General features: G+C 49.2%; 3 protein-coding genes across 21 annotated transcripts in view; 2 read left to right on the top strand and 1 right to left on the bottom strand.

The window, feature by feature from the left end:
- ERV3-1 (endogenous retrovirus group 3 member 1, envelope) overlaps nucleotides 1–8159 on the top strand; it is an 11661-nt gene extending 3502 nt beyond the window's left edge. Inside the window, exons 2-3 of the mRNA XM_056492071.1 lie at nucleotides 3084–4754; nucleotides 8155–8159. Of these exons, the coding sequence (XP_056348046.1) occupies nucleotides 3479–4754; nucleotides 8155–8159 (1281 nt within the window). The 5' untranslated portion in view covers nucleotides 3084–3478. The remainder of the gene's footprint in view (nucleotides 1–3083; nucleotides 4755–8154) is intronic.
- Nucleotides 8160–48292: 40133 nt separating this feature from the next.
- Nucleotides 48293–71867, bottom strand: CLIC6 (chloride intracellular channel 6). The gene is made up of 6 exons (XM_056492062.1): nucleotides 69506–71867; nucleotides 53214–53323; nucleotides 52873–52998; nucleotides 51376–51482; nucleotides 50190–50371; nucleotides 48293–48608 (listed from the first exon to the last, which is right to left on the bottom strand). The coding sequence occupies exons 1-6, from the start codon at nucleotides 71810–71812 to the stop codon at nucleotides 48447–48449; spliced, it is 2994 nt and encodes a 997-aa protein (XP_056348037.1). The 5' UTR covers nucleotides 71813–71867; the 3' UTR covers nucleotides 48293–48446.
- Nucleotides 71868–85113: 13246 nt separating this feature from the next.
- RCAN1 (regulator of calcineurin 1) lies at nucleotides 85114–121811 on the top strand. 19 transcript variants are annotated; one of them, XR_008839836.1, is made up of 6 exons: nucleotides 85114–85482; nucleotides 113950–114123; nucleotides 116014–116173; nucleotides 118636–119215; nucleotides 119246–119555; nucleotides 119743–121811. XR_008839836.1 is itself a non-coding variant. In XM_056484737.1 (4 exons), exons 1-4 carry the CDS (start codon nucleotides 85201–85203, stop codon nucleotides 118794–118796), a joined length of 777 nt encoding a protein of 258 aa, XP_056340712.1. In that variant the 5' UTR covers nucleotides 85114–85200; the 3' UTR covers nucleotides 118797–121811. The 19 variants fall into 19 exon arrangements, 2 of the variants coding, with proteins under 2 accessions (XP_056340712.1, XP_056340787.1); XR_008839844.1 differs by having other exon boundaries at nucleotides 118636–119307; nucleotides 119399–119555; XR_008839842.1 differs by having other exon boundaries at nucleotides 118636–119307; nucleotides 119339–119555.
- Nucleotides 121812–141601: the final 19790 nt, after the last annotated feature.

Here is a 141601-nt window from a genome sequence, read left to right as displayed (position 1 = left end):
ACCCTGGCTGGGAGGAAATCTTCTAGGAAGGGACCTACAGGTAGAATTGGGAATTGCAGTAATCCCCAAAGAAGGCAGAATGGTAGCCCAAATGATGGTCTTATCCTCCTCGGGATCTGGAGGAAATAAGACCGGAGGTATGGGCGGAGGAAGGAAAATACGGACACCTAGAAATACCTCCAATCCGAATAGAGATGCAAGAAGAAGGCCCCCCAGTAAGAGTACGACAATATCCAATGTCAGTAGAAAGCAAGACAGGATTAGCCCCTAATAAACCAACTCTTGACCGCAGGAATATTAGAACCATGCATGTCCCCCCACAATACGCCAATCTTGGCAATAAGGAAGACAGAGAACAAATACCGATTAGTCCAAGATCTCCGAGAGGTCAACAAAAGAACCCGAGCCAGGCACCCGGTGGTAACCGATCCGTATACATTGCTAAGCAAGGTGCCTAGGGAGCATGCATGGTTCTCGGTAATTGACTTAAAAGATGCCTTTTGGGCCTGTCCACTAGCCGAGGAGAGCCGGGACTGGTTCGCATTTGAGTGGGAAGACCCAGAGAATAAGAGGAAACAACAACTAAGATGGACCCGGCTCCCTCAAGGTTTTACAGAATCACCAAACCTATTTGGGCAAGAGTTAGAAAAATTACTACAAACATTTCAACCGGAGACCAATACACAAATCTTGCAGTATGTTGACGATTTATTAGTGTCAGGGGAAGATCAAGAGCAAGTCAAAAAAACCAGTATCGAACTTCTAAATTTCTTAGGCAGGAAAGGTCTAAAAGTTTCAAAACATAAATTACAATTTGTTGAACCAAAAGTTACATATTTAGGACATATATTAGAAAAAGGATGCAAAAAGTTAAGCCCAGAAAGGGTGTCTGGCATATTGGCTCTGCCAGCCCCTAAAACAAAAAGAGATGTTCGGAAACTGTTAGGACTATTTGGCTACTGTAAACTCTGGATAGATGAATATACAAAAAATGTAAAGTTCCTGTATGAAAAATTAATTCAGCCTGAACCAATTAAATGGACAAATGAAGATGACCAACACCTAGACAATTTGAAATCTAAATTGAAATCTGCGCCAGTTTTAGGCTTACCCAACCTAAGAAAGGAGTTCGATCTATTTGTCAATGCACATGAAGGAATGGCCTATGGTGTCATCACTCAAAAATGGGGAGAACATCGAAAACCCATTGCGTTCCTTTCCAAGTTGCTTGATCCAGTTGCCCGGGGGTGGCCTACCTGCCTCCAGTCGGTAGCCGCTGCAGCAACTTTGTTAGAAGAGACCCAAAAATTAACTTTCCATGGAAAAATCAAAATACATACACCGCACGACCTCAGAACCATCCTCAGTCAAAAAGCTCAGCAATGGTTATCGGATTCTCGAATGTTAAAGTATGAGGCTACATTAATAGTGAATAATGACCTAGAGTGGAAAAAGACAGCCAACATCAATCCAGCCCAATTTCTAATGGGGGAAGCCCCAGGGGAATTGGAGCATGAATGTTTAGAAACCATTAGCCTACAGACCAAAGTAAGAGATGATCTTGAGGACTGGCCTCTGTCATACGGTCGAATACTGTACACCGATGGCTCCTCGAGGGTAGTTGAGGGGATGCGAATGTCAGGGTATGCGGTGGTGGAACAAAAAGGAGAACATCAGCTAGAAGTAATTGAACAGGGAAAATTACCTAAGCATTGGTCTGCACAATGCTGTGAGGTTTATGCTTTGAAACGGGGATTAGATCTATTAGAAAAAGAAGAAGGGACAATTTATACCGATTCAAAATATGCATATGGAATAGCCCACACCTTTGGTAAAATTTGGGAAGAAAGAGGTTTTCTTAACTCGAAAGGAAAAGAACTAATACATAAAGATCTAATTAAAATGGTATTAAAGTCCCTGATGAAACCAAAAGGAATAGCTATTGTGCATATTAAAGGGCACCAAAAAGGTGATACAGTAGAACAAAGAGGAAACCAGGCGGCAGACCAGGCAGCAAAACTAGCGGCAAGAACAGCAGGAGAACCTACCAAAATCTTAAAAATAGGGAACATTACGCCCATCCCAGAAAAAGGACTCGAGCAAGCTCATAGTAAACAAGAATGGGAGGAGATGAAAAAGATAGGATTACATCAAGGGGATAAGGGCGAATGGTTAACACCTGATGGAAGAAAATACCTGAACAGAGCTTTAGCGCACAAAATGCTAAAAGAGATCCATGAGCTAACTCATTGGGGAGCACCCGCGATCGCTAATCACTTTCTGAGGGAATATTTCTGCATAGGGATACATGCAATGGCTAAGGCAGTAACAGATGGATGCCTCATATGCCAAAAGACAAACCAAAAACAAATGAAAAAGCCCGTATTAGGAGGAAGGGAATTGGCCCTCCGGCCCTTTCAAAACATACAAATTGATTTCACAGAAATGCCCTCAGTCCAAGGGTATAAATATCTTTTAGTAATAATAGACCATCTAACACGTTGGGTAGAGGCCTTCCCCACTAAGCGTGAAACAGCAGATGTGGTGACTAAAGTCTTACTCGAGCAAATAATCCCTCGATATGGAATTATAAACACGATCGATTCAGATCGAGGCTCCCACTTCACTGCTAAAATCTTGCAAGATATAATAAAGGCCTTAGGCATCAAGTGGAGATTACATACCCCCTGGCACCCCCAGAGCTCAGGGAGAGTTGAAAGGGCGAATAAATCCCTTAAGAATATACTGACAAAATTAATTCAAGAAACAGGATTAAATTGGCTAAAATGTCTCCCATTGGCATTGTTAAGAATTAGAACAAAACCTAGATCAGACATTGGAGCATCACCCTACGGAATGTTGTTTGGGCTCCCCTTCCTCTTATCCCCCTTTAGTTCCGGAGGATATTTGGAAGGAGAGGCAGCTGCTCAAAAATATCTAGAGACAATTGGCAATACTTTAGAAGAGTTGAGAAAGAAAGGGTATCTCCCTCAAGCCTCTCCCTTAGATGCTAACATTCATGACATAAAACCTGGGGATTGGGTACTAGTAAAGACCTGGGCCAACACCTCTCTGTCTCCCAGATTTGAAGGACCGTATCAAGTTCTCCTAACCTCCCACGCGGCCATCAAAACCCAGGAAAAAGGGTGGACGCACATATCTCGAATAAAAGGACCCCTACCCCCACCGTGCACCCCTTCTGGCTCTGCAACTACTCCCCACCAGTGGACTTCTAGACGTGACCCTAAGACCCTGAAAGTAACATTGAGGAAAGAACCAAAAAAAGACTGAAGACTGGAAAGCCTGAGAAGCTGATCAAAGTTGCAAGTTCAGTTGCTGACATTGTTACTAGTTGCCGTTGTAGTACTTTATAGTATAAGTAAGTTAAAAGTTACAGTTATATCACTAAGTTATAAAGTTACAGTTGTATAGCTCTATAGAACGAGTAAGTTGTTGTGTTAAAGTAATTTGTAAAAAAATGGTGCCAAAAAGCAATACTCCTCCCATAGTACCATTCATACGAAACCCAAAATTAATTCGTCCCCTCATGGAACATTTTCCCAGTAAGGCGCCAACTAAATTATTAAATAAAAGAGAAGGGAAAGTAAAAAGAGAGAAAAGTGCAAACCCTCCAAGAACAGGACCGGTTACCAAGAGGCAAGCCCGGGTGGTATCAGGAAAAGGGATCCACACCGGACTCTTGGTCAAGTTACTGGTAGTCCTAATTGCCGCGAGCCTGGCGGAAGGAGGATGCCCACGGTGCTATAGTCCGGTCTATGAAGGAGAAGACTTGCGAGCTCTCTTTCAGGTCCATACTCAAATACACCCTTCTTGTTTTAATAAGGCACAATTGGCTGTATGTGAAGAAAGTGGACAAAAATATTGGCTGGCCAAAAACATTGCCCCTTTTGGGCAGCGCCTGACAGGAGAATGTCCTATCAGGGAGTGGTTCTGCGTTGAAAATCTAAATAATATCCCAGGGGCTGAAGATCTAATTAAAGAAAAGTTCATACCTCCAAGAGATATTGAATTAAACGAGGCTCATAGTGAAAATCTGTTTATAGAATTAATGGAAAAGATAAGTCATGAATTAAATATAACAAATTGCTTCGTCTGTGGCAGTACCCAAATGGCAGACGTATGGCCCTGGGAAGGCATGAGCCTAACCCCCTTAGAAATCTTAAGATGGTTACAAATGAACCCAGACCTTCCACAGGAAGGTGGGCGTAGGGCCGAAAAATGGAAATTAAAAACAAAAGCTATTGGAGAGGTATGCATACAAAGGAAAGGAAGAAAATACAAAACCTTTGTAGGGGCCATGCCATGCAAACAAACTATGTTTATGAAAGGGGGAAAAAAGGGATGGATACCCAAAGAAGCAGAAACATACTGGGCAAGTGAAAAGAAGGAAAGTAGTTGTTTGTATCATGATGAATACGGTCTATACGAGTGTCCCAATAAAGGGTGGAATCCCTTTCGAGGAATACCAACCATATCCAAATACTGGGAAAACCCCTTAGAAACCCAGGTAGGTTACTGGAAAGCCCCGTCATATCTATTCTGGATATGCGGCGACCAAGCCTACACCCTCCTCCCAGATGACTGGACAGGAATATGTACAGTAGGAATCATCAAACCGGCCTTTTTCCTCCTAGAAAAGGAGTCGGGACATCATTTAGGGGTTCCCTTATATGACCACATGAAAAAGAAGCGGAGGCATGTCATCGATCTTGGAAGCACTCAGAAGTGGAAAGGTAACCTTTGGACACCAGAAAGGATCATAAAAACCTATGGGCCAGCCACCTGGGCCCAAGATGGATCCTGGGGTTACCGCACCCCCATATACATGTTAAATAGAATAATTCGGCTCCAGGCAGTACTAGAAGTGATATCTAACAAAACGGCTTTGGCACTGGATTATATCAGTGAACAATTGGCTCAGACCAGAACGGCAGTCTACCAAATTCGGCTAGCGGTAGACTACCTCCTAGCAAATGAAGGTGGCATTTGTGGTAAATTTAACACTTCGGAATGCTGTCTTGAGATCGATGACAAAAGCCAGGTAATCCGAAATATTTCGAAAGAAATCAGAAAAATTGCTTATGTAGGAGAACAAAAATGGAACCCACTTGTAAACACCGACTGGTGGGATAATTTTTGGTCATTCAAAGGAGCCTGGTGGAAGAAAATAGTGTTTATAATCTTAACGTCCCTCGCCGGTTTCCTGGTCCTCCCGTGCCTACTCCCCTGCCTAATCAAGCTAATTACATCAACTGTCCAGTCTACCCTCCAGATAGACCCTGCCGGAAGCCCCAAACAAGTAACTATGTTAAAGTTAGAGACCCCAGACGAAGAGCCTAGCAAAACAACCATAGTAAGCCCTAGAGAGGTACAAACTGCAAGAAGCCTATACCAACAATTTCAAAAGCTTCGAAGGCTCTACCCAGAAGAGTCTGAGGCAGCATCTTGATGCGGGACTATGTCCCGATCAAAAATTAAGAGGGGGGATATTGTTGAAAATAGTTAGCTAAAGTTCATAAAGAAGGAAGCTGTTGGTTATTATAGCCGCTAAGTTAATGTTCTGAAAATTGTTGACTTACCTTGTTGTATTGAAACCCATGTTCTGTAACCCTCAGTTCCCTTATGGTTTTGTACTCCCTGGTTCCTACTTCCGCCCCTCTCCCCTTGTCATTTCCGCCCGCCTGCTGCTGCTGAGAAGGCCCTGCCCCCTATGCAAAACAGTGACACTTCCAGAAGGACATCGTGAGAGTAGGAGTCCCGGCCAAGAATAAACATCGAATAATTAAGAAAACTAAGTCATGGACTGCAGAACAGCTGACCTCCAAGTACGAGAAACATCCTAAGCGACTGGAGGAAAGCCTCCCTGCAGTAACCACCACTTGAGAGGTGACGGACAGCATAGACACCCCTAGACCGAGTGAGCCAAAGCGAGGATCTGTGCGTGCACGCGAGGCTGGGACTCTCCACCCCAAAAACCCGACCTCGGATCCTGACCCCCTTACAGCGGCAGGTGGCGGCCTTCCCTCCGAGCTCCCCTTTAATAAAAGAGCTGTTTCTAAATAAAGGCTTCGGCCCTGATCAATTTCTAACAGTAGAGGAGAGCAAGGAGGAGGATTTGGGTGAGGAGAGGAAATGGTGGCAGTTCCTGCATGACCTAGAGCCTTTCCTGAGGAGAAAGTGAGAGATCTCATACAGTTTTGCTACTTGTGTCCATCTAGTTTCCTAGGAATTTACCAAATAAAGATAGAAGTGTTCAAATTACTGAAGAATTTGTTTATTTTTTAAAATAAAACTTGTAAAGCACAATAAGAGAGTCTCTGGATTTCCTGCCCTGTCTCTCCGAGGTGCTGATGTATTTTCCCCCTCAGTGCCGCTGGGTGCCCTGTGAGCAGTGGCTGCTCAGCCCCAGCGCCAGCGGGAGAGTTCCCGGCGGGGCCGGCAGGGCAGGGCTGTCCCTGCTCTCTGCAGCAAACGAAAGGCGCCCGCTGAGCCCGGCTGAGAGAGAGCTGTGCTGGGAACCGCTGTGCAGCAGGGCTGGCCAGGGGGACAGCGGAGCCAGCTCAGCCCCGCTCTGTGCTGCCCATGGCCAGGGAGCCAGGCTGGCTGAGAAAGGCAGCGCCAGTTTGGTGAGGCTGAGGAGGGACCACTGCTCCTTCCCAGGCTTGCTGTGGCTGCAAAGGTGCTGCAAAAGGCTCTTCTCACCATTCTCACTTCCATTCTGCACACAAAACATTCTCCAGAAGGAACTTGCAGCTGACCCTGTGGCTAAAGCCTTACCCCCTCTACTCCCCTGTCCTTGCCCAGGGCCTGCTCAGCAGAAAGCAGCTGTGGAGTCGCTTCTGGATTCTGTACAACTCCTACAGAGCCAGAATGGCTGGGGTTGGCAGGGACCTTGCAGCTCATGTAGTTCCAGCTGATTATCTCCTGTTCTATATCTCCCTCTCTCTGACAGTGTTTCCTCTTTGCCTCTCCCTTCCTGACACTTCTTGTCAATCAAATCTGTGTTGTAGAATAAAATCCCACTGTAGCTGTCCTGTGGTCTCACTTGTCCTTTATTATGGCACAGCCATCTCTCTCTCATAGCATCATGACACAGGGGCAGGGACACTTTCCACTGTCCCAGAAGGCTCCAAGCCCCATCCCGGTTACTCGTTGTTTTAGGATAACTTTCAGAGAATTCCAGGATCCCTGAGATTGGAAAAGACATCCCAGCCCATGGATTCCCAGCTCTGCCCAATGCCCACCTTGTCACCCTGCACAGACCCTGAGTGCCACATCCGGGCACTCCTTGGACACCTCCAGGGATGGGGACATCCTACACCCCGTGGCAGCTCTTCCCAAGGCCTGACTGCACTTTCCAGGAAGCAACTGCCCCTGGAGTCCCAGCCGAGCCTTCCCCTGGCCCAGCCTGAGGCCGTTTGCTCTTGTCCTGCCCCTTGTTGCTGGGAAGGAAAGAGGAGAGGGAACAGAGGGGAGGAAGGGACGGACAGGGAAGGGAGGAGAAAGGAGGGAGGGGAAGGAAGACGGCAGGGACGGGAGAGCGGGGATTGAATGAGGCAGGAACGGGGTGGGAAGTAGGGAAAGAGGACGGGGAGAGGGGGAACGAGGCAGGCACGCAGGGAGGGAGGATGGGAGAGAGGGAGGGAAGGGAGGGAAAGGATCCCGGGCGGCCCCGCTCTCTGCCGGGGGGGCGGCCGAGCGCCGCCGCAGCGCTGAGGGGCGGGAATGGTGAGGGGCGGGAAGGAGCCGTGAGGGGAGATGGTGGGGCTGTGAGGGAGATGGTGGGGCTGTGAGGAGATGGTGGGGCTGTGAGGGGAGATGGGTGGGGCTGTGAGGGGAGATGTCTGATGGACGGAGATGTGCACATTCACCACGGTGCATGTGGGCTGGGAAGTTCTGGATAAAGGCAGCATGGAGTGAGAGAAAAGAGAAGCCTCTCCCAGTTAAGCGCTGCCCGAAGTGCACTGGTGGGACAGCGCTCCCTTGGGAGGGTGAAGATCCTTGCCCTGGCCTCTCCTTCCTGCCTCATCCCTCACCCCGGGCCCCGTCTGCAAGCTCAGCAGTTTTCCTTGGCTGGGCTGCGAGTTAGGGTTTCCGTTGTCCATCTTCTCAGTTGTTTTTGTCGTTCCCTAGCGTAGGGGATCCGGGGAATTGCTTCCTCCTCAGAGAGTGGCTCTCCTGGACAAAGCACTCCAAGGCTCTGTGCCCCTTGGATACCCACAGCCAGGGCGGTGCTCCTCATCTTCCAGTGGTGACAGCTCCAGTCACTTGTGCTGTCCTCTGGAGAGAGCTCGATGTCCTCTTCCACAGCGGACAGCTCAATGGGCAAAGAGCTCAATGTCTTCTGTTCTTTGGGACAGCTCCTGGTTTCTGCTATTTTCCCCTTGGGAGAGCTCGCTGTCACTGTCCTGTTTGTCTGGCGCTGTGCCCCTGAGGCTGCGCTCCACGGCTGCAGCCCCTGCTCGGATGGGCGGCACAGGCAGCAGCTGCCAGCTCGGGGACACACGGGCTGTGCCCTCCTGGGCCACCCTGAGCGGGGGCAGGAGCACCCTGGGCAGGGGGGTGTATGGCTGCCGAGGACAGGGGCTGCAGGGCTGCGGCCCCTTCTCCCCTGCACTGCCCAGCTCTGTGCCCCGGCTCTCAGTGTCCCTGGGGCTCAGCAGGCTCAGCAGTGCTGGCAGCCGTGACACAGGTGGCAGCGGTGGCAGCCTGTCCCCACAGAGGGACAGGGCCTGGCTCCGGCTGCCCTGCGGCGCTGCCTGGGGCTGCCTGAGCTGCACCTCTGGCACCGTGAGGAATGGAAGATTTCTGGGTCCCACCTTGGCTGCACTGTGGCAGTTTGGTGGGCCCCAGTGAGGAGTAGGATGAGGATGAGCTGTGGGATGGAGACGGCTCCGTTGGCAGGGCAAAGGTCCTGGTCCTGTCCATCCGCTGGCCTCCCCTGCCTTCCTCTTCCATTGCTCTTGGCCTCCTCCGCAGGCTCCAGTGGGCCTTGGTGAGCCAAGAGTTGACGTTCCCCTTCTCTTTGTTCACAACCTTAATAATGCTTGTATTCAGGGAGCTGATTTTATATGACACGTAATGGAGGCAGCCACTCCCTGGATGCTCCTTGTCTCCCTTGGACAGTTCATTGGAACTGTCCTGTGCCTCTCGGCACAGCTTGCGTCCTCATCTGCTTTCCAGTGGGAGAGCCCTTTGTGCCCATCTGCTTCGCATGGGGACATCATCAGCCCCAGGGTTTGCATACAAGGATGAAAATGTGGCATGATGAGCAGAAATGGGATGAACAGACTTCATTTTGGACCAGGAACAGGTTATCAATCCTGCTTTGTAGCCCTATGGCATTTCCCCTCACAGCCCCACCATGTCCCCTCACAGCCCCACCATCTCCCCTCACAGCCCGCCATCTCCCCTCACAGCCCCGCCATCTCCCCTCACAGCCCCACCATCTCCCCTCACAGTCCCTCCATCTCCCCTCACAGCCCCACCATCTCCCCTCACAGTCCCTCCATCTCCCCTCACAGCCCCACCATCTCCCCTCACAATCCCACCATCTCCCTCACAGCCCCACCACGGCATCTCCCCTCACAGTCCCACCACAGCATTTCCCTCAAAGTCCCACCATCTCCCCTCACAGTCCCACCATATCCCCTCACAGCCCCACCATCTCTCCTCACAGCCCCGCCATCTCCCCTCACAGTCCCACCATCTCCCCTCACAGCCCCACCATCTCCCTCACAGCCGCACCATCTCCCCTCACAGCCCCACCATCTCTCCTCACAGCCCCACCATCTCCCCTCACAGCCCCACCATCTCCCCTCACGGCTCCTTCCCGCCCCTCACCATTCCCGCCCCTCAGCGCTGCGGCGGCGCTCGGCCGCCCCCCGGCAGAGAGCGGGGCCGCCCGGGATCCTTTCCCTCCCTTCCCTCCCTCTCTCCCATCCTCCCTCCCTGCGTGCCTGCCTCGTTCCCCCTCTCCCCGTCCTCTTTCCCTACTTCCCACCCCGTTCCTGCCTCATTCAATCCCCGCTCTCCCGTCCCTGCCGTCTTCCTTCCCCTCCCTCCTTTCTCCTCCCTTCCCTGTCCCTCCCTCCCTCCCCCTCTGTTCCCTCTCCTCTTTCCTTCCCAGCAACAAGGGGCAGGACAAGAGCAAACGGCCTCAGGCTGGGCCAGGGGAAGGCTCGGCTGGGACTCCAGGGGCGGTTGCTTCCCCGACAGGGTGGTCATTTTATATTTCTTGGGATTTCTAATGTCTCGTAATTACAATATATCGTATATTCATGTTTATATATCATGGACTGTTGTGTAAATAGACAATATGTAATAAATACAAATTATTTGGTAATTTTATTTATTCATTAGCTCTCGTCTTCATTTATGGATTCTAAACAACTCTTCCTCTTCTATACTCCTTACTACTCTACTTCTTCTAAGTATTTCAAATTCTTATTCTTATTACTACTCTTCTTCTTTTTCTTCAATATCAGCTTTTCAAAATATTCTTCTTCCAGTCCATGTTGTTCTTCTTCCTTGTTTCTATCATGTTCACTGTCTTCTCCTTCATCTTAAAATTCTAATTCCTATTCCTATCCTTATTCCTATTCTTATTCTTATTCTTCATCTACTTCTGGTTATTTTATAAATTCTTACTCTCATTACTATTCTTCTACTACTATGTATATTTAAATTATTTTTCTTCTTCATCTTCTTCGTCTTCATCTTTTACGTCTTCATCATCTTTCTCTTAGTCGTCGTCTTCATCTCCTTTGGCTTTGTTGTCTTCTTCATTTTCACCTTCTTCGTTTTCTTCTTCTTCCTCTTCTTCACTGTCTTTGTGGCCTCAGTGCTGGTTTCTCTCTGGCTGTTGGTGCCCAGCTCCCATGGGTGCTGGCAGCCCGGGTGTGCCAGCCCTGCAGGAGGGAGGCTCTGGAGCAATCCCTGCTGCGGCGCCCTGTGTGTGTCATTGCTCGGGCCGTGGCCCCAGGCAGGGCCAGCGGAACAGCCCCCGCAGCGCCCGCAGCGCCCGCCTGAAGCGGGAGGGACGTTTCCTGGGGGCAGCCGGCTGCCCGCGGAGGGCCTGGGCTCCCGGCTGGGCAGGCCAGGGCCTGGGGGGGCTGTGCGGGGCAGCCACGGAGCTCCCTTCCCTTTCTGGGGGAGCTGCTGCTGCCCTTCCTGCAGCACTGCAGTGCTCCAGGGCATCCTGCTGCTGCTGCTGCTGCTGCTGCTGCTGCTGCTGCTGCTGCCTCAGTGCCTGCAGCTCTGGCACAGCCTGGCTCAGGGGCTCCCTGGTGCTGTTCTGGCTCATGGGGAGCTGAGCCTGGCTGCTGGCCGGAGTATTGAACAGGACACTGAGCGGCCCCCGTGTCCCCAGTGGTTTCAGTTCAGGTGACGAGCCTGAATCTGTTTCAATACCACCAAGCAGTGCCCTCCTCGTCACCTCCTCCTGCTCACGCTCTACCCACAGGGAGAGCTGTTCGTTGCCATCTGCTTCCTGTGGGAACATGTCTTGGATGTCACAGCCTTCCCCAAAGCACAGCTCTCTTTCACATTTATCATCTTCTGGGGAAAGCTTCTCATCCTCGTAGTAATCCCCTTGGGGCAGCTCTTTCTCACAGTCATTCTCCCCTTGGGATGGCTCTTCTTCATGGCTGTCTTCACCTGGGGTCAGCTCCATGTCACTCTTGCTGTCCCCTGCGAAGAGCTCGATGGCCTCTGCAAATGTGGACATCTGCTGGTCACTTTTGCTGTCCTCTGGAGCAACCTGGATGGCCTCTTCCACTGGGGTTAGCTCCTCATCACACGGGCTGTCCTTTGGAACAACCACGATGGCCTCTTCTACTTTGAACAGCTCCTTGTCACTTCTTCTGTCCACCGAAATTACCTCAATGTCCTTTTGCAGTGGGGACAGCTCCTTCTCACTCACACTGTCCCCTGAAACCACCACGATGTTTTCTTCCCCGGGGACACCTCCTTGTCATTCCTGCTGTCCTCTGGAATGACCTCAATGTCCTCTTCCACTGAGGACATCTCCGCATCAATTGGGTTATCCCCTGAAATGACACAGATGGTCTCTTCCACTGGGGACAGCTGCTGGTCACCTGTGCTGCCCCCTGAAGTGACCTCTTTGACCTCTTCTACTTTGGACAGCTCTGGCTCAGTGTGGCTGTCCCTTGGAAAGAACTCCATGGCTTCTTCTATTTGGGACACAGGCTCCTCACTTGTGCTGTCCTCTAGAAAGAGCTCTCTGTCACCTTGCTTTGGGGACAGCTCCTGGTCATTTGTGGTGTCCTCTGGAACGACCTCAGTGTCCTCTTCCACTGGGGACAGCTGCTGGTCATCTGTGCTGTCCTCTGGACCGACATCTTTGGCCTCTTCCTCTTCAGACAGCTCTGGATCAGTGTTGCTGTCCCCTGGAGAGCGTTCGCTGTCATCTTCCCCTGGGGACAGCTCCTCCTCACTCTGACTGTCCCCTTGAAAGTGCTCAATCTCTTCTATGACTTGGAAGAGACTCTTGTAACTGCTGTTTTCCTCTCGGGAACGTTTGCTGTCGTTGTGTTTCTCAGGCCCTGTGCCCCTGAGGCTGCGCTCCACGGCTGCAGCCCCTGCTCGGATGGGCGGCACAGGCAGCAGCTGCCAGCTCGGGGACACACGGGCTGTGCCCTCCTGGGCCACCCTGAGCGGGGGCAGGAGCACCCTGGGCAGGGGGGTGTATGGCTGCCGAGGACAGGGGCTGCAGGGCTGCGGCCCCTTCTCCCCTGCACTGCCCAGCTCTGTGCCCCGGCTCTCAGTGTCCCTGGGGCTCAGCAGGCACAGCAGTGCTGGCGGCCGTGACACAGGTGGCAGCGGTGGCAGCCTGTCCCCACAGAGGGACAGGGCCTGGCTCCAGCTGCCCTGCGGCGCTGCCTGGGGCTGCCTGAGCTGCACCTCTGGGACTGGGAGGGACTGGAGATTTCTGGGTCCCACCTTTGGCTGCACTGGTGGCAGCTTGGTGGGCCCCAGCGAGGAGCAGGATGAGGATGAGCTGTGGGGGTGGAGACGGCTCCCTTGGCAGGGCAAAGATCCTGGCCTTCTCCATCCACTGGCATCTCCTTCCTGCCTCATCCCTCACCCTTGGCCTCCTCCGCCGGCTCAGCAGTGGGCCTTGGGTGGCCTGGGCCTTGCGCTTCTTCTCCACCTTCTCTATTTTTTCCATCTCCTCCGCAATGTCTATCAGCCTCAAGCGAAATTGGATCAAGGCATCTGCTTCCTCCTCAGAGAGTGGCTCTGGCTGCAGCTGTTTGAGGTGCAGCTCTGAGAGCGTGAGGGATTGAACAGTTCTGGGTCCCACCTTTGGCTGCCCGAGGTGCACTGGTGGCAGCTTGGTGGGCCCCAGCGAGGAGCATGATGAAGATGATCTCTGGGATGGAGACGGCTCCCTTGGCAGGGCAAAGATCCGGGCCCCCTCCATCCCCTGGCCTCCCCTGCCTTCCTGCCTCATCCAGTGCACTTGGGCTCCTCCGCAGGCTCAGCAGTGGGCCTTGGGTGGCCTGGGAGTTGGGCGTCTTCTCCATGTTCTCAAGAACTTCCACCGTCCTCAAGAACAGAGAGATCCCGGGAGCTGCTTCCTCCTCACAGAGCGGCGCTCCTGGGACTGAGCACTGCCGGGGCCCTGCGCCCCTTATATACCCCCAGTGAAGGGTGGGGCTCCCTGATGTCACAAAGGTCTCTGGCCACCACCATGTCCCACGTCACAAAGGGCCATGACACCAAGCGCCCGTGTCACCACCCCCGGCACCCCAGGAGCAGTGGAGCAGCCAGGAACTGGCTGGGAGCAGCCCCGCACTCGTGGCCTTGTGGCCCCTGCTGTGCCCAGAGCCCTGAGAGGCTTTGGCCACGCTGGCACACGGCAGCCCCAGCCCCAGGGCTGCAGAGCCCTGGGTTTGCAGGCTGCGCTGCCCAGGGCACGAGCAATCGGCCCCAGGGACGTGCCGGGGCCTTGTGGGCAGCGGCTCCGCGTGCGGCGGGAGGCCGGGGAGCAGGGCTGTCCCTCAGGGCTCTGCCCGGGCCCGGGGCTCGTCCCCGCCTTCAGCAGTGCCAGCCAGGGGCAGCGAGCGCAGCCTCGGCGCCTTTGGCCGGCCACGGGAAGCTGAGCGGGGCAGGGGCACCAGGCGAGGCCGGGGCCGTGCACGGGCACCCGGCCGAGCTGCACAAGGGGCACGGCGAGAGCCTCCTGCGCTTCCCCGAGCCCAGGGGCGGCTGCTGCACCCGCCTCGGGCCCATGGCCGAGCATGGCAGCCGCTCTCGCAGGTGTCCCCTGGGCTCTGCGGCGCCGCGGGGACAGAGCCCGGGGCCGGGGCTCGGTCCCTGCTGCCAGCAGGGCGCTGCCGAGGGCTGCCCGCCCGCCGGGGCCGGGCCCGGGCGCTGAGGGAGCGGCGCCGCCATCGCTGCCGCCCTCAGGGGCTGTGAGGGGAGCGCGGCTCCCGCCAGCCCCGCTCCGCCCGCACGGGCGGCACAAACACGGAGCACAGAGACAGAGGCCGCTCAAATGGTGTCCGTGCCCTTCCAAATGCACTCGCACAGCGGCCCCAAGGGCTGCGCTCGGCTGCGGCAGCATCGCCACACGGCTGCCCCGGGACAAATCCCCTGTGCAGATACCGGGGCCGGGCCTGAGCCATGGGACACGAAACACACGGGGTTTGGTCTCTTTGGCAGAACGAAACGAGTGTTTTTAGCTCTTTGGGATAAGGCAACTACTTTCGATGGCACTCGGCTGTTGTACCTGGCATTCAAAATGATAATAAATAATGAAAAGAAATAATTATGAATTCATCAATGTGGGTGAAAAGGCATCAAGAGGTAGTTAGGAGCAACATCTCTACTGATAGATTTAATAAAAAGAAAAACTAGACTTTAAAAAATATTTCATCTGCAGTTTTGCCCCTGCCGGCGGAGGGCCTGGGCTCCCGGCTGGGCAGGCTGTGCGGGGCAGGCTCGGAGCTCCCTGCGCTGCACGGCTCCAGTGCCGGCCGCTCAGCCCAGCCCTCACGAGGGACTGGCAGCTTGTCTGCCGCTAAAACTTCCCAGTTTTGGTCTTTGTCGTCAGGGGGCAGCTCCTGAACACTCAGCTCATCCCATTCATCATCCTCTGGGGCCAAGAGCTTAGTCCCAATGCTGTGCTTGGTCTCGTCTTCCCATTCCTGCACCAGCTCCCTGTCGCTGTCATCTTCCCAGCTGGAGTGTCCCGAGGCTCTGCTGCCATTCCCTCCTGACACTATTTGGCCAATGGGTTCTTCCCAGTCAGAAAGTTCTGTACAGCTGATGACACCTCCTTGGGACAGCCCTTGCTCGATGTGTTCTTCCCAGTCTGAGGGGCCTTGGGAGCTGCTGACTTCTCCCTTGCTCCAAGTATTCTTCCCAGTGGGAGAGTTCGTGGTAACTGGTGACTTCCTCACCTTCTCATTGGGAAGGCTCTGGCTCAGTGTCATCTTCCACCTCATTGTCCTTCCCAGCCAAGGTCCCTCCTCGCTCTCTTGCCCTGCCCACACTGACACTGCCCCTGTCCCCTCCTGCTGCTGCTCCCTGGGCTCCCAGCTGGGCTGGCGAGGGGCTGGGGGGCTGTGTGGGGCAGGCACTGAGCTCTCTTCCCTTTTGGCTGTGGCTACTGATTCCACTTCTACAGCCATCCACTGTTGCAGGGCATAGATTTCCTTCATCTGCCTCAGTGCCTGATCTCCTGCAGTGCCTGGCTCAGGATCTCCAGGTGATGTTCTGCTCCGTGGGACTCTGTGGGGCAGGAGAGGCTGGGCAGGGCAGGCGCTGCCTCTGCTGCCAGCGCTGTGCCCTCGGGGCTGGCAGAGCTGGGCCCACAGGGGACAAGGCTGGGGCTGCTCGTGGCTCACAGGGTGCAAGGGGCTGTTCTGCATCTTGGAGCTGATGTCATTTCTGCAGTGGGACAGCTCCTGCCTGCTCACATGTTCCTCCCATCGGGACAGCTTTCACTCACTCAGATCTGCCCATCGGGGCAGCTCTTGGGCTCCAGTGCCTCGTCCTTGGGACAGCTCCTTGTCCCTGCTGTCTGTCACTTGGGACAATTCCAGCTCTCTGCTCTCTTCCCATGGGGAGATGTGGGGGGTGCACATCTTCATCCCACGGTGAGACTTCTTGGTACCTCTCGCCTTCCCTCTGGGACAGCTCTTGCACATTGTCCCATTGGGGAATCCTCTGGGACACTCACATCCCTCTGCAGGGACAGCTCATGGGATCTCTCATGTTCTTCCCATCCCAGCTCCTGCTGCCCTTTCACCTTTGCTTCCCATGGGGACACCTCTTGTGTTGTGACACATTGTTCCCATTTGTGCACCTCTTGTGCACCTCATTGTGCACCTCTCACCATCCTCTTCCCCAGGCCTCTCCTGTGGGCTGGAGCCCTGCAGGGCAGCTCCACCAAGACCTTTTCCCATTGCAGGAGTCTCCTTTGGTGTGGAAAAAAAAGAAAGAAAGGAGAATTGCTGCCTTCCCCTCTCTCAGGGCTGCACAACTCCTCAAACTCCCCTCCTGCTGCTCCCACAGAGAGGAACGCTGGCCTGGGGACTCTCTGCTGTTGGACATTGGGCAGGGGAGGGGGGAGACACTTGGATGTTCCCTGTGGGCAGAAGAAATGGGTGAACATCCCGTCCCAAACACTCAGGTGCGATTTGTCATCCTTCCGAGATTGTTATTTGGTTTTGGAAAGCAGAGAGGAGGAGGAGAGAGCCTGAGAAAGGAACAATCCTTCTGTAGCCCTGACAGGAGGTGCAGCCGGCTGGGGTCAGGCTCTGCTCAAAGGGAACAGGGACAGGACACGGGGAAACGGCCTCGAGCTGTGCTGGCTCCGCTGTCCCCCTGGCCAGCCCTGCTGCACAGCGGTTCCCAGCACAGCTCTCTCTCAGCCGGGCTCAGCGGGCGCCTTTCGTTTGCTGCAGAGAGCAGGGACAGCCCTGCCCTGCCGGCCCCGCCGGGAACTCTCCCGCTGGCGCTGGGGCTGAGCAGCCACTGCTCACAGGGCACCCAGCGGCACTGAGGGGGAAAATACATCAGCACCTCGGAGAGACAGGGCAGGAAATCCAGAGACTCTCTTATTGTGCTTTACAAGTTTTATTTTAAAAGTAAACAAATTCTTCAGTAACAAAATGCTCAGTCCTTGCTTGGTAATTTCTTGGGAATAATATCTTGTAATTACAACTTATTGTATATTCATGTTTTTATATCATAGACTATAATGCAAATTTACAATGTGTAATAAATACAAAGTCTTTGGTAATTTTACTTATTCATTAGATCTCTTTTCATTTATGGATTCTTAACTGCTGTTCTTCTATACTCCTTGTTACTACTCATTAATTTCCTATATGTATTTTAAAATTCAATTTCTTATTCTTATTAATCTTTTCCCTCTGTGCATGTTTAAATTCAAATTCTTATTCCTATTACTCTTAAGATATATTCCTATATATATTCTTACTTCTTAAGATATATTCCTATATCTTAAAATTATTCATCTTATCCCTATCCTCATTGTCTTCTTCTTCTACTCCTATGTATTTAAAAAATTATTTTACTTATTCATATTCTTCTATTTTAAATTTTTAAAGTATTCTTCCTCTTCTCCATCTTCATCATTTTCTTCGTCTAATTTCTCTTTGCCTTCTTCGTCTATGCCATTGTCTTCTTTGTCTTCTTTAATTTCTTCATCATTTTGTCGTCTTCGTCTTTGCCATATTCGTCTTCTTTGTCATCTTTGTTTTGTCTTCTTTATCTTCATTGTCGTCATTGTCTTCTTCTTCCTCTTCTTCACTGTCTTTGTGGTCTCAGTGCTGGTTTCTCTCTGGCTGTTGGTGCCCAGCTCCCATGGGTGCTGGCAGCCCGGGTGTGCCAGCCCTGCAGGAGGGAGGCTCTGGAGCAATCCCTGCTGCGGCGCCCTGTGTGTGTCATTGCTCGGGCCGTGGCCCCAGGCAGGGCCAGCGGAACAGCCCCCGCAGCGCCCGCAGCGCCCGCCTGAAGCGGGAGGGACGTTTCCTGGGGGCAGCCGGCTGCCCGCGGAGGGCCTGGGCTCCCGGCTGGGCAGGCCAGGGCCTGGGGGGGCTGTGCGGGGCAGCCACGGAGCTCCCTTCCCTTTCTGGGGGAGCTGCTGCTGCCCTTCCTGCAGCACTGCAGTGCTCCAGGGCATCCTGCTGCTGCTGCTGCTGCTGCTGCTGCTGCTGCTGCTGCTGCTGCTGCCTCAGTGCCTGCAGCTCTGGCACAGCCTGGCTCAGGGGCTCCCTGGTGCTCCCTGTCCCCAGGGATGTCCCGTCCTCACTGAGGACAGCAGGAGCTGCTGCCTTTGTGTCCCGCGGAGCCAGAGCCTGGGGAGGCTCCTGCTCCTCCTCGGTAGCTCTGCTCGGGGTCACAGCTGCCAGCTCGGTGCCCCTGGGGCTCCAAGGGGCACGAGAGGCGCTGGGCAGGGCAGGGGCTGCCTCTGCTGCCACCTCTGAGCCCAACAGCTCCTTCAACTCGGCCTCCAGCTCCTCCAGGAGCCTTTTCAGTTTGGACAGCTTCTGGAGCTCAGCTTTGGTCCCCTTCTCAGCATCATAATCACTGAGGGAATTGGCTTCCAGCCATTCCAGCACCTTCTGATGCCCTGACATTTCCTCCAGTTCTGCCAGTTCAGGTGACCAGCTTGAATCTGTGTCATTACCACCGAGCAGGGCCCTCCTTGTCAGCTCTTCCTGCTCACATTCTTCCCACAGGGAGAGCTGTTCGTTGTCATCTGCTTCCCATGGGGACATGTCTTGGACATTACAGTCTTCCCCAAAGCACAGCTCTGCTTCATATTCGACATCTTCTGGGGAAATCTTTTCATTCTCGTTGTAATCCCCTTGGGGCAGCTCTTTGTCACAGTCACTCTCCCCTTGGGATGGCTCTTCTTCATGGCTTTTTTTCACCCGGGGACAGCTCCTTGTCACTCTTGCTAACCCCTGAGAAGAGCTCAATGGCCTCTGCAAATGTGGACATCTGCTGGTCACTTGTGCTGTCCTCTGGACCAATCTCAGTGGCCTCGTCCACTGGGGACAGCTCCTCATCACTTGGGCTGTCCTTTGGAACGGCCACCATGGTCTGTTCTACTTGGCACAGCTCCTTGTCACTTGTGCTGTCCACTGAAATTACTTCAATGGCCCCTTCCACTGAGGACAGCTCCTCTTCCCTTGAGCTGTCCCCTGAAACCACCACGATGCCTTCTTCCCCTAAGGTCAGCTCCTTGTCACTCCTGCTGTCCTCTGGAATGATCTCAATGTCCTCTTCCACTGGGGACAGCTCCTCATCAGTCACGTTGTCCCCTGAAATGGCATTGATGGCCTCTTCCACTGGGGACAGCCCCTCGTCACTTGTGCTGCCCCCTGAGGTGACTTTGATGTGCTCTTCAACATCGGGCAGCTTCTCCTCACTTGTGCTGTCCACTGGAAAGAGCTCGCTGTAATCTTCCACAGGGGTCAGCTGCTGGTCACTTGTGGTGTCCTCTGGACTCACTTCATCGGCATCTTCCACAGGGGACACCTCCTCTTCACGTGTGCTGTACTCTGAAGTGACCTCTCTGGTCTCTTCCTCTTCAGACAGCTCTGGCTCAGTATCGCTGTTCCCTGGAGAGAGCTCCCTGTCATCTTCCCCTGGGGACAGATCCTGGTCATTGGTGCTGTCCTCTGGAAGAACCTCAATGTCCTCTTCCACAGGGAACAGCTCCTCTTCACTTGTGCTGTCCCCTGAAGTGAGCTCTCTGGCCTCTACCTCTACGGACAGCTCTGACTCAGTGTTGCTGTCCCCTGGAGAGAGCTCGCTGTCATCTTCCACAAGGGACAGCTCCTGCTCACTCTCGCTGTCCTCTTGAAAGAGCTCAAAGCCTTCTGTCACTTGGGACAGCTCCTGGTCACTGCCATGTTCCTCTCGGGAACATTGGCTGTCATTGTGTTTCTCAGGCCCTGTGCCCCTGAGGCTGCGCTCCACGGCTGCAGCCCCTGCTCGGATGGGCGGCACAGGCAGCAGCTGCCAGCTCGGGGACACACGGGCTGTGCCCTCCTGGGCCACCCTGAGCGGGGGCAGGAGCACCCTGGGCAGGGGGGTGTATGGCTGCCGAGGACAGGGGCTGCAGGGCTGCGGCCCCTTCTCCCCTGCACTGCCCAGCTCTGTGCCCTGGCTCTCAGTGTCCCTGGGTCTCAGCAGGCTCAGCAGTGCTGGCAGCCGTGACACAGGTGGCAGCGGTGGCAGCCTGTCCCCACAGAGGGACAGGGCCTGGCTCTGACTGCCCTGCGGCGCTGCCTGGGGCTGCCTGAGCTGCACCTCTGGGACTGGGAGAGACTGAAGATTTCTGGGTCCCACCTTTGGCTGCCCGAGGTGCACTGGTGGCAGCTTGGTGGGCACCACAGAGGAGCAGGATGAGGATGAGGTGTGGGATGGAGACGGCTCCCTTGGCAGAGCAAAGATCCTGGTCCTGTCCATCCGCTGGCTTCCCCTGCCTTCCTCTTCCATTGCTCCTGGCCTCCTCCGCAGGCTCAGCAGTGGCCCTTGGGTGGCCTGGGCCTTGCGCTTCTTCTCCATCTTCTCCATCTTCTCCGCGATCTCAATCATCCTCAAGCGCATGCGGATCAAGGCATCGGCTTCCTCCTCCCAGAAGGGCACTGTTACCGGCTGCCTGAGCTGCACCTCTGGGACCATGAGGGGGTGAAGACTTGTGGGTCCCACCTTTGACTGCCCGAGGGGCACTGGTGGCAGCTTGGTGGGCCCCAGCGAGGAGCAGGATGAGGATGAGCTGTGGGATGGAGACGGCTCCCGTGGCAGAGCAAAGATCCTGGCCCCCTCCATCCCCTGGCCTCTCCTTCCTGCCTCATCCCTCACACTTGGCCTCCTCCGCAGGCTCAGCAGTGGGCCTTGGGCGGACTGGGAGTTGGGTGCCTTCTCCATCTTCTCCGTAATTGCAACCGTCCTCAAGAACAGACAGATCCCGGGAGCTGCTTCCTCCTCACAGAGCGGCGCTCCTGGGACTGAGCACTCCGGGGCCCTGCGCCCCTTATATACCCCCAGTGAAGGGTGGGGCTCCCTGATGTCACAAAGGTCTCTGGCCACCACCATGTCCCACGTCACAAAGGGCCATGACACCAAGCGCCCGTGTCACCACCCCCGGCACCCCAGGAGCAGTGGAGCAGCCAGGAACTGGCTGGGAGCAGCCCCGCACTCGTGGCCTTGTGGCCCCTGCTGTGCCCAGAGCCCTGAGAGGCTTTGGCCACGCTGGCACACGGCAGCCCCAGCCCCGGGCTGCAGAGCCCTGGGTTTGCAGGCTGCGCTGCCCAGGGCACGAGCAATCGGCCCCAGGGACGTGCCGGGGCCTTGTGGGCAGCGGCTCCGCGTGCGGCGGGAGGCCGGGGAGCAGGGCTGTCCCTCAGGGCTCTGCCCGGGCCCGGGGCTCGTCCCCGCCTTCAGCAGTGCCAGCCAGGGGCAGCGAGCGCAGCCTCGGCGCCTTTGGCGGCCACGGGAAGCTGAGCGGGGCAGGGGCACCAGGCGAGGCCGGGGCCGTGCACGGGCACCCGGCCGAGCTGCACAAGGGGCACGGCGAGAGCCTCCTGCGCTTCCCCGAGCCCAGGGGCGGCTGCTGCACCCGCCTCGGGCCCATGGCCGAGCATGGCAGCCGCTCTCGCAGGTGTCCCCTGGGCTCTGCGGCGCCGCGGGGACAGAGCCCGGGCCCGGGGCTCGGTCCCTGCTGCCAGCAGGGCGCTGCCGAGGGCTCCCCGCCCGCCGGGGCCGGGCCCGGGCGCTGAGGGAGCGGCGCCGCCATCGCTGCCGCCCTCAGGGGCTGTGAGGGGAGCGCGGCTCCCGCCAGCCCCGCTCCGCCCGCACGGGCGGCACAAACACGGAGCACAGAGACAGAGGCCGCTCAAATGGTGTCCGTGCCCTTCCAAATGCACTCGCACAGCGGCCCCAAGGGCTGCGCTCGGCTGCGGCAGCATCGCCACATGGTTCCATCGAAGAGCGACATCGAAACTAGTTCCCTGTCCCAAGTTGACTACAAAATTCGTTTATTTCTCCCAAAGTGGCTGCACCTTGTTTGTGTCATGTCCCATTGCACACAACCAGCCCCGATATCGCTCCTCTGGGTGCTGCTCCCTCAGGAGGAAGGAGGTCCCTGGATCCCTGTGCAGCGGAGAGCAACAGTGCTGAAGGAGGACAAGGCGATCCCCAAGTCCCGCCACTCAGCCCCTTGCCCAGCTGGCCGGGACCCCAGGCTGGCAGGGAGCGCCAGGAGGAGACAGTGCCAGGGTCAGTGCTGGCAGTAGAGGAGAGCAAGGAGGAGGACTTGGGTGAGGAGAGGAAATGGTGGCAGTTCCTGCATGACCTAGAGCCTTTCCTGAGGAGAAAGTGAGAGATCTCATACAGTTTTGCTACTTGTGTCCATCTAGTTTCCTAGGAATTTACCAAATAAAGATAGAAGTGTTCAAATTACTGAAGAATTTGTTTATTTTTTAAAATAAAACTTGTAAAGCACAATAAGAGAGTCTCTGGATTTCCTGCCCTGTCTCTCCGAGGTGCTGATGTATTTTCCCCCTCAGTGCCGCTGGGTGCCCTGTGAGCAGTGGCTGCTCAGCCCCAGCGCCAGCGGGAGAGTTCCCGGCGGGGCCGGCAGGGCAGGGCTGTCCCTGCTCTCTGCAGCAAACGAAAGGCGCCCGCTGAGCCCGGCTGAGAGAGAGCTGTGCTGGGAACCGCTGTGCAGCAGGGCTGGCCAGGGGGACAGCGGAGCCAGCTCAGCCCCGCTCTGTGCTGCCCATGGCCAGGGAGCCAGGCTGGCTGAGAAAGGCAGCGCCAGTTTGGTGAGGCTGAGGAGGGACCACTGCTCCTTCCCAGGCTTGCTGTGGCTGCAAAGGTGCTGCAAAAGGCTCTTCTCACCATTCTCACTTCCATTCTGCACACAAAACATTCTCCAGAAGGAACCTGCAGCTGACCCTGTGGCTAAAGCCTTACCCCCTCTACTCCCCTGTCCTTGCCCAGGGCCTGCTCAGCAGAAAGCAGCTGTGGAGTCGCTTCTGGATTCTGTACAACTCCTACAGAGCCAGAATGGCTGGGGTTGGCAGGGACCTTGCAGCTCATGTAGTTCCAGCTGATTATCTCCTGTTCTATATCTCCCTCTCTCTGACAGTGTTTCCTCTTTGCCTCTCCCTTCCTGACACTTCTTGTCAATCAAATCTGTGTTGTAGAATAAAATCCCACTGTAGCTGCCCTGTGGTCTCACTTGTCCTTTATTATGGCACAGCCATCTCTCTCTCATAGCATCATGACACAGGGGCAGGGACATTTTCCACTGTCCCAGAAGGCTCCAAGCCCCATCCCGGTTACTCGTTGTTTTAGGATAACTTTCAGAGAATTCCAGGATCCCTGAGATTGGAAAAGACATCCCAGCCCATGGATTCCCAGCTCTGCCCAATGCCCACCTTGTCACTCTGCACAGACCCCTGAGTGCCACATCCGGGCACTCCTTGGACACCTCCAGGGATGGGGACATCCTACACCCCGTGGCAGCTCTTCCCAAGGCCTGACTGCACTTTCCAGGAAGCAACTGCCCCTGGAGTCCCAGCCGAGCCTTCCCCTGGCCCAGCCTGAGGCCGTTTGCTCTTGTCCTGCCCCTTGTTGCTGGGAAGGAAAGAGGAGAGGGAACAGAGGGGAGGAAGGGACGGACAGGGAAGGGAGGAGAAAGGAGGGAGGGGAAGGAAGACGGCAGGGACGGGAGAGCGGGGATTGAATGAGGCAGGAACGGGGTGGGAAGTAGGGAAAGAGGATGGGAGAGAGGGAGGGAAGGGAGGGAAAGGATCCCGGGCGGCCCCGCTCTCTGCCGGGGGGCGGCCGAGCGCCGCCGCAGCGCTGAGGGGCGGGAGATGGTGAGGCCGTGAGGGGAGATGGTGGGGCCGTGAGGGGAGATGGTGGGGCTGTGAGGGGAGATGGTGCGGCTGTGAGGGGAGATGGTGGGGCCGTGAGGGGAGATGGTGGGGCCGTGAGGAGAGATGGTGGGACTGTGAGGAGAGATGGTGGGGCTGTGAGGGGAAATGCTGTGGTGGGACTGTGAGGGGAGATGGTGGGACTGTGAGGGGAGATGGTGGGACTGTGAGGGGAGATGCCGTGGTGGGGCTGTGAGGGGAGATGCCGTGGTGGGGCTGTGAGGGGAGATGGTGGGACTGTGAGGGGAGATGGTGGGGCTGTGAGGGGAGATGGTGGGACTTTGAGGGGAAATGCCGTGGTGGGACTGTGAGGGGAGATGCCATGGTGGGGCTGTGAGGAGAAACGCCATGGTGGAGCTGTGAGGGGACATGTCATGATGGATGGAGATGTGCACATCACCACGGTGCATGTGGGCTGGGAAGTTCTGGATAAAGGCATCATGGAGTGAGAGAAAAGAGAAGCCTCTCCCAGTTAAGCGCTGCCCGAAGTGCACTGGTGGGACAGCGCTCCCTTGGGAGGGCGAAGATCCTTGCCCTGGCCTCTCCTTCCTGCCTCATCCCTCACCCCGGGCCCCGTCTGCAAGCTCAGCAGTTTTCCTTGGCTGGGCTGCGAGTTAGGGTTTCCGTTGTCCATCTTCTCAGTTGTTTTTGTCGTTCCCTAGCGTAGGGGATGCGGGGAATTGCTTCCTCCTCAGAGAGTGGCTCTCCTGGGACAAAGCACTCCAAGGCTCTGTGCCCCTAGGATACCCACAGCCAGGGCGGTGCTCCTCATCTTCCAGTGGTGACAGCTCCCAGTCACTTGTGCTGTCCTCTGGAGAGAGCTCGATGTCCTCTTCCACAGCGGACAGCTCAATGGGCAAAGAGCTCAATGTCTTCTGTTCTTTGGGACAGCTCCTGGTTTCTGCTATTTTCCCCTTGGAGTGCTCGCTGTCACTGTCCTGTTTGTCTGGCGCTCTGCCCCTGAGACTGCGCTCCACGGCTGCAGCCCCTGCTCGGATGGGCGGCACAGGCAGCAGCTGCCAGCTCGGGGACACACGGGCTGTGCCCTCCTGGGCCACCCTGAGCGGGGGCAGGAGCACCCTGGGCAGGGGGGTGTATGGCTGCCGAGGACAGGGGCTGCAGGGCTGCGGCCCCTTCTCCCCTGCACTGCCCAGCTCTGTGCCCCGGCTCTCAGTGTCCCTGGGGCTCAGCAGGCACAGCAGTGCTGGCAGCCGTGACACAGGTGGCAGCGGTGGCAGCCTGTCCCCACAGAGGGACAGGGCCTGGCTCCGGCTGCCCTGCGGCGCTGCCTGGGCCTGCCTGAGCTGCACCTCTGGCACCGTGAGGAATGGAAGATTTCTGGGTCCCACCTTTGACTGCCCGAGGTGCACTGGTGGCAGCTTGGTGGGCACCAGAGAGGAGCAAGATGAGGATGAGGTGTGGGATGGAGACGGCTCCCTTGGCAGAGCAAAGATCCTGGTCCTGTCCATCCACTGACCCCTCCTGCCTTCCTCTTCCATTGCTCTTGGCCTCCTCCGCAGGCTCAGCAGTGGGCCTTGGGTGGCCTGGGCCTTGCGCTTCTTCTCCATCTTCTCCATCTTCTCCATCTTCTCCGCAATTTCAATCATCCTCAAGCGCATGCGGATCAAGGCATCGGCTTCCTCCTCCCAGAAGGGCACTGTTACCGGCTGCCTGAGCTGCACCTCTGGGACCATGAGGGGGTGAAGACTTGTGGGTCCCACCTTTGACTGCCCGAGGGGCACTGGTGGCAGCTTGGTGGGCCCCAGCGAGGAGCAGGATGAGGATGAGCTGTGGGATGGAGACGGCTCCCGTGGCAGAGCAAAGATCCTGGCCCCCTCCATCCCCTGGCCTCTCCTTCCTGCCTCATCCCTCACACTTGGCCTCCTCCGCAGGCTCAGCAGTGGGCCTTGGGTGGCCTGGGAGTTGGGTGCCTTCTCCATCTTCTCCATAATTGCAACCGTCCTCAAGAACAGACAGATCCCTTCCTCCTCACAGAGCGGCGCTCCTGGGACTGAGCACTCCGGGGCCCTGCGCCCCTTATATACCCCCAGTGAAGGGTGGGGCTCCCTGATGTCACAAAGGTCTCTGGCCACCACCATGTCCCACGTCACAAAGGGCCATGACACCAAGCGCCCGTGTCACCACCCCCGGCACCCCAGGAGCAGTGGAGCAGCCAGGAACTGGCTGGGAGCAGCCCCGCACTCGTGGCCTTGTGGCCCCTGCTGTGCCCAGAGCCCTGAGAGGCTTTGGCCACGCTGGCACACGGCAGCCCCAGCCCCGGGCTGCAGAGCCCTGGGTTTGCAGGCTGCGCTGCCCAGGGCACGAGCAATCGGCCCCAGGGACGTGCCGGGGCCTTGTGGGCAGCGGCTCCGCGTGCGGCGGGAGGCCGGGGAGCAGGGCTGTCCCTCAGGGCTCTGCCCGGGCCCGGGGCTCGTCCCCGCCTTCAGCAGTGCCAGCCAGGGGCAGCGAGCGCAGCCTCGGCGCCTTTGGCGGCCACGGGAAGCTGAGCGGGGCAGGGGCACCAGGCGAGGCCGGGGCCGTGCACGGGCACCCGGCCGAGCTGCACAAGGGGCACGGCGAGAGCCTCCTGCGCTTCCCCGAGCCCAGGGGCGGCTGCTGCACCCGCCTCGGGCCCATGGCCGAGCATGGCAGCCGCTCTCGCAGGTGTCCCCTGGGCTCTGCGGCGCCGCGGGGACAGAGCCCGGGCCCGGGGCTCGGTCCCTGCTGCCAGCAGGGCGCTGCCGAGGGCTCCCCGCCCGCCGGGGCCGGGCCCGGGCGCTGAGGGAACGGCGCCGCCATCGCTGCCGCCCTCAGGGGCTGTGAGGGGAGCGCGGCTCCCGCCAGCCCCGCTCCGCCCGCACGGGCGGCACAAACACGGAGCACAGAGACAGAGGCCGCTCAAATGGTGTCCGTGCCCTTCCAAATGCACTCGCACAGCGGCCCCAAGGGCTGCGCTCGGCTGCGGCAGCATCGCCACACGGCTGCCCCGGGACAAATCCCCTGTGCAGATACCGGGGCCGGGCCTGAGCCATGGGACACGAAACACACGGGGTTTGGTCTCTTTGGCAGAACGAAACGAGTGTTTTAGCTCTTTGGGATAAGGCAACTACTTTCGATGGCACTCGGCTGTTGTACCTGGCATTCAAAATGATAATAAATAATGAAAAGAAATAATTATGAATCCATCAATGTGGGTGAAAAGGCATCAAGAGGTAGTTAGGAGCAACATCTCTACTGATAGATTTAATAAAAAGAAAAACTAGACTTTAAAAAATATTTCATCTGCAGTTTTGCCCCTGCCGGCGGAGGGCCTGGGCTCCTGGCTGGGCAGGCTGTGCGGGGCAGGCTCGGAGCTCCCTGCGCTGCACGGCTCCAGTGCCGGCCGCTCAGCCCAGCCCTCACGAGGGACTGGCAGCTTGTCTGCCGCTAAAACTTCCCAGTTTTGGTCTTTGTCGTCAGGGGGCAGCTCCTGAACACTCAGCTCATCCCATTCATCATCCTCTGGGGCCAAGAGCTTAGTCCCAATGCTGTGCTTGGTCTCGTCTTCCCATTCCTGCACCAGCTCCCTGTCGCTGTCATCTTCCCAGCTGGAGTGTCCCGAGGCTCTGCTGCCATTCCCTCCTGACACTATTTGGCCAATGGGTTCTTCCCAGTCAGAAAGTTCTGTACAGCTGATGACACCTCCTTGGGACAGCCCTTGCTCGATGTGTTCTTCCCAGTCTGAGGGGCCTTGGGAGCTGCTGACTTCTCCCTTGCTCCAAGTATTCTTCCCAGTGGGAGAGTTCGTGGTAACTGGTGACTTCCTCACCTTCTCATTGGGAAGGCTCTGGCTCAGTGTCATCTTCCACCTCATTGTCCTTCCCAGCCAAGGTCCCTCCTCGCTCTCTTGCCCTGCCCACACTGACACTGCCCCTGTCCCCTCCTGCTGCTGCTCCCTGGGCTCCCAGCTGGGCTGGCGAGGGGCTGGGGGGCTGTGTGGGGCAGGCACTGAGCTCTCTTCCCTTTTGGCTGTGGCTACTGATTCCACTTCTACAGCCATCCACTGTTGCAGGGCATAGATTTCCTTCATCTGCCTCAGTGCCTGATCTCCTGCAGTGCCTGGCTCAGGATCTCCAGGTGATGTTCTGCTCCGTGGGACTCTGTGGGGCAGGAGAGGCTGGGCAGGGCAGGCGCTGCCTCTGCTGCCAGCGCTGTGCCCTCGGGGCTGGCAGAGCTGGGCCCACAGGGGACAAGGCTGGGGCTGCTCGTGGCTCACAGGGTGCAAGGGGCTGTTCTGCATCTTGGAGCTGATGTCATTTCTGCAGTGGGACAGCTCCTGCCTGCTCACATGTTCCTCCCATCGGGACAGCTTTCACTCACTCAGATCTGCCCATCGGGGCAGCTCTTGGGCTCCAGTGCCTCGTCCTTGGGACAGCTCCTTGTCCCTGCTGTCTGTCACTTGGGACAATTCCAGCTCTCTGCTCTCTTCCCATGGGGAGATGTGGGGGTGCACATCTTCATCCCACGGTGAGACTTCTTGGTACCTCTCGCCTTCCCTCTGGGACAGCTCTTGCACATTGTCCCATTGGGGAATCCTCTGGGACACTCACATCCCTCTGCAGGGACAGCTCATGGGATCTCTCATGTTCTTCCCATCCCAGCTCCTGCTGCCCTTTCACCTTTGCTTCCCATGGGGACACCTCTTGTGTTGTGACACATTGTTCCCATTTGTGCACCTCATTGTGCACCTCTCACCATCCTCTTCCCCAGGCCTCTCCTGTGGGCTGGAGCCCTGCAGGGCAGCTCCACCAAGACCTTTTCCCATTGCAGGAGTCTCCTTTGGTGTGGAAAAAAAAGAAAGAAAGGAGAATTGCTGCCTTCCCCTCTCTCAGGGCTGCACAACTCCTCAAACTCCCCTCCTGCTGCTCCCACAGAGAGGAACGCTGGCCTGGGGACTCTCTGCTGTTGGACATTGGGCAGGGGAGGGGGGAGACACTTGGATGTCCCTGTGGGCAGAAGAAATGGGTGAACATCCCGTCCCAAACACTCAGGTGCGATTTGTCATCCTTCCGAGATTGTTATTTGGTTTTGGAAAGCAGAGAGGAGGAGGAGAGAGCCTGAGAAAGGAACAATCCTTCTGTAGCCCTGACAGGAGGTGCAGCCGGCTGGGGTCAGGCTCTGCTCAAAGGGAACAGGGACAGGACACGGGGAAACGGCCTCGAGCTGTGCTGGCTCCGCTGTCCCCCTGGCCAGCCCTGCTGCACAGCGGTTCCCAGCACAGCTCTCTCTCAGCCGGGCTCAGCGGGCGCCTTTCGTTTGCTGCAGAGAGCAGGGACAGCCCTGCCCTGCCGGCCCCGCCGGGAACTCTCCCGCTGGCGCTGGGGCTGAGCAGCCACTGCTCACAGGGCACCCAGCGGCACTGAGGGGGAAAATACATCAGCACCTCGGAGAGACAGGGCAGGAAATCCAGAGACTCTCTTATTGTGCTTTACAAGTTTTATTTTAAAAGTAAACAAATTCTTCAGTAACAAAATGCTCAGTCCTTGCTTGGTAATTTCTTGGGAATAATATCTTGTAATTACAACTTATTGTATATTCATGTTTTTATATCATAGACTATAATGCAAATTTACAATGTGTAATAAATACAAAGTCTTTGGTAATTTTACTTATTCATTAGATCTCTTTTCATTTATGGATTCTTAACTGCTGTTCTTCTATACTCCTTGTTACTACTCATTAATTTCCTATATGTATTTTAAAATTCAATTTCTTATTCTTATTAATCTTTTCCCTCTGTGCATGTTTAAATTCAAATTCTTATTCCTATTACTCTTAAGATATATTCCTATATATATTCTTACTTCTTAAGATATATTCCTATATCTTAAAATTATTCATCTTATCCCTATCCTCATTGTCTTCTTCTTCTACTCCTATGTATTTAAAAAATTATTTTACTTATTCATATTCTTCTATTTTAAATTTTTAAAGTATTCTTCCTCTTCTCCATCTTCATCATTTTCTTCGTCTAATTTCTCTTTGCCTTCTTCGTCTATGCCATTGTCTTCTTTGTCTTCTTTAATTTCTTCATCATTTTGTCGTCTTCGTCTTTGCCATATTCGTCTTCTTTGTCATCTTTGTTTTGTCTTCTTTATCTTCATTGTCGTCATTGTCTTCTTCTTCCTCTTCTTCACTGTCTTTGTGGTCTCAGTGCTGGTTTCTCTCTGGCTGTTGGTGCCCAGCTCCCATGGGTGCTGGCAGCCCGGGTGTGCCAGCCCTGCAGGAGGGAGGCTCTGGAGCAATCCCTGCTGCGGTGCCCTGTGTGTGTCATTGCTCGGGCCGTGGCCCCAGGCAGGGCCAGCGGAACAGCCCCCGCAGCGCCCGCAGCGCCCGCCTGAAGCGGGAGGGACGTTTCCTGGGGGCAGCCGGCTGCCCGCGGAGGGCCTGGGCTCCCGGCTGGGCAGGCCAGGGCCTGGGGGGGCTGTGCGGGGCAGCCACGGAGCTCCCTTCCCTTTCTGGGGGAGCTGCTGCTGCCCTTCCTGCAGCACTGCAGTGCTCCAGGGCATCCTGCTGCTGCTGCTGCTGCTGCTGCTGCTGCTGCTGCTGCTGCTGCTGCTGCTGCTGCTGCCTCAGTGCCTGCAGCTCTGGCACAGCCTGGCTCAGGGGCTCCCTGGTGCTCCCTGTCCCCAGGGATGTCCCGTCCTCACTGAGGACAGCAGGAGCTGCTGCCTTTGTGTCCCGCGGAGCCAGAGCCTGGGGAGGCTCCTGCTCCTCCTCGGTAGCTCTGCTCGGGGTCACAGCTGCCAGCTCGGTGCCCCTGGGGCTCCAAGGGGCACGAGAGGCGCTGGGCAGGGCAGGGGCTGCCTCTGCTGCCACCTCTGAGCCCAACAGCTCCTTCAACTCGGCCTCCAGCTCCTCCAGGAGCCTTTTCAGTTTGGACAGCTTCTGGAGCTCAGCTTTGGTCCCCTTCTCAGCATCATAATCACTGAGGGAATTGGCTTCCAGCCATTCCAGCACCTTCTGATGCCCTGACATTTCCTCCAGTTCTGCCAGTTCAGGTGACCAGCTTGAATCTGTGTCATTACCACCGAGCAGGGCCCTCCTTGTCAGCTCTTCCTGCTCACATTCTTCCCACAGGGAGAGCTGTTCGTTGTCATCTGCTTCCCATGGGGACATGTCTTGGACATTACAGTCTTCCCCAAAGCACAGCTCTGCTTCATATTCGACATCTTCTGGGGAAATCTTTTCATTCTCGTTGTAATCCCCTTGGGGCAGCTCTTTGTCACAGTCACTCTCCCCTTGGGATGGCTCTTCATGGCTTTTTTCACCCGGGGACAGCTCCTTGTCACTCTTGCTAACCCCTGAGAAGAGCTCAATGGCCTCTGCAAATGTGGACATCTGCTGGTCACTTGTGCTGTCCTCTGGACCAATCTCAGTGGCCTCGTCCACTGGGGACAGCTCCTCATCACTTGGGCTGTCCTTTGGAACGGCCACCATGGTCTGTTCTACTTGGCACAGCTCCTTGTCACTTGTGCTGTCCACTGAAATTACTTCAATGGCCCCTTCCACTGAGGACAGCTCCTCTTCCCTTGAGCTGTCCCCTGAAACCACCACGATGCCTTCTTCCCCTAAGGTCAGCTCCTTGTCACTCCTGCTGTCCTCTGGAATGATCTCAATGTCCTCTTCCACTGGGGACAGCTCCTCATCAGTCACGTTGTCCCCTGAAATGGCATTGATGGCCTCTTCCACTGGGGACAGCCCCTCGTCACTTGTGCTGCCCCCTGAGGTGACTTTGATGTGCTCTTCAACATCGGGCAGCTTCTCCTCACTTGTGCTGTCCACTGGAAAGAGCTCGCTGTAATCTTCCACAGGGGTCAGCTGCTGGTCACTTGTGGTGTCCTCTGGACTCATTTCAACGGCATCTTCCACAGGGGACACCTCCTCTTCACGTGTGCTGTACCCTGAAGTGACCTCTCTGGTCTCTTCCTCTTCAGACAGCTCTGGCTCAGTATCGCTGTTCCCTGGAGAGAGCTCCCTGTCATCTTCCCCTGGGGACAGATCCTGGTCATTGGTGCTGTCCTCTGGAAGAACCTCAATGTCCTCTTCCACAGGGAACAGCTCCTCTTCACTTGTGCTGTCCCCTGAAGTGAGCTCTCTGGCCTCTACCTCTACGGACAGCTCTGACTCAGTGTTGCTGTCCCCTGGAGAGAGCTCGCTGTCATCTTCCACAAGGGACAGCTCCTGCTCACTCTCGCTGTCCTCTTGAAAGAGCTCAAAGCCTTCTGTCACTTGGGACAGCTCCTGGTCACTGCCATGTTCCTCTCGGGAACATTGGCTGTCATTGTGTTTCTCAGGCCCTGTGCCCCTGAGGCTGCGCTCCACGGCTGCAGCCCCTGCACGGATGGGCGGCACAGGCAGCAGCTGCCAGCTCGGGGACACACGGGCTGTGCCCTCCTGGGCCACCCTGAGCGGGGGCAGGAGCACCCTGGGCAGGGGGGTGTATGGCTGCCGAGGACAGGGGCTGCAGGGCTGCGGCCCCTTCTCCCCTGCACTGCCCAGCTCTGTGCCCCGGCTCTCAGTGTCCCTGGGTCTCAGCAGGCTCAGCAGTGCTGGCAGCCGTGACACAGGTGGCAGCGGTGGCAGCCTGTCCCCACAGAGGGACAGGGCCTGGCTCTGACTGCCCTGCGGCGCTGCCTGGGGCTGCCTGAGCTGCACCTCTGGGACTGGGAGAGACTGAAGATTTCTGGGTCCCACCTTTGGCTGCCCGAGGTGCACTGGTGGCAGCTTGGTGGGCACCACAGAGGAGCAGGATGAGGATGAGGTGTCGGATGGAGACGGCTCCCTTGGCAGAGCAAAGATCCTGGTCCTGTCCATCCGCTGGCTTCCCCTGCCTTCCTCTTCCATTGCTCCTGGCCTCCTCCGCAGGCTCAGCAGTGGCCCTTGGGTGGCCTGGGCCTTGCGCTTCTTCTCCATCTTCTCCATCTTCTCCGCGATCTCAATCATCCTCAAGCGCATGCGGATCAAGGCATCGGCTTCCTCCTCCCAGAAGGGCACTGTTACCGGCTGCCTGAGCTGCACCTCTGGGACCATGAGGGGGTGAAGACTTGTGGGTCCCACCTTTGACTGCCCGAGGGGCACTGGTGGCAGCTTGGTGGGCCCCAGCGAGGAGCAGGATGAGGATGAGCTGTGGGATGGAGACGGCTCCCGTGGCAGAGCAAAGATCCTGGCCCCCTCCATCCCCTGGCCTCTCCTTCCTGCCTCATCCCTCACACTTGGCCTCCTCCGCAGGCTCAGCAGTGGGCCTTGGGCGGACTGGGAGTTGGGTGTCTTCTCCATCTTCTCCGTAATTGCAACCGTCCTCAAGAACAGAGAGATCCCTTCCTCCTCACAGAGCGGCGCTCCTGGGACTGAGCACTCCGGGGCCCTGCGCCCCTTATATACCCCCAGTGAAGGGTGGGGCTCCCTGATGTCACAAAGGTCTCTGGCCACCACCATGTCCCACGTCACAAAGGGCCATGACACCAAGCGCCCGTGTCACCACCCCCGGCACCCCAGGAGCAGTGGAGCAGCCAGGAACTGGCTGGGAGCAGCCCCGCACTCGTGGCCTTGTGGCCCCTGCTGTGCCCAGAGCCCTGAGAGGCTTTGGCCACGCTGGCACACGGCAGCCCCAGCCCCGGGCTGCAGAGCCCTGGGTTTGCAGGCTGCGCTGCCCAGGGCACGAGCAATCGGCCCCAGGGACGTGCCGGGGCCTTGTGGGCAGCGGCTCCGCGTGCGGCGGGAGGCCGGGGAGCAGGGCTGTCCCTCAGGGCTCTGCCCGGGCCCGGGGCTCGTCCCCGCCTTCAGCAGTGCCAGCCAGGGGCAGCGAGCGCAGCCTCGGCGCCTTTGGCGGCCACGGGAAGCTGAGCGGGGCAGGGGCACCAGGCGAGGCCGGGGCCGTGCACGGGCACCCGGCCGAGCTGCACAAGGGGCACGGCGAGAGCCTCCTGCGCTTCCCCGAGCCCAGGGGCGGCTGCTGCACCCGCCTCGGGCCCATGGCCGAGCATGGCAGCCGCTCTCGCAGGTGTCCCCTGGGCTCTGCGGCGCCGCGGGGACAGAGCCCGGGCCCGGGGCTCGGTCCCTGCTGCCAGCAGGGCGCTGCCGAGGGCTGCCCGCCCGCCGGGGCCGGGCCCGGGCGCTGAGGGAGCGGCGCCGCCATCGCTGCCGCCCTCAGGGGCTGTGAGGGGAGCGCGGCTCCCGCCAGCCCCGCTCCGCCCGCACGGGCGGCACAAACACGGAGCACAGAGACAGAGGCCGCTCAAATGGTGTCCGTGCTGTGATATATATGTACCATATTGTAATTCGTGTTTTGTATAAAATAAGTCTGCAAAATAAACGAGCCACATGTAACGGCAGTGATTGCCTCAGAACTAGGTAAATTAACATATCTACAGATCGGACTGCTACCGATAAGCACCTATCTCCTGGGGACGCCTGGAAACTCACAAGAGAACAGCATTTCCCGAAAACCCATCACCAGGACTGCATTCCCCGACTCTGGTCCCCGTAAAGATGAAATCAACCACCTAAAAGCAATACACAACGGACACAAAATCTCGTCAAGGAGCAGGAAGGACTTTGTCTTGTGTGGACACCAGAGCTGAATTTGAAAGAAACAAAGGACGGTCCCGCTCCAGGCTATGAAAAACAGTATAAAAAGAGGCCAACCAAGACAGCGATGTGAACACCAGGGGAACCCAGTGCGATAGAGGCTGGGTAACATCGTGTGTTCACCCAATTCCGACCCCGGACTCGGTATTGTTTTTTCCGGTTGTGGCTTTCCAGGACCGTATTTTGGTCGCGAAAATAAAATTTGCCAATTTAACATTTTAATTCGGTTTGATTCGTTTATTACCTATAACAATCTTGGTGACCCCGACGTGATCCTGATTTTGGGTTCGGGGGGGTGGGGGGCCCTTTCCGAACAGGAGGCGCCTCGCTGATTTCAGCGACCTGGTGGAATTGGGGAGTTCCCCGAAGCCGGTCAGGATCCCGAACTAAAAATCCGAAAAGCCACAATCGGAAAGGGAAAGTTGGGCCCCGAGCTCTCGGATAACCGCGGCAACGTTTTTCACTCATAAAACTCGACGTGCACGAAGAATCCACGCAGGAAAAGGAGCCGTAAGTATTGCGTGGTTGAGTGAGGTGTGACTGAGCGCGTGATTGAGACGTGATTTTATCACGAAGCGAGTGCGGACCCCAAAACCGCAGTTCCGTTATCCCGCGAGGGGTGTGGTCGGTTGCGGGGGAAGCGAACGTAACGTGGTATTAGCTCTCTCTCTCTCGTGTCAAGCCTAAAACTTGGGAAGTTTTGGGGGTCGGTCACGGGGAGGATCGGGAGGGAAGGTACGTTCCCCGGAATTGGGAATTGGTAAACCTCTCAGATCCTAGGGCAGGACAAGCCCAGGAAAAGGAAAAGAGAGCTCGCCTCCTTTCGAAAAACCCCACGGAACGGTTCTCCGTGTGAGGTGAGTAGATTGGAAACATTGAAATAAGTTTAAACTTCAATACGATCGTACCCGGACCCGGCGGTGGTCCCGGCGTGAAACACGGTAAGTAGGCATAACAAAGGTGGCTTGGGGGGAACCTTTTAAAAAAAAAAAAAAATGGGACAGAAAAAGAGCAAACCTCAGGGAAAAACCCCAGAGAAGTCAGCTAAGATAAGAAAAGGTAAGTTACCTGAAATCCCCAGGGATAGTCCGCTGGGGTGGATGTTGGAATACTGGGAGCAAGGTCCAGATAAAACAACCAAGTCTAAGGAAAAATTGATACATTATTGCATAGAGGTTTGGGGGAAAAAAAAAAATCAAAAAACATGTAGTGTGGCCCATCTTCGGTACATTCGAAAGATGGGTCTGCCAGGCCCTGATTACCCACGTGAACGAGAAAAACCCACAGGTAAAGGAGGAGAGGGATTATGCTAGATTATGGAAACACACTAGCACTGGGTTATACCCAGTTAGAACCTGTAAGGACATTACATCTGTAAGCGAAACACGGGAACCCCTGGACAATCTCCCACCCCCGTACCTAAATCCCACTCCTCAACCTCTTCCTGTACCACCCCCGCTTCCCGCACCTACGAACCCCTCATACCAACCTATGCCTCACCCCTCCCCCGCCCCAATTCCCCAGGCACCGGCTGCAGCGGCGCCTCACCCACCCCCTGCTCCCCCCCTCCCGGGACATAAAGTAACAATTCCTGCTGCTGGAAAAATTGGATCCCCGCCAGCAAGCAGGACCCGACATAAAACAAAAGGGGTATATAACGACGATAGTGGGGATAATACAGACGGACATCAACTCCTTCCTTTAAGGGAAGTGCCCATTGCCCCGGGGGTCATCGGATTTGTACACATACCAATTAACACCACAGACGTAAGAGCATTTAAGAAAGAAATGGGCGATCTAATGAATGACCCGATAGGAGTTGCAAACCGGTTAGACGAATTCTTAGGAACTAGCGTATACACATATGATGATATTAATGCTATATTGAGGTCATTGTTCAATACTGAGGAACGGGACATGATAAGGCAAGCTGCGATTCGGGATTGGGAACGCAGGAACCCCCAGGGAGGACAAGGGGATCAAAGGTGGCCGAGCATGAGACCGTCGTGGGACGCACAGACAGAAGAAGGCAGGTTAAGAATGATAGAATTAAGAAGCATGGTAATACAGGGTATACGGGACGCCGTTCCCAAAGGGCAGAACATGAGCAAGGCACTGGCACAATGTCAGGGAAGGGATGAGACGCCAGTTGAATGGCTTGAGAGATTGAGACAAAGTATCCGAATGTATTCAGGAACGGATCCTGACTCTCCTATAGGGGAGGTCCTCCTGAAAGCACAATTTGTGGCAAAATCGTGGGAGGATATACGGAGAAAGCTCGAAAAAATGGACAATTGGCAAGAGAAAGGACTGCAGGAATTATTGAAGGAGGCGCATCGGGTTTATATGAGGAGGGGAGAGGAACAACAAAAGGCACAGGCAAAGGTTTTAGTGGCTGCCGTGAGGGAGGCACAAAAGCAGGAGCGGACTCGGGACAGCTCAGGACCGGCACTGAGCCAGCAGACCCTGGGGAAGCGAGGCCCCTCCCAGACGAAACAGGCGGCCGGACGGAGGGAGGATCTGGAGTGCTTCTACTGTGGGAAGAAAGGTCACTTTAAGAGGGACTGTAGGAAGCGGATGAAAGACGAGAAAATGTTCCAGGAGGATTAGAGGTGTCAGGGGCTTTTTCATTTAGGGTCCAGAACATCCCGGGAGCCCCTGGTAAAAATAAGGATAGGACCCGAAAAACTAATTTTGATATTTTTAGTAGACTCTGGTGCTGAGCGTAGCACCGTCCAACAGCTGCCTTCAGGATGTACTATAAGTAAGGAAACTGTGATGGTGATTGGAGCAAAAGGGGAACCTTTTAGGGTACCGGTAATTAAAGATGTTGAAATAGAATTTGAAACGAGGTTTTGTTTAGGGAATCTGTTGTTAGTTGAAGAAGCGGATTACAACCTGTCGGGGAGGGATTTGATGGTAACATTGGAAATAAGTCTAATTGTGGAAAGTTCTCGGCTTGTGGTACGTTTATTTAGACTAACAATAGAGGACGAGAATAGAGTTGATTCAAGGGTTTGGCACACACAAGGGGAGGCGGGGAAATTAGAAATAGAACCCATACACATAAAAATAGATAAACCTGAAGAACCTATTAGAGTTAAGCAATACCCCATCCCCCTAGAAGGAAGGAAAGGATTGAAACCTGTCATAGAGTACCTCCTTAATATAGGAACCTTGGAACCTTGCATGTCGAGACATAACACCCCTATCCTAGCTATTCGGAAAGCTGATGGTAGCTACAGGGTGGTACAAGATCTTAGAGCAGTAAACAGGAGAACTAAGAGCTTGTTCCCCACAGTCCCAAACCCATACACACTTTTGAATAAAATTTCACCTGAGGACACCTGGTATAGTGTAATAGATTTAAAAGATGCATTTTGGTCCTGCCCCTTGGCGGAGGATAGTAGAGACTATTTTGCCTTTCAATGGGAGGACCCGGATACCAGTTGTAAGCAACAATACCGATGGACTTCCCTACCTCAAGGATTCGTGGACTCACCCAACCTGTTTGGTCAGGCTCTGGAACAGCTGCTAAGCCAATTCGTGCCGGTAGAAGGGACCAAGTTATTACAGTATGTAGATAATTTATTAGTGGCTGGTCAGGAAGAAGAGGACGTCAGGACAACCTCCATAAGATTGCTGAATTTCTTGGGAGAAAAGGGGTTAAAGGTTTCTAAGTCAAAGCTGCAGTTTGTTGAGCCTGAGGTTAAGTATTTAGGACACTGGCTGGTGAAGGGAAGAAAGAAATTAGACCCGGAAAGGATAGCAGGAATTATATCCCTTCCCTCCCCCCGAACAAAGAGGGAGGTCAGGCAGCTGCTGGGACTCCTGGGTTATTGCAGGCAATGGATTGAGGGATACAGTGAAAAGGTGAAATTTTTATACGAGAAATTGACCACTGACAAGGTAAAATGGACAGAAAGGGACGAGGAGGGGTTCAAAGAGGTAAAAAAAATCCTCATGACAGCTCCTGTGTTAAATCTCCCAGATATAAAAAGGCCATTTCAATTATTTGTGGACGTTAGCAACCAGACTGCCTACGGAGTCTTAACACAGGATTGGGCAGGAGCTAGGAAACCGGTGGGATATGTATCAAAGCTGCTAGACCCAGTAAGCAGGGGTTGGCCCACTTGCCTACAGGCAATTGTAGCAGCAGCATTACTGGTGGAAGAAGCAAAGAAAGTGACATTTGGAGCCTCGTTAGTGGTGTATACTCCTCATGATGTGAGGAGTATATTACAACAAAAAGCAGATAAGTGGCTCACGGATGCTAGATTGTTGAAATATGAAGCCATACTAATACACTCACATGATTTAGAACTACGGACAACCACTGCATTGAATCCAGCTCAATTCCTGTACGGGGAAGCATCAGAGGAACCAACCCATGAGTGTGCAGAAATAGTGGAATTGCAGACAAAAATCAGAACAGACTTGGAGGAGGAGGAACTCGAAGGGGGGGAAAAATGGTTTGTGGATGGGTCAGCTAGGGTAATAGAAGGAAAGAAAAAATCGGGGTATGCAATCGTAGATGGGAAAACAGGGGAAGTAATCGAATCAGGACCCCTCAGTGCAAGCTGGTCGGCTCAAGCATGTGAATTATATGCGGTTTTTCGGGCATTAAAAAGATTAAAAGGGAAAAGGGGAACAATCTTTACAGAATCAAAATATGCCTTTGGGGTGGTCCACACTTTTGGGAAAATATGGGAGGAAAGGGGGTTAATAAACACTCGAGAACGAGGATTAATTCATGGGGAATTAATAAAGCGAATCTTAGAAGCTATCCGAGAGCCAGAGGCAATCTCAGTAGTACATGTAAAAGGACACCAAACAGGAATACAATTTCGGATCCGGGGAAACAATTTGGCCGATAAGGAAGCCAAAAGTGCTGCACTAATGACAGTAAGTACCCCAGAGGTTGGGGAGAGCAGTACTTGGGAATATCCCCCTCGTCCCTCTCCAAAAGAGGTTGAGGAATATAAGAAGATAGGAGGGACATTAGAAGATGGTAAGTGGAAGTTACCAGACGGGAGGGAATTAGTATCAAAGGACTACACCAGAAAAATTCTGAGGAGATTGCATATGCAAACTCATTGGGGATCCCAGGCTCTGGCAGAACAGTTCCTGAGATTCTTTGGGTGTAAAGGGATTTATGAGCTGGCTAAACAAGAGGTGCAAGGGTGCCTAACATGCAAGAAAGTAAACAAAGCCAGGACACGACAGGTAATCTGGGGTAGTCGCCCTATAGCCTATCATCCCTTTGAAAGAATTCAAGTGGATTTCACTGAATTACCCAAGGTTGGGAGGTATAAGTTTTTACTAGTATTAGTGGACAAATTAACTCACTGGGTGGAAGCTTACCCAAGCTCTAGGGCTACTGCCCAGACAGTATCTAAAGTCCTTCTGGAAGAACTCATCCCTCGATATGGTATAATCAATCATATAGACTCAGACCAAGGAACACACTTCACCTCAAAAATTATTAAACAATTAGCGGAGGCTCTGGGAATTCGGTGGGAATACCATACCCCATGGCATCCTCAAAGTTCTGGACAAGTTGAAAGGATGAATCAGACATTGAAGGCCCAGTTATCAAAATTAATGATAGAAACTAAAATGTCCTGGCCAAAATGCCTCCCCTTAGCATTATTAAATATCAGGACTATGCCTCATTCTGAGACAGGGTTATCTCCTTTTGAAATGTTATACGGTATGCCCTATGATCATGGCATGCCCATGGGACACCCAAAAATAGAAGATGGACAAATACAACCATACCTAATAACCATAAATAAAAATTTACAGGATCTTCGAAAGCAGGGAATTGTCACACAAAATGTTCCTCTAGGGTTCGCCATACACAAAATCCAACCTGGGGATTACGTTCTCATAAAAACCTGGAAAGAGGTTTCTCTCTCTCCTCACTGGGAGGGTCCTTTTCTTGTCCTTTTGACCACAGACACAGCAGTCCGGACAGCAGAAAAGGGCTGGACACACGCCTCCAGAGCGAAAAAGATCGAGACAAGAGACGAGACACCCGAGTGGAAAGTGATCTCCCACCCTGGAAACCTCAAGCTAAAATTGCGTCGGACAAGTAAATGAGCACCTGAAATCAGATAAGGTGTTCAGTTCCTGGGTGCAGCTGTTTTTCCTTTTGTTCATTTCAGGTGCCAGATTTGTCGTGAGGTTTGGGTCACACATTGTATATGGGGAATCAGGCCTAGAGGTCTCTGTACTAAGTGCCTTGAGAAAGAGCTGTCTCTGACTGACCGAATTCTAATACTTGCCACCAAATTGAATAATATTGTACCCGAGTTAATCCAGTGGTTTCGCTTGTACCAACACGGGATTAGGGGAAAGCTAAATTGCAGGACGGTAATTTTGGAAATTGAGTGCCAGAGAGCAAATAAAGTACCTTGTTGGACAGATACAGTAAAGTTATCAAGGTGGGATGCCTTTAAGGGACGGGATGCAGTTTGGACTTCACATTGGTCCCCTGAAGAATACTTCTGCTGCCAAGAAGATGGTTTCCCTCGCCGCCAGCAGCAACCTGGTGGGCGTAGGCAGAGGCAGAGAAGTACACCTATAGGGAGTTCTGGTGAGCCTGAGCCTAGTCGTGTATCCTCTGACTAATGCATACCCAGAGAATGCCCTGAGCCCTGCAATACAAGCCATAATGAGTGTGGGGAGTGCACACGAATTAGTACCCCTGCTCACCCTGTCCTAGCTAATTGCACCCCTGAGGGAAAGGAAGAGCACTGCACCCTTAACGGCACTCAGTATGTAAAGTGTAAACTGGGGGAGAAAATGGTATGCTATGATCCCAAGGCAAAAAACAGAAACGGGCAATCAGAGACATTTGCTCATAACATTCACAAAAGAAGTGCAAGCCAGACACCTCTTCCCACATGTGAACAATGCAATCGTACGGTTTGGATAGGGGGAAAAAGAAAATCTGTATTTGTGGCTTATTTTCAGGTGAATCAATTGTGTATGACCATACTAAACTAGGAATGTGTGTCATGGAAGGAAAAACCTACTGGGTGGGCAAAAATCTAAGGTATGAAAGTGGACTCATCTCAGACACTAAACCTGTCATCATAGACCTTCTCAAGGAAGACGATGACCGGATCTGTGCCCAGTTTGATAACACTTTCTGTTTTTCTAGAGATAGGGAAGGCATGGATCCTTAAAATAAAACAGGTAGCCATAGAAATAAAGAAACAGGAGTCAGAGATGAGAAGAAAGAGAATGGAGCAGGAAAGAAGATTGAGGACCCTAAGTGAACAATATGATTTATTGGAGAAACAGTATGATAAGTGGGGTTTACCTGGCTCAGACAAAAATTTGTTTATCGATTTAATGCAAGAGATTGCAACCGAATTAGGATTGACCAACTGCTGGATTTGCGGAGGACTTAAATCAGCAGAAAAATGGCCCTGGAAAGGTGAGAGCTTAACTCCAGAGCAACTCCTAAGGGGGGATAAAACCCAAATTTCAAAGACACTTCAAAGACCTGAGGGCTGGGTCTTAGATAAAAGAGTGATTGGATCAATTTGTATCAGTCAGGAGGGAAGAGAATATACTGAGGTAGTGGGATACATCTCCACCTTAGCAGTAAATTCAGATAACAAAAGTAAAATTTGGCAGCCAGAGTCCCCTGCTGGGTACTGGAGCCTAAAAAAGAAAGGCAATTGTGGGTGGAGTGATAAGGTTGGACTTTGCTGGAATAAAGGCTCTGGAGCTAACCCTTACCAGTCACTAGGAGAATTAAGTACTTACTGGGCTGAACCAGGGAGTACAAAAAGTACATGGAAAGCTCCTGATGGGATATACTGGGTATGTGGGAAGAAAGCATACAGTGAATTACCACAAAAATGGAAGGGGTCATGCACTCTGGGGATCATTCAGCCGGTCTTCTTTACTTTACCAAGGTCTGGCAGTACTTTCCTGGGGGCACCTCTCTACGAGACACTGAATAGAGAAAAAAGGGAATTATGGAAGAAGCTCCCTGATGTGGGTGGCAGCCAAGTTTGGGGAGGGGAAGAGTGGCCAGCTGAAAGAATAATAGAATACTATGGTCCTGCAACATGGGCACAAGATGGAAGTTGGGGATACCGGACTCCAGTTTACCTGTTGAATAGGTTAATAAGGCTGCAGGCCGTGGTAGAGATTGTGTCGAATCACACCTCAGATGCCCTCAAATTGTTGGCTAAACAGCACTCCCAGATGCGAGCTTTTGTATACCAAAATAGAATAGCATTAGACTATTTGTTAGCTGAAGAAGGGGGAGTCTGTGGGAAATTTAACGAATCTGAATGCTGTGTCGAAATCGATGATTACGGAGAAACTATAAAGGGTCTTGCAGCAGAGATAAAGAGGGTAGCACACGTTCCAGTCCAAAAATGGAATTCCATTCTCCAGGCATCTTGGTGGGACCAGTTATTATCAGGAGCTTAGTGAAAAAAGGTAGTGTTCTTTATTGTGTGTTCATTGGCAGGAATAATATTCATACCATGTTTAATACCTTGTTTTATTAGACTAGTACACTCGGTGGTACAGGGCATGCAAATTGCAGCTATGCCCATGGATCCTGAACTTGCATCAGGAAGGGTGAATGGTAAAGCCTCCAAAATAATGAAATTAGGGAGAGGGGAGATGAACACCAGGGCAATAGAGGCGCTGACAAAATTTGAAGAACAGATAAAAAGAAATCACCTCCCCCTATACAGATTATCAAAAAAAGTCAGAAAAAAATGGCAGTGAGGAATCTGAAGAGGATTAAAAAGGGAACACGAATTAATGTGTTTATATAGAAGGGGAGGGATTGTGATATATATATATACCATATTGTAATTCATGTTTTGTATAAAATAAGTCTGCAAAATAAACGAGCCACAGGAAAAGGCAGTGATTGCCTCAGAACTAGGTAAATTAACATATCTACAGATCGGACTGCTACCGATAAGCACCTATCTCCTGGGGACGCCTGGAAACTCACAAGAGAACAGCATTTCCCGAAAAACTCATCACCAGGACTGCATTCCCCGACTCTGGTTCCTGTAAAGATGAAATCAACCACCTAAAAGCAATACACAACGGACACAAAATCTCGTCAAGGAGCAGGAAGGACTTTGTCTTGTGTGAACACCAGAGCTGAATTTGAAAGAAACAAAGGACTGTCCCGCTCTAGGCTATGAAAAACAGTATAAAAAAGAGGCCAACCAAGACAGCGATGTGAACACCAGGGGAACCCAGTGCGATAGAGGCTGGGTAACATCGTGTGTTCACCCAATTCCGACCCCGGGATCGGTATTGTTTTTTCCGGTTGTGGCTTTCCAGGACCGTATTTTGGTCGCGAAAATAAAATTTGCTAATTTAACCTTTTAATTCGGTTTGATTCGTTTATTACCTATAACACAACTCTTCTTCTTCTTCTTCAATATCAGCTTTTCAAAATATTCTTCTTCCAGTCCATGTTGTTCTTCTTCCTTGTTTCTATCATGTTCACCGTCTTCTCCTTCATCTTAAAATTCTAATTCCTATTCCTATCCTTATTCCTATTCTTACTCTTATTCTTCATCTACTTCTGGGTATTTTATAAATTCTTACTCTCATTACTATTCTTCTACTACTATGTATATTTAAATTATTTTTCTTCTTCATCTTCTTTGTCTTCATCTTTTACGTCTTCATCATCTTTGTCTTAGTCGTCGTCTTCATCTCCTTTGGCTTTGTTGTCTTCTTCATTTTCACCTTCTTCGTTTTCTTCTTCTTCCTCTTCTTCACTGTCTTTGTGGTCTCAGTGCTGGTTTCTCTCTGGCTGTTGGTGCCCAGCTCCCATGGGTGCTGGCAGCCCGGGTGTGCCAGCCCTGCAGGAGGGAGGCTCTGGAGCAATCCCTGCTGCGGTGCCCTGTGTGTGTCATTGCTCGGGCCGTGGCCCCAGGCAGGGCCAGCGGAACAGCCCCCGCAGCGCCCGCAGCGCCCGCCTGAAGCGGGAGGGAAGTTTCCTCTAGAAAGAGCTCTCTGTCACCTTCCTTTGGGGACAGCTGCTGGTCATTTGTGCTGTCCTCTGGACCGACATCTTTGGCCTCTTCCTCTTCAGACAGCTCTGGATCAGTGTTGCTGTCCCCTGGAGAGCGCTCGCTGTCATCTTCCCCTGGGGACAGCTCCTCCTCACTCTGACTGTCCCCTTGAAAGTGCTCAATCTCTTCTATGACTTGGAAGAGACTCTTGTAACTGCTGTTTTCCTCTCGGGAACGTTTGCTGTCGTTGTGTTTCTCAGGCCCTGTGCCCCAGAGGCTGCGCTCCACGGCTGCAGCCCCTGCTCGGATGGGCGGCACAGGCAGCAGCTGCCAGCTCGGGGACACACGGGCTGTGCCCTCCTGGGCCACCCTGAGCGGGGGCAGGAGCACCCTGGGCAGGGGGGTGTATGGCTGCCGAGGACAGGGGCTGCAGGGCTGCGGCCCCTTCTCCCCTGCACTGCCCAGCTCTGTGCCCCGGCTCTCAGTGTCCCTGGGGCTCAGCAGGCAGGGCAGCGCTGGTGGCCGTGGCACAGGTGGCAGCGGTGGCAGCCTGTCCCCACAGAGGGACAGGGCCTGGCTCCGGCTGCCCTGCGGCGCTGCCTGGGGCTGCCTGAGCTGCACCTCTGGGACTGGGAGAGACTGAAGATTTCTGGGTCCCACCTTTGGCTGCACTGGTGGCAGCTTGGTGGGCCCCAGCGAGGAGCAGGATGAGGATGAGCTGTGGGATGGAGACGGCTCCCTTGGCAGGGCAAAGATCCTGGCCTTCTCCATCCTCTGGGATCTCCTTCCTGCCTCATCCCTCACCCTTGGCCTCCTCCGCCGGCTCAGCAGTGGGCCTTGGGTGGCCTGGGCCTTGCGCTTCTTCTCCACCTTCTCTATAATTTCCATCTCCTCCGCAATGTCTATCAGCCTCAAGCGAAATTGGATCAAGGCATCTGCTTCCTCCTCAGAGAGCGGCTCTGGCTGCAGCTGTTTGAGGTGCAGCTCTGAGAGCGTGAGGGATTGAACAGTTCTGGGTCCCACCTTTGGCTGCCCGAGGTTCACTGGTGGCAGCTTGGTGGGCCCCAGCGAGGAGCATGATGAAGATGATCTCTGGGATGGAGACGGCTCCCTTGGCAGGGCAAAGATCCTGGCTCCCTCCATCCCCTGGCCTTCCCTGCCTTCCTCTTCCAATGCACTTGGGCTCCTCTGCAGGCTCAGCAGTGGGCCTTGGGTGTCCTGGGAGCTGGGCGTCTTCTCCATGTTCTCAAGAACTTCCACCGTCCTCAAGCACAGAGAGATCCCGGGAGCTGCTTCCTCCTCACAGAGCGGCGCTCCTGGGACTGAGCACTCCGGGGCTCTGCGCCCCTTAAATACCCCCAGTGAAGGGTGGGGCTCCCTGATGTCACAAAGGTCTCTGGCCACCACCACGTCCCACGTCACAAAGGGCCATGACACCAAGCGCCCGTGTCACCACCCCCGGCACCCCAGGAGCAGTGGAGCAGCCAGGAACTGGCTGGGAGCAGCCCCGCACTCGTGGCCTTGTGGCCCCTGCTGTGCCCAGAGCCCTGAGAGGCTTTGGCCACGCTGGCACACGGCAGCCCCAGCCCCGGGCTGCAGAGCCCTGGGTTTGCAGGCTGCGCTGCCCAGGGCACGAGCAATCGGCCCCAGGGACGTGCCGGGGCCTTGTGGGCAGCGGCTCCGCGTGCGGCGGGAGGCCGGGGAGCAGGGCTGTCCCTCAGGGCTCTGCCCGGGCCCGGGGCTCGTCCCCGCCTTCAGCAGTGCCAGCCAGGGGCAGCGAGCGCAGCCTCGGCGCCTTTGGCGGCCACGGGAAGCTGAGCGGGGCAGGGGCACCAGGCGAGGCCGGGGCCGTGCGCGGGCACCCGGCCGAGCTGCACAAGGGGCACGGCGAGAGCCTCCTGCGCTTCCCCGAGCCCAGGGGCGGCTGCTGCACCCGCCTCGGGCCCATGGCCGAGCATGGCAGCCGCTCTCGCAGGTGTCCCCTGGGCTCTGCGGCGCCGCGGGGACAGAGCCCGGGCCCGGGGCTCGGTCCCTGCTGCCAGCAGGGCGCTGCCGAGGGCTCCCCGCCCGCCGGGGCCGGGCCCGGGCGCTGAGGGAGCGGCGCCGCCATCGCTGCCGCCCTCAGGGGCTGTGAGGGGAGCGCGGCTCCCGCCAGCCCCGCTCCGCCCGCACGGGCGGCACAAACACGGAGCACAGAGACAGAGGCCGCTCAAATGGTGTCCGTGCCCTTCCAAATGCACTCGCACAGCGGCCCCAAGGGCTGCGCTCGGCTGCGGCAGCATCGCCACATGGTTCCATCGAAGAGCGACATCGAAACTAGTTCCCTGTCCCAAGTTGACTAAAAAATTCATTTATTTCTCCCGAAGAGACTGAACCCTGTTTGTGTCATGTCCCATTGCACACAACCAGCCCCGATATCGCTCCTCTGGGTGCTGCTCCCTCAGGAGGAAGGAGGTCCCTGGATCCCTGTGCAGCGGAGAGCAACAGTGCTGAAGGAGGACAAGGCGATCCCCAAGTCCCGCCACTCAGCCCCTTGCCCAGCTGGCCGGGACCCCAGGCTGGCAGGGAGCGCCAGGAGGAGACAGTGCCAGGGTCAGTGCTGGCAGTAGAGGAGAGCAAGGAGGAGGACTTGGGTGAGGAGAGGAAATGGTGGCAGTTCCTGCATGACCTAGAGCCTTTCCTGAGGAGAAAGTGAGAGATCTCTTACAGTGTTGCCACTTGTGTCCATTCTGTTTCCCAGGAATTTAACAGATAAAGATAGAATTGTTTCAATTACTGAAGAATTAGTGTATTTTCTAATAAAGTTTGTAAAGCACAATAAGAGAGTCTCTGGATTTCATGTCCTGTCTCTCCGAGGTGCTGATGTATTTTCTCCCTCAGAGGCCGTTTCCCCGTGTCCTGTCCCTGTTCCCTTTGAGCAGAGCCTGACCCCAGCCAGCTGCACCTCCTGTCAGGGCTACAGAAGGATTGTTCCTTTCTCAGGCTCTCTCCTCCTCCTCTCTGCTTTCCAAAAACCGAATAACTATCATGGAAGGATGACAAATCGCACCTGAGTGTTTGGGACGGGATGCTCACCCATTTCTTCTGCCCACAGGGATAACCAAGTGTCTCCCCCCTCCCCTGCCCAATGTCCAACAGCAGAGAGTCCCCAGGCCAGCGTTCCTCTCTGTGGGTGCAGCAGGAGGGGAGTTTGAGGAGTTCTGCAGCCCTGAGAATTGGGAAGGGAGGAATTCTCCTTTCTTTCTTTTTCTTTTAAGGAGACTCCTGTAACAGGAAAAGGCTTTGTTCTTGGTGGAGCTGCCCTGCGCAGAGGAGAGGTCTGGGGGATGTCAGGCAAGTCCCACCTTCAGGTTGGGTCAATCAGGGGATGCTGGGGTAGGGAAGTGAAGCAAAGAGAAACCATCCAGTCAAAGGTGAGATTTGGCAATTACTGTGAAACAGACACCAGAGACAGCACTAATGACAGGTTCAAGGTATTCAGACGGGCCTATTTCTTCTCAAGATGCAGTGATTTAGTCTGTGGTATTGCTGTAAGTGTGTGACCTACACTGCTTCCCTAGATCTTACAAATCTTTACTATCCATGGATGCCTTTTCCTTGGAATGGACAGCCGTCTTTCCAACGAGCAAGACACACAAAGACACACACACATCATTTAAGAAGGAGTATATAATGCAATACAATCATTATAAAAGGATTGGCCAATAGCAGAACTTAAAATCACACCGCAGAATCTCTGCTGGTCATTGCTTTTCCAGCTTGGCTGTTGCCCATCACAGAAGCAATAAACAGAGGCATATTCTGGTTACTTCATTCTCTTTGCCACATCCAAATATGCATATTCAATCTCCTGGTCAGCAGGGCACGTGTTTGTAAATTCATCTCTTGCATATGCGTTTTTCAAGTATCTTGAAATCCCTGTCATTTCAGGTGGGAAATGAAAATTTCGGTATTTTTTTGCAACGACCTTTCATTAAAAAAAAAAAAAAAGAAAAGAAAAAAAAAACATCATTACACATATAATCTGCAAAATCCCCAAACATCCCAAACCTACTCTTTATGCCATTTTTCATTTCCAGTGTGTGAGTGAGGTGGTGTTGGTGACCAAGGGGAAAGAAGAGAGAAAGACATAAAAAGAAGACATGGGATGAAGAAAGCTGTGGAAATCCCTGCAAAGGATTTGTTTTATGTCTATATCTGTATCTCTATTTATATCTATTATATCTTGCTAAAATTATGCAAAGCCATGTGGACCAGTAGAATAAACTAGAAAAGGTACAGGTTAACCCAGCAAACTAAGCCAGAATTAACAGAATCCTACAGGAATAAATTGGCCCACATTTGGAAACTTTCACTGAAATAGGAAAAATTTGAATTGAAACCCTTAATTTCAAATGGTCAGGGAGGACAACTCTTGGCTGAGCCCTAATCCCTGCCTGCAGGCAGCAAGGGTGATGTGACAGTGTGACATTCCTCTCTGTCCTTCTCCAGACATTCACCTGACCCCAGGGGATTCTGCTGGCCCTGGTTTGCCATGCCTGAGTGTGGGAAAGGCCCATCCCTGGCTGCTGTCTGCAATAGGATCAGCCAGGAGGTGGCTGGGCAAAGTTTTCACTTGTGGAGATGTTGGAAAGTGATTGGATCCACTCTCTCTGACAGAGCTGGAGTCTAACAGGAAACTCCCTGAAGTGACCTTGTTTGTTTGAAAACCAATGAAATTCCAGTGTGGTCATTTCTCTTCCAGAGCCTTGCAGAGTAGAATCACAGAATAATTTAGGTTGGAGGGACCTTAAAGCTCATCCCATCCCACCCCTGCCATGGCAGGGACACCTCCCACTGTCCCAGGCTGCTCCAGCCCCAGTGTCCAACCTGGCCTTGGGCACTGCCAGGGATCCAGGGGCAGCCACAGCTGCTCTGAGCACCCTGTGCCAGGCCCTGCCCACCCTGCCAAGGAGGAATTCCTTCCCAATATCCTATTTCTCTTCTTCAGCTCAAGGCCATTCCCCCTTTTCCTGTGACTCCACACCATTAGGAAAAATCCCTCTCCAACCTTCTGGCCTGTGACAACCAGTCCCAGGTCGTTGGAGCTGTTCAGGTGTGTGTGGATGCTCCACAGCCCTTCAAGAGGGCTTGGAGCCTTGTCTGGGAGGGAGTGGGTAGAGACCACCCTGTCAGAATTGGATATTAAACATGGAAGAGACAAAAATTGGGATGGGCAATACAAGGTAACCTTCCTTGGCTGTGATCATATGCACTTTGCATGTGAAAAGCAAATGAGAACACTTCTCTGCAGCCCTGAATCCAGCACTCATTTCATCCCTGTGGCTGTGAGAAGCTCAGCTGCTGCAGTCACAGCACAGATATCAAACAGTTCTTCCAGACCTGCAGCCATCAAAGTGAGGATCACCCTGGCTGTGCTGTTAGGAAATGGCCTCGGTGTCCCTGGCTGTGCCCTCAGAATAGAGAAGGGATCCCTCTGCCATCTAGAAAAGGGTTTCAGCTGCTGTGCTTCCCTTCTCTCCAGGTGGCTAAAAAAGCAAATTCAAACCTTGATTATGTGGAGCTTTGGTAGGAGGTTGCAATCGGCTAAAGTGAGCTCATCTCCATCCAGGAATTTCCGGCTGGAAGCAGAGATCTCCTCCGTGCTGTAAGCATCGATTTCATCAGGCAGGGGGCTATTTAAATAGTTGTCCAGCTTCTTCAGGGCTTTAAGCAAAGATTTTTCCAAATCTGGGTTAAGACAATAAAAAGATCATTCAAGCCTGTACCAAGGTCCCTGTGACACCAAGCAATTCCTGCATCCTGTCTCCTGGCACCAGCCCAGACATCTGGCTGTGCCAACTCCTGCAATTCCTTGATCCTAGGCTTAAACCTTAATGCTGGGCTAAGGGCTCTAAGGAGCTAAAAGGAGTTCTGGGACAAACCATCCTGGGGCTGTGTTACCAGGAATGGCTCCTGAAACCCTCCCTGAACCCCTGGGGCGGGGTTTGGCGCCTGGCCCTGCCTGCACACTGACTCCTTGCCCAAGGCAGGGCAGCACAGCTGGAGTGACAACAGCAAGTCCCTGGGGTGCCACTTCGGGGTGTTCAACCCCAGGGAACAGGCCTGAGAGCTGAAGGAATCCTGGAATGGTTTGGGTTGGGAGGACCTCAGAGCCCAACCAGTGCCACCCCTGCCATAGGCAGGGACATCTTCCACTGTCCCAGGCTGCTCCAGCCCCATCCAACCTGGCCTTGGGCACTGCCAGGGATGGGGAGACCACAATCAACCTCTGCCAGAGCCTCACCACCCTCACAAAAGGATTTCTCCCTAATATTTTATCTCACCCTGCCTTCCTCCAGCCCAGGGCCATTCCTGGTCATCATGAGGGTTCTTCTTTAGGGATGTGCCAAGGGGCTGCAGTCCTCATTATTTATGGAATTAGGGAATGTCTCACTTCCAGAGGGCTGTGCTTTTGGCAAAGCTGTGGGGAAGGTGCAGCCTCACAGCCACCAGAGCTGAAGGAGCGAGGAGAGGCTGGAATTGGTGCTCCCATGGTGACAGCAGTATCTGCTTTCACCAACTCTTGGAATCCTTGATTAAAGGAGGGAACAGGCACAGATTTCCAAAGCCTCCATACTCTGGAATATCCCTGTTTAACCTCAGCTGGAAATGGGACATCTCCAGCAGTGTCCTACAGCTGCACAGGTCTGGTTTCTCCCTCCCATGGCTGACAACAGGACTGCAGCACCTACTTTCATTTGCATCTTTTCTTGGGTTCTTTATAAATGCAGAGAATTTTGCAAAGACATCATTTCCTGCAGAGTTCGACTCGGGGTGCTTCGGTGCAAGTTTAGGATACCTGAGAAGTTCAGAGAAACAAAAAGAAGTGACCCAAATATCCTTTATTTTTGTCTCCACTAATTAATACACATTTATTTGGAGGCTGACCACATACAGCCACACAGAATTCAAAGGGAACCATCCTAAACTAAAAATCACTTATTTTAAACTCAACCTAAATAATCTTTTCCTGAGGGCAATGGGAAACTACTCTTATTGCTGTAAGCACTATCCAAATATCCCAGGGTGTCTTCCAGGCTTCCCCCTGCAGAGGTGAGGCTGCCTGGAATGTGGCTCCTGCCATGAGGAGGAGTGGAGGGAAGATCCCCACTCGCAGGAGCTGCTGCCCCTCTCAGACTCCTGATGCCCACTCAGGGCATCAGCAAGCTGACAGCAGCCATTCCAGGAGCTGTAGCTGCCAGGGATGGATAACAATGGGAGAAAGTGGAAGCAAGGATGGATAACAATGGGAGAAAGTGGAGGCAAGGATGGATAACAATGGGAGAAAGTGGAAGCAAGGATGGATAACAATGGGAGAAAGTGGAAGCAAGGATGGATAACAATGGGAGAAAGTGGAGGAAGCAGCTGCTTCTCTGGTTTAAGTCATGTTTGGCTGCTTGAGAAGGGAGCACAGGGAGGGGACTGATATCCCAGAGGAGAAAAGGTCTGTGGGGTAGGGGACACAATGCTGGGACAACAGAGGCACAGAGGGGTTTGGGATCAGGTGGGAAGAGCTGCTGGGGTGGGGGAGGACAAATCAAAAACTCAGACCTCATGTGCAGCCTGATGGATCCACGTGGACACTCTGAAAGAGCCCCAGCACGTCCATTGTGTTCATTGCCCTCAGCTTCACAGAGTCCCAGAATCAGCAGGCTTGGGAAACACCTTCAGCACCATCCAGTCCCACCATCCCCACCCCAAAGCATGTCCCCAAGGGCCACAGCCAGGTTATTGGAACATTCCAGAGATAGTGATCCACCCTGGGTATCTCATTCCAATGCCTGACCACTCTTGAAGGGAAAATATTTTTCCAATCTCCAATCTGAACCTCACTGCAGTGTCCTTCAGGTGGTTTTAGAGAGCAGTGAGGTCACCCTGAGCTTCCCACTCACTGCAACAATTATTTGTGTGGTGTGAAGTGGGAAGGCTCAAACAATCCCAAGTCAGAGCAGGGAAAAGGTCAGGTTTGTGCAGCAGCCCCAGGTTTCCATGGGATGGATTCCAAACCCTGGGAATGACCCAGCAGTGAGCTCAGGATGAAGGACAGCGATGGGAGCAGCACAGCCCTGACCTGGGACAGCCTGGGGACAGCCTGGGGACACCCCCAGCTCCAGCTCTGTTCTAAAGTCACCCCTGAGCTGGACCAGCCCTGGGCTCCCCCCCGTGCAGCCCCGAGGGGAATGTGGTACCGGGGCGGCGCCAGCTTCTCCTCCAAGAATTCCTCGATCTTGTTGACATCGGTTTTCACTTCCCCATCAAAGGTCATGAACGGGGGGTTGGTGCCCGGGGCCAGGTTCTGCAGGTCTGCAGGTTTTCTGCAAAAGAAAAAGCCATAAAAAGTCCCTCTCCCTCCTTTCTGTGAGCCCCTTTAGCACTGGAAGGGGCCCTGAGGTCTCCCTAGAACCGTTTATTTTCCAGGCTGGACACACCCAGCTCTCCCAACCTGGCAGAAAAGAGTCACCCTTTAAAATCCCTGTTTTGGAAAAGTGCTACAAAGTTCAAATCTCAGAATTAAAAGTCTCAATCTCACCTTTTCAGATCCACGGTTGTGACATTAAATATGACACCTTTGAGCCACAGGATCATAAAGAGGCGCTGAGAGAATGGGCAGTTCCCAATACTTTCCCCATCGCTGCCAGCCTACAATTGGAAAAATTACAAATTACAAACACATCTGTGTATAAATCACAGCAGTCCCTCCAAAGGAAACAGCCTCCACCTCATTTGTCTATGTGGACAGAAATCTGCACAAGTCACTGCAAGAGGAAAATGAGTTAAATCAGTTTATGACTACAGGAAAGGAACAAAGAAATATTTATCAGCCTAAACAGAGATATGATGTCTAAAGCACTGACAGGAAAAAGCAGAATAAATCAATTAATTAGGAATTTCAACCTAAAGGGCTGTGGGAGCCCTGGAGAAGGTGGCCACAGAAGTGTTGCTCTCAGGTAATTTATATTGCAATTTATATTGCTTTGTTAAAATGAGGTAGAGTCTTGCAGAGGAGCTACTGAGTGAGACTTGGTGTAACACTGCAGGAGATCAGGGGGCTCATTTTTAAGCCCTTCACATGATTCTCCTACAGCACAACTTTAAAATTTAGATTCAATCAGGGGCAGAAGTATTAAAAGCCAGGTGTCTCACGGTTAATAGGTTAATTCATTCAGGTTTGCAGCCCTTTTAACCCAACAAACACACAAATCAAACCAGTTCTGTTTGTCCCTTTTCCATCGCTCAATGCTACCAAACAAATCTCAAATACAGCAAAACCTGCTGCATAAACGAACACACACTGCACAGTGCTCACCTTCACAAAGAGCTCGATGGCTGGAAATAAGGGCCTGGCCTGGAGCAGGCAGGAGCTCCAGGGATGCATGGCAAGGACTGAATAAATTGTCTGGTTCCCCCTATGAACCTGAGGAATCTCCCTGGAAAAACCCTGTGCTCTCTGCCCCACAACCACTGGGAAAACCAGCACTGCCAGGGGATGGGGACTCTCAAAAATGCTGGAGCAGCTGGACTGCTGGGTTAGAAAAGCCTTGCTTCTGTCAGGAAAGCCTTGTTTCGTAGGTGGCCAAGCTGAGAGCTGCTCAAAAGCTGCCTTTATGGTTTTCCTCCTACTCAGAGCAGTGCTCTGCAGCTGCCAGCAGCCAGGAGACACAAAACTGCTGTGGATCTTGCAAAAAATCAGCCTGAAACGCTGCCAGCACAGCACAGAATGGAGCTAAATGCACAACAGCTCCACTTGGTCCCATCCTGCCTCTGGTGCCAGGTGTTACCCACTGAGAGGAATGTTGCTTTTGTCTTTACAAACAAGCTGTGGATCTGCTGGGAGATAAGGTTAGCACTGAGAGATAAAAGAAACAACGGTTGGGATTCCATTGATTGATAAAGGGGAAAAGAGATTTGCCTTTACAAACAAACTGTAGGTTTGCTGATAAACGAAATTGGATATCTGAAGACGAAAGAAGCAATGGGGAAAAACTATGAATTGTATAAGAATTAAAAATGAAAAGGGAGGGTTGTACATTAGAGGGGAATCTCAGGTATCAGGTGTTTGGGAAGTCTGTGCCTCTCAAGTACCTCAGCAATGGGGAGAGAGAGGGAAATGAGGCCGGGAAATTGGGATAAAAGGAGGCTGCATCCTCCAAAAATTGGAGAGACCCCAGGGGAATGCCCCATGGCCTCTCCCTTTATTCAAATAAAGCAAAAAGGACTCCTCTGTCTCCTATTTGGACATGAACCTCTGGTGTTTGTGGATTAATTTTCCTGACACCACCCCGAAGGGAAAAGGAGGGGAAGAGCCTGCTGGTGCCCCCTCGGTGTGGGAATGGGCACCCTGTGCCAGGCTGTGCCCAGGGCAGAAGCAGCAGCCTGGGGACACTGCTGGGGACAGGGAGCAGGCAGGTGAATCTGGAGAGGAGCTGGATCCCACCAGCTCCTTCCCAGCTGGACCTCTGGAAGTGGAGGAGTTGCCACAACCCTTGCCCAACTGTGCTGCCAGATGTGTGCCCAAAACCATCCCAGACTGGTTTGAACTGGGAGGGATCTTAAAACCCACCCAGTGCCACCCCTGCCATGGCAGGGACACCTCCCACTGTCCAGGCTGCTCCAAACTCCATCCAAACTGGCCTTGGGCACCGCCAGGGATGGGCAATCCATCAGCCTCTCTGGGCCCCTGTGCCAGGTCCCTGCTCCCTGCAGGTCCTCTGAGCTGGAGGGTGAAGGAAACCAGAGGAACTGGGGCACTTTGGGCTGACCCAGCCATGGTAGGGCTGAGGTGACCTCCTGAGGATCAGCAGGGTCCCTCTGTGTCCCCTGGCTGTGCCTTTGGCACCACAAGGCAGCAGCTGTGCCATGGCTGAGCTTGGGGACAGAGGGAGGGGACAGGGAGAGGTGTCTGTGTCACCCTCAGCAGGGATGTCAGCCCTGACAGGGAGAGGTGTCTGTGTCACCCTCAGCAGGAATGTCAGCCCTGACAGGGAGAGGTGTCTGTGTCACCCTCAGCAGGGATGTGAGCCCTGACAGGGAGAGGTGTCTGTGTCACCCTCAGCAGGGATGTCAGCCCTGACAGGGAGAGGTGTCTGTGTCACCCTCAGCAGGAATGTCAGCCCTGACAGGGAGAGGTGTCTGTGTCACCCTCAGCAGGGATGTGAGCCCTGACAGGGAGAGGTGTCTGTGTCACCCTCAGCAGGGATGTCAGCCCTGACAGGGAGAGGTGTCTGTGTCACCCTCAGCAGGAATGTCAGCTCTGACAGGGAGAGCCTGAGCGGATTCTGCTGATCCCAGCACAGGAGATCAAACAGATCATGGACTCCCAGAATTATTGAGGCAGGAGGAACATTCCAGTGCCACCCCAGTGCCACCAGCATCACCCCAAGCCTGTCCCCAAGGGCCACATCCAGCCTGTCCTGAGCACTCCCCCAGACAGTGACTGCAAACCTCCCTGGGCAGCTCATCCCAATCCTGACCACTCTGCCAGGGACATTTTCTTTCCCAATCTCCACCCTGAGCCTGCCCTGGTGCCATTTGAGGCCATTTCCTCTCCTCCTTTCCCTGCCCCTCCTGTCAGGGAGTTGTGCAGAGCCACAAGGTCCCCCCTGAGCCTCCTTTTCTCCAGCCTCAGCCCCTTCCCAGCTCCATCAGCACTCCTGGTGTTTTCTAGACCTGAAATATTTATTTTCTAGACATAACCATGTTCTGGCAGTGTGCTGGGACAGATACTGTCTTCTAGCTAAAAAAAAAAATAAAAAAAAATTAAGGTTTAATTTTAATTTTTCTTTAATTTTAAAGGTTTCTCAATCCCTGGCAGTGTCCAGGGCCAGGCTGGAGCAGCTGGGACAGTGGGAGGTGTCCCTGCCATGGCAGGAGTGGCACTGGGTGGGATTTAACTCCTTCCCAGCATGAACCACTCTGGGATTCCATAAACAAAATATCTCATCTACTCCTGGAGGACACAAAGTGGTTTTTAAACTTTTGATGATTGTAATGTGTTTCTGCTGATTTCTGCACTATTAAATCACTGAAAACCCCACCAAGTTTACTTCTTTTTCAGCAATATTTAAATATATATATTAAATATATTAAAATTATATAGTGGCTATATAAAACCTTTTAAAAATCCAAAATTACTTCTGTCTGGCAATAACACTGCTGTTAAAAAATACCATAAAAATTAAAATTAGAATTAATTTTTGTTGACTCAATGCAGCTCTAATGCACTTATTAACATTTTATGCTATGTTATATTTGGATCAGATCACATCCAATCCAAAGCTTTTTGTCAGGAAGGGATCACCTGGAATTTTCTCTCTGGTGCCTTGGCTGAAGAACAAACACCCAAACACTGAATTTTGCAGAATCCTTTTGATGCCACCTACTGGGCTCAAAATGTTGCTCTTGAGAGCATTTGAGATGCTGAAATTGTAATTCCAGGCTGAATTTAAGACACAACAGCCACAATTAAAAATAAGTTTTCAGGGAGAAAGTACCAATTTTGCCACTTATTATTCCAATGCTTTCCAACAGCCCCAGAGCTGCCTACCCACCAATACCCAACACTAAAATCAGATATTTCAGCCAAATAGCAGGGCAAAAACCTCATGTTTAAAATGTGGCCGGTGATTTCTGCAGATAAATTGTATTTTTGGTACTTCCAGGGTTGACTGTTATTCTCTGTGACATCCCCAGAGGGAAGTTCAACAAGAGAGGTGTGAAAAAGCAGCTGGACACCCCTTCAGGTAAAGAAAAAAGGGGTTTTTTTGTTGGTTTTTTTTTTCACTTAAGAGCAAAATAAGCACTTTCCACTATCCCAGGTTGCTCCAAGTTTTATTTTAAGCTGGCCTGGGGCACTTCCAGGGATGGAGCAGCCACAGCTCTGGGAATTCCATTCCAGGGCCTCACCACCCTCCCAGGGAAGAGGGAAAACCAAATTTTCCTTTTTCCTCAGGGACACAGGGCAAGAAACCTTCAGAGCAGCACCCAGGCACTGTAAGCTCAGCCCTGAGCAAACATGGAATGAAAAATCTGCTCCTCACTTAAAATCAAACACAAAATCTATTCCCAGACCATCAGCAGGGCTGTGGGGACGCAGGAGGATTTTTCAAGTGTTTTTATAAAATCCTGTGTGGATTAAAAGCTTTTGGCCAAAGCTGGGCCTGAAAGGGACCCCAAGGGGAAGGGGATGAGAGGAGTTGAGAGGTGATAAAAGGAATTAACTTTACATTGAAGGGGGAAAAAGAAATTAACTTTACACTGGAAGTGATAAAAGGAATTAACTTCACACTGGAGGTGATAAAAGGAGTTAACTTTACATTGAAGGTGATAAAAGAAATTAACTACACTGGAGGTGATAAAAGAAGTTAAATTTATATAGAAGGTGATAAAAGGAGTTAACTTTACATTGAAGGGGACAAAAGGAATTAACTTTACACTGGAAGTGATAAAAGGAATTAACTTTACATTGAAGGGGACAAATGATAAAAGGAATTAACTTTAAATTGAAGGGGACAAAAGGAATTTACACTGAAGGTGATAAAAGGAATTAACTTTACACTGGAAGTGATGAAAGGAATTAACTTTACACTGAAGGTGATAAAAGGAATTAACTTTACACTGGAGGTGATACCAAGAATTAACTTTACACTGGAGGTGATACCAAGAATTAACTTTAAATTGAAGGGGACAAAAGGAATTAACTTCACACCGAAGGTGATAAAAGGAATTAACTTTCCACCTGCACAGCTTTAGAGAGCACAGGACTCCCCTGAGCTGGGTGTTGGTGATCGGGGATCAGGGAATTGGCTCAAGGCTGAGTTTATCTCCAAGTTTAAAAGGGCTGCCCTGACCTTGAACGGGGCTTTGGGCTGAGATCCCACCTGCAGGAAGGAGCAACCTCCTGCTCCCTCACATTTTAAATCTTGGGCAGGTCTAGCCTGGCCAACAATTCCATTTTTAAGTCGTTCTGTTTGGTTTCTGGAATTTGATATTCTTGCTTTCATGCAGTGTTGGAGTCAATTTACTGCCATTATTTTATTTTATTTTATTTTATTTTATTTTATTTTATTTTATTTTATTTTATTTTATTTTATTTTATTTTATTTTATTTTATTTTATTTTATTTTATTTATTTTCCCTCTCTCCCTGTGTGCCAAGAGCCACCTCAGGGCAGAGAAATCCTCTTTTCTTCTCTCCCTGCTTTATTTACTGCCCAGGGGCTGCTGGGTAAGTAATTAATGCAGAAATTAACTTAATCACCCTCTAAGTCATTAAATGTTTTTGATGCAGAGGGAGAAATTCTCCTCCATTAAGAAGCAACTTTGTGGCACTCAACTTTTTACCTTTGGCCAGTTGCTTTATCAATAATGAGAAACAAAAGGCCCAAACTCAGATCTAATCTTAGATCTTACACCCACTTAAATTTGATTTTGATATTAGAACCTGACCAGTATTTCTACACCCTTCCAGTTCTGATAAAGGTTATAAATAAATGAACTATTAAATTTGTAAAGTGTATTAAATTTGTAAAGTGAGCAAAAACCGAGGGAGTGCAGCTGAAAATTAAAATGAGATGTCTGTTATTGCATTTTTAGAGGCTGTGGTTTACTAATATTCACCTTATTTACAACTAAGAGATTAAATATTAAAGTTATGTATGAAAGTACTTTTTACAAAAGAATAAAATCACAGAATTTTCCATCTCTGCTGTTGCTTTGGGCCAGGCCCTCATGGTGTCACAGGAATTTCCAGCCATAGCCATGACTCTCTACAGGCCTTTTTTTTAAGAAAATCCCTGAAATCCAATGAAATTACAAAGGCAAAAATGCAAATTGCAGGTTTCTTTTCTCAAAAATGTCTCCCTACACCAGACCTGCATTTAAAGCCACTGCAGTAGCTACAGGATTTAGCAGAGCATGGAGCAGTGCAGGGGAAATAAAGGGAAAAATAAATGGGAAAACCAAATATTGGACTGAAATACTGAAATACTGAAAAACCTGAGCTGCACTTCAGCAGTTTCAGTTCATCTTGCCCCCTTTGGGAGTGTCTTTCTCCTGCAGGAATCATTGCCATTTAGCAGTTTTGGTTTGCATTTTGAGTCACCCTGGGTTTGTGCCTCTCTCTAACCAGCACTGAGTGGAGCCAGCACCCTCTGTTTGCTGTTCCAGCAGATGTTGAGAATGGATTTTTGGCTTTTTTTGGGAGGAAATTCCTCCCTGTGAGGAGAACATCCCTGGGAGTGTCCCAGGCCAGCTCCAGTCACTCCCTTTAATCCTCACCCAGCCTTTTATCTGAATTTTCACAAGCCCTTTGCCCAGGGCCAGGTGGAACCAGAGCTGCCCAGCTCCAGCTCAGGGCTTTGGATCTGCCACCAGCCATTCCCTGGGAATTTTGGGAATTCTGCAGGGCCCGTGCTGGTGTCCCTGGGAACACTCCCAGGTCACAAGCAGCAGCCCAAATGCTATTAACCATTTATCCTGTCCCAGGAATTATGGTTCAATCCCTGCCTGCCATTCCTAATCCCCAGTTAATAACCTGGCCAGGTGCCAGCTCAGCCTGGAGACAAAAAACCCTCAGAGCCTTGGGAAATTCTTACAGGGAATTACTTCAACAAAAGGGTTTTATATTCCTAAACATGTTCTGGGGCTGGGAAAAACGGATTAAAGGGTATTTCTGTGATACATCCTGTTTTACACTGCATTTCTACTGACCTGCAACACAGCTGGGCTGGTCCAAGCTACAGAACAAAACTGGATAAAAAATTATATATAAAAATTATCTATGTAAATTATATATAAAAACTATCTATGTACTTCTAGATAGATAAAAACTATAAATTATATTTATACATTTTATATATATATATAAATATCTATATACTTCTAGATTGATAAAAACTATAAATTATATTTATAAATTTATTTTTATATATATATACATACTTCTAGATTGATAAAAAACCTATAAATTCTATTTATAAATTGATATCTATATCAATTTTATATAGATAAAAACTATCCATATACTTCTAGATAGGTAACAACTATAAATGATATTTATAAATTGCTATATATATATATATAAATTTTATATGGGTGTATAAATGTATCATATAAATTATATGTATTAAATTTAGTAAAAACTGAAATTATAATAGATTAGAACTATTAAATAAAACAAATAAACAAATATTAAATATTATAAATCTTAATTAAAAGATATTATATTAGATGTATAAATTGATATAAATGAATGGTATACAACACATATAAAAAACCAATATCTATAAATTATATGTATAAAATACCTATGATTTGTGCTGGAAACCAATAAATAAATAACTAACTAAATAAATAAATAAATAAATAAGAAATACTCAGATAAAGAAGCTCTTTTTTACAGCTTCAGGTAGAAAATACTTTGCCAATGATATTCCTAATTTAAATCAAGAGGTAAAAGTGAAATATTGATGGACTGGGGCAGTTTTTTCACCTCCAATAATTTGTGATTTTTTTGGTCCACATAGAAAGAATAAAATAAACCCTGTCAGCTGCAGTGGGAAGGTGCCCTCCAAGAATTTCAACTGAATTCAATTTCAATGTAAATTTTAATTTTTTACATTTAATTTTAATTTAAATTGAAATTAATTAAAATTTAAATCCAATTCCATTTAAAAATGAATAAAAGGACCTTCCATTCCCAGTGTAAATTGCAATTCCAGGCTCTCTCCATCCTGCTCTTCCCAGCACCTTTGGGAAATGAGGAGAAGCACAGCATTGCTAATTAAATTTGGGTTTGATGATACACTGCAGGAATGATATTTAAACCCCCCTGGATCTAAGGCTGATCTTCCTCTGACACCAGGAGTGTCCCAGTGACCCTGGATCCTCCTGGCAGAGGAGCTCATGGTTCTGCTGAGGGCTTGGAGGGTTTTTTTTTTTCCAAAATGTTGAAATCTTTTGGGTATATTTGGACCCTGTTTTGAGTTTCATCTGCCCCATTATGAAAAAAACTAGTTTTTTTGGTTTTTTTGGGGTTTTTTTGTATTTACAAAATGCTCCTCTTCTCTAAGAGCTTTTAAAAATCATTTCTAAAATAGCCACCAGGAAAATGTCAATGATTCACCAAGGGAATAAAGGGAATTTTTCTGAAACTGGAGTCAATGTTTAACTTGTTTGTAATTGCCCCATTTGAGTAACTCAGGCAAGGCTTTGCTCTCACTGCTCCTGTTCTGCTGTTTGACTTTGGGCTCTGACAACTCCACTTCTGAATATTTGCAATATTCTTACATGTGCTCACATTTCAGCATCTGCAGAGAAATTAAACAAAAAGGGAAATTCCACCTTTGTCTCTGCCTCCAGCAGCATTGCCAGGCTGTCAGAGCCGGTTTTTTGGAGAAACTCAGTGTTTTTAGGAAGGAATTAAAACCTTTCAGTGCTGAGACAGTGCTGCCACTGAGAGCAGCTGGAGGGGAGTCACTGGAGCTGAGTTTTTATCAGGAAATCATCAGACATTGCACATGGAAATGCAGACAGGGCTTTATCACAGAGGACATTTTATCATCTCAGAGGTTCTGGGTCACCTTCTCAGGGCATCCACTTGGGCAGAGTCAGGGGGACAAAGCCATTAATTTTTAAATAATCAGGGAATATCCTGAGCTGGAATAAACCCACAGGGATCATCCAGCCCTGCCCAGACCCCCCAACAATCCCAGCCTGGGCATCCCTGGTGGAGCTGTGGCATTCCCTGGTCAGTGCCCCAAAATCCTCAGAGGGGACAAAAACAACCTGTAGGACTTTTCCAGGGAAAACACAGGGAGTTCACTCAGAGTCCACACTCAGAGTCCCCTTCCATAAACTCTAAATTTCCTTTTCTCTGCCTGATTCCCTTTCCCAGCTCTGAAGAGGACGAGTCTTTCTCTGGTTAAAAACTATAAAACTGCAATTCCAGGTGGCATCACCAGGAACAAACACCCTGACAAACCCTGGGCATGCTGAGAACTTCCATTATCACCTCTGCTTCACAGAATTTAAACTAACAAAGAGTCATAAATATGGATTTGCACACAACAATGCCTTACACTGGCAGGTGGTATTTCCACAAAAATCACACTGATGGACTCAGGGAATGGTTTGGGTTGGAAGGACCTTAAAGATGATCTCGTTCCAACCCCCTGCCATGGGCAGGGACACCTTCTGCTACAAATTTTTATTTAAAGAAATAGCTTTCTAAAAGTTTCTCCTGATGTTTTTAATAATTTGATTTTAGTATAGTTATATATTCCAAGTAACTGGTCAAATCACTTTCCAGAAAATCAATCCCCACACTCCAATGTTTTATATTTGTGAATGCCATGAGTTCTCTAGACTGCTTTGTTATTCCTCTACAGGAAACATCAACCAACCTCAAATTGAACAGAGTGAAAACTCCCTGGCAGAGCTGCAGTATGATCCCAAAATCACATTTGGAAGAGCCCTTCAAGCTCACCCAGCCCCACCATCCATCACCACCTCTCACCCACACCCCACATCCAGAGGAACAATTCCAGGGGTGTTCCTGAAGCTCTCCAACAGGATTTAGGGACTGAAATTTAATTTCACACAAGCAGGGGCTGAGGGCAGAGAGAACCAAGGAAAACTCCCACCCTTGCTCCTGCTCTGTGCTGCTCACAGGTGAGAGCAGGTTTTATACAAACAAAATTCAGGAGCAGGGGCCCCACGGGTGGAATTTGGGCAGCTGGCTGATCTCATCAGGAGACTCTGCTGGTTCCAGCCAGCACAAATCCAAGCTGTGCCCTGGGCCTGGATCAGGAAAGGTTCCCTGTTTAATGAAGGGCTTACACAGCACGTGACCCTGAGCTTGTGCTTAAATCAAAACACATGGTGTGGGGCTTTACTGCAGCAGCCAGCTGGGGGAAATAAAAACAGGAGTAGGGCCAGGAACCTTTGAAAACCTTAACTTTCTTTCAAATTTTATTTCCCCGCTAAAACCAACCTTCAAACCACAGAGGTGGACCCTGGGAATGAACAGAGGCCTGAGCTTTGTACAGTCCTGGGGGCACATGGGCAGTTCCAAAACACAGGTAAAGGATGATTCCAGGAGAATTTACACAAAGTTGTGGTTCTCTTATCCCTGGCAGGGCCCAAGGCCAGGTTGGGATGGGATGGGATAATGGGATAATGGGATGGGATGGGATGGGATGGGATGGGCTTTAAGGCCCTTTCCAACCCAAACCAATCAGTGATTCTGAAGAAATTACACAAAAATAACTTAGATGCAAATTCATATTTCTGATAATTGATTTCTCTCTGTTGGTTTATGTCAATCTGGAAAAGGATGCTGGTTTGTCAGTTCTCTAAATCCCAGAATCAAGGTGGGCAGAGCCCCCCAGGATCCCCCAGTGCCACCCCAGTGCCACCAGCATCACCCAACCCTGTCCCCAAGGGCCACATCCAGCCTGTCCTGAGCACTCCCCCAGACAGTGACTGCAAACCTCCCTGGGCAGCTCATCCCAATCCTGACCACTCTGCCAGGGACATTTTCTTTCCCAATCTCCACCCTGAGCCTGCCCTGGTGCCATTTGAGGCCATTTCCTCTCCTCCTTTCCCTGCCCCTCCTGTCAGGGAGTTGTGCAGGGCCACAAGGTCCCCCCTGAGCCTCTTTTTCTCCAGCCTGAGCCCGTTCCCAGCTCCCTCAGGAATTCTCCAGCCCCTTCTCAGCTCCCTCAGTCCCTCCTGGAATCACAGAAAGGTTTAGGTTGGAAGGACCTTAAAGCTCATCTCATTCCAACCCCCAGAAAAGCTGCTGCTCCTGGTGTCCCCAGCACACCCAACAACCCAGAGAGTTATGAAGGGAATTTGTAATTCCACTTCCTCTTAAGCTGCATTAGGGAACCTGGAATTGCCATATTCCAGCTGAAAAAAAAAAAAAAAAAAAAAAAAGAAAAAGATTCAAAGGGAGCAGTGAGAGGGCAAATACCCACGGGCAGGGAAACAGCATCCTGTTTGGCATTGGAGAAACACCAGGGTACAGCCAGGGACCCCAAATCACAGAGCCAGGGACCCCAAATCGGAGAGCTCAGCCCCAAATCACAGAGTACTGCCCCAAATCTGCCCCTAAATCACACAGCACTGCCCCAAATCACAGACACAGCCCCAAATCACAGAGCACTGACCCCAAATCACAGACACAGCCCCAAATCACAGAGCACTGACCCCAAATCACAGAGCACTGACCCCAAATCACAGAGCACTGACCCCAAATCACAGACACAGCCCCAAATCACACAGCACAGCCCCAAATCACAGACACAGCCCCAAATCACAGAGCACTGACCCCAAATCACAGACACAGCCCCAAATCACAGACACAGCCCCAAATCACACAGCACTGACCCCAAATCACACAGCACTGACCCCAAATCACAGAGTACTGACCCCAAATCACATAGCACTGACCCCAAATCACAGAGTACTGACCCCAAATCACACAGCACTGACCCCAAATCACAGAGCACTGACCCCAAATCACAGACACAGCCCCAAATCACACAGTCAGCCCCAAATCACAGACACAGCCCCAAATCACAGAGCAGTGACCCCAAATCACAGAGCACAGCCCCAAATCACAGACACAGCCCCAAATCACAGATACAGCCCCAAATCACAGACACAGCCCCAAATCACACAGTCAGCCCCAAATCACAGACACAGCCCCAAATCACAGATACAGCCCCAAATCACAGAGTGAGCCCCAAATCACAGAGCACTGACCCCAAATCACAGACACAGACCCCAAATCACACAGCAGTGACTCCAAATCACAGACACAGCCCCAAATCACAGAGCACTGACCCCAAATCACACAGCACTGACCCCAAATCACAGACACAGCCCCAAATCACAGAGCACTGACCCCAAATCACAGAGCACTGACCCCAAATCACAGAGCACAGCCCCAAATCACACAGCACTGACCCCAAATCACAGAGCACTGACCCCAAATCACAGACACAGCCCCAAATCACACAGCACTGACCCCAAATCACACAGCACTGACCCCAAATCACAGACACAGCACATCCCCAAATCACAGACACAGCCCCAAATCACACAGCACTGACCCCAAATCACACAGCACTGACCCCAAATCACAGACCCTGCCCCAAATCACAGACACAGCCCCAAATCACACAGCACTGACCCCAAATCACAGACACAGCCCCAAATCACAGACACAGCCCCAAATCACACAGCACTGACCCCAAATCACACAGCACTGACCCCAAATCACAGACACAGCCCCAAATCACAGACACAGCCCCAAATCACACAGCACTGACCCCAAATCACAGAGCACTGACCCCAAATCACACAGCACAGCCCCAAATCACACAGCACTGACCCCAAATCACAGAGCACTGACCCCAAATCACACACACAGCCCCAAATCACAGACACAGCCCCAAATCACACAGTCAGCCCCAAATCACAGAGCACTGACCCCAAATCACAGAGCACTGACCCCAAATCACACACACTGACCCCAAATCACAGACACAGCCCCAAATCACACAGTCAGCCCCAAATCACAGACACAGCCCCAAATCACAGAGCACTGACCCCAAATCACAGAGCACTGACCCCAAATCACACAGCACTGACCCCAAATCACAGACACAGCCCCAAATCACAGACACAGCCCCAAATCACAGACACAGCCCCAAATCACACAGCACTGACCCCAAATCACAGACACAGCCCCAAATCACACAGACAGCCACAAATCACAGAGCACTGACCCCAAATCACACACACTGCAGCTCTGGGGCTCTGCTTCTCCTGCTCCAGCCTTGGGGCTGCTCCAGGGCTGGGGTTTCCTCCAGGATTATATTTCCCTTCTCCTGGGGTAACTTTCACAGCATCCCTGAATCTCTGAGGTTGGAAAACCCTCCCAGCACGTGGAGTCCCAGCTGTGACCCGTCCCCACCTTGTCCCCAGCCCAGAGTTTTCACAACTCCTCAATTAAAAAAGCAGAAAGGTCTCACTGACAATGCAAATGGAAATCTCCAAAGGAATAGTGGAGGCAAGGAATTAAAAATAAAAATAAATTACAGGATTTTAAATGACAGGACTTTTAAACCTTTTTTTTTTTTTTTAGGTGGCAGTGATGAGGCACCTGAGAGAAGATCCTGCAGAAGGTGCAAGGAGTGGAGCTCAGGAAGGATAAATCCAGGGAGTGAGGAGAAGGGAGCAGAACCCAGTGTGTGGAGCTGGTGGGACTCTGCACACAAAAATCTTAAATTTCACTTATTGAGATCGTGGAAATTCTGAGCTCCTGTGGTAAATCTGCACTAAGAAATGCCCACAAACAGCTGCTCAGCTGGATTTGGGCACACACAGCAGTTTTTGGCTGTATAACCCACACTCACCTCACTCCCTGACTCACTCACACCCTGACTGAGGAGGAAAAATCCAGATTTTCAGCACCAACACCTCCTCAGTGCTGACAATTGCAGTGTTTGCAGCAAGAGCAGCTGCAGCACAGACTGAAGGGGCATCCAGCTGCTCCAGGGAGCTGAGCTCCCTACAGCACTCAAAATTCAGTTACTGCTTTGTAATCTAAGTTCTATTTGAGGCCCAGATTCATCACATCAGAGAAAATAAGATTTTTTTTTTTTTCTATTTTGTAGGAAACCCCCATTCCCATTTCAGCTGGAGGTTAGAATGCAGTTTGTTCCCATTCCTGTGCTCCCAGCAAAGTTTTTCCTTTCTCAGTTTTTAGCTCTTTCCATAACTCTGCACAGCTCAAGGATATCTCAGGATATCAAGGAAATTCTGTAAGCTCTGTCTCTGATGGGAATAAAATCATCCTCTGAATGAAGATTAATGATTTAGAGACCAAAAAAAGTCACCAAACTGGATAGATCCACTGCTTTTCCTTGGATAAAATCTATTTCTTTGTGCTCATGGTCAGCTTTGACTAAAATCCATTTAACCCTGAAAGTGAGGAAGAAATGTTTTGGGAGATGAGCCAGGCCTTGTGCTCCAACTGGGCTGTTTGGCCAAGTGTTTGTGGTACAGAGAAATCCTCAGGAATCTTTGGAATTCTGAAATCTGCAGTTGTGATTCTGTTGAGTTTTCCATCGATAAATAATTAGATAATTGCAATTTAGAAATAAACCCTTAAGACTAAGGTAAATGTTCTACTGCTTAAAATCAATGGAGTGAATTTTAGTGAGAGTCCAAGTATATTCAAGTGGTAAAAAAAAAAAAAAAATCTGACATCTACAGAAGTTTTCTGATCAATACAGAAGGGGAAAAAAGCCCTTGAAGGACAGAAAGCACAAGGCACCAGGGACACTGAATTCCCAAGGAAAGGATATCTGCATGACCTTTGGAATATTTGCCTTTGAAACAGCTGGAATAATGGCTATTGTTATCTAAAGAAAATAAATTATATATATATTTTAATGTTGGCCTAGGATAACATTCCCCAGCAGGGGAACTGCCAGGATTATTCCTGTGTTCTTTTCTTGTGCATTTTCTAAATTTTGGGATTTATTTTTACATTTTTCTGTATTTGTTTAGTGCTATCAAACCATGGCATGGCCATTTTGGTGCTTGGAGAGATACTGAGTTCTCCAGTTGGCTTTTTTTTCTTTTTTTTTGGAGAAACTCATGCCAATCTCTAAATAAAAACTAATCCAATCCCAGCTACAAAAATACAGCTCCAGGTCAGGTAAAATACTCAAGCTTTATAATACAGAAATAATTAGAAAAGCAGCTGGATTGTTTTCTGGGCATTCTTAATTATCAATATTAAGCCCATCACAAAAATGCTCCTCCCTTCTCCTTCTGCCTTTATTAATTCAAATATTTTCAAAGCCCATGTTTAATCTTAATATTTGGGAACTGCAGAGTCACAACAAATGCTCTTATTCTCCAGGCTGTTCTCTCATTTTGGCCATGTTTTCCTCCCATAAAGTGGAAGGGACCAAGTTTTAATTTTAATTTTAATTTTAATTTTAATTTTAATTTTAATTTTAATTTTAATTTTAATGTGAATTCTGTCTGGCAGAAGCAGCCTCAGGAGGTGCAGAATGGGGTGGTTTGTAGAGGAGAAGGTCCCAAATGCCTTCTGCTTCCTCAGATTTATTTCCTTAGCTTTATGTTTATCCCACCCTGTTAGAGGGTTAGAGGAGAAGGAAGAAATCACCTCCAGCTGCTTTCTACACACTAAAAATCCCCATCTGATAAAGATGTGGATGGCTGCTGTTCCCATGCCCAATCCCAGGGATTTTGGTGGGAATTGCAGGCACAGCATAGAAAGGTCTACAGCTCAACTCAGTAAAATACCAGATATTAGTTTTAGTTCCCCCCTCCCTTTTTTTTTTTACCCCATTTCCTTGTAAGTCAAATCTTCCCTTCAAACAAAGAGGAACTGGACAATTACAAGGGATGCTCTTAACTGGCTGTGAATTCAGCCTTGCCAGAAGTTGGGACGATTCTCTAAATGCCACCCATAGCTCATGTATGAAAATCCCAGCATCACATTTGAAACATTTCCCAGGTTCCTCCTCTCAGCCCTATGATGAGAACCCCTCTCCCTGAATTTTGGGGATCTGAAAATCCACGGGGAGCTCCTTACGGCAGCAATTCCTGAAGGAGTGAGGAGTCAGAGGCAAGTTTATATTGGGAATTAAAAACCAAATCACCTTAGCCAGGCTGGCCCCTCGCCTGCCACATTTTAATGTCCCCAACACGGGGATCCTGGGACAGGAGATTGAGATTCCCCACGGAGATTCCCGGCAGCTCCTCGCCCTACCTTGACGAAGAGGGAGATGTCGTGTTCCTGCTTCTCCTCCTCCTCCTCCTCCTCCTCCTCCTCCAGGGCTCCCGGCGAGCCCGTCCCGTCCTCCTGCTGCGGCTCCCGGTCCCGCTGCCCGTTCAGGCTCCGATCGGCGACTGTCACCTCAGCCGGGGGTGGCACCGCATCCTCGGGGACATCCTTAGGGACTGTCACCTCAGCCGGGGCTGGCACCGCATCCTCGGGGACTGTCACCTCAGCTAGGGCTGGCACCGCATCCTCGGGGACATCCTTAGGGACTGTCACCTCAGCTAGGGCTGGCACTGCATCCTTAGGGACTGTCACCTCAGCCGGGGCTGGCACCGCATCCTCGGGGACTGTCACCTCAGCTAGGGCTGGCACCGCATCCTCGGGGACATCCTTAGGGACTGTCACCTCAGTCGGGGCTGGCACCGCATCCTCGGGGACATCCTCGGGGACTGTCACCTCAGTCGGGGCTGGCACCGCATCCTTAGGGACTGTCACCTCAGCCGGGGCTGGCACTGCATCCTCGGGGACTGTCACATCTTCCGGGGCTGGCACCGCATCCTCGGCGACTGTCACCTCAGCCGGGGCTGGTTCCTGCACTTCACCCTTAGGGACTGTCCCCAGCGCCTCTTCGGGGACTGTCACAGCATCCGGGGCTGCCTCCTGCCCAGCACCCTCGGGGTCTGTCCCCAGTGCCTCCTGGGGGACTGTCCCCACCGGGGCCGCCCCCTCCTCAGGGACTGTCCCAGCCGGGGCTGCCTCCTGCTCCGCATCCTCGGGGACTGTCCCCGCTGGAGCTGTCACTGTCGCTGTCACTGCAGCCTCCTCGGGCTCTGTCCCCGACCGGGTTTCCTCCCTCAGAGCTTCCTCGGACGGGGCTGTCGCGACAGCCACCTCGGGCTCTCCTCCCGCTGGGACCGCCTGTCCTAGCGCCTCTCCGGGCTCTGTCCCCCCTGGCTTTGTCACCTCTGCTTCCCCGGGCTCTGTCACCACTGGCTCTGTCCCCTCTGCTTCCCCGGGCTCTGTCCCCCCTGGTTCTGTCACCTCTGCTTCCCCGGGCTCTGTCCCCCCTGGTTTTGTCACCTCTGCTTCCCCGGGCTCTGTCACCACTGGCTCTGTCCCCTCTGCTTCCCCGGCCTCTGCCAACTCTGCTTCCCCGGGCTCTGTCCCCATCGGGGCTGTCGCCGCAGCCTCCTCAGGCTCTGGTTCTGCCGGGACAGCTGTCGCTGCCTCCTGGGGCTCTTTTTCCATCGGGGTTTCCTCCCTCACCGCCTCTCTCACAGGAGGCTCCGTCCTCGCCGGGGCCACCACCATGTCCCCGGGCTGTGTCCCCGCCGGGGCTGTCACCTCTGCTTCCCCGGGCTGTGTCCCCGCCGGGGCTGTCACCTCTGCTTCCCCGGGCTGTGTCCCCATCGGGGCTGTCACCTCTGCTTCTCCGGGCTGTGTCCCCGCCGGGGCTGTCATCTCTGCTTCCCCGGGCTCTGTCCTCACTGGCTCTGTCACCTCTGCTTCCCCGGGCTCTGCTCCAGCCGGGGCTGCTTCTTCGGGCTCCGTCGCCGTCGGAGCAGCCACTGAGCCCGCGGGCTCCGTCCCCGCCGGGGCCACGGCGGCGTCCTCGGGCTCTGTCACTGCGGTCCCCGCCGGGCTCACAGCCGCGTCCTCGGGCTCCGTCCCCGCCGCTGCTGCCCCTTCAGGCTCCATCCCCGCCGGTTCTGCCCCTTCGGGCTCCGTCCCCTCTGGTGCTGCCCCTTCGGGCTCCGTCCCCGCCGCTGCTGCCCCTTCAGGCTCCGTTCCTGCCGGTTCTGCCCCTTCGGGCTCCGTCCCCGCCGCTGCTGCCCCTTCAGGCTCCGTCCCCGCCGGTTCTGCCCCTTCGGGCTCCGTCCCCCCTGGTGCTGCCCCTTCGGGCTCCGTCCCCGCCGGTTCTGCCCCTTCAGGCTCCGTTTCTGCCGGTTCTGCCCCTTCAGGCTCCGTCCCCGCGGGTGCCACCGCCTCTCCCCCGGGCTCTGTCCCGTCCATCGCCCGCTCGCCCCCCGCGCTGTCCCCGCCGGGGTCCCGCCGCTCGTTGCTCGCTGTCCCCGGGCTCTCGCTGTCCCCGCCGGGGTCCCGCCGCTCGTTGCTCGCTGTCCCCGGGCTCTCGCTGTCCCCGGGCTGTTCCGCGCTCAGCTCCGCGGGCCCGTCCGGGGGCTCGGCCGCTCCTTCGGGCCACAGCCCGGGCCGAGCCCCCGCCGCCGCCTCGTCCTGCTCTCCGTCCCGCGGGACCTCGCTGCGCTCCGGGGCCCGGCCCGGGCTCTGCTCCATGCCCGGGACCGCAGCCACGAGCGGGACGAGCCGGAGCAGCGCAGCGGCCGCAGCAGCGCCGGGCACCGGGAACGGGGCGGGGAACGGGCGGTGGGGCCGGGGCTGCGCTCCTCCCCTGCCCTGCCCCGCTCCGGCCACAGCCCCTGCCCAGCTGAAGCGCTAATCTTACAAAAATTAGGATTTTAGTTACCTTGCTGAAAATAATTGTTATAAATGAGAAACAAAGTCTCGATTTTCAGCAAAATTTAGATTGGTTTGTTTTATATAGACAGAGCAAGCAGCGCTGGGGAAAACGTGAGGGGTCACAGCCCGCTCCACGCTTCCACCCAACTTGGTTCACAGCTCCCTCTTTATAGGATGGTTTTCCTTGTAGTAATCAATAATTGTTATTGTTTTGTTGTAGTAATTCTGCCAGGTAAGCAGTGATGCTCAAACAAACTTCCAAACTTCCCTGGGACAGCTCTTGGCACAATTCGTCACGTAACCATTTGGTCTTGGTAGAAAAAAAAATAGAAGTGGGAAGTCTGATCTTTAGCAGATCGTTTGTAACTGATTACACAAAGGCAGGAAATTCTGCAAAAAAACCCCTTTCAGACTATGGAAAAACCTTTTTTTCCTCTTTTACAAACTGGTATGCACTATATTCATAACAGGGGGATTTAAACAGAGTGGGTTTAATCATATATTTCCCTTTATTTAGGTCCATGTTCTTTTCTTATTTTAAGTATTCTGGTTTATACATACTCCAAAACTTCTATAATTAAAGAATCATTTATCATTTATCACATAATTAAATGTTAGAAGTCAGAAGGGAGTAGTTATCTGAAACTTAAATAATTGATTGTCATTTTATGTTCGCTCAGCTGTGCTTACAATGGGAAAAGATGAAACTAGTGAGGGGATCCAAAGGAACATGGACAATGCATCCAGAACCCATTCTCTGAAAAACTGGACTGTCCCCAGAAATCATTTGTATTGTCATTGATAGAAAAGGTCAGGAGTTTAGGGTGAGGAAGACTCATCTTACTTCCTCCTTTTAAGACCCCTCCCCACAAAAACGACCCCAGACTTAATTTAAGAAGTCAATCAATGCTTAACAGCTATTCAAGCTAATTACCATAGGAAGGGGGGATGGGAGGGGCTGTTATTATGAATATGGATTTGTTTGAATCCTTTGTCAATAAACAGACTCTGTGATCACCTGTGATTTGGCAGTGTATTAGAGGATTACCTCACTGAATAAACACACACTTTCTAACTTTAAACTGTTAGAGAGTCTTTTGTCCGTCACAGTTGAGTATCGGCATTAGAACAATACTCTTATTTTATATACTCTTTATAAATCGCAGCCACTCTGGATCGCGGCGCACCCAGCGCTGCCCCCGGCCACCCCCGCCCCCAGCCTGACCTGTGTTTTATCTTTTTATTTCTTCTGCCACAGTCGGGTTTAAATGCTCAAGACGGTATTTCGTGTTCGGACTCAGATGTTTATTAATTATTATCTATGTTACAGCGAGTTTTACAGCGCTTCAAGTTAACAAGCTAAAAATGGCGATATATCTTTCTCTTTACAACGCTTTTTAAGCCCAAACTGGTCAACTAAGAACGAACACCTAAATTATTTTTATTTTTAACCTAGTAACTGACCACCTGTGACGTGCAACGCGGATATTTCTAATTACATAAAATTCCACTTAAACCCGTGAAGAAGAAAGTAACTTCCCCCTTAAAACCTCAATCCTGCTCTATACACATTACCATATTCTAAAACCTCCAATTCTAAATTTTCCACCACGTGATATCGCACACTTCTATGCAAACTACACACCCATGATCCCAGTTCTATCATTCAGTTTTGGAAGCTCCAAGGCCTCAGGTCAAAAGCAGTGTTTTCTTGGGGGTCAGTGCCTGTCAGCACAGAAAATCCGAAAATCTCAGTGACCAGGATTCCAACGCTGGCATTTTCCACATCAGGTCCCCTCTGAACACCCGCACCGCTGTTGATGCTCTGGAACTGGCACAGCCCCGATGGTTGGTTAAAAACATTTCGGGCTGCTCCAAACGTAGTTGAAAAGGGAGATGCGTCCTTATCAGCCCGAGAAAGTTGTGAAAGGGAACAACACAACGCTCTGTGTAAAGAAATAAACAGCTGGATTTGCATGTTTTAAGTGGTTTTCATTCTGCGAGTTTGCATTTAAATGGGGTGAGAAACGTCTGTCCTGGCAGAGCGGCAGCTGCGAAAGAAATAATAACTTTTCCTTCAGGTAAGGAAAATAATCCTCATTTCCTAGGTGCAGACAGAATAGTGGAGGCAGAGTTGGTTGACAGGAGTGAGGTGTCCTAATTAAAAAAACCCAACAGTTAAACAGTTTTGTATCTGTGTAGATAAACCCACTTTTTATATTTGAGAGGAGACAGAGCAGGGATAGAACACGAGTTTGGGATGGGTGTGAAGGGGGAAGATGCAGCCAACAGGAGCGGGGAAATCCTACAGAATAAATCATTGCAGCAGGTCAGACACTCTGCCCCGATAAAAAATAAACAGCAAAATAAATGAACAATCCTGCAGCTCTTTGATGCTCGCCTAGAGGAGCTCACAAGTGAGACAAAAGAACAGAGGTAGCTGTGCTTGGGAGGATTCCTGGAGGATTTAGGAACAGAGGATCATGACGATTTAGGAGCTGGGAGTCAGCAGCTGCCAATGGAGGTTTGCAGGTGGAACCATCCCGAGGCAATTATTTCCCCTGTCTCTTATGGGGTTTGCTATCAGTTGAATGACACAACTCAGTAACCTCTGGAGGGATAATATTGGTTTATTCATCCTCACCTTTGCTGAAGGGTTCTTAACCCTTGGCCTGAAGGTTGGACATATCAGAGAATTCCAGAAGGGTTTGGGTCAGAGGGGACATTAGAGATCGTTCCCTGCCATAGGAGGGACACCTCCCACTGTCCCAGGCTGCTCCAGCCCCAGTGTCCAACCTGGAACTGAACATTCCAGGGATCCAGGGGCAGCCACGGCTTTTTGGGAATTCCATTCCCACCTTCTCAGGGAACAATTCCTTCCGAATATCCCATCAAATCCTACTCTGAAGCCATTCCCTGTGTGCTGTCCCTCCATTCCCTGTGTCTGTGCCTCCATTCCCTGTGTCCTGTCCCTCCATTCCCTGTGTCTGTCCCTCCATTCCCTGTGTCTGTCCCTCCATTCCCTGTGTCTGTCCCTCCAGCCCTTGGCAATTGTCTCTCTCCATGTTTCCTGCAGCTCCTTCAGGCCCTGCAAGGCCACCCTGAGCTCAGCCCAAAGCTTCTCCTGTGCAGGTGAACAATCCCAGCTGTGCCAGCCTTTCCTCCCAGCAGAGCTGCTCCATCCCTCTGCTCATCCTGCTGCTCCTCTGGGCTCTGCAGCAGCTCCAGCTCCTCCCTGTGCCCTCTGTAACCCAAGTCCCACTTTACAGCTCTGAGCTGTGAGCTGGAGCCTGTCCCAAAGCTCTGCCTGGTGTCTCCAAGGACAGGACAGTGCTGGAAGGGCACAGCTCACCTCGGGATTCTGCAGTGGGAATGAACAGCAAAGCAACATTCAGGAGTGCTGGGGATTTTGTGGAGCTGGGTGTAGGTGAAGGACACCAGGACTGACTCCAGGTGGTGAAGTTTGTGTGTTTGGACACTGCTGCCAGGCTGGGGTGTGTGTGCAGGACCAGGAGCTGGATAGTGATCCTTGTGTGTCTCTTCCAACTTGGATATTCCATGAATCCTGTGTTTGGTGCATCCTTGAGAAGCCCTTGAGGCCCCACGAGCTCAGCTTTGCTCTGGATGGGCTGGGACAGGAGGGTCCCTCTGGAGCTCCCTGTGGCAGACTCCCTGCAGCTTAAGCAGCTCCTTTGGGTGATTCAAGATTTTGGGTTCTCAAATACCTCTTTGTGTGATTAAATATTCTGGATTCTTACACACCTCCTTTGGGTGCTCTAATATTTTGGGCTCTTAAACACCTGATTTGGGTGTTTCAATATTTTGGGTTGTCACACAGCTCCTTCGGGTGGTTCAATATTTTGGGTTGTTACACAGCTCCTTCGGGTAAGTGTCAGGTTTCCAGTTTGAGCCGGGATTTGTGTCCTGCCGATGTGATGGAACCACAGCACAGCTGCCTGCCCGTCCCCTATTCCCGGCAGAGTTTATCCATTAACACCTCGATCCCATTTCCCTTTATTTACCTGTTCCCTGCTTTCAGTTCTCACAAGGTGAGGATTTCAAGGCCTCTCAGTGATAACCAGTTAACAAAAGCCAACAAAAATCCCTTTCAGTGCTAACCAGTGCCTGCTGGTGAACATCGGCGCAGGTTTAAGCCTAACAAAAGATTAGCTCTTTAAATATTCACGGGAGCTTTACAAAGTCAGAGCTAAGGACAAACAGCTCCCACATCCCGTCGTTAATTCTCTTTGTAGGACACAAATTTCAGGCGGAGTTCTTGATACAATCACGACAGGAATAATTTGTTACAGCGCTCGCTGTGCTCTCCCTCGAGCCCAGGAACAGAGATTTTTGTCATTTTGGTGGGACTGAGCCATGTGAGGGCACAGGGACAGGGACAAGCAGGAACACGGAGAGCCGGGGACAGGTGAAGAGGCTCCTTTGTCACATTTTGGGAATGTTCCGTGTTAAACTAAGACCTGTTCCAGTGGGATCCCGGAGCTTTGGATTTCTTGTTCCGCGCTCCCCGCACTCATCTCTCAATTACTTAACAATAAATCTCTCCACACTCCCTCTGTTCCTCAAGCGCTTTACACCCCATCTGCTTCTAAAACAGCCCTTGGCTAATAAATTTGATTTTCTGAGTTCGGCCTAGGGAAGGATTAGCGCCCACCTTGTTTATTAAAGGATGAGTGCAGGTAATAATCAATTAATTAATGCTCACAGATGTCAGACTTGAGCCACAACCGAAGATCCCCTCGCAGTCTGGTGGGAACAACTTTTATCCTTGGGGGTTATTAATTAGGCAGGACTCATTTGGATTATTGTAACTCATTTTCCTTCCTGACTGCAGAAAAAAAGTTTTTTTTTTTTTTTTTTTTTTTTTTTTTTTTTTTTTTTTTTTTTTGCTTTTTTTTTTTTTTTTTTCTTTTTGCAACTAAAGGTAAGGGAAAAAATTCCTTTTGCTCCAGAAACTTCGTGGAATTTAATTAAGAATGGGATGGAGGGAGGGATTTGTCAGGGTAAACACAGGCAGGTACAACCTGCCTGGCTGCAGATACGGATTACTTGTGGTATAAAACTTCCACGAAACACTTGTGGTATAAAAAAATTACCTATGTAGGAATATGAATACAACATTAACAGTATTTATATATTAATACTGAATATCAGTACCTTTTGAGATGGAAAAAAAGAACCCCAAACCCTTGTATTTGTATCTAAGCCAATTCTATATCCTATTTAAAATGCTATTTTAACTGTGGCAAAGACAAAACTGCAAGTGAAAAAATTGTATTGGAGGAGTAGAATTTTTCACTGCTTTCAGAATACAGGGGTGTTTGCTACGTTTGTCCCCAGTTCCTGAATTTTCCATCGGGAATTGGTGTGAAATTCCATCATTTCGTGGCTGGGAGGGTGCTCCAAGAAAAGGCAGAGGGAGGGATGCCCCGGTGGAAGTGCTGCCGTGCCATCTGTGCTGAGGTGATTATGGGAACCCCTAATCCCGGCCCTTCCCAGCTGCTCCAGAGCTGGGGAAAGGCAGGAACGAGCAGGGCAGCTCTGCCTGCTGCACTGGGAAGCACAGAAATCCAGCAAACCCCTCAACAGCCAGGCTGAACAAGCACAGGGAAGGAGGAGATGCTCCTTCATGCTGAATCCCACCAGCCTCTCTCTTCCTTTTGTTTTTTACTCAATTCCAGCATCCCACAGGGATTGGAACAGCCTGGATTTAAATGCTGAACAAATAATTCCAAAGTGTGATAAAAATCCAGGAGAAAAACAGCAACAAAGCTTGCAAAAAAAATCAAATTGTGTAATTTTCGCTATATTTAAGTACTTTAAACCTGCTCATTGTCCAAAAGAATATTCGATTTTCCTTTTATTTTGGTTAAGCACCACTATCCTAATGAAGCAACAGAATAATGAAGCAGGCAAGGTAACAAACAGATATTGGTACCTCTTCTTCCTCCTCCTCCTTCCTTTGTTCATGGAATTTGGGAGCTGAATGTGGAAAACCATTCTGACTTCAGCTGGGTTTCACCTGCTCCAGGCAATTGAAAAGCAGTAATTAAAATAAATCAGAGCTGTTCTGCCCAGTGCCCGTGCCAACTTCACACTCTGAATTAAAGAAAAGCTTGGTGCTCGAGGTTTTCTGGGTTATAAACGCTGCTTTTCTCACATTTGCTCTATAAAATTCGATAATGAGCCTTAATTAGACCATCAGAGCATTTTTCTGGGAGCCTGGAAATAACTCAAAGCATTAGGAAACTCCCAAAGATTTTCTTCACTTTAAATAGTTCCAGATTGTCTTGAACTCTATTATTTTAACTCCTACTACATCAAACTCTCATTCATTTTATTATTATTTGTTTTATGATTATTATATGTTTCTTGGTTTATTGTGCTTGTTCACTCTTGAAATATTTTCTTGGGATATAACCCCTAATCACAATTCAATTGTTTGGTTTTTTTATATCTTTGTTTTAAATTTCATTTCACCTTCCATAGCTTTTAATTTTTCCCCCCCATTCTGCACCACTTCCACTTGATCTTTGCTTTTATTCCAATTCTTCTCTGCAAAACCCAGGGGACTTTGAAGTTTAACATCAATTGCTTGGGGCATGGTTCAGGGCTGGATCATCCTGAAGGGCTCTTCCTACCTCAGGGAGTTTGGGATAATTATGGATTTTGGAATAATTCAAAGCAGCAATATAAATATTCGAGTTGCTGATATGGAAGTATGTTACATGTGCAATCAAGAGATACAATGAGAATTTGCCTTTTTCATAATTACCGTTTTATTTTATTTTCAAGTAGGTTATGCCACAATCCCATACGTTTTTCTTCTCCCTTTTTCTTTTTTTTTTTCTTTTTCTTCTTCTCTTTTTTATTTTTTTTATTTCTTTCTCTTTTTCTTTTTGTTTTTTTATCTTTTTTATTTCTTTCTCTTTCTTTTTGTTTTTTTATCTTTTTTATTTCTTTTCCTTTTTTATTTTGTTTCTCTTTTCCCTTTTCTTTGTTGCTTCACCTTTTTCTTTTCCTTTCCCTTTCTCTCTTTTTCTTGTATTTTTTCTTTGTCCTTTCCTTTCCTTTCCTTTCCTTTCCTTTCCTTTCCTTTCCTTTCCTTTCCTTTCCTTTCCTTTCCTTTCCTTTCCTTTCCTTTCCTTTCCTTTCCTTTCCTTTCCTTTCCTTTCCTTTCCTTTCCTTTCCTTTCCTTTCCTTTCCTCCTTCATTCTTTTTTGTTTTTCTTTCTTATTTTTCCTTTTTTTTTTAAATTTTAAATATTTTCTTTTTCCCAGCATTAGGACCCCAACCTTTCTCTTTCTCCTAACAGCTTGGTCAGAGATTTTAGTGAAATGTTGTAACATTTATTTTTATTATTTCCTTTCAGCAGCTCTGCCTGACAAACCCGTTTGTTCCACAGCACTCGTGACCAAGCCCTGCTGTAAATCAGTAACTGGGATTGTTACTGATTGCTCAGAAAGTAATGAATAAAAAGGAAAAAAAAAAAAGAAGGAAGAAGAAGCTTTTACCTCTCCTGTTATTTCTCTGTCCTACCTTATTGAGGAGCCAATTTACTGGGGCAGAGTTGGGAAATCTGGAAGAGGAACAGGGTAACCTGGTGTTCTTGTGTGAAGGACAGGTGTCTGCCAATAAAGGCAGGAGCTTCTCTTGGAAATGGAGAATGTAAACTCCCTCCCTCCAAATTATTATTATAATTGTGAAATTAAGGGGCTCCCAGGCAAAGAGATGGGAATTAGGAATAACAGTTCTTTCCCAGGAAAATTAAAATAGCAATGCAGTATTACACAGAACAATCCCAGCCCTGCCAGAGTCAGAATCCAAGCTGACACCAGTCAGTCAGTCAGGGTGTTGGCACAGTCCCATTCAATGGTGGCTGCATCCTCCTGCAGGGGCAGATGTGGTTCAGCTGGAGCAGTGCTCCTGGAGAAGGTGCAGTTTCCTCTGAAGCTCCAGGGATGATGTGCAAAGGTCTGGTTTTCCTCTGGAATCCAGTGGAAACAAGGTTCCTTGGTGTCCCAAATGTCAGTTTTTATCTGGGTAGGAAAGGCTTGGCTCCTCCCCTGGCTGGAGCATCTCCCAGTGGGATGATGGAATTTTATCAGTCATGCCCTGGGACTCAGTGGCCATGAACAGGAGATATCTCCTGGAGGGAGGATGGGCTGTGGGAAGATAAAGATGATTGCCCAGCTGGTTTAAAGATGGCCCATGAGCAGATAATGTGTGCCAGGAGATCAGGGGCACTGCCCCAGCTGGGTTAACAGATGGGGACAGAATTCACATTGCTGGCCACATCCTGTACTGCAACCCCAGACACCTGGGATGAAAACAGATCCTGGAGATGTGGGGTGGCACCCAAGGGTGGTGGCACCAGGGAGCAGAGGGAGGGGAGCTCCAGAGCTGCTCCCTGGAACGGGAAGAGCCGCAGCAGGAGGGAGAGAGCTGAGAGAGAGAAGAGATTGTGCTGATAGCAGCGAGCAGAGGCACCGAGTGCATCGGGGACAGGAGCTCTGTGCCCTCTGCCAGCCCTAGAACAGCCTCAGCACGTTCCACCTCAGTGCAGGAAAATATGAATTCCACTGTGCTGGGTTTGTTTAATGGTGTTTTAGTTCCATCTTTCTTTAGAAGTGGCTTTTTGTGGCCTTTTCAAGCTTAGGGCATTGACTGGAGGAGAGAAAACTTTGGGATGTGCAGCAGGTGAGGGAAAATAGAGCATCTCTCAATAAATAAAAGTCCTGGTGGTGTTTTCCAGCACTTAAAAGGTTGTGTGGCATCACTGCAAAGGCAAAACCATCTGGAAATGCTTCAGCCTCGGCTTTTCCTCACTGCTGGTTTGGTTTGGCCAAGGCAGGGTTTGGGATTCTTGTAGAAAATTGCTTTGCAGGCAGCATGGGGGTAGATTTAGGAAAGTAAAATGGAAATTCTCTGCCGTTTTCATGGGCTGGGCCAGCCCCAAGGTGAGGGTTGTGGTGACACTGCTGAGGGATGGGGACATCCAGAGGGACATGGGGAGCTCGGGAAAGTGGGAATCCCATGAGGTTCAACAAGGGCAAGGGCAGCACCTGAGCCAGGACAAATCCTGGGATGAATCCAGGCTGGGATGAGCAGATGGAGCAGCCCTGGGAGAGCTGGAGCTGCCCAGCCCAGAGCCCTGTGCCCAGTGTGGGATCAGGAGAGGGATTGGAATTGGGATTGGCATTGGGATTGGGGTTGTGTCCCTGAGCCCCTCAGGTGAGAGCTCACCTGGATCCTGTCCCAGCCCTGTCCCAGCCCAGGGAGGAGCTGGAGCTGCTGCAGAGCCCAGAGGAGCAGCAGGATGAGCAGAGGGATGGAGCAGCTCTGCTGGGAGGAAAGGCTGGCACAGCTGGGATTGTTCACCTGCACAGGAGAAGCTTTGGGCTGAGCTCAGGGTGGCCTTGCAGGGCCTGAAGGAGCTGCAGGAAACATGGAGAGAGACAATTGCCAAGGGCTGGAGGGACAGGACACAGGGAATGGAGGGACAGACACAGGGAATGGAGGGACAGGACACAGGGAATGGAGGGACAGGACACAGGGAATGGAGGGACAGGACACAGGGAATGGAGGGACAGACACAGGGAATGGAGGGACAGACACAGGGAATGGAGGGACAGGACACAGGGAATGGCTCCCACTGCCAGAAGAAAGGCTTCTATTGGATATTAGGAAGGAATTGCTCTCTGGAATGGTGAGGATGGGCTGGGATGGAATTCCCAGAGCAGCTGTGGCTGCCCCTGGATCCCTGGCAGTTCCCAAGGCCAGGTTGGACATTGGGGCTGGGAGCAGCCTGGGACAGTGGGAAGTGTTCCTACCAAGGATCTGGATAACTTTTAAGGTCCCTTCTGACCCAAACCATTCCATGATCTGTGATTCTCTCCTGCCCTGGGACAACTCCTGCCTTTCCCAAGTGCAGTTGGACCTTTCCAGTCAGTGGCTCCTTCACAGGCTGCCCAAAGGGCTTTGCCTCCTGTTTGCTGCATCCCTCCTGAGAGCATTTCCTGGGATATTTCACTAAAAATCCCATTCAGCAAAGTCTCCCATTTACCTTCCTGAGATGTTTTTCATGTGCCAAGCAGCCCCTCTGGGCTCACTTCTCTCAGATTGTTCCCCTTAAGAGTCTCCCATAGACAGAGGTCTGAGCCTCTCCAACACAAGCCAGACATCCAAAGTGAGTTTATAAAGTACTCAAAATCTCAATTCTTTAATTGAACCTTACTTTGAGCAAAGCAGTACCCTCCAAAAGAAAACAGACATAAAGGAAATCTCCAGCCTCGTTTAACAATTTATTTTGATGTTAAATGTTGTTAAAGTTATGTTTTGTTTCTTGTTTAAATCTGCCTAATCACTGGGACCATTTGTTCTTGTTCTGTGACAAATTCTCCCAGTGCTCCAGGTTTAGCTGGAGCCTCTCCTCACTATTGTTTTTGCTCAGCTTAGCAGATCCAGCCCTGAAAACATCTCAGGAGTGGTTTTTTTTTTTTTCTCTTAAAGCTGCTAAAAGTGGTTTCATACCTGGCCCAAACCTCTCCCCAAGAAAATGTTAATATTAAAACAACATAGGTTTCTTTTTTTTTGTTGGCTTTTTTTTAATAGATCACTTTTCAGTATTTCCTGGTGTTTTTATCAACAGCATCCAAGGAATTCACCATTTACATTCCCTATTTCCAGCTGTATTAGCTGAAAATATCTTGTGATGTTGGCTCTTAAAGCAAAATATCTGTAGCAGCACAACCTAAAGGTTCAGATTGGATTTTAGAAAAAAATTCCATGGTAAAAGGGGTCAGGCATTGGAATGAGCTGCCCAGAAAGGTGGTGGAGTCACTGTCCCTGGAAGCGTTCCAGAGGTGTCTGGAAGTGGCCCTTGGGGACAGGGTTTGGGGTGATCTTAAAGGTCTCTTCCCACCTTGATAATTCTGGGATTCTGTGATGTTTGCTCTTTCTCCATTTAGTTAGAACTATTTTATTTTTATTTTATTTTATTTTATTTTATTTTATTTTATTTTATTTTATTTTATTTTATTTTATTTTATTTTATCTTATTTTATTTTATTTTCCCTGGCCAGCTCCATTTCCTGTGTAAATCACGGATTTTTGGAGGCAGAACCCTGCACCGGGGAGCCCCTGGAGCTTTCACGGTGCCGCTAGATGGTGGTGTCCGTGTTGGGAACATTTCCCTGGCTCTGCTCCAGGCAGCACTCAGCGATTCAGCTTTTCCTGCGGGTAAATCATTAGCGTTAATCGCCCTCACTTACAGTGAAAATCGCCCTCACTTACAGTGAACGATTGGCCCAAACATTGCGGGGAAAATCCATTTTTCCTCCTGTCTCGCCACCTCTCCCAGCCAAAAGCAGCTGTCGCCATCCCTTCCTATGCAAGGAGAGAGGATGAGCAATTAAATCCTCAGATTAGGGAGATTCAGGTTTATTTATTTTCTTTTTCTGACGTCTGTGACTTAGAATTAAACTTAGAACTTTTAAGCTCTTAGGGCAGAGAGGTCCTTTAGCTCTGGAGCTTTGCAGGGCTTGCTGAGCATGATCTCAGCTGGCCTTTAGCCTCAGTTAATTACATAAAATAGAATTAATAACGTCTTTTCCCCTTCACATTTGACACCTGCATTGCAATACCCAGCTTGTGCCATTAGCAGCAGCGGGCAGTGAATATTTCCCAGTGGTTTTCCTACCAGGCTGCAGTGACAGGAATTCATTGCTGGCAGGTTTTGCTTCTGGATTTTTAAAATTCTGTGGAACAGCAGATTTCCATTCAGATTCCTCAGGTGGAATTTCTACAGGGGGTTGGAGCTGCTGAGGCAGAGAATCCAGAGATGCTCCTCAGAGAGGAAAGTGTCACCAGCCCTGGCAGGAAGCAGCTCTGGCATCAAATAATTTGGTTTAAAATGGCATTAATTTGGCTGGATTTAGCATTAAACACTTTGGGCTTGCTCAGAGAAATTTCTTTTAAGAGACCATTTGTCTGGATCTGAGAATGTGGAGATTTATGGCACTTAGCACAAGTGATCAAAAAACATCCTGTATTTAGCTTATCTCTCTGAATAAGACTTAAATGGTTCCAAACTGATCAGAGAGCCTGAAGGAATTTGGTGTGGGATGTTTGGAGATGTGTGAATGTCACAATAATTTAATAAAAAACCTCTGTGACCTTTGAAGCTCATTCTTGGGCCTTCCCCTGGAAGGTGACACCATGCATATATAAAAATAAATATAGAAATATAAGCATAGTATTATATAAAATATTTTATATAGATACAGGCACATATACACATAATAAAATATTAAAAATATCATAAATATATGATAAAAATACTTGTCTGAACTTTGATCAGACTAACCAGCCAAGCACATTTGCAGAACACCAAGGGTGGGTCAGCTTGTCCTTAAGGCAGAAAAGAGAATTACAACACACACAGTGGCAATTTTCAGCTGACCTGTAGGTCTTTGGGTGAGGAATTTTTATATTCATCTGGTATTTTTATATAAATATTTGGTATTTATATTAGAGACCAGGTTGCTCCAAGCTCCACCCAACATAGCCTTGAACACTTCCAGACATGGAATTCATGTCCTTCCCTCTTTAGCAATAATATATACATATATATATGGGATATATTAGTATATATTATTATATTCAGCATAATTTATATGTATCATACATACTGTATGTTATAAATATTCCTGCATACACATGCAGTATATTGCACCTTTTTACATCCTATCTGCTGTATATTAGATATATACCACATAGGCATACATATAGAATATTATGCACAAACTATTTTTATATACCGTACATTACATATAATTTATAAAACTACTGTATATACAGTACACACACTAGAGGGGATTTATATGGTGTGTTATAGACGGTACATTTTCGCCTATAATACATTATATATAGTACGTACGCGTATTACACATACAATATATACTGCGTATACAGCATAGATGGCATATATAGTATATTCTATAGATATAATTAATTTTACGTGTTGGAGCCGTACCTCTCCCTCACGGCGCTGCCCTCACCCAACATGGCGGCCGCGGCCTCACCCGCCACCTGTTGCCGCGGCGGTTTCCTATTGGCTGGATGGCGAGAGGGGGCGCGGCCGCGGCTCCTGATTGGCTGACGCGGGGCGGGGGCTGAGAAACAAGATGGCGGGCGGGGGGTGGGAGAAGCCGCCTCAACGACGTCGCCGCCGCCGCCTCCGCTCGTGTCCGGCCATGGACGAGCCGCCGCTGCAGCAGCCGCTGCCGCCCGGGGAGGACGAGGAGGAAGGGGAGGAGGAGGAGGAGGAGGAGGAGGAGAAGGAGGAGCCGGACGCGGAGTGGAGCTTTGTTGACCGAGAAATGGAGGCGGTAGCGCTGCGGGACCTGCCCAGCGCCACCATCGCCTGTAACCTGGACCCGCGCGTCTTCCAGGACGGCCCGTACCGGGTGAGGGGGGCCGGGAGCCGTGAGGGGGGCGCGGTGTGCGGGGCTGTGGCTGTCGCGATTCTCTGTGGCTGTCGCGATTCTCTGTGGCTGTCGCGATTCTCTGTGGCTGTCGCGGTTCTCTGTGGCTGTCGCAGTTCTCTGTGGCCGCCTCCACCCTCGGGAGGTGCCGGGGGAATGAGGGGGCGAGGCTGTGGCTGCGCGTCCCCGCCGCCCCCTCGGTCCTGCCGGGACCCAGAGCCGGAGCCGCGTCCCGGAGCCCGTGAGGGTGGAGCTGGGCCCTGCTCCAGAACAGGGACAGGAGGAGAGGGAACAGCCTCAGGCTGGGCAGGGCAGGCTCAGGGTGACAGCAGCAGGAATTTCCCCATGGAAAGGGAGCTCAGGGGTTGGAACTGCCCAGGGAGGTTTGGGGTCCCCATCCCTGCAGGTGGCACCTGGAGGTGGCACTCAGGGTGACAAGGTGGGGACAGGGCACAGCTGAGACTAGATTGGCTGGGAGGGATTTTCCAGCCTCAGGAATTCCATGATTCTGGGGCTTTCAACACCAAAATCTATTTTACTTTATTCCTGAAACCACACCCCAGGGTGAAGCTCTGCATAAAACAGAAATGAAATAAAATATCCCTGGACCAACCTACCCTGAGCTTTGTGCTTAAGATTTTGTTTGGTGCACCCGATGTTGTGGTTTTGGACTTTTTTTTTTTCCTTGTTTTTTGTCGTTGGTTTTGCTATCAAACCCTTTGATACTGAAGGAAGTGCTTAGTTTTTAAACAAATTTGAGTTAAGCAGAATGGACTTTAAAAATTGTGCAGTGGTAACAAATTAATTTGAGTTTCATAATTTCAGCATAAACTGTGTTGTCTTCACCCTGGATGACAACATGTACAGATACTGCATAAATTACATTTCTAAGGTACAGAATGGGAGAATTGTCTTGAACTGGAACAAATATCTGTCTCCAGCAGGGAAGAAAAGTCTCAAAGTTTTATATATAACACAAAACCTTCAAGAAAGGGTTGTGGAGGTGCTTGGAACTTGGTGACCATAAACATGGTAGGTGCACACAGGTCTAAAGATGAAAAATCAGTTTAGGTGTCTGGTGGCTGATTTTCAGCTGAAATACATAATTTGGCTTTGATTAGTAAAGTTACAGAGCTGGCAAGAGCTGATCCCTCTTTAAAACTGGGCATAAGTGATTTTTAGAGGAGCACACATGGACTGGCTGTGTTTTTAATTTGTTTTGTTGGCCAAATGTCAGGAAGGTGCAGAGAGAGAAAGTGGAACGAGGCCCTAAGGCTGATTTTGGAGGTGTGAAAGGTGCCCTCAGCATTTGATGATCTAAGAAAGACAAAGTTTATATTAAAAATGAGGGAAACATTGCATTGTCCAGTTTTCCAGAGCATTTGGTGGCTCTGGTGTCCAAGGAATTGCAGTTCTGTCACTCAGGTGTGGGAGGTGATGGTGGTCACACTGAAATGCCACTGTCTGGATTCCTTTTAAAAGGCTGTACTTGGTTAGGGAGTGAATTTAATTCAATTCCCTTGGTTTGGTGTAGAATGTGCAGAGAAAATTCAAACTTGGGGAGCAAAGGTGTGGAATTTGGTGATGATGGAGGGATCCTCAGGTGCAGTGTTTGTAAATACTCTGAATTTTGGTTCTGTTCTATTCTGTGAATGTTCTGCTTTTCCCAGCAGATGTACCACTCCTAAAATACCTTTTCTCTAGAATGAAATGGTTTTTTTTTCCTTCAGTGGGCCCCTTAATAATCCTGGATTGCCCTATTTGGGGAGGGTTGATCCAATCAAAGGTGAGACAAGATACTGATAACTATTTCTATTCTGTACTTCCCAAATCATGATTTCTGCTGGAAGTACTGCTTGAATATTCCTCCTTTTCAGTTTTTAAAAGGTTTTTTATTGAGGTGTTGATAATCCCAGTTGAGAAATCAGAAGTTTTAGATTAAAAACCAGACCTTCCTATCAAGGTAATAGTTCTGTCAAATGGCAGTTTATTCTCAGAAGAAATAAAAATACTTCATGACCAGTTTCTTAATATCAGTCTAAAATCTTCCAGAGACCACCTAAGTACTTACTCTCAAGTTTTCTAAAGCAGAGTTAGGGAATTCCTTTAAATTCTATATTTTTTTTCTTTTTATTGAAGTAATTGCCTCAAAAAAAAAAACCAAAAAAAAAACACCACTTTTTCTCATCTTCAAGTTGGAAAATTAGCTTGGAAAAATTTGGATTTTTTTGAGCTGTCTTTTACATTGGATCTGCAGCTTTTGGTAGCTTCAGTGTTGATTGTGTGCTTGAGGAATTGTAATTCTGTGTTCATCCAACACCCAGATGAGTTTTATTTTTAAAACTGTGTTCCTGTGTACTCACTTATTTAAGAAAAGGTGTCAGTAGCTAATTTCAAATCGGGTTTTTGTATTTTTTCCATCCTTCTCATGTGATATTCCATTTTTAAAGAGCTGGTTTAAGTCAGTAAAGGACACTCAGGGATTTTTTTATGGAATTTGTGCTGTCAAATCCAAGCACTTCCCTGGCTCCTGTTATCCCAAGGGATGTGCCACACTTCCTGCTGAATTTCACAATTCTGGCACAGCCACAGGAGGGCTAAATAATGAAATAATTTCATTTATGCCCCTTGCTTACCCAGGTGTGCTCTGCCCATTTCCATTTCCCCTTCACTTTCATTTGGGCAGTGGCCAAGAGGAGCACCAAGATTTCCTACAAAGAATTTCATTTCTCAGATAATCTGTGGGTTTTAGGGCTAGGACAGATTTTTTTGTTGGAGACAGTTTCACTTAGGGTCAAATTCCATAAATTCCTTGAAAATATTTCTGAGTTTTGGAGGTGGTGGAGTCTCCATCTCTGGGAGTGTTTTGGAGGTGTTTGGATGCGGCACTTGGGGACACTTTAGGTGTTTAAAAATCATATTTTAGACCTATTTCCATATTTTAGACCATATAATATCCCATTTCCATTATGGTTCTGCTGGGAAAGTCACTTCCACCCTTAATGATTCCATGATAATTACCTTAATCTGCTAATTTTTGCAAATTAATGAATGTAGCAGCAAGTTTTCCATAATTAACAGCAACTTATATTCATAGAGAAAATGCAAGGAGGCTGTTCTACTGTGGGAACAATTTTTCTCTGGGAAAACTTTGCTGGAAAACTGAATTATTAAAGAAGTTCATCTTGCTGGAAGTGCACTCAGAGTTGGAGTTGAGCCTGTGTCCTCACACAACCCCCAGAACTGGCTGGGAAACAATCTCTGCAATTATTTATTAAAAAAAAAATAGAAATTTTATATTTGAAGATAAGTCCCACCAAGGTGAGTTGTGTAACTCAGGAAAAGCAGAGCTGCAGGTGAGCTGAATCCTGGGAATTCCAGCTCCCAAAATTCCCCAAAATCATTTTTTCCTTCAGCTTGGTGTGGTGTCAATGCAGAAAAGGCTTTTGTGAACTCAGCTGAAAATAAAGCTGTTAACTGAGCCTTGCTTTTAGACATCTTTAATTGCCTTGCAGGCCCCTGAAATAATCATGAGGTGGATTTTGGGTTTTTGAAGTACTTAAAGAATTACTTTGCTCTGCAGGAAGTTCAGCAGATTTCTCAGTATTTGCAAAACTTTCTTTACAAATAATCTCCATTTTCTGGTAATCTCTTCCTGCCTCAGCCACATGCCTCCTAATCCTTTTACTTCATATTTTTTAAGCCTGTTAGATCACATTAAAAAGAGAACATTTTAAAAGCAGATTTCCAAAAAGATGAGTGTTTTATAGATTTTTTGTGACCACAGCTCTGGTTTTGGCAAAATATTCCCTAATGGGAATGTAAAACATAATTATTGGCACCTGCATAAATTTTGAAGGTTTTCATTCTTTGCCAGAAAAAAAATCTCTTTTTGTGACAGTGTTTATAGTTTTTAATGCTTTTGCTTTCCAAATAAAGCTCAGGTTAAGACTGTGGTTCATAATCACATTTCAATAATCTGGATTTATTTTGAACACTAAAACCATTACAAAACAATTAGAAACCTTCCATTATGAAAAGGTTTTGAATAGAACTCCTGGAAGTATTTAGTTAAGTGGAGGTATTTTGAGCAGCTTCAGGTTTATATCACACTTGGACCTTCTGTAGAGCTCCAGAATATTTTTTTTCTGTGTGAAAAATCCACTCAGTGAAGTGCTCAGAGTTGGCTGATCAGACAATTCTTCAAGCAAACAGTACAAATACTTTTATAGGTAGAAATAAAACAGAAATATACAATATTTATATATTAATTTAAGCATTCAAATAACTCCTGCTGCACAAGATGGTTGTTGGGTGCCTTAAAAATACTTAAACCTAGAAAAGCAGAGTTGTAAAATTGTCATGAGTGTTGGAGATAATAACAAAAATTACTTTCCACAGGATCCAGTGCTCCAGTCATTAGCCCAAAATCTGGTAGAAAAATCCCACACCAGGTCTGAGCATTCCAGGATTAGGAATTTCATCTTCCTGGAGAGTGGAAATTTAGGGAAACATTGGTGAAATCCCTGGGAAGACCCAATCTGCATCACAGTGCTGTGCAGGGCTTTTAATTTTTTCCTTTTTTTCTTTTAGTAGGAGCAAATGGAGCTTTGTTCCCAGGATTATTGTCCTATTCATTAATTAAAAATATGAAAATAAGTGCAGTGTTTTAGAGGTGAGACTGCCTTGAAACTCAGCCCAAACACCCCTCAATAACATCAGCATTAAATAATTATTGATATCAGCAGTGACTGAACTGTCCCATGCAGAATAGGCTTGAATTATAAAGTCTTTTTAGCAGCAAAAGTTTAATTCTGTGACAGTTTATTGCTGAAGTAGTTTATTCAAGATTTTAATAAGCAGTTTTTATAAATTTATAAATAATTTTGGTTATTAATAAGTAACTGCAGGTCAGGAGAACTGTAAATGAGGGAAATAATTAAACAATGATGCAATATATTTACATTAACTAGCAATATATGTAAATACATTTAATATTTAATGTATTATATAATGTAAATATATTTACATTAACCAGAATTTCCAGTGAAGTCTGGGGCTTGTTCTGATGTGTGAAAACAAAATCCTGGGTTTGAGTTGGAAGGGACCCCAAGGATCATCCAGCTCTGTCTGCCCTGGGCAGGGACACCTCACCTGGGTGGGTTTGGTTTAATTTTGGGTTTATTAATGGTGGTTAAACACTTTCCTCAGTGGCCATTTGGGGTTGTTTTCATGGAGGGTTTTATCTCCTGTTCTGACCAGGTGCTCTTTTTCTCCTCATAAAATCTGGAAATATGCTGGGAATGATTGAAATATGGGCTGTGCTCAGTCAACCTGAGGTCTAAAATACCATTTTTAAATTGTTTTGTGGGTGTAATGCATAATTAAACTGAAATGAGATGGAAGTCATTGTCCCAGAATGTTTGGGAATCCTGATATTAAAAATGAGGTGGTTGGTGAGTGATACCTGCCAAGCACAGGGATTTAGGATGTGACAATATCCCAAACAGAGTTTGTGAGGTTCTGCCAGCTTTAGATGGGAGAAGAATCATCCCTAAGTACCTTTAGACCTTTTGTCTCTTCCTCCCAGCACTTTTTACTGCCAGAGATAACCAGAATTAATTTAATTAATTGAAATGATTACAGTCATTGATTACTGGCCCTGCTCCCAAAAGCAGAGCTGTCAATACTCACTGAATTTCATTTATTAAAATGTAACTTCCCTCTGCCCCAGGCAGATTTTAGAGGGTCACAAGTGAAGAGATGGATTTGATTTTGCTTTTTGAGGTTTTCTTTGGAGTAATTTTGGTGCTGGCAAGCAACTCTTGGTTATTGAGTTGAGAGTCCAGAGCTCAGGAGCTGGATTTGAGTTTTTTTGTTGCTGAAATGCAAAAGGCAGCAGGAAAATTGAGACAGCATCTCAGTTTTCAGTGGTGTGAGAGTGGCAGCTGTGTGAATTCAGGGCTTTTTGATAAATTGATTTATTCATAATGTCTGTATCAAACAGCTTGTGGGGGGAAAATCCTAAAAAAAAAACTCCATAAATGTAAGTTTTTGACTTTTATATGCAGCCAAGTAAACCAAAATCATTTTATTTTCTTGCATGGACTGAAAACCATTCTGGAAACTTCCCTGAAGGTTTGGTGCTGATTTCAGAACAAGTGGCTGTTTGTATGGAGGCCTCTTAAAATTCAGGCTGTTTTCCAAGAAGGACTGGCTGAAAGGCAGGAGAATTGTTCTTTTCTTTCCTAGAGGTGCTGTTTCCTTTCTCTGAAGGTAGGAGCTGGTGAGGTGCCAAAAGAGCCAAGCTGTATTGTTAAAATGAATAGATTTTTTCCTATTTGTAATTTTTTTAGCCATTCATAATCCATATAGTTAAACAAAACACTCCTGTGAGTTTGTAGTTAAAATATCTTCTTCCTTTCTGATAACCCAACAAGTGAGATAATATTAAATACATTAAGAGTAACTCCCATCTCTGATTATTTTAGTATAGAATTGTTGATGATTACTGAAAGCTGCAGTGGGAATATGTCCATTACTGTGGAAAGAGAAGGTGAAATAAGAATTAAAATGTCCATTTCTTGCAGGTTGTGATGTTAAATAGTAAGAGAAAGTTTCTTGTGGCAGCCACAGCTTGTGGAGGGGGGATCAGTGGCAATTCCTGGGGGTGCTTGCCCAGCTCCTGGGGTGTGTGGCCATTCCTCTGCAGGATTCCTTGGCCCTTGGGCCAGATCCCATCCAGCATTGCCTGGCTCATGGAAACTCTGATTAAAGGTTGAATTTTCCTCAGGCTCCAGGGTGAAGCAGCTGCTGGGGCAGGCAGTGGAAAGTATGAGCAGCTCCTGCCTGGGGTTGTGCAAGGCAGAGAAAATCAGCTGAGAGCAGGTGAGATCAGCAGGGCCTCTCTGAGCCCCTGGAGCCCCACTAAACACAGCCCACCCCACAAAACATCCCATATGTGATATTCTCCCTTTGGGAAAGGCTCAGAGTCTGTATCAGGTATAGAACAGCTTCAAACACATTTTTGGAATTTTTTTTTGGGATCTATCCCAACATCAAAGCTCCTCACCTTGCCCAGAGCAGCTGAAGTGCAGGAATCCTTCCCAGGAGGTGCTGTCAGGAGAGGCTGTCCCTTAGTGAGCATCTGTGCCTTCCTTCCTGGGCTGCCAGAGTGGAATTCTGCTCTTCCCCACTGCTCTGCAGTGATGTTTCCATCTCAAAAAGGCAAATCCAGACATTGCTGTAGCAGCAGTTAGAAGGAGATGCAGAACTGTGTTGGCTTTCAGCAAGTGGGAGTTCCTAACCTAAAAACACTGCCTGGAATATTCAGGAATTTAATTTAATTTTCAACAGTTATTTTCTAATGTTGATTTTTTTTGCCCCTTTAATCAGTGTGGTTCTTGCCATATGAATAAATAAATAAAGTACATCCTCAAAGCTCTGTTGTTATATACCTTAAAAGCTTTAAATGCCAGTGTGCTGCTGATGTGTCACTAATTAATGTCTGAGATAATTACAGCATATCAGGCATTAACCTCAACAAAAATGCAGGTGATTTGGGATAAATTCCAGACTCTTCTATGGCTCCTTTTGTTATCTTTTATTATTTTATCAAGGCTATGTTGTAGCAACCTGGGATAGTAAAATGGAATTGGAATTAGATGATCATTAAAGTCACTTCCAACCAAACCATTCCATGTTCTTTGTTAGCATTTTTAAAATCCTTTTGAAATTTCCAGGTACACTTGATTTGTTCTTTGAAATGCAGAAACTTCTTGTAATTGCTTTGGGTTTTTTCCTACCTTCCCAGAACATTCTTAGGAAATATTTTGAAGTTTATCTTCCATTCTTCCTTCTGTGACTGCAGTGGAAAATGTCATTCTTTAAAGATCACAGAAATACCAGCCTGCTTCTGACCAGCTCATGTGATTTTTCCAAAGCCTCCTGTGTTAAAGTTAATTTTTTTAAATTTCCTTTTCTTTCCTTAGTCACAGAGGATGTGTCAGAAGATGAACACATAACTTCAGCTTGCCTGGGATGATATCTTGAATATTTGAGTTAAACAAATCCTGCTGTCATGTTAGAAGGAACTAGAAATTAAAACAACCCCAACACCTGCTGTTTTCATCCTTCTTTGCTCTTCCTCAAGTCATAGTTTTGGCATAATACAGCTGCATTTTTCATGATAATAAATTGTTCATTACAGAAGTATTTTTTCATCCTACTCATCAGGATAATGATCATATCTTCACTCAGTGGGAGAGTTCTTATACCTGTCACAGCTGGAAAAAACCTATAAAGATGTAGAAAAAAACTTTAGGGACAACTGCTTTACCTTTTAGAATTTTTTTTTTTTTTCCCCAGAAATGGCAGTTAAACAGGAAAAGTAAAAAAAAAAAAAAGAACACTGAACCTCTGACCTCAGGGATGATACAGTCCTGAAGGTGTATGGGAAGCACAGAAGCACAAACAGCTGCAAAATGTTTGCTGATCAGAGTGAAATAACCAGTATAAAATAATGATCAGCTAATTAATTCTTGGGCACTGCTGGGAATCCCTTCCATGCTTCACAGGGGTGATCTGGAAATGTGGAGAATGATGTTTTTATTTCATGGAATCAGAATGGAGCTGAACATTCCAGGGATCCAGGGGCAGCCACAGCTGCTCTGGGAATTCCATCCCAGGGAACAGATCCCACCCAGCCCTGCCCTCCACCAGCTTCAGGCCATTCCCTGTGTCCTGCCCCTCCATCCCTTGTGGAATACTGGACTTTGGTTAAATTAAGATGCTTTTTGTGACTGTCTGGTAGATTCCTGTGGAACCATCAGTGCAGGAAGTAAATGAAGAATTAATCCAGCCCCAGTGTGCTGTGCAGTCCAAGGGGGTGAGGAGGAGTCTGCTGTGACACAGCTGGCACTGCCTTGCTGCTATTTAGGGACCACTTGGGCTGGGAAGCAAATGCTGACAGTGGGGGCTATTTTTGAAAGGTGTTTAATTCTCACTGTTCATCAGCTCCTGGAGTTATTTGTAGCAGCTCCATCCTTTTCAGTGCCTTGGTGAGAAATGATGCTTTAAAAGGTAAAATCTAAAGAACTCCTAAAGAAAAATTAAATCTGTGGTTCTAGGAGGAGCAGATGGAATGATGTGAATGAGTTGTTGATCACTTAAATTGGAAAGCAGAGTGACTTAAATCTTCCTTCTGTGTCACCCAGTCCTGGACTAAACCTAAACTCCTCCAGTTCAGGTGCTGGTGGTTTAATCATCATTGGTAGGAGAGCAGTTCCATCATCATTTTATCCGTAAAAACTGCCCAAGGATAAACTCCCAGCCCAAGGGAAAGGATCCTGTGAAAGCTGAGTGAAAGGAGAACAAAATCCAGCTGCAGCTTGACAGGCCATGAGGATTTGGGGAAAACAGCTGCATCAATAAATCCAAACACAATCAATCACCATGAGCAAAGAAGTACTGAAAGATTTTAATGTGTCAACCTAACCAGGTCAGCTTGAGAGTAAATAATCTTTATTTTTTAAAACAGATTGGATGTGGGACACCAAATTCACTAATGAGCAGAGAGCTCTGTGTTTATTTCATGTATTTACAAATTATTGTTTAATCTCTCTTTCCCCCAGTTCTTTGAGTCTCCCTTTGTTGCTGCTTGTCCTGATTAGGAGTTTGCCTTGCAAATGCTCTGATTTGAAGCCTCTAATTTGGCATTTCAGTCTGCACAGCCCTTGCTGTTGCAGTGAGGTTGCAGGAGGTGGAACTGGCAGTGCTGTTTTAAGCTTTTCTTTTGCTCTGCTGGGCAGGTTGGAAATGTCAGCTGTAATTTTCTGAGTTGATTTTGGAGACAATCAAAGTAGATGCTGTTGGATCAGGTGACTTTGAGAAGTGACTGGTTTGTGGTGGTTAAAAATATAAAATACAGTGTTTATGAAACTCTGCCTTCTGAAAGGAGCTCTTCATCATGGCCAGGCTGTTTTTATGGAGATCACTTGAGCACATTGATGTGCTTTCCTCCTAATCCAGCTCCTGCAATAAAACACTGCAAGCTTTTAGAGGAGTACTTCAATCACAACCCAGTTCATCTGGAAAGGATGATAAGGCTCAGCTGGGCAATGGGCATAGTCCTATCAGTGTTTGCTGAAAGGCTGAGCACACAGCTGAAGGTTTTCCTTTGACTGGGATGTTGTTGCAGGAGCTTAATGAGGTTCCTCAGAAATCCCTTGGAGAGTGGCACCAGCTGCAGACACACCAGGAATAGCTCAGGCAGCCCCTGCTGGGAGCTTTGGGCCTTTCTGCCTTCCCTGGGGAAAAGGAGCAGGGGAATTTTCCAAAACAGGGGTTGGGGGCTGGAAACTTTCAGAAATCCTAAAGCAGTCTGGGGCCTATCACAGGGAGGAGCTGGAGCTGCTGCAGAGCCCAGAGGAGCAGCAGGATGAGCAGAGGGATGGAGCAGCTCTGCTGGGAGGAAAGGCTGGCACAGCTGGGATTGTTCACCTGCACAGGAGAAGCTTTGGGCTGAGCTCAGGGTGGCCTTGCAGGGCCTGAAGGAGCTGCAGGAACCATGGAGAGAGACAATTGCCAAGGGCTGGAGGGACAGGACACAGGGAATGGAGGGACAGACACAGGGAATGGAGGGACAGACACAGGGAATGGAGGGGACAGGACACAGGGAATGGAGGGGACAGGACACAGGGAATGGAGGGGACAGGACACAGGGAATGGAGGGACAGGACACAGGGAATGGAGGGGACAGGACACAGGGAATGGCTTCAGAGTAGGATTTGATGGGATATTGGGAATCAGGAATTGTTCCCTGGAGGGGCTGGGATGGAATTCCAAGATTTGCTGTGGCTGCCCCTGGATCCCTGGCAGTGCCCAGTTGCAGGTGGGACACTGGGGCTGGAGCAGCCTGGGACAGTGGGAGGTGTCCCCATGGCAGGGTGGAACAAGGTGATCTTTGATGTTCCTTCCATCCCAAACCATTCCATGATTCTGTGATTCATTCTAACATCAAAACAGGTTTCCAGTGTTGTAAAATGTTCCTAATGAAGGTTAAAAATAAACCTGAGGGTGATAACACACTTGGATGGAATTGATGGTTTCACAGAATTCCAGACTGGTTTGGGTGGAAGGGACCTCAGAGCCCACCCAGTGCCACCCCTTCCATGGGGACACCTCCCACTGTCCCAGCTGCTCCAGTGTCCAGCCTGGCCTTGGGCACTGCCAGGATCCAGGGGCAGCCACAGCTGCTCTGGGCACTGAGAGCTGAATTTGTTTCCTGTGGAATTGCACAGGGGCAGCAGCCCAGGTACAAATAGTGTGGAAAATGTCCCAGGGAGCTTTAGCATTCCCACAGCTGATCTGCATGGAAATCAAAGTGAATTCCTTTCCATTTCTTAAGGAAAATGGGAGGAGAGGAGGGGTCTGGGAACTGCTTTGAGGACTTATTTTAGCAGCACCCTCCAGCCTCAGCTGGATCAGAGGCTGAGCAGGGCTTGGAGCAGGTCTGAGTTGGTCTCAGTGCTGTGGGTTGGGTTTAAGTGACACCTGAGGGATTTCAGGAACCAGTCAAGCAGGGAGTCTCAGGGAACTTGTAATTAATTCACAGTACCTCTGTGTAAAAAACTTTTTGTAGTGCTGTAACTTCCAAGAAGGAAAATCAAAATTCAGTGGGTGATACAAGTATTCAGGGGAGCTCTTTCTAAATAAAATATTTTCCTTTAGTATTTTATTAATAATAATTAAATAAAATATTTGCTTTAATTTTTATATTTTCATAAATATTTTCTTTATTGAAAAGTAAAATAATAGAAACAAGCACCTGGTTTTTAGACTTCTAAGACTGCACTACTAGGAAATCAGGATATACAGGGAATAGAGTGAAATATATGTATAAGTTTTGATTTTTCTGTTATTTAGGAGAAAAAAGTAAATCACAGTTGATAGAACAAAGTTATTAAACTGCTGTTTGTCTCTAAAGAGAGAAAGAGGCACAAAGATTCCCAGTTAGAAGCCAGCCCAGGAGAATATCCTGCTTTCCATACCTTGCAGACTTTGAGAAATGTTTTCCAGGACAGCTGAGTGCAGCCTTGAATCACTTATGGAAAAGCCAGTGGAAGGAATGAGTCAAAGAAATGCCTGTCAGGAAATGGGGCAGCTTTGCATCATTTGATACCAGTCATGGGACATCCATTTTCAAAAGCTCTCGTGAAAAGAGCAAGTGAAAAGTTGCTGTTCATTGACTTTCTAAAAATGCTTATTTTGAAATCAATATGGATTTAATATCAGCCAAAAGGGCTTTTCTCTGAATTTCCCTTTTCTCCCTGGATTCTCCTGCTGGCATAATCAGGGGAGTTGGGAGGGAGCTGGCAGGGAATGGTATCCTCACAGGCCAAATATTTATTTCCTGGTTGATAATGAATTAATTATTTTGTATTATCAGTGTAATTATCAGCTGAGTTCTCCAGTCTCTGTTCTACCCCTGCAAATTCCTGAAGTGTGAGAACTTCCATGGTTTTCCCACTCCTTCCCATGGTTTTAACATGATCTGTGTTCATTATTCTGGTGTTGCAGGGCTGAAAAAAACCTGAAATGCCACAAAAAATGGGGAGGGTGAGGGATTGCAGCTTTGTGTTGTTGGAGTCGATCCTGGGGGAATTTTTGTGAGTGGGCTGTGGATCCAAATGTTTGGGGCAGCTCCTTGGAAAGAGCTGCTTCTGTCCTGTCAGAGATATGAAGCTGAATATTGAATTCCTGACAAATCCCATTTTCTGCAGCTCCCACTTCCTTGCCAGGAGCTGCCTCTGCCAAAGGTGATGCATCCAAGATTTTTAGGGAGCTGCAGAGGAAGTTGGGTTGTGTTTGGGTTTTTCTTAACAGGTTTTTTGGTTTGTTGGGTGTGGTGGTAGTGGTTTCTTTTCCTGTGGGAACAGCTCGTGCATGGATGTATTCTGGATTAAACCAGCCAGGGCAGGGGGAATAAGTTGAATTTTTGTTATTAATAAATGAAAGCTGCTGCCTCTATTTTATGTTCACCTGTTCTGAACTGCCCTGCTCAGTTCCTGGGCTGCTTAGGGAAGAGGGCAAAGTAAAGGAAAGGTGCTTAAACACCTTTAATTGCCTGGAGAAGTGGGTGGTGCCTCACTTACAGTTAAATCCAGCTGAAGACATTTAAAAATGAATTCTCAGCCATTCAAGATCCCAGAGCTGAGCACTCTCCTCCCCTCCCCTCCAGATCCAAGCTTGTCCCTCTCACTGCACCTCCCCATCCACTGGAATTTTTATTTCTCCACAATTTGTGTCCCCTTCCCAAGGCCTCAGAGAGCCATTGGAATTCTTCCTGTCACTTTTGCCCTTTGATTCTCAAAACCTGAAGCCTTCATCCTCTGCCAAATAAACTTTTCATTTCTCTCATGTCCTTGAACCCTTTTTCCTGGTGGAAATTTTCTGAGAGGCTCCAGACATTCCAACCTTTGGCTGCTCTCTGATGATTTGGGGAAATGTTTCTCAAGATGACTTGGAGGAAGCTCTCTAAGGGACATTTTCCTTCCCTGAAGGAGCTCTTCCAAAGGCAAACATTTCCAGATCATTCCTGAAAGGATTGAGTTGTCCTGAGGAGATTTTCCCTGTCTGAATGTGAGGTCCCAGAAGAGAATTCCCCAGAAATTCCCAACCTTTATCCTGCTCTTTGTTTTCTGCTCCTCAGAAATTCCCAACCTTTATCCTGCTCTTTGTTTTCTGCTCCTCAGAAATTCCCAACCTTTATCCTGCTCTTTGTTTTCCCCTTTAGGTGAGAACATACCCAGTGGGATCTTTCTGCCACCCTCCCCAGGCACTCAATATTCCATCAATATTCCACATTTTCTAGAGAGACTCCAGCTGCTCTAGGCTCAGTGGGTTGGAGCTCCCAAGTGCAGAGCCCAAAGAAATTGCAGTGCTGATCAGGCTTTCAGGTGCATTAGGGATAAATGAGCATCATAATTCCTCATCTCACATTCCTTTGTTCCAAAATACTAATTTTTGAACAAAGCAGAGAGATTTCTGGATTTTCCTTAGAGGGTTTTGTTGTTCCCTCAGCAGGTTTGGTTGAAAATCCTGGATGGCATTGGTGTTGGAATGTTTTTCTAAATGGAATAATTTTTTTTTTAAATGAATAGAAAAAGAATTGCCATGAAATACTGTCTGAAAATGTTTATTTCCTTTTCAGTACCCCAATGAGGGAAAATCATCATTAATTTATTCTGGGTCATTTCAGCATATTCCCAGCAGGAGTGGAAACGTGTTGGAAAAAGCCTTCACATTTTGGAATATATTGGCCACATTCAAAAGTTTTCTAAATGAGGCTGGTGATTATTCAGCTGCTCTGTAGTGGAATTTCCTAATGCCCACTTTTGTGTTCCCACTCAGTGAACAGGAATTCAGTGTTTAATGCTTGGAAATGGAAGTGTAAATCATAGATTTTTCCAAGGATGGAAGAAGCACACTGGAGGTATTTATTTTTCAGATGGTTGGCTGGAAAACTGTGTCCCATGGAATTTGTAAATGGCACTTGTGTGACAGAGCTCAACTCTGGAGATTTTATTTGAATGTATTTAGATCTCCTAATGCAAAAATGACACCAGCTCATACATTTGAAGCTATTCAAATGTATCCTGTAAGTCTTCAGGAAAAACAGCTCCTTCTTGGCACTGCAGTTGGAATTTGCATTAAAAAATCATCAGGGGGTTATTTGAATATTTTTTTTCTTTTTGAACCCTTAGAGGAGTGGCTGCAGTTTGTGTGGCAATTCAGGAATTGGCTTCCCAGGAGCCTCCCTGAGTCCAGAGGTGCTGCCCAGAACTGGGGGTCCCTGAGCACTGCAGCTTTCTGTTGGACTCACAGCTCCAGGGGATGGTCCTGCAGATAAATGTGTTTGATTGCAGCAGGAATTAATTGGATTGGGAGCCTCCCCAGGGAATGGGCACAGCCCTGAGGCTGCCAGGGGCACCCAGGCTGGGATTGCTGGGTCTGTGCAAGGGCTTGGATTGATGATCCTGTGGGTCCCTTCCACTCTGGAAATTTCAATATTCTTCTTTATTCTTCTTTTGAAATAATAGCAATAGATGCAGGAAACCTTCTGGAAGGTTTTGTTTCTTCTGTCCCAGGAACAGCTGTTGAATTAAGGTCCAGAAAATTAAGGAGTGATATGGGAGCAAGGTTGGGTTGGAAATTCACAGCCTTGGAATAGGTGAGAATTTAAAGTGGAGGAGGAAGAATTAAGCTTGGAAGTTTCAAGAAGTTTTTACAACAGTTAGTAGTGACAGGACAAGAGGTGATGGCTTCAAACTGATGGAGGGAAAGTTTAGATTGGAATGAGGGAACAATCCTTCCTGTGAGTGTGGGGAGCCCAGAGGAGCTGTGGCTGCCCCTGGATCCAAGGCCAGGTTGGAGCAGTGAGAGGTGTCCCTGCCATGGCAGGGGTGGCACTGGGTGGGCTCTGAGGTCCCTCCCAACTCAAACCAGTCTGGGATTAAATGGTAAACAAAATTGTCTCCAGGTTTTGGAGATCCCCTGAGGACCTTGTTCCAAACCATTCTCCACAGCTTTGTTTGCTGCACAGCAATCAGATTGGTTCCTCCAGCAAATGTCAGCAGGGAGCAGTGATGGCTCTGGGAGGGGGAGCAGCCCAGGGAGTGACACCTGTAAGGCTGCACCAAATTCCCAAAATCATCTGGAACATCTGAGGAGCAGCCTGTGGGAGCAGGGACACCAAGACACTGCTCTGGGTAAAGGGCATTTGGCTGTTTGGGGGAGTGAGCACAGGGTCCCTGCAGTGGTGGGCCAGGCTGCCTGCTTTATTCCATGGGCCTTGAGGAATGGGAATGCTCCATCTCTGCAGGGTTTGAAGGTTTTCCAGAGGAAAGGGCAGGTGAGACTAAGAAGGGAAAACTGCCCTGGCCCAGCCTGAGGCCATTCCCTCTCCTCCTGTCCCTGTTCCTGGAGCAGAGCCCGACCCCCCTCCCTGCCCCTCCTGTCAGGGAGTTGTGCAGAGCCACAAGGTCCCCCCTGAGCCTCCTTTTCTCCAGCCTGAGCCCCCTCCCAGCTCCCTCAGCCCCTCCTGGGGCTCCAGCCCCTTCCCCAGCTCTGTCCCTGCCCTGGACACGCTCCAGCCCCTTTGACTTTCAGAACAGATTTGGAAACAAAGCTTTGGTTTCTCAAAGAAAAAGTAGTTTAATTGCTTTATCTGAACCTTTAATATGCACTGATTGACTCTTGATTGAGATGTTGAGTAGGGAATACAGACAGGCTGACATAGATTCATTCCTTCTGCTGTTTTCCTTCTGTACTGACCTTTTATATTTCCCTCCTTCATTACCTGGAACGTACAAAGTGAGATAAAAATATCTTGAATTCTTTGGTCTTCTCAGAAAAGTTTTAGTGAAGATGGAATTGTATTAAACAAAAATTTCCACCTGCCTTTTGGTGCTGCTGTGATGATCAGTGTGTGTCTCATCAAGCCAGGGAGCCAAAGGAACATTTTCTTCCTCAAGGAATATATAAAAGACAGGGATGCTGACCTCAGGCTCTTGCTCTACCATTGTAAAGTGGATATATATTTTGAAGACATAATGTGTAATACATATTGGAATTATGGAATGGTTTGGGTTGGGTCTTAAATCCCATTTAATCCCACCCCTGCTATGGCAGGGACACCTCCCACTGTCCCAGGCTGCTCCAGCCCCAGGGTCCAGCCTGGCCTTGGGCACTGCCAGGGATCCAGGGGCAGCCACAGCTGCTCTGGGCACCCTGTGCCAGCCCTGCCCACCCTGCCAGGGAACAATTCCTGCCCAAAATCCCACCCAGCCCTGCCCTCTGGCACTGGGAGCCATTCCCTGTGTCCTGTCCCTCCATTCCCTGTGTCCTGTCCCTCCATTCCCTGTGTCCTGTCCCTCCATTCCCTGTGTCCTGTCCCTCCATTCCCTGTGTCCTGTCCCTCCATTCCCTGTGTCTGTCCCTCCATTCCCTGTGTCCTGTCCCTCCATTCCCTGTGTCCTGTCCCTCCATTCCCTGTGTCCTGTCCCTCCATTCCCTGTGTCCTGTCCCTCCATTCCCTGTGTCCTGTCCCTCCATTCCCTGTGTCCTGTCCCTCCATTCCCTGTGTCCTGTCCCTCCATTCCCTGTGTCTGTCCCTCCATTCCCTGTGTCCTGTCCCTCCAGCCCTTGGCAATTGTCTCTCTCCATGTTTCCTGCAGCTCCTTCAGGTCCTGGAATCTGAATCTGGATCCCAACCTTACACAGGCAGCTCTGAATTTAACTTCTAAAAGCTCCTGTAAGATGAATTATGTCTTCCTCACTCCTCTTACACATGAGACAAAACTGATCTCAGCTTATTGGCACTGTGTTGTTTTAAATGATGAACCATGTTTGGCTTCAGTATTCTGTGTTTCTTGGGTTCAGCTGCTGCTGGAAGGCAGGAATTGGGAAAGGATTTGCTTCCGTTGGGAACACCTGGGTCAGGGGAGCTCTGACCACCCTGGCTTTGGTTGGATGGGGTTTGAGCAGAGCCCTGTCAGCTGTGGGGCTGGATTTTGGCACTGCTGGGACTTTTCCTTTTTCCCATGGAGGAGAATTAGGGAATTTTTTTAGGGGGACCCTGTGGCTCTGCACAACTCCCTGACAGGAGGGGCAGGGAGGGGAGGCAGGGACAGGAGGAGAGGGAACAGCCTCAGGCTGGGCAGGGCAGGCTCAGGGTGACAGCAGCAGGAATTTCCCCATGGAAAGGGAGCTCAGGGGTTGGAACTGCCCAGGGAGGTTTGGGGTCCCCATCCCTGCAGGTGGCACCTGGAGGTGGCACTCAGGTGACAAGGTGGGCATGGGGCATAGCTGGGACTGCCTGGGCTGGGAGGGCTTTTCCAGCCCCAAGGATTTGGGAATTCTGGGATTCCCTGGGCTTTGTTCCTGTCCCTTTCACCCCCATCCTCTCCTGAGCTGTCACAACCTGGCTGTGTTTGTGTGGGAGCTTCCATTCCCCATCCCTCCGTGTTTGGGCTGCTCAGGGCTGTTCTCCTTGTGGCTCTGTCACCATTTCAGTAGATCTGGGTTAAATTTCTCTGAAATGTGGTCCCTGCTCTGTCCCCAAATGTCACTCTGAGCCCTCCCTGTCCCAGCCCAGCATTCCCTGGCTGCCCTCAGCCCTGGAGCTGTGCAGGGCTCCAGCTGTGCTCAGTGTCAGAGCATGCAGGACATGCTGCAGGAATGCAGGAATCCACTGGAAGCATGTTCCCTATTCCCTGCACCTCTCCCTCTGCCCAGTCTCACTTATAAATAACCTTACAGCTGTTCCCTCTTCATAAACCAGCCAGATCTTCATGCAGAAGGTGCCCCCTCACTCAAGAAAAAATGATCCAAAGCCATTTTTGCTTCTGGAGTGATGTGTTTGAACATGTCCCTTCTTTCTGTCTTGAATTATTTCATCTTGCAGCTCCACAGATCTGTTGATGACTTTCTAGATTGATTTCTGTCCCTTTCAGCTATCAATTCAAATAAATAACCTTGGAATGGTCAGAGTGGAGCTGATTTTTCCTGGTTGCAGTGGTAGGAATCTCTCATGCTTCCTTTATTCCATTGTTACCCAGTGCTTGGGAGAAATCTCTTTTTGTCTTGGGGGCTGCAAGAGCATTTTTAACAAATCACTTCCTTCAATTCTGCTGTAAATAGTTTTTCTCCAGTATGAGAAGTGCCCTGTTAACCCATTTTGTTTTCAAAGTCCTTGTCCTTTTTTAGTTGCTAACAAATAGAGGTGATCTTTGGAGAATTTCCACCTCTTCCCTGTTTTTTTAATCTCCACTCTGAGGGAAGGATTTATATAGACAGCTATATTTAGAGAAGCCTTCAGCAACCTGGAGAAGAGCTGTGTGAGGATTTCCTGCCCTTCCCCATCCAGAGTTGGCTTTTCCTAGGGTGGCCTGTGCAGGGTTTCTGTGGTGAGCTGGCCACTGGACTCCTGCCCCTGTCACCTTCTTTCCTCCTTTCTGCCAGAAATAGAAATAAAAATCAACATGCAACTGCAGCTGGCCATGGGAATCTTCTTGTTTACTTTTGTTGTGGTTTATTGGCATCTTTGGCTGTTTGTTTTCTCTCACCCCAAGATATCATGGATTAATTATAATATTGCTGGACAGTCCTCCTCAGGAATTTCCCCATACTTTTAGAAAGCATCTTCTTGGAGGCTGTTTTGATGATCTGAACACAAATTCTCTGTGGTGAGGGAATTGTTTCTTGGATTGACTTTGCAAGAACTTTCTCCTTCCCTTTTCTATCTCCCAACCCAATTACTGCAAAAGATGTTTCATAATGTGCTTTTTCTACTATAAATACATCACCTGTAGATAATTTTGGAATTAGAGTAAAGCAGTTAATGAGTTTAAACAGAAATAAAGACAGTAGAAATAGGCAGGGGTTTTTTATAAACCCATTTACATTTACCCCTCTGTAACTTCAAGTGTAGAAAAATGTTTGAGTCTTGAGTTTGTGTTTGAGTTTTGTGTCCTAAGGTGCAGAATCCTCAGTTTTTCCACTGGCTTTCTATGGGTTTGCCTGGCATTGTAGAAAATGGGCACTAATTCCTCTGCTTCTGTTTGGAACAGGAAAAGATTTTCCTGGAATAACTGGAAGTCTAAAACAGAGGTGACACTGCATCCCAACCATGTGGTCTTCAGGTTTTATTGTCAGCTGAGTTTGTTTTTGCAGTAAATATCTGTGTTACCATACAGAGCATGCCAGTGCTAACTGTGCTGAATTAATGCTCTGATAAATGTTTCTAACAATCTTTATTTCTGAAAAGATCTCAGAGTTGCCCAGTAGTGGAGTTTTAGAACCATGGACTCCTTGGAGAGGAGCACTCAGCATAACTGGATGGATGGAGCCCAGCCAGGCCTCTGTGCCTCCTATTCCATGGATTCAGATCCTTAAAATTGCTTAAACCTGCACAGGGGTTGGGGTCTGGGTACCTGCAGGGCTGGGAAACACCCAGAGCTGTGTTTGCTGTGGCACAGGAGCTGCTCTGCCCCACCCAGCTCTGTGCCCCTTTTCCATGGAATCACCCTCTGGGCATTCCTTGCCTCCAGCCAGGGCATGGTGTCATTTGGAAAAACACTTTGTGGCTTTGTGTTGTTGTGCTCTGATTTCTTGACTGTAAATAAGTCTGCACATGCTCCTTGTGCAGTTCATTCTGTGATCCCAGACTTCTGTTCTCCTTAACAAATTGGTTTGTGCAGGTGATTTCTTCTGGAATGTATTTATTTCACTTGTATCTTTCTGAGAAATGCAGAAAATATAACATGGAATGTGGAACTTTAAAACACAGCTTTTTATAACCACAAAGCAGAAGTTGTCACACAATTCCAGAATGGTTTAAGTTGGAAGGGACCATAAAGATGATTTATTTTCACCTTCCTGCCATGGGGACACCTCCCACTGTCCCAGGCTGCTCCAGCCCCAATGTCCAGCCTGGAACTGAACATTCCAGGGATCCAGGGGCAGCCACAGCTGCTCTGGGAAAGGTATCTGAAAGGAAACCTGCACAAGATTTCTTTTTGCAAGTCTGACAGGATTTCTCATGAAGTAAAATTCCCTGGCAGACCAAGACTTTAGAACACTTTACTGCCCAGAATCCTCCAGCAGCCCTGGGAGCCTGGCCCTGCCATGGCAGCACACCCACTCATGCCTCTAACTTAGCCCTCTGCATTTTTCCCATGCCAAGCACACCCAGCTCACAAACACAGGGAGGAGAAGGGAGGCAGAATTATCACCCACTATTAATGTTAAAAAAATGTTAGAAGAAATTCTTTACTCAGAGGGCAGTGAGGCCCTGGCACAGGTTGGACATTGGGGGAGCAGCCTGGGACAGTGGGGGGTGTCCCTGCCATGGCAGAGGTGGCTCTGGGTGGGCTGTGAGGTCTCTTCCAAACCAGTCTGGGAATTTATGATTTTTGTTTTGGGTATTTTTTTTTTTTTTTTTTTTTTTTTTTTTTTTTGTGGGGAGCAAGGAAGCAGTTGGGAATGGGGATTCAATTTTTGGCCAGTAAAATGAGAGTAAGGCTTGTGCAGGGGTTTGGAGGTAAATGGCTTTAACTCACTGCCCTCACTTCTGGCTCTGGGTGAGCCAGGCTGCTCAGAATCCTGGAATAATTTGGGATGGGGCACAGCTTCCCTGTGCCAGGATCTCCCCAGCCATACAGGGAGGAATTTCTTCCCAATATCTGATCCAGGTGTGTGCCAGTGCCCACAGAGCTCCCTGACCCCAAACATGCATGGATTGCTCTGGAACCTGTTTATGCCTTTGTGTCTGCTCCTCCCTGTCCTCTGCCAACCCCCAGGAAAATGAAACCAGTGTGATTTTCATTGTAGATAACTTCTGAGATGTTTATCCCTGTGCTGAGGAAGGGCTGAGACGGGATAATGAACATGGAGACAGGAATAGAAGCTGGGTGTTGATAGGAAAAAGCAGCATGTCTGGAGTGGGAGTGCAGGGATTACACAGAGCACCTCCAAGGGCAGCTGTAAACCCTGCCAGGGAGGGGAGGGAATGGACTGGGTTGTTCTTATTTATGGCTCTTAGGGGGTAATTTTATCAACTTAGAGAATTCCCAACATACTTAACTTCACATTCATTTTCCTTCCCTGATTGTTCTCTTGGCTGTTGTAGTTATTGCTGCTTTTGGTGACTTGCCTTGATTTCTGCTTCTGTGCTTCTCTTCTGTGCCTTACCTATTCCACTGCATGTGGAGATGAAATTTTGGGGCTAATTGAGTCATTCTGTGTTCACTCTATTTCATATATTTTTTGAATTCTCTGATTGTCCTTCCAGCCCCAAAAATGTTCAAAAAATATTCTCTGTCACATTTCTGTCCTTGGGCAGTGCTGGAGGATCTGTCAGGTGCTCTTGGTGTTTGGGACTTGAGGTCTTTAACTTTAGGTCTTGATTGAGCACCTTGTCTGCAATTTTAGAACTCAACTTGCAGAATGTGAGCCCTGGAATCTGCAGCTTCAAGGGGAAAGGTGAAAGCTGAGGAAGAAGAGCTGACCCTGCACTGCTCTGAGCCCTTTGCTTTCATTCCCAAAGTGCAGCAGCACCATGGATCCATGGAATGGTTTGGGTTGAAGGGACCTAAAACTCATCCAGTGCCACCCCAGCCATGGCAGGGACACCTCCCACTGTCCCAGGTGCTCCAGCCCCAGTGTCCAACCTGGAACTGAACATTGCAGGGATCCAGGGGCAGCCACAGCTGCTCTGGGCACCCTGTGCCAGCCCTGCCCACCCTGCCAGGGAACAATTCCTGCCCAAAATCCCACCCAGCCCTGCCCTCTGGCAGTGGGAGCCATTCCCTGTGTCCTGTCCCCTCCATTCCCTGTGTCCTGTCCCCTCCATTCCCTGTGTCCTGTCCCCTCCATTCCCTGTGTCCTGTCCCCTCCATTCCCTGTGTCCTGTCCCCTCCATTCCCTGTGTCCTGTCCCTCCATTCCCTGTGTCCTGTCCCTCCATTCCCTGTGTCTGTCCCTCCATTCCCTGTGTCTGTCCCTCCATTCCCTGTTTCTGTCCCTCCATTCCCTGTGTCCTGTCCCTCCAGCTCTTGGCAATTGTCTCTCTCCATGTTTCCTGCAGCTCCTTCAGGCCCTGCAAGGCCACCCTGAGCTCAGCCCAAAGCTTCTCCTGTGCAGGTGAACAATCCCAGCTGTGCCAGCCTTTCCTCCCAGCAGAGCTGCTCCATCCCTCTGCTCATCCTGCTGCTCCTCTGGGCTCTGCAGCAGCTCCAGCTCCTCCCTGGGCTGGTGATTTTTCCCTTGTTCTGTCTGTAGCTCACCAGGGAGTCTCAAAGGGAGGACAGGAAGGGAGATAAGGCAGCAGAAAAGCTGCCCTCTGATAATATCAGAACATCAAATCCGGGACTCCCGAGGTGTTGCAATGATCCTGTCCCAGCCAAGGTGTTTTCACGTGGGTACCAAACCTTCCAGGAGCCCTCAGTGGGAACATTGCAACACTCAGGGTTCTGCAGTGGAGCTTTTGTAACTTGGCCTGGTGGTTTCCACATCATCTCAGGGCTCAGCACACAGAGCTCTGCCTTCAGCAGCTCTTCCTTACCTGCACCAGGGGCAGTGGGAACTGGGGCTTTTCCTTTTCACAAAGTGCTTGAGTTTGGTGTTAATAACTCCAAGTGGTTTATTTTATACACTGAGACCTGGCCTGAGCGGGAGGAGGGCAGGGCTGGATGGGATTTTGGGCAAGAATTGTTCCCTGGGAGAGGCTGGGATGGAATTCCCAGATTTGCTGTGGCTGCCCCTGGATCCTGGCAGTGCCCAAGGCCAGGCTGGACACTGGGGCTGGAGCAGCCTGGGACAGTGGGAGGTGTCCCCATGGCAGGGGTGGCACTGGGTGGGTTTTAGCATCCCTTCCAGCCCAAACCTGTTTGTGATTCCATGATTGGGTGCACAACCATGCCCAAAAATCATGATGATAGTGACAAAGTGGAACATACTAGGAGTGATTTCTTCGGGGTTTCAAAAAGGCAAATGACGAACATTGTGTGTATCAGAATGACTTAAATGTTTCTTTCAAATCTGGAGGACAGTGTGCAAACATTCTTTTGTGAGGTGTTACATTTCTCAGAGCCACTTGGTTTGTTCATAGCCAAGGCTCCAGTTCTTTTGAAGGGTGGCTTCTGAAGTCATTTTCCCTGGCTCTCAGTAATGTGCAGGTGGCCTTGAGGAGGGCAGTCAGAGAGATTTTTATTTGCTATTTTCCTCTCCATGGGCTCTGGGGGCTGGAATGTGCCCCAGAGGTGCTGCAGTGACCCAAGGCTGTGCCAGGAACCTGCTCTGCTTTCTTATCAGGAGCTGCAGTTCCCTGGCATGTGTGCACCTGTTTGTGCTCAGGTGATTCATGGCCATTCCTTCCAGGTGAGCATCCCCACCTCTGCTTTGTGGAGTCACACCTGCTCCTTCCACATCCAGAGTCTGCAGGATACCTGACAGCAAATTCCAGGGCAGGGCCAGCATTTAGGATGTGCTCAGTGTGGTTTTTTGGGCTGAGAGGCATCAGGGCTGCTTGTGATCCTGAAGTTCTGTGTGCAGATCTCTCATCCCATCCTCATGGATGGAATTCATCCCAGAAAGGGTGGCCAGGCCTTGGGAAGGGCTGCCCAGGGGGGCTTGGAGTCCCCATCCCTGCAGGTGCCCAGGGATGTCTGGATGTGGCACTCAGAGCTCTGGGCAGGGACAGGGCTGATGATTCAGTCACAGGTTGGTCTGGGTAGTCTTGAACTGCTTTTCCACCTTCAGTGGTCCTGGGATTTTTAACTGAGGACTTCCAAGAAAAGTTCTAAGAAATTGTCTTAACTTTGGTAACTTTTACACTGGGGTAACCTAAGAACAGCAGAGAGTTTGACTTTAAATGGAGATTTAGCAAGTAAACCCCCTAAAAATGGAGAATAGTCTTCATGTGCAAAGTTTTATGTAGTTAAATATTGATGAAATCAGGTTTTAAACTTAGCACACTGCTTTTTTTGCAGGTGCTCCTTAAAACTTGGTACTTCTGTCATAGCCCTGTGTTAAAACAGAATGAACTGAAGGCACTTAAGATTTTGACTGCATTATAATTTTGGAGCTGAATGTGCATGGGAAAGTTCCAAGTAGGTTGTGAAAACTTCAATTTAAACTTCAATAATTACTTGAAATGGTGATGAGGTTTTTTTAATGGTTCTTAATTTAAAAAAACCCCACACAAATGAAAAAACAACTCCCACTCTCCACAAGAAAAGACAACAAAACCCCCACAAAAACCTGTGTACTGTGCTGCTTTTTTGGGAAATGCTTTGAAACTGGGATCCAGGTGTCCCAGAAAACGTCAGGAATTCAGGTTCCACACCTGCTGCCTGCTGCTGTGTCTCAGGTAAAACCCTGACAGCAGATTGCTGAGCAAGCTCCTGGTAGGAAAAAGAAACACAAACCAACCCCTGACAAAACCCTGCCTGCTTTATGAGGCTGGGAAAGAGTTTTTAATAAGGCAAGAACAATAATTAATTCACAGAGTTGCTTTGAAGAAGCTTCCAAATGAATCCTTGCGATGGGAGGAAAATCATTTTCCCAAATCAGTCTCTACATTTCAACCTGTGGGGGTTTAGTGGAACAAAAAACAAGTTGCTGAGCTGAGGGATTTGTTTTCCATCTCCTAAGAATCAGGAATGAGGCAGTTTTCTTGCTAATTAATCAGGAATGAGGCAGTTTTCTTGCTAATTAATCAGGAATGAGGCAGTTTTCCTGCTGCCTTCATCCCAGCCCATTCTGGGAGCGTTCTGCTGGGGCAGGAACATTTTCCATCCATCACTTGGAGTGGGAGCTGCATGGAATTACTGCCAGTGGAAACTATGCTGCAAGAGGCTGGGCAGCAGCTGCCCTGCTCAGCTCAGCTGGATTTTCCATGCTCCTGCTAATTAGCAGAGGGAAGCTGACTAATTGCTGACGTCACCTCTTTCCAGTCCAGCTTACATTTTGTTCCTGACTCCCTCCAAGCATGTGGGACTCTGCTCAGGAATTCTCTGTCACACACACAGGATGCTCTGAGAGGTTTTTTTTCACCAAGGGCTGGGCTGCCTTTGCTTTATAAACGCTGTGTGCAGCATCCAGGGCTCCTGAAAATCCCAGGATTTCTGCTGGAATCGTGGGGAAAATGCATTTCCGAAATTTCCATTACACTTTCAGCTCACTCATTGCCTGCCTGGCAGATGGGGAGGTCTTCACCCAGCCAGAAACAAGGGTAGGTTTGGTGGGGTTATTTTATTTCCTAAAACAAGAATGGGTTTGGTGGGGTAATTTCATTTCCAGAAACAAGGGTAGCTTCAATGGGGTTATTTAATTTCTAAAAACAAGGATGGGTTTTGTGGGGTTATTTAATTTCTAAAAGCAAGGATGGGTTTGGTGGGGTTATTTAATTTCTAAAAACAAGGATGGGTTTTGTGGGGTTATTTCATTTCCTAAAACAAGGATGGGTTTGGTGGGGTAATTTCATTTCCAGAAACAAGGGTAGGTTTATTTCCAGAAACAAGGCTAGGTTTATTGGGATTATTTAATTTCCAAAATCAAAGTTAGGTTTAGTGGGGTTATTTAATTTCCTAAAACAAGGATAGATTTGGTGGGGTAATTTCATTTCCAGGAACAAGGGTAGGTTCAATGGGGTTATTTTGTTTCCAAAACCAAGGATAGGTTTAGTGGGGTTATTTCATTTCCAGAAGCAAGGGTGGGTTTATTTCCAGAACCATGGATAGGTTTAGTGGGGTTATTTCCAAAAACAAGGATAGTGTTGATGGGTTTATTTAATTTCCAGAAAGAAGGGTAGGTTCAATGGGGTTATTCAATTTCTAGAAACAAGGATAGGTTTATTTCCAAAAACCAAGGGTAGGTTTGATGGGATTATTTAATTTCCAGAAAGAAGGGTAGGTTCAATGTGGTTATTTCATTTCCAGAAACAAGGATAGGTTTACATCCAGAAACAAGGTAGGTTTGGTGGGGTTATTTCCAGAAAAAAAGGTAGGTTCAGTGGGGTTATTTAATTCCCAGAAACAAAGATAGGTTTGGTGGTGTTATTTAATTTCCAAAAACAAGGATAGGTTTGATGGGGTTATTTCATTTCCAAAAAACAAGGGTAAGTTTGGGGGTGTTATTTCATTTCCAGAACCTGGGGTAGGTTTGGTGGGGTTATTTCATTTCCAGGAACAAGGGTAGGTTTATTTCCAGAAATAAGGGTAGGTTTAGTGGGGTTATTTCCAAAAGCAGGGTTAGTATTGATTGGGTTATTTCATTTCCAGAAACAAGGGTAGGTTTGATGGGGTTATTTCTGGAAACTCCACTTTGGAGGGTTTGGCCTTGTAAGGAAATTCCAGTTTGCCATAAAAGTTTCAGAGCCTGGGATTCTGCCCCAGCCTGCTCTGATGGGAATGATTCCAACTCTGGGAATTATTCAGTTTTAGCTCTGTGTGGTTGGGAAAATTAGCTCAAGTTTTCCCTCCAGATTTCTTGGATTGTGTGGTATATTCTGAATTTTTAGCAAATATTTAATTCTAATTTTGGTAGCAAGATCCACTAATTTGTAATCTGTTTGATACTTCTCCTGGGATTTTTTATTTTTTTTTTCTGGTAAAACTACAAGAAATCCTTTGGGTATGTATTCAGCTGATTGACAATATAAAATAAATAATAAATAATGCAAATATAAAAGAATATAAAATATTTATCAATCCTGATACAGTGAGCTGTTACTGCTAGGAGACCTTAAGGGCAAAAATAACTTTTTTTTTTTTTTTTTTTTTTAGTGCCAAAGTGACATTTCTGACCTCTATAATTGCATATTTAAATAAACAAATATTTTTTAAAAACAAAACAAAAACCAGATTTCTCTGGGTTTAAATATGGAATGGGAACTTGGAAATGCAATTTTTGGGTGTATTTTCCATGGTTCCATCTCACCTTTGAGGCTCCCAAACACCAGTTCTGTGTGGGGAGGCTCCTGCTCCTGTCTCAGAGCTCATTCTAAAGAAGTTGGAAAAGCAGATCAGCTCTTTAAAATATTTTAAATATTTTAAAATCTTTTAAATCTCTTTGAAATAGAATGATTTTATACCCAGCTGTGGGCAGTGTGTGTGTAGTGGAGCTTCTCAGGGAGGGAAATGAAATTCTGAATTTATTTCTGCCTTTTTATGTAATTTCCCTGTGTTTTTTCCCCTCTACTAATTCAAAATATTGTAGTAAAAACCCCTTGATGAAGTAATGTTTATTGTGGCTTTATCCTGAGTTTCTAGGAAGCTTTTAGGGAGAGAAAACACCTGGAAATTCTTCAAATTTGAATCCTGAACCCATTGGAATCAAACACTTGGGAAGGGTCTGGCAGCTCCTCTTGGGTCTCTCCTTTGGCCTGGAATCCTGTAGGAAATTGGAAGCACTTTCCATAAATTAAATTTAAAATAGCAGGAGATGTTCATGGACTTCATTCTGTGTGCTGAGTCACTGAAGAAAATCACATTTAGCTTGAAAATCAGGATTTTTTTTCATTTTTCTCTATTGAAACTTTTGTTGGTTCCCTTGTTGTACATTTGGGCAAAGACTTTTTTTTATGGTTTTTGGGTATTCATTTTCTAAGAAACATTTCAGTATCTTACTCTTGCTAAATCAGGGTGTCTTGTCCAGCATTTATTCCTGATAATAATATAAAAAGTGATAATATCACCTATTAATGATAATAATGATAAGTGATAGAAAACTTCATTCTAGAAGGAAAAAAAATAAATGAAGCTACAAAATAAATGAAATTTCAATAATCAAGAGTGATAGCTTACCCTCATTAGCAACTTTTCAATTTTATTTCATTTCTTTATTAGTGTTTAATACTGATTTTTCTCTTCTGCTCCTTTCTCTCCAGGCCAAATTTGAATCCCTGTTCCGACCCTATGACAGGGACCTCACCTTTCAGTATTTTAAAAGCTTCAAAAGAGTGAGAATCAACTTCAGCAACCCTTTGTCTGCAGCAGATGCCAGGATCCAGCTGGACAAGACAGAATTCCTTGGAAAAGAACTCAGACTCTATTTTGCTCAGGTAAAAAAGTTTCTTGGGATTAAAGATTTCTGGGTGTTTGGAAAACTTTGGGATAACTGGGTTGGAAAGATGATGGGAGTTTTGGGAATTTAAGACTTTTTCTTACACTGGGGTTTGTGCATGTTTCTTCTCAGTCTTCCAAAGTAATTTGCTTCCTTTGCTAGAGTTTCTCTCAAGTTTTTGGAAATCTGGGAATTGTTTCAAGTATTTATTCTCTCACCATCCCAGAATTCCTTCATGGTCATTTTTTGTCAGATTAAAGAGATAATCCAAGGTTATTCCAGAGCTCCAGGGATTTGGAAGCTGTTGGTGCTTCCCATTTTCAGATAACCTTGACTGGGAATGAGCAAATTCCAAGATTTTAAAAGGCTGGGAGAGGCTGGGTGAGCTCTGCCAGCAGCCAGGGACTCCCTGTGGGATCCAAGGTGTGGAGCTGCACGTTCCAGGCTTGGAGCTGCACGTTCCAGGCTTGGAGCTGCACGTTCCAGGCTTGGAGCTGCACGTTCCAGGCTTGGAGCTGCACGTTCCAGGCCTCTGGAGCTGCACGTTCCAGCCCCTGGAGCTGCACGTTCCAGGCTTGGAGCTGCACGTTCCAGGCTTGGAGCTGCACGTTCCAGGCTTGGAGCTGCACGTTCCAGGCCTCTGGAGCTGCACGTTCCAGCCCCTGGAGCTGCACGTTCCAGGCTTGGAGCTGCACGTTCCAGCCCTCTGGAGCTGCACGTTCCAGCCCCTGGAGCTGCACGTTCCAGCCCCTGGAGCTGCACGTTCCAGCCCTCTGGAGCTGCACGTTCCAGCCCTCTGGAGCTGCACGTTCCAGCCCCTGGAGCTGCACGTTCCAGCCCCTGGAGCTGCACGTTCCAGCCCTCTGGAGCTGCACGTTCCAGCCCTCTGGAGCTGCACGTTCCAGCCCTCTGGAGCTGCACATTCCAGCCCTCTGGAGCTGCACGTTCCAGGCTCTGGAGCTGCACGTTCCAGGCCTCTGGAGCTGCACGTTCCAGGCTCTGGAGCTGCACGTTCCAGGCTCTGGAGCTGCACGTTCCAGGCTTGGAGCTGCACATTCCAGCCCTCTGGAGCTGCACGTTCCAGCCCTCTGGAGCTGCACGTTCCAGGCTCTGGAGCTGCACGTTCCAGGCTCTGGAGCTGCACGTTCCAGGCCTCTGGAGCTGCACGTTCCAGGCTTGGAGCTGCACATTCCAGCCTTCTGGAGCTGCACGTTCCAGCCTTCTGGAGCTGCACGTTCCAGGCCTCTGGAGCTGCACGTTCCAGGCTCTGGAGCTGCACGTTCCAGGCCTCTGGGGCTGCACGTTCCAGGCTCTGGAGCTGCACGTTCCAGGCTTGGAGCTGCACGTTCCAGCCCCCTGGAGCTGCACGTTCCAGCCCTCTGGAGCTGCACGTTCCAGCCCTCTGGAGCTGCACGTTCCAGGCCTCTGGAGCTGCACATTCCAGGCTCTGGAGCTGCACGTTCCAGGCTCTTTCAGGGAAGAGTATTTTGTTAGAATTTCAGATTTTCAAGGAGGAACATCCTGTCGGAATTTCAGATTTCCCGGGATGAACATCCCATTGGAATTTCAGATTTTTAGGGAGGAAAATCCCATTGGAATTTTGGATTTCCTGGGGAGAACATCCCGTTGGAATTTCACATCCTGTTATAATTTCAGATTTCCAGGGCAGAACATCGTGTTCTAATTTAGATTTTCCAGGAGGAGCATCCCATTGGAATTTCCCTTGCAGGATTTTCCTGTGCCTGGCTGGTGCTGCCACCCTGAGTGCTGGGCAGGACACGACATCCCTGCCCCTTCCCAGGCAGTTTTGATCTCAATTCATTTGATCTCATTGAATTTTCTCTCATTGAATTTTCTCTCATTGAATTTTCTCTCCTTTCTCCCCCAGACTTTGCACATTGGCAGCTCCCACCTGGCCCCCCCAAACCCAGACAAGCAGTTCCTGATCTCCCCCCCTGCCTCCCCCCCTGTGGATTGGCAACAAGTGCAGGATGCCACTCCAGTCATTAACTACGACCTCTTATATGCAATTTCCAAGCTAGGACCAGGTAAGGAGGTGTAAAAAATAGAATTTTTGTTCAGCAAAACACCTCAAAACTTCCTGAATGTCTAAAACTTTTCCAAAAAAATTTTATTTCTGTTTATTTTTATTTCTGTTTATTTTTATTTCCATTTATAGTTTCTTTCTATTTATTTCTATTTATATTTTTTTCTATTTATTTATTTCTATTTTTATTTCAATTCATTTTTATTTCTATTTATATTTTTGCTATTTATATTTTCTATTTTTATTTCAATTTCCATTTCTGTATTTCTCTTTATATTCTTTATATTTTCTTTCTATTAATATTTTCTTTCTATTTTTATTTCTATTTGTTTTTCCTTATATTTTCTTTCTATTTATATTTACTCTTTATTTCTATCTCTATTTCTGTTTTTATCCCTCTTTATATTTCCTTTCTCTTTATATTTTCTTTCTATTCATATTTTCTTTCTATTTTTATTTCTGTTTATTTTTCTTTCAATTTCCTATTTATATTTTCTCTCTACTTCTTTCCCTGTAACTTTCTTTATATTCTCTTTCTGTTTATATTTCCTTTCTTTTAATATTTTTATTTATTTTTATATCTCTTAATAATTTCTCTCTGTTTTTCAAATTTCTATTTATTTTTATTTCTGTCTGTTTTTATTTCTGTTTGCCTCAGAGGAGGAAACTGCTACTGAGTGTAGGAGGAACTATCATTATCAACCTAAAATTATTGGAATTTAGAGAATAAATTCCTGCCACTCCTTTCCCCAGTGATCAGTGATCACATCCCTTGATTTCCTTTTCTCCCATATTTTATACAATTTTTCCATGAAAATTGCTGCAAATTAATTTTTCCTTAAATCCAGCTCAGATTTAACCTGTGTGGAGCTGTATTATTAATTTTAGGGGAAAGAAAAATTATCACATTTAATAACAGGATGAAAGAGAATAAAACCTATGTCAGATTCATTTCATATGAATGCCAATAAAATTTTTATTTTAAATTTTGTTATAATTTTAAAATATAATAAATAATAGCATATAAAGCATATATAATTTTATTATATTATAATTTTAAAATATATTTTATATATAATTTAAATATCCTCTTATATATAATTTTTATCTATTACAACTTTTACCTACAAATTTAATATAAATATAAGAAATTATAAAATATAGAAAACACATCCTTAAATTACAATCTTTAAATGTATTTTTATATATAATTTTCAATGCCCTCTTTTGTATATAACTTTATTTATAATTTTTATATAGAATTTGTATATCTTATTATTTTATATGTAATTTTTATTATATTTTTCATATAATACTTGCATATAATAATTTTATATACTGTTGTTTTATATATTTTTATATGTAATTTTAATATATTAGAGTTTTTCTATATTATGATTTTTATAGCTTATAATTTTAGATTATAATTTTTAAATAAAATTTTCTATATATAATTTTAACACCCTATTATATATATAACTTCTTATTTATTATCATTTTAATGTATAATTTTCAGATGTTATAATTCTATATGTAATTTTTCATATTATAATTTTTATGTTACAATTATTGCATTTAATAATTTTATGTATTATTATTTTAATGTATTTTATATATTATATTTGAGATATATTACGATTTCTATATACTTTTAATATATTATGAGTTTTCTATATTATAATTTCTATATATTTATATATTATAATTTTTATATAATTTTGATATATTATGATTTTTTTATATTAGAACTTCATATATTACAATTTTTATATATTATAGTTTATATATATAAATTTTTACACATAATAATTTTGATATTCTGGAAAATCCAACTCAAACCAGTGCTCAGTCAAACCCATCATGCTCCACTTGCTGCCTTTTACCCCTTCTCACTGCCCCATTATTTCCATGTCCCACCCCATTTCCATGTCCCACCCCATTATTTCCCATGTTCCAGCCCCATTATTTCCCATGTTCCATCCCCATTATTTCCCATGTTCCATCCCCATTATTTGCCATGTTCCAGCCCCATTATTTCCCATGTCCAACCCCATTTCCATGTCAAATCCATTTCTGTGTCCAACTCCATTTCCCATGTCCAACCCCATTTCCGTGTCAAATCCATTTCCCTGTCAGACTCCATTTCCCATGTCCCAACCCATTATTTCCCATGTCCCAATCCCATTATTTCCCATGTCCCAACCCATTATTTCCCATGTCCCAATCCCATTGTTTCCCATGTCCCACCCCATTGTTTCCCATGTCCCACCCCATTATTTCCCATGTCCCACCCCATTATTTCCCATGTCCCACATCCCATTATTTCCCATGTCCCAATCCCATTATTTCCCATATCCCAATCCCATTATTTCCCATATCCCAATCCCATTATTTCCCATGCCCCACCCCATTCCAGAGTCCCCACATCCCTCCCCTGAGGAATTTCCCTCTTTTCCCTTGCAGGTGACAAGTACGAGCTGCACGCCGCCACTGCCACCACCCCCAGCGTGGTGGTTCACGTGTGTGACAGTGACCAGGACAGTGACCAGGAGCAGGGCAGGAAACCCAAACCCAAAATCATCCAGACCCGCCGGCCGGACTTCAGCCCCGCCCCCCTGAGCTGAGCCCAGCTGAGCCCGGCCTGGCTGAGCTGAGCTGAGCTGAGCTGCTGCTCTCCCAGGATGTGCAGGAGAAACCCAGCAGGGAACAGCAGCTGCTGCCTCTGGAGGTGGCTGCTGGAGAATTCCAAGCTCAGTTTGCTCCAAGTGAAGGAATTCCAAACTCAGTTTGTTCCAGCTGAAGGAATTCCAAACTCAGTTTGCTCCAAATGGAGGAATTCCAAACTCAGTTTGCTCCAAGTGAAGGAATTCCAATCTAAGTTTGCTCCAAGTGAGGAATTCCAAACTCAGTTTGCTCCAGCTGAAGGAATTCCATACTCAGTTTGTTCCAAGTGGAGGAATTCCAAACTCAGTTTGCTCCAAATGGAGGAATTCCAAACTCAGTTTGCTCCAAGTGAAGGAATTCCAATCTAAGTTTGCTCCAAGTGAGGAATTCCAAACTCAGTTTGCTCCAGCTGAAGGAATTCCATACTCAGTTTGTTCCAAGTGAAGGAATTCCAATCTAAGTTTGCTCCAAGTGAGGAATTCCAAACTCAGTTTGCTCCAAGTGAAGGAATTCCATGTTCAGTTTTCTTCAAGTGAGGAATTCCAAACTCAGTTTGCTCCAGCTGAAGGAATTCCATACTCAGTTTGTTCCAAGTGGAGGAATTCCAAACTCAGTTTGCTCCAAAGGAGGAGAATTCCATGTTCAGTTTTCTTCAAGTGAAGGAATTCCATACTCAGTTTGCTCCAGGGGAGGAGAATTCCATGTTCAGTTTTCTCCAAGTGAGGAGTTCCAAACTCAGTTTGCTCCAGCTGAAGGAATTCCATACTCAGTTTGTTCCAAGTGGAGGAATTCCTTACTCAGTTTGCTCCAAAGGAGGAGAATTCCATGTTCAGTTTTCTTCAAGTGAGGAATTCCAAACTCAGTTTGCTCCAGCTGAAGGAATTCCATACTCAGTTTGCTCCAAAGGAGGAGAATTCCATGTTCAGTTTTCTCCAAGTGAGGAATTCCAGCTCAGTCTGGCTGAGTGAATTCCCAGATCCCTGGGAGCACAGGCTGGGAGAATGGGACATTTTGGGATTAAACAGGACAAACTGGGCTCTTTTGGGGGAAAAGCAGCTTTCCTTCTTGTGGCTCCCATAAATCCTCCAACTTGGAAAACCTTGGGATTGCAGGGTTGGAAAGATGATGGGAATTTGGGGAATTTAACCCTTTTTCTTACACTAGTTTTTGTGCATGTTTCTTCTTGGTCTTCTAAAGTAATTTGCTTTTTTTTTTCTAGAGTTTCTCCCAAGTTTTTGGAAATCTGGGAATTGTTTCAAGTGTTTATTATCTCAGCATCCCAGAATTCCTCCTGGATCTGTACATACATGATATATTTATATTTGGTTTTATTGGCACTTGTTTTCCACTAGGATCCAGTTCCTCCAGCACCTGCTTTTTGGTGCTCTGGAAGTTGTGCTTTTAAAATTTTAACCTTTGAAATTCCTGCAGAGAGGTTTTTACCTGGCAAAACAATGGAAAAAAACGTGCAATAGGAGAGTTGTTGGAATACATGGATTTTGAATTATTTAAGTTTAGGTAATTTATATCTTCAATAGGTTTTGTTTGGGAGCTTTGACTTGGGGAGGAAAAAGGACTCAAATAGTGCTGATGGTGCATATTCAGAGCAAGGAGATTTTTCCAGTGAAAAAAAAATGAAAATCTGCATTTTTGGTGAGTAAAGATTTGCTAAGGATTGGAAAATTCCACACAGGAAGCAGTGAGGAGAGCTGGAGTGCCTTTTCCTTGTCCATCCCTACTCCAAGCTGCACACTTGGATCTTTTTTTGGCTTTGGATATCCAAAAAAATCCAAACTTTGCTGGGATGAAATGCTTCATGCCAAGGAATTCTGATTTAGGCAGGGAATGTGTTGGAGAAGCTTTAGGGCTTTTTTATGGCTGTGCTTAAAGGCTCCTAAATGCAAATTTCAAAGAAGAAAGATGGCAGAAATATTTTATTACTGTTTTGTAAACTGGAGATCCTCACCTTGAAACAGGATTCAGGATTTTTTTTTTGGAAGAGATGGGAATTGCTATCCATGGAAAATAGCACTTGGGGTCTTGGAAAAGGGAAGTTTGAGCCTCTCTTGGTGTTTTTAGGAATCAAACTCTGGCTCTCTCTTGGTTTGCTTTTGCCACAGTTGGTCTGAGAAGAGATTGAAGCAAATGTTGACAGAAATTCCTGGTTCACACCTTGTTGTTTTTTTAAATAATACTTGTTTTGAGAAGAATGGAGCCATTCCAGGCTGTGGTGCAGGGAAACTGGGTGTTCTGGAAGGCCTGGAATTGCTGACTGGAACACAAATCTGGGCCTGGAGAGCAGGAATATACTGAATTTTCTGCTCTAGCTTGGATTGTTATTGCCTGGAAACTGGAACAAAGCCTGCTCCTGGTGTCTGAGTGGGAGCTGTTGGGAAGAGCTGATTCCATGGATTGCTGGAGCTGGACACACAGGAAAATCAGATTATTTTGGGTTACCCTCAGCTGGCTCCACATGCTGCATTCACCACCCAAAATAAAGGAATGAAGTGGAGAAAATCTTTGTAGGTTTGCCACAACTGCCTTGAAGCCTTTCCAGGACTTTTCCATGTTTCTCCAATGGCTGCTGGACTTTGTGTCTCACCACATTCAGACTAAAACATTGGGAATAACTCCTGTCCTGTCCTTTTTCCATGGAAGATCAAAGCATGAGTTTGGCAGTAGAAACCCAGGTGGCTGCTGCTGTTTCCTACAGAGCTGCTTTTCCATTCAAGCCATCAATAAATCAGATTTTTGTCATTGTAACACCTGAGGTGGGAACCATGGAAATCTTGGAATGCTCACAGTGTGTTCCTGGTTGGATCTGCCACCTCCTGTCCTCATGACTCCAGTGTGCTGCTTGCTTTTTCTGGTCCTTTTATTTTTGTAATGTTCCAATGGATGCTTAGTTGGTATTTTATACACTTGTATAGCACGGGGCAGATTGAAATTAAAATATTTTGTTGTCTTCTTGTAAATGTCCTGGTGTTTTCTGCATGGAACCGCTCAAAAGTTCAGCTCCAAAATGGGAATTTTCAGCTTCCCAAGGGGCAGAATGTTGTGCTGGGCCCTGATAAATTGATTCCCAGAAGAGCTTTCCAGCCTTCAGAGAACTGCATGATCTCCAAATGTGAGAATCTGCTCATGAGTGAAACCCAGTGGGGAATATTCCAGTGAAAACCTCATTCTTCTGTGCCTCAAGTTCTAATAAAGGTATCAACATCTTCCTGCTCCAGGATAATCCCTGTGCATCCATAATCCATTAAATATTTATATTAAAAGAATAATAATTTGGGTTTTTTTCCAGAGAGGATGTGGGTTTCCCATCCCTGGAATGTCCAGGGTCAGGTTGGGACAGTGGAAGGTGCAATGAGATGAACTTTAAGGTCCCTGCATCCCAAAACATTCCATGATCCCATGATTTCTGAAGCTCCTGGGATATGAAAATACACAATATTTAAATGGCTGTACCTGATAATTTTAAGTCCTTTTGTTGCAGAAGCAATTAAGGAAAACATGGAGGTTTGGGCTGGAAGTCCTGTGATGGCAAAAGGAATTTCTGGTGTTCAGTTAAAGCCCTTCCTTCTTCTCAAGGTGAAGGCAACGACCTCTAAAGGACCAAAGTTTGTTTTTAATCAGTTTTGTTTTCCAGAGCAGCTCCAAGGGTGGTAACTTTGCTATTTAAAACTGGATCAGTTGTTCCTGTTTGGTCCAGACTTGCCAGGGATGGGGAAGGAATGAACTCCAGCAGCTCTGGAACCCTCTGAACCATTTTGAAGCATCTTTGAACAATTCCAGCATTGGCATCATCACCTGCCTGCTCAAATTCTGCTTTGGGCTTGTCTTGGGGAACACAAGTTCTTCATTTTTGCTTTTATCCTGCCTGGCCCAACACACTTCAGAAACATTTTCCAGTGAATTAGTCCTTAATAATTCATAATTGAATGTGGAAAGATACAGACATTCCCCAGGACACTGGTAAAGAACATTTTGGCATTAAGCTTTCAAATAAAACCAAGTTTTTAATGTTCCAGGGAGTGAGGCAGGAGCACAGAGGTGACTCCAATGACCAGGGACAGGATGGTGCTGGCAGGGCTGGATTTATCTTCCTGACAGAATTCCCATTGATAATGGGAACTGTCACATTGCAGACTTTGCCATGTTAAGTGTGTGTGTGCATTCCTGCCAGGAGTTCCTTTTGTTTGGAGTTCTTTGGAGCTGGGGAAGGGGCTGGAAAACATCCTGGGAGGGGGAGCTGAGGGAGCTGGGGAAAAATTCCTCATGGTGTCCAACTGAGAGTAGGTTTGGGTTAGAAACTGGGAAGGAATCTTGCCTGTGAAGGTGGAGAGGCCCTGGCACAGAATTGCCAGAGCAGCTGTGGCTGCCCCTGGATCCCTGCAATGTTCAGTTCCAGGTTGGACACTGGAGCAGCCTGGGACAGTGGGAGGGGTCCCTGCCATGCCAGGGGTGGCTCTGGGTGGGATTTAAGGTCCTTCCAACTCAGCCATTCCATAACTCTGTGATTACTCCACCGTGCCATGACTAAAGGATTTACTAAATTTAATGTTTCCCTGCACTGGGATGAACTTCCCAGGGAGGTCTGGAGTCCCTGTCTCTGGAATGTCCAGGAGGAGTCTGGATGTGGCCCTTGTGGTGATGCTGATGCTCTGGGGTGGCACTGGATGCTCCTGAAGGCTCTTCCCATTTGAATATTCTGGGATTAAATCAAGATTTCCGGAGGTACGAGGAAGTGCCCATAGGTGGAGCCAAATACCCAACAATGGGTTTATCCTGAATTAAACCAACTCCACACTCAGCCTCCAGCTCTGGCTCCCATCCCCACAGAAGATGTGGAAAAGATTTTTGACATCCCTTCCAGCCCTCCCCATTCCATGATTTTATGATCCCACCTTTGCAAACTGCTTTTACACACTTTGTAAATCTCTTTGCTTCGAGGGAGCCCATGGGGTCACACACAGAGAAAAGTGCTTGGTTCCAGATGGAAAAGGGAAATTCTGGGTGCCACTTGTGGCTCTGTGTAAGTGACCCTAATCCCCAGGGTGTGTGGGATTTACAGACCAGTTCATCCAAATAATTCCCTGATGGGAAGAGGTTCAGCCTGGAGGAGAGGTGACTCCTGAGAGACCTCAGAGCCCCTGCCAGAGCCTGAGGGGGGCTCTGGAAAGGAGAGAGAAGGGATTTGTACTGGGCAGAGAGTGCCAGGACAAGGGGAATGGTTCTGAATTGAAGGAGGGCAGGGCTGGGTGGGGTTTTGGGCAGGAATTGCTCCCTGGCAGGGTGAGCAGCTGCCCTGGGGAAGGACAGACAGACACAGACAGACACACAGACAGAGCTCCCCGCAGTGCCTGGGGCTGCACTGCCCTCTGACACTCTGGCCCTGCCCAAAGGGAACGTTTTAGCTCCAAACTCACCCCATCCCACCCCTGCCAGGGCAGGAGCACCTTCCACTGTCCCAGGCTGCTGCAAACCCCATCCAGCCTGGCCTGGGACACTGCCAGGAATGGGGAAACAACTTCTCTGAGCTCCAGAGCTCCTTCCTTCTGCTGAGCTTTCTGCTGCACCTTGCAGGAGCCATAAATGCGTTTTTATTTCTCTCTTTTGTGTCTGTAGAGGAAAAAGGGGCAGTACAGGGAGGGGCTGGGGTTTAGGGCTCTGCTGGAGATGTTGTGGATCATCAGAGCTCTGGGGGGAACTTGGAGAAGATTTCCAGTACCTGAAGGGGCTTCAGGAAAGATGGAGAGGAGCTTTGGACAAGGAGATGGAGTGACAGGACAGGAAGGAATTCGGTATCAGGGAGAAATTGTTCCCTGGGAGGGTGGGGAAGCCCTGGCACAGCTGTGGCTGCCCCTGGAATGTTCAGTTCCAGTTGGACACTGGGGCTGGAGCAATGGGACAGTGGGAGGTGTCCCTGCCTGTGGGACATGATCCTGAGAATCCCAGCCCAATCCTGGGATCTCTTAACTGCCTTTAACGGCAGCATGGATATTTTTTTTTTACCTTTTCTAGGAGCTGACCCGTGCTGGATTGAGCCTTTGTAAATCAAGCAATGATCCATTTATTGATGTTATTCAAGTGGGAAAACACAGGACTGCATAAAAAGCAGCTTTTCCTGCTCAGCAGCACAACCCTCCCCAGAACTGTGCCAGTCCCTTCCCTGGAAGGCTGCGGGAGCCTGGATGGCTCCGTGTGCTGCCAAGGCATGGAAAGTTCTTGCTGAATGCCTCTCCCACACAGCACAATCTGGCAGAGGGATTAGCATGTGCTGCACCTGCTTTTTAATCTGCTGGACAAATTCTGGCTGCTCCAGCTCTCCCTGAATCAGCAGGAGCTGGGACGTGCAGGAATGCTGGGCTGGGAGCTGCCTGACCTCCCCTGGGAGCTGCCGGAGCATCGCTGCCCTGTCATTAAAGTCGTGTCAAAGTTTCCATCCTGCAAGGAGAGAGTTCCCAGAGCTGAGCTCCTGGAGAAGGGAGGGTTACTCAGCTAATTGCCTGGGGCTTTGGTTGGGTGGTTTTTAGTTAGGATTTCAATATAATGTGGATTTTTAGCGTTGTCTGAGGCTTCAGAGTGAAGAGCTGGGGCTCATCCAAAGGGGTTCCAGACTTTCCTGGTGGGTCCAGCAGCCCTGTGTCCCTTCTGGAAAAGTCCTTGAGGAAACGGCCTCAGGCTGGGCAGGGCAGGCTCAGGGTGACAGCAGCAGGAATTTCCCCATGGAAAGGGAGCTCAGGGGTTGGAACTGCCCAGGGAGGTTTGGGGTCCCCATCCCTGCAGGTGGCACCTGGAGGTGGCACTCAGGGTGACACGGTGGGCATGGGGCACAGGTTGGATCTTGGAGGGCTTTTCCAGCCTCAGGATCTGGGGATTCTGTGTTTTAAGAAACCAGGATAGGACATGTTGGGCAGTGCCTTGTTTCAGCCAGAGCTGCCTTACACAGACTGGAAATGCAATTAAAACTCGGATTTTTCCTCTCGGCTTCTTTCCCTCCCTTACAAGAAGTAAAACTCCTTTCACAGCTGCCCCATCTGCCTCCAGCCAGGACACTCAGTCCTGCCAGGCAGAGCTTTGACCTTCAGTGTGAGATCCAGAGGATCCTGCAGTTCCCTCCCCCAGGAATTCTGTTCCTGTGCCTGCTCCTCACATCCTCCACCTGCTCTCAAGGCACAGGGTTCACACACAGCATCTCAAATACACATTTGAGAATTGACTGGGCTGGACAGAACTTTCCTTGCAGCTTTTTGAGTTCCCTGCTTGTTTCTGCAGCTCTTGAGATCCAAAACTGCAGCTGAAGAAGTGTTGGAATGGGACAGATTGATTCCAGAGGGGGCTGGGAGGAGGAGGAGGGAAGGACTAATCAAACACTGATTAATTATCCACCAAAGCTCACGGTGATGCTTTTCCTTGGCAAGCATCAGGCTCCAGAAAAAACCTGTCTCAAGAGCTGCAGTGAGAGCAGAGACACTCAGCTGTGGGAGATAAAGGGGCTGGGAAGAACAAATCCCTGAGCACAGGTGGGGGCAGCAGGAACAGCCCAGCCCATGGCTCAGCTCCCTGGCACAGGGAAACTCCCAGAGCTCTTTACCAGAACACTCTGGAGATGAAATCCTACTGGAAATCCATTTCTGAGACCCCAGGGCAGCCAGGACTGATGTGAGTGCTGGGAAGTCGAGTCCTTTCTGGTGGCAGTGAGCAGGAACAGGGGTGGAATTGGGAATAAGGACAGTGTTGGGATGAGGGATGGAATTGGGATCAGGGATGGAGTTAGGAACAGGGATGGAGTTGGGAACAGGGATGGAGTTGGGAATAGCAATGGAGTCAGAACAGGGATGGAATTGGGAACAGGGTTGGAGTCAGGAACAGGGACAGTGTTGGGAACAGGGATGGAGTTGGGAACAGGGACAGTGTCAGGAACTTTGGTTTGTTTCCCTCAGCTCAGAACTCCTGCATTTGCCCTGCTGAGTCCCCAGAGCTGCTCCAGCACTGCCCAGCCTGGCTGCTGGGGAGCAGGGGAGGCACAGAAGGGCTGGGCGTGCTCCATTCCCATGGGATAACTCCTCTTATCCCAAGGACACTCCAGGGAGCTGCTGCCTCCTGCCCAGGGTGTGGGAAGGGATTTGATGCAGTTTTTGGTGCTGTTACCCAAACTCAGCACCAGTCACCACAAACCCCAGTGCTGCTCCAGCTGGAATCCTGGATCCTGGCTCTGGGAATGCCAGACTCCTGGTGATCCCAGCCTGGATCCTGGCTCTGGGAATGCCAGACTCCTGGTGATCCCAGCCTGGATCCTGGCTCTGGGAATGCCAGATTCCTGATGATCCCAGCCTGGCTGCCCCAGGGCTCTGCCATCTGCACACCCTGCTCCCAAAGCTCTGCATTTCCCAGTGCTCCATGGGATGAGTGCTGCCAGAAGGAAAATCCCAGCAAATCCTGCACCAGAAAAGAGGGATTGGGACAGGAACCATGGAGAGAGGTCCCACTGCAGGGATCTCAGCATCAGGCCAGGGATAAGCATGGAGTCATGGAGTGGTTTGGGTTGGGAAGGACCTTAAAGCTCATCCATGGCAGGGACACCTCCCACTGTCCCAGGCTGCTCCAGCCCCAGTGTCCAGCCTGGCCTTGGGCACTGCCAGGGATCCAGGGGCAGCCACAGCAAATCTTGGAATTCCATCCCAGCCCCTCTCAGGGAACAATTCCTAATTCCCAAGATCCCACCCAGCCCTGCCCTCTGGCAGTGGGAGCCATTCCCTGTGTCCTGTCCCTCCATTCCCTGTGTCTGTCCCTCCATTCCCTGTGTCTGTCCCTCCATTCCCTGTGTCTGTCCCTCCAGCCTTGGCAATTGTCTCTCTCCATGTTTCCTGCAGCTCCTTCAGGCCCTGCAAGGCCACCCTGAGCTCAGCCCAAAGCTTCTCCTGTGCAGGTGAACAATCCCAGCTGTGCCAGCCTTTCCTCCCAGCAGAGCTGCTCCATCCCTCTGCTCATCCTGCTGCTCCTCTGGGCTCTGCAGCAGCTCCAGCTCCTCCCTGGGCTGGATCCAGGATCTCTGTGCTTGGGCAGCCCCAGGACAGGGAATGGGATCCGTGCTTGGACTCCCTGTGCTCCAACCCCATACATTGACTTTGTTCCAGCCTCAGTTTATTGCCTATTATCAATCAAAGTGAAATGCCAGGGGATTTTTCTTTGGGAGACAGAACAGAAGGTTTTTTTGTGCTGGGTTTGCTGTGGGTGGAGCTGGGGAGGAAGCAATCCTCCTCCTTTTGAACTGGAGAAAACTCCCCAATTATTTGCACTGCCTCTGCCCTGGGTGCATTTGCTTTGTTGGCCAGTGGCTGTTTGGGGCATGGAGGGAAATGCTGGCACACCTTGAAAGGAAAACCAGCCTTGGTTTGACACTCCTGGCCAGGGGTGGCTGATGAGGCCTGGCCCAGAGGTGCTCTGTGCTCTCCAGAGTGGGGCTGGGGGTCACTGAGGTGCAGATGGGATTTTCCAGGATGTTTTTCCTTGGGGTGAGCTCCACAGGGAGGTCTGGAGTCTGTGGGAGTGTTCAGGAGTCTGCATGTGGCCCTGGGGTGATGCTGGCTGGTTTTGAAGGTCTTTTCTGATGATTCTTTGGCCCTGTAAAAGCCACATTTGCAGGTAATTTATTGTTGATCTCAGTTTTTAAAAAGCCAACCCCAAACCAAACCCATCCCATTCTGTGATCCAAACCCACTGGAGAATTTGGATGTGGCAGCTTTAATTAAACACAAGTGTTGATATCCTGATTATTTCATGTTTGTTGCTTGGAATTTTAAGCAGTTTGGTGTCCTGGTTTATTGACTGCACCCAGACCATGGACATCTCTGCAAAGCTGGACTGGACAGGGACTGGAACAGCCTGGGACAGTGGATGGTGGGATGGGATAATGGGATGGGAAAATGGGATGGGATGGGATATTGGGATGGGATGGGATAATGGGATGGGATGGGATTTAAGGATCCTTTCACACCCAACCATTTGATGTAATTCTGTACCTGAATTTGTGGCTGAGATTCAAAAGGAAAAAATCCCATGGAACGTTTTTCTGTCATGTGGAAAAAGAAGGGGTGAATTTTGACTTCAAGTGCAGTAAAGCAAACAAAGGTTTTGTTTTCCAGCCACTGCTTTGCCCTAGAAAGCTCCACTTTGAGGGACACCTCTCTGACTCTTTCCAAGAGGTTCCCTCCTCCCCCACAATTAAATCACAGCTGTCAACGTGTTTCATTAATTTGCCATCAGAAGCTTTATTACATTTAGTGAAGGATGGGAAGCACTGAGGTTGTTAGAGCTCAGCTTTGCTAGGGCAGAGCTGAGTGGAGGAGAATTCCAAACAAACACTGGAATCCAGGCAAAGGATTAAAGTGTTCCCCCAGCTCCCAGCCCCTCCTCATTCCCAGAGCACCCCTGTGGTTAAAACTCCCAAATGGACAAGAATCCCACTTATTAGTTTTAATTTGGGTTAAAAGGTGATGCCATGCTGAGCTTCTTGATGGGAGTGGAGCTGGTGATAAAAAACATCCCCTTGGTGAGATCTGCTGGAAAATATTTGGATGGCAAAAGAGCTGCATGAATGGGCTTTGATTAATGGATGGTGTTTGGAAACAGAACTTTCCAAACAAAAGGAATAATTGTGCTATATCTGGCAGAGGGGTTGATCAACAGGAATGCACCTTTTCCATTTCCTTGTGTGGAACAAACAAAGGAGGCTTAAAATTAGTAAATCCTTTAGTCATGGTATTAGCAATGGCATGGTTGAGTAATCACAGAGTTATGGCTTGAGTTGGAAGGACCTTAAATCCCACCCAGAGCCACCCCTGGCAGGGCAGGGACCCCTCCCACTGTCCCAGGTGCTCCAGTGTCCAACCTGGAACTGAACATTGCAGGGATCCAGGGGCAGCCACAGCTGCTCTGGCAATTCTGTGCCAGGGCCTCTCCACCTTCACAGGCAAGATTCCTTCCCAGTTTCTAACCCAAACCTACTCTCAGTTGGGCAGCAGCAGGAATTTCCCCATGGAAAGGGAGCTCAGGGGTTGGAACTGCCCAGGGAGGTTTGGGGTCCCCATCCCTGCAGGTGGCACCTGGAGGTGGCACTCAGGGTGACAAGGTGGGCATGGGGACAGCTGGCACTGCCTGGGCTGGGAGGGATTTTCCAGCCCCAGGGATTTGGGATTCTGAGAAATCCTGTGGGGTTTGCAGCAGTTTGGGATTTCCATGGAAGCACCGCTCTCCCGTGGTAAATTTGGATTTTCCAAAGTGTCTTTGTGTGGATCTGAAGCTCTTCTCACCCTCAGCTTTCCCTTTACCTGCACCCTGCTTTCTGAGATGTTTCCTTTTCAGTCATGAGGCAGCAGAGGTTTGGGAATTCTTAAATGGAGGGAGCCAAATAGTTCATTAAAACATCTCAGTAATGAAGTGCAACTCTTTAACAAACCTGTGATTAAGCTCAGCTCATCCCCTGCCTGTGCTGGTGTCATCCCTGGGTTGTGACTGAGACAACAAACTCAGGATGGGCAGCACCAGTGGCTTTTTCATTCCTGAGAGATCCAGAGCAGGTTCAGCCTTTCCTGCTGGCCAGGGGACAATGAGAATCCCGAGTTCAGCACCAGAGCCTTGCTGGAAGCAGAACGTGGGGCAGCAGAGCTAAGGAGGGAAAGTTTCATTCTGTGCCTGCCTATTGTTTTGAGAGGGAGGGAATTAAAAAAAAAAAACTGGGATGACTTGTTTGCCCAGGAGGAAAAGAAATGCCTGAAGTCAGGAAAATGTGGGGGGTGAGAGGAAAAAGTCCCTGTGAGGATAAATGTGCAGGGAAGGGCAGGAAGGACCTGGGTGAGATTGAGGGCTGGGAATGTGGTGGGAAGGATTTTGGGGGCAGAGCCTGCTCCTGTCCATCCCCAGCATTCGTGTGTGGGCACTCCAGAGGGCACAGAACCCAGAATGGAATGGGTTGGGAGGACCTCAAATCCCATTTAATCCCACCCCAGCCATGGCAGGGACACCTCCCACTGTCCCATTGCTCCAGCCCCAGTGTCCAACTGGAACTGAACATTCCAGGGGCAGCCACAGCTGTGCCAGGGCTTCCCCACCCTCCCAGGGAACAATTTCTCCCTGATACCGAATTCCTTCCTGTCCTGTCACTCCATCTCCTTGTCCAAAGCTCCTCTCCATCTTTCCTGAAGCCCCTTCAGGTACTGGAAATCTTCTCCAAGTTCCCCCCAGAGCTCTGATGATCCACAACATCTCCAGCAGAGCCCTAAAGCCCAGCCCCTCCCTGTACTGCCCCTTTTTCCTCTACAGACACCAAAGAGAGAAATAAAAACGCATTTATGGCTCGTGCAAGGTGCAGCAGAAAGCTCAGCAGAAGGAAGGAGCTCTGGAGCTCAGAGAAGTTGTTTCCCCATTCCTGGCAGTGTCCCAGGCCAGGCTGGATGGGGTTTGCAGCAGCCTGGGACAGTGGAAGGTGCTCCTGCCCTGGCAGGGGTGGGATGGGGTGAGTTTGGAGCTAAAACGTTCCCTTTGGGCAGGGCCAGAGTGTCAGAGGGCAGTGCAGCCCCAGGCACTGCGGGGAGCTCTGTCTGTGTGTCTGTGTCTGTCTGTCCTTCCCCAGGGCAGATGATCGCTCCAAAATCAATTTGTGATCATCAGCACTTCCTGCAGCTCTGGGAGAGTTTTTATTTCAGCAGGAGCTGAGGAGGGGCAGCTTGGGGCTCAGTTTTGGAGCTGTTTTCCACCCTCAGTGAAGCTCCAGCGAGCGCCCCGTGCTGCCCTGGAGAAGGAAGAGAAGGATTTCCCGGGAGAAGGGACTCACTGTTCTGCCCAGCCAGGAGCTGCTCCCAGGTAAGGATTTCAATGCTGGAATTTGCACACAGGTGAGCAGGGGGGAAGCACAGCCCTGAGCCCTGGGGAGTCCCAGGATGGATTGGGGTGGGGGGACCTCACAGCCCTGCCGTGGGGGACCCCTCCCAGAAATCCGGGAGAAGCTGTGCCTGTCTCACCCCTGCAAGTGTCCAAGGCCAGGCTGAGGCAGTGGAAATCCCAACCCGTGGAACTGGGTGATCCTCGAGGTCCCTCCCAACCCAAACAATTCCCAATCCCATCACCTGCCTCCTCTGCTGCTGCAAGGGAAGGTGTTTTGGGAGCAGCTCCCAAAGTTCTGGCTCTGCCTTGTCAGGAAAATTAACCCACAAACACCAGAGGTTCATGTCCAAAAAGGGGACAGAGGAGTCCTTTTACTTTATTGGAATAAAGGGAGAGGCCATGGGGCATCCCCTGGGATCTCTCCAATTTTTGGAGGGTGCAGCCTCCTTTTATCCCAATTTCCCTCTCTCTTTCCCCATTGCTGAGGTACTTGAGAGGCACAGACTGCCCAAACCCTGATACCTGAGATTCCCTCTAATGTACAACCCTCCCTTTTAATTTTTAATTCTTATAGAATTCATAGTTTTCCCCGTTGCTTCTTTCATCTTCCAATATCCAATTTCATTTCTCAGCAAACCTACAGTTTATTTGTAAAGGCAAATCTCTTTTTTCCATTCATCCATCAGTGGAATCCTTCCCATTGTTTCTTTTCTCTCTCAGTGCTGGTTTTATCTCCCAGCAGACCCTCAGCTTGTTTGTAAAGAGAAATCCAACATTCCTCTCAGCCTGAAGACCATGAATGAGGTTTTCACTCACAGCACACCTGGAGTGTATTTGCTCCTCCTAACGTGGTGAAATCCATGGAAAGTTGGGGTAGGGAGGGATGAGGAGCTCAGGACAGAGCAAACCCCTGCATCTCTCCAGGGAAGGCTGCAGGGGTGCAGCTGCACATCCAGGGCTCTCCTGCCCCTCACTGCCCTGGCAATCCATGGGGCAGGAGCTTTTTTACCTTTCCACATCATTTCCCAAGCCTGTAATATAAAACTCTTCCTGGCCTGATCACCACTACTTTCAGCCACTCATCCTGCATGATAACTGCATCTCCTGCAAACACATTTTCTTGCCATTTCTCCTTCCTTTACTTGTAACCACGTGTCTAGCCTGTTCCTTCCACTGCAGCTTCTCCAAATCAAGCCCTGAATTCCTTCAGCACATTATTAACAGCAGATTGCTTACTGAGTGCAATGCTGAAGATTAAAAATACCAATAATTCTGTATTTTGTCGTGCATTGTTTTGCAGTTTCATGTTATGGCATTACTACATGATGGGTCAGTTTTCTACCTCCTTCCCTTTTGAAGAAACATCACACTGGGAATGAGCTGGTGCTGCTCCCAGCTGGTGCTGCTCAGGGGAAAACCAGCCCAGCAGGAAGACACACGGGGCTGCTGGAGAGAAAACTTACCAGGGCCTCACACCACAACACAGGCACTTCTAAAGAGGAGGAAATGAGATAAAGAAATGACTCAGGGCTGCTGCTGCCTCTGAAAAACTTCCTTGAGAAGGGAGGCAGTGCTGGGGGTGCTGTGGGCAGAAAGGTTCAGCTCAATTAACACAAAAGCTTTTTTTAGTTTTGCTTCTCAGGGCAGAAGTTTTTCCTGGCCCTGTGATTTGGTTCATTTCCTGAACTGGGGGGTATTTTTGAGGTCCTGCCTTTTGCATGGACATTCCCCAGGGATTTGGTGCAAATTTGAGTTTGGAGAGGATGTTTGGACAGATCCCTTTTCCTGCACCATTGGGGCAACTTTGATCTTTCATTCTTCTGACATGAAAATTTCCGAGCATAAAACTTCTCTGCTTCTTGGTGTGCTGGGAGATCTTTCCCCATGGAAAGGGAGCTCAGGGGTTGGAACTGCCCAGGGAGGTTTGGGGTCCCCATCCCTGCAGGTGGCACCTGGAGGTGGCACTCAGGGTGACAAGGTGGGGACAGGGCACAGCTGGCACTGCAGGGGCTGGGAGGGATTTTCCAGCCTCAGGATTTGGGATTCTGGGATCTGCTGATGAAAATGGGGATATAGAATTCCCCCTGAGGTGATTGGATTCTGTGATTTGGGTTGGAGGAAAATCCAAAGGTTCAAGGATGTTTTTGCTGAAGGGTCACCCTGTCAGGGGAGATCAGCAGGTCAGGATTTCAACATTTAAATGCTGGGAGGATGAACCAACCTCCAGGGATGAGAGGATCCAAGGCCAGGCTGGACACTGGGACACTGGGAGGTGTCCCCATGGCAGGGGAGGGACAGAATGACCTGTGAGGTCCCTTCCAACCCAAACCAGTCTGGGATTCTCTGTGCTCCTGGGGATCCAGAGCCTCACCTTCCTCCCTCTGCCTGGACCCCAGAGGATTCTGCTCAGCCTGTGGGAGCTGATAACCCAAACTTTCCCTCAGGGGATCACAGGATCCCAGACTGGTTTGTGTTGGAGGGATCCTGAAATCACCCAGAGCCACCCCAGCCATGGCAGGGACACCTCCCACTGTCCCATTGCTCCAGCCCCAGTGTCCAACCTGGAGCTGAACATTCCAGGGATCCAGGGGCAGCCACAGCTGCTCTGGGCTCAGTCAGGAGTGGAGCTGAGTTTGTAGCTCAGGGGAGGAACCTTCCCAGGACTCCTGGGAACAATAAACTCCAACTCTGGTCAGCACTATTCCAAATTTCCTCTGTCTGGTCGTTAAAGAAAGCTGTGAGTGGTGATCAGTGATGCCCCATCTGAATCATCCTCACCAAAACAAACTCTGCAGTCCCTGTGCCTCAGCTGAGGGCTCAGAATTCCTCTGTGGGATGGAAATTCCATTTCACCCTTTCTGGGGGTCAGAAGCCTCCTCATCCAGCCCCTTCCAAAGCTGCAGCTGTCAGCACATTTTTAATTGAACACAGGATTTTTTTCCCAGTCTAAATTGCATTTCAGAGTGCAGCCAGTTTTCCCAGCTGCAGCACCACAGCTCTGTGCCCTTGCTGCTTTCCTGAGCTGGGGGATTTGCTCTCAAGGGAAGCTCTGGATCCTGGCAGAGATTGTGCAGATTTGGGGGGCACCGGTGCTCCAAACTTTTATTTGTAGGACTTTGGGGTTGTGTAAATGCTGGAATAGCAGCAGGTGAATTAATGGTGTGTCCTGGTGTGAAGGACAGGTGTCTGCCGATGAAGGCAGAAATTTATCTTTGAAATGGAGAATGTAAACCCCCTCCCTCCTAATTATTATTATAATTTTGAATAATAAGGCAAAGAGATGGGAATTAGGAATAACAGTTCTTTCCTAGGAAAATTAAAATAGCAATGCAGTATTACACAGAACAATCCCAGCCCTGCCAGAGTCAGAATCCAAGCTGACACCCGTCAGTCAGTCAGGGTGTTGGCACAGTCCCATTCAATGGTGGCTGCATCCTCCTGCAGGGGCAGATGTGGTTCAGCTGGAGCAGTGCTCCTGGAGAAGGTGCAGTTTCCTCTGAAGCTCCAGGGATGATGTGCAAAGGTCTGGTTTTCCTCTGGAATGCAGTGGGAAGAAGGTTCCTTGGTGTCCCAAATGTCAGTTTTTATCTGGGTAGGAAAGGCTTGGCTCCTCCCCTGGCTGGAGCATCTCCCATGGGATGATGGAATTTTATCAGTCATGCCCTGGGACTCAGTGGCCATGAACAGGAGATATCTCCTGGAGGGAGGATGGGCTGTGGGAAGATAAAGATGATTGCCCAGCTGGTTTAAAGATGGCCCATGAGCAGATAATGTGTGCCAGGAGATCAGGGGCACTGCCCCAGCTGGGTTAACAGATGGGGACAGAATTCACATTGCTGGGCACATCCTGGGCAGCCCAGGACAGGGTGACACTCATTCCTCTTGGGTTTTGCTGGAATCCCATCCTTGACTTACAAACCTCGATCCAAAATGTTTTCTGCAGGGTTTGGGCTGAACTGGAGGTGCCCCCCAAGGCACTGGCCAAACCCTTTGGCAGCAGAGCTCTGTGGTGTTTGGGGTGGGGATGGAGCTGGAGAAGGGTCTGGTCACCTCCTGACCCCTTGTCCTGGGACCTGCCAGGAGCTGAGCCCAGGCCCACAGCAGACCAAATTATTTCTGAATTATTGAATGAATCCTGAATAATTTCTCCTTTCCTCTTGCTCAGAGAATTCTGCCAGTGGGGGTTTGTACAGCTCTGGTCCTTCCCCTGATTTTCAGGGGTTACCATGTCTCAGATAAAGATCTGGACAGGAACATGTCAGGCCTCATCTGTTCCTGTACAGGGGCATCAGCAGCAGCTTTCCCAAGGAAATGAGAAAATTCATTGAAAGAATAAAGTGCATTTTCTCCTTCTTATTTCAGTATTTCTTTCCTCAAAACAAAAATGAGGCCAATTTAAACCCAAAAGGCTTCCAGGAATGCAGTTTAAGGAGATCTGCAGGACCCTGTGCTGTGAAATGTCCTCTGTCACCTTCCAGAGAAAACTTCCTGAGGGATCCCATCACTCCACAGGTTATCATTGACCTGGGGAAAACCAAATCTCTGGCTACTGACAGATCCAGGAGGGCAAAGAAAATTTGTAAACAGAGTTGGAGCTGTTTAAAAATATATTAAATAATAATCTGTCTGTCACAGGTGCTCTCAAACCCCCCAAAGTCAAATAGAAGTTACAGATTGGATTCTGGAACAGGATCTGCTCCAGGGGAGACACAGCCCTGGGCTGGGAGTGACACTGGTGGGACTGGGAGGGGAGAGGGGGCCCACACAGACCCTGAGATCTCATAAATTAATCCTAAAATGGTTTGGGTTGGGCTGGGACCTTAAAGATCTTCCAGATCCATGGCAGGGACACCTCCCACTGTCCCATTGCTCCCAACCCCAATGCCCAAGTGGAACTGAACATTCCAGGGATCCAGGGGCAGCCACAGCAAATCTGGGAATTCCATCCCAGCCCCTCATCACCATCACAGGGAACAATTTGTTATAAATGAGAAACAAAAGTCTCGATATGCAGCAAAATTAAATTGCTTTATTTTATACAGACAGAGCAATGGGGATACATGGGGGTCATTGCCCACTCCGTGCTCCACCCAACTTTGGTTTGCAGCTCCCTTTTATAGCATGGTTTCCTTGCAGTCATCAGTAATTGTTATTTTTTGTTGTCATAATTCTGCCAGGTAAGCAGTGGTGGTCTGTGGGATGTGAGTCTCTGGACAATTTGTCAATCCCACAGATAACCACTGCTCTTGGTAGATAAGGAATGGCAGAAATTGGGAAGTCTGGCCTCAGGGACAGGCTGCAATTGATCACACAGAGGCAGGAAACCTGATTTTGCAGAATCTGCTGGGCTGTGTGAAAACCTTGCTTTGCAAGCTGTCAATAGATATAACTTATTTAGAAAACATAATATTCATAACAGAGGGATTTAAACCAGAATGATTTAATCATGTATTTTCCTTTCTTTAGTGTCATGCTTCATTGCAGAACTAAGTGTTCTGGATTATACAAACCCCAGGGGACAGTGATGGCTCCAGGGCCCCCTCAGCTCCCTCCAGGCACCTCTCCCACCCCAAAGCTGCTCAGGGAAGGGACAGGATCTGGTTTTGTCCCAGATTTCCCCCCTGAAGAGGAAGCAGGGCCTGACTCTGCAGTCCCTGACCACCCACACCCTCCTGCTCTTCCTCCTCCTCCTCCTCCTCCCTCACCCAGCCTGGATCTCTCCTGGATCCAGTGCCCTGTGACCACCCCAGAGGGAGCCTCTGCTGCCCCAACCCCGTTTCTGAGCCTCCTGCATTGCTGATTTAATCCATTTATTTCATCAGATTGATTTATCCAGAACTGCAGTTTCCCTAATCAGCCCCAGCCCATCCTCCAGTGGGTTGGAAGGACAGGTGTCTGCCAGTAAAGGCAGGAGATTCTCTTGGAAATGGAGAATGTAAATTATTATAATTGTGAAATTAAGGGGCTCTCAGGCAAAGAGATGGGAATTAGGAATAACAGTTCTTTACTAGGAAAATTAAAATAGAAATGCAGTATTACACAGAACAATCCCAAACCCTGCCAGAGTCAGAATCCAAGCTGACACCTGTCTCAGTTAAACTCTGGGTTAAACCCTTCAGTCATTTGGTGAGTTCACACACACAACATTTCTTCAATTCCAGGGTTTTTGGCCTCACTGGTGCCACTGGTCTGGAAAAGAAATCACCTCCCCTGTGCCTCCTCCTGGAGCCAGGGCCACCCCTGCAGCTTCTCCCTCTCCCTTTCCCCCCAGCACCCTGCCAGGCTTTAAAATTCACCTCCAAGGTCCCAAAGGGATCCCTGGGGCTGTGAAAACAAAAAGATCAGATGCTGCTCCAGGCTTCCCAGGGGCAAAGGAAAACTGAATTTGGCTGCCCTGGAGGGAGAAATGGAGAAATGGAGAAATGGAGAAATGGAGAAATGGAGAAATGGAGAAATGGAGCAGGCAGGGGCTGAGCCAACAGAAAGTCAGATTTTACCAGAGATTTGGGCCAGTGTGGGAAATTAATGCCACAACCTGCTCCTTCATTGAGATGAGCAACAGCTCAGGCAAGGAGAGCAGGGGCTGCATCCTCACCCTGAGAAAAATGGAATAAAGCTCTGAAAACGTGGGCAGCAAGAAAATGCTGAGATCTTTTCATCCATTTGTTTAAAGGCCTCAATCACCACCTCCATTCCTCTCTCCAGCTGCTGCCCAGGCAACAGCAGCTGGCAAAGGATGGCAGGCAAGGGGGGGTCATCCCATCCCAATATCCCATCCCATCATCCCATCCCAATATCCCATCCCATTATATCCCATCCCATTATCCCATCCCAATATCCCATCCAATATCCCATTATCCCATCCCAATATCCCATCCCAATATCCCAATCCCATCCCATCCCATCCCATCCCATCATCCCATCCCATCCCATCCCATCCCAGTTTATTGCAACTGATGAGAGTCTGGAGGCCCCTGTCCCCTGTCCCTGTCCCTGTCCTGTCCCTGTCCTGTCCCTGTCCCTGTCCTGTCCCTGTCTCCTGTCCCCATTCCCCATGCCCTGTCCCTGTCCCTGTCCCTGTCCCATTCCCTCTCCCTGTCCCTGTCCCTGTCCCTGTCCTGTCCCTGTCCTGTCCCTGTCCCTCTATGGGATGGATGTTCCCTGGCCCCAGCAGTGCTGAGTGGCTGTTCCCCCACATCAGCAGCATCCTCTGAGGGAGCTCAAACTCATCTTCCAAAGGTGATAAATCCATTTTGTAGCTTCCAGGTGGGCACTGAGGAATCCCCCTCTGGCTCAGTGCTAATCTGACACTTTTTCCTCAGCTGGAAAGTTGAGGTTTTGGCTTTTTGATGTTTTGGTGGTGGCTGGAGTGAGCTCCCTTCAGTGCTGGAAATGAGCTGCCCATCCTCCTCACACCCCAAAATGTGCAACATCCCTGGAGGATGGAGCTGGAGGAGTCCAGGGGCCAGGGCAGCAAACCTGGGGATGTCCCAACACCCAGAACCTCCCTGGAGCTCAGAGCTCAGAGCTCGGGGGCTGCAGCACCCAGGGAGGGGCTGGGGCTGCCCCAGCAGGGATTTGGGATGGATTTTAGGGCGAGGTTCTTCCCCCAGAGGGTGCTAGCACTGCCCAGGGATGGGCACGGAGCTCCAGGAGTGTTTGGACAGCGTTTGGGATTTTGGGGGGCTGTGGGCAGAGCAGGAGCTGGATCCAAGATCCCAGTGGGTTTATTCCCACTCAGCAATTCCACGATTCCCTTTTTCCTGTGCTGCTCTGCCTCTGGCTCTGCATTTCCCACGCCAGGAGCTCCCCCAGCACCTCCCACCTGGGCACCTGCGGCTGGGCAGGCTCCTGCTGCCCTCCCTCCCTCCTTCCCTCCTCCTCCTCCTCCTCCAGCCCGGGAGTTTCCCTGCTCGCCTCTCCAGGACAGTGACACCGGGCTGGTGGCCCTGCAGCACCCATCACCCAGGGCTTTTCCAGAGCTGCCATCTCCCCATCCTCCTGCCCCTGGAGCTCTGCAGCCTCCAGGTCTGTCCGGGATGGGAACAGGGGCTGGTGGAAAACTGGGGAGCAGAGCTGGACTGCTGGAGGAGCAGAGCTGGGGCTCTGTTTGCTGTTCCAGCTGTGCCAGGCTTTGCATCCCAGGGGATCAGCTGGATGGGTTTTTTTTTAGGGAGGATTGCTGGGTTTTCCACTTTGGAATAGTGGGATATCTATACTGTGTGCAAGAAAAGGGAATTTCAGGCTTGTGATCAGAGGAGAGTTCCCAAACAGGAGCTGTGCCCAGCCTGGCCAGAGCTGCAGGTTTGGCACAGCCCTGGGGGCTGCAGGAGGTGTCTGCAGGTCCCTCCCTGCAGCAGCTCTTCCTCCCAGGACGTGCTGCTGCCCCAGCTCGGGCAGGAGCTCTGCCCTGGATGCTGCTGGTTGCAAAATTCCCGGGAGCTGGAGTGAGGAAATGGAGCTGCCTTGTGCAATGAAGAAGAACGGGGTCTGACCTACTCATCCCTGCAGGAATGGCAGGGAAACGAGCCAGGGAGGTCAGTGCAGCCTTTGAGGAGGTGGAGAAGCACCAGAACATTTGGAAGGCAGAAAATCTGGGAGGTGGGTGATGTGCTGGGCTGATTTTCGCTCTGAGAGAAGCACAGGCTTTGTTTCTGTGTCATCAGACCACCAGGAGCTGTGATAGAGCTGTGTCTGCTGAAGGTGAGTGTTCCTGGGATGCTGGGGCTGGCTGCTGATGATTTTGGCAGCAACAGGAGAGAGGGCTGGAGATGTTTGCTTGTGGAAATGAAAACAGAGGTGCTCTGATTTGGGAGAGCTGAGAAAACGGTGCTAAAATCTGTCATTTCACATCCACCTCTGTTTGTGGGATAAATATCACATTGAAACCTCAGCAGGGAAGAGAAATAGAGGCAGCCAGGAGTCAGTTTTCATGGAATCCTGGAATGGTTTGGGCTGGGAGGGACCTTAAAGCTCATCCAGTGCCACCCCTGCCATGGGGACACCTCCCACTGTCCCAGGCTGCTCCAGCCCCAGTGTCCAACCTGGAACTGAACATTCCAGGGATCCAGGGGCAGCCACAGCTGCTCTGGGAATCCATCCCAGCCCCTGCCAGGGAACAATTCCTAATTCCCAATATCCCATCAAACCCTACTCTGCAGCCATTCCCTGTGTCTGTCCCTCCATTCCCTGTGTCTGTCCCTCCATTCCCTGTGTCTGTCCCTCCATTCCCTGTGTCCTGTCCCTCCATTCCCTGTGTCTGTCCCTCCATTCCCTGTGTCCTGTCCCTCCAGCCCTTGGCAATTGTCTCTCTCCATGTTTCCTGCAGCTCCTTCAGGCCCTGCAAGGCCACCCTGAGCTCAGCCCAAAGCTTCTCCTGTGCAGGTGAACAATCCCAGCTGTGCCAGCCTTTCCTCCCAGCAGAGCTGCTCCATCCCTCTGCTCATCCTGCTGCTCCTCTGGGCTCTCTGCAGCACCCAATGCTGGAGGACAAATTTCCTGCTGAGCTCCAAAGCTGAGTGTCACAAATGCTGGGTGCATTCCAGGACAGAAAACTCCCTCTTCCCTTTCAAACCCTGCCTCTGGCAGCACCTGCACCTCTGGAGCTGCTGGAGATCAGCCCAGCCCAGGGCAGGAAGGGCTGGGCTGGAGCTGAAGGCGCCACTGGGCTGGCAGCAGGATGCAGGTGTGGCAGCAGGATCCAGGTGTGGGATCAGGATCCAGGTGTGGCAGCAGGATCCAGGTGTGGGATCAGGATCCAGGTGTGGGATCAGGATCCAGCTGTGGGATCAGGATCCAGGTGTGGGAGCAGGATCCAGGTGAGGCAGCAGGATCCAGGTGTGGGATCAGGATCCAGGTGTGGGAGCAGGATCCAGGTGAG

This window comes from Oenanthe melanoleuca, chromosome 1 (assembly GCF_029582105.1).
Source record: "Oenanthe melanoleuca isolate GR-GAL-2019-014 chromosome 1, OMel1.0, whole genome shotgun sequence".
Taxonomy (NCBI): domain Eukaryota; kingdom Metazoa; phylum Chordata; class Aves; order Passeriformes; family Muscicapidae; genus Oenanthe; species Oenanthe melanoleuca.
The sequence above is the reverse complement of the archived record's forward strand: the minus strand, read 5'-3'. Positions and strand labels throughout refer to the sequence as shown.

Bases quoted from the DNA above. Each gene is read 5' to 3' on its own strand.
- CLIC6 (XM_056492062.1), bottom strand. From the start codon at position 71,812: ATGGAGCAGAGCCCGGGCCGGGCCCCGGAGCGCAGCGAGGTCCCGCGG. The intron at 50,372-51,375 runs GTAGGTGCTGCA...GTCTTAACCCAG, and splicing joins AAGAAAAGATGCAAATGAAA to ATTTGGAAAAATCTTTGCTT. The intron at 48,609-50,189 runs GTTTGAATTTGC...TTTTAATGAAAG, and splicing joins CAAAGCTCCACATAATCAAG to GTCGTTGCAAAAAAATACCG.
- RCAN1 (XM_056484737.1), top strand. From the start codon at position 85,201: ATGGCGGGCGGGGGGTGGGAGAAGCCGCCTCAACGACGTCGCCGCCGC. The intron at 85,483-113,949 runs GTGAGGGGGGCC...CTTTCTCTCCAG, and splicing joins TCCAGGACGGCCCGTACCGG to GCCAAATTTGAATCCCTGTT. The intron at 114,124-116,013 runs GTAAAAAAGTTT...TTTCTCCCCCAG, and splicing joins TCAGACTCTATTTTGCTCAG to ACTTTGCACATTGGCAGCTC.